The 105,490-nt window shown below is 53.6% G+C and overlaps 4 protein-coding genes across 6 annotated transcripts in view; 1 reads left to right on the forward strand and 3 right to left on the reverse strand.

Moving 5' to 3' along the window:
- Window positions 1-5,939: 5,939 nt before the first annotated feature.
- CST7 (cystatin F) lies at window positions 5,940-15,787 on the forward strand. Its single transcript, XM_030872501.3, has 4 exons — window positions 5,940-6,105; window positions 13,579-13,751; window positions 14,628-14,744; window positions 15,373-15,787. The coding sequence occupies exons 1-4, from the start codon at window positions 6,036-6,038 to the stop codon at window positions 15,448-15,450; spliced, it is 438 nt and encodes a 145-aa protein (XP_030728361.1). The 5' UTR covers window positions 5,940-6,035; the 3' UTR covers window positions 15,451-15,787.
- Window positions 15,788-17,579: 1,792 nt separating this feature from the next.
- Window positions 17,580-46,599, reverse strand: APMAP (adipocyte plasma membrane associated protein). Its single transcript, XM_030872499.2, has 9 exons — window positions 46,451-46,599; window positions 38,331-38,447; window positions 33,703-33,818; window positions 26,350-26,442; window positions 24,994-25,110; window positions 23,693-23,867; window positions 23,099-23,233; window positions 22,487-22,679; window positions 17,580-19,611 (listed from the first exon to the last, which is right to left on the reverse strand). Exons 1-9 carry the CDS (start codon window positions 46,540-46,542, stop codon window positions 19,402-19,404), a joined length of 1,248 nt encoding a protein of 415 aa, XP_030728359.2. The 5' UTR covers window positions 46,543-46,599; the 3' UTR covers window positions 17,580-19,401.
- Window positions 46,600-52,657: 6,058 nt separating this feature from the next.
- On the reverse strand, window positions 52,658-96,484 carry ACSS1 (acyl-CoA synthetase short chain family member 1). 3 transcript variants are annotated; one of them, XM_030872504.3, is made up of 14 exons: window positions 96,140-96,484; window positions 88,388-88,484; window positions 74,014-74,213; window positions 67,463-67,638; window positions 66,934-67,086; window positions 63,787-63,934; window positions 62,591-62,728; window positions 60,661-60,753; window positions 59,668-59,780; window positions 59,334-59,460; window positions 58,640-58,767; window positions 58,460-58,523; window positions 56,198-56,316; window positions 52,658-54,173 (listed from the first exon to the last, which is right to left on the reverse strand). In XM_030872504.3, exons 1-14 carry the CDS (start codon window positions 96,429-96,431, stop codon window positions 53,994-53,996), a joined length of 2,028 nt encoding a protein of 675 aa, XP_030728364.1. In that variant the 5' UTR covers window positions 96,432-96,484; the 3' UTR covers window positions 52,658-53,993. The 3 variants fall into 3 exon arrangements, 2 of the variants coding, with proteins under 2 accessions (XP_030728364.1, XP_060140601.1); XM_060284618.2 differs by lacking the exon at window positions 88,388-88,484 and having other exon boundaries at window positions 96,140-96,483; XR_011376726.1 differs by lacking the exons at window positions 52,658-54,173; window positions 56,198-56,316 and having other exon boundaries at window positions 59,334-59,524.
- An 8,577-nt stretch (window positions 96,485-105,061) lies between these two features.
- The window catches only part of VSX1 (visual system homeobox 1), a 9,391-nt gene continuing 8,962 nt past the window's right edge, over window positions 105,062-105,490 (reverse strand). The window contains exon 4 of the mRNA XM_030872657.1: window positions 105,062-105,076. Coding sequence (XP_030728517.1) covers window positions 105,062-105,076 — 15 coding nt within the window. The remainder of the gene's footprint in view (window positions 105,077-105,490) is intronic.

A 105,490-nucleotide genomic window follows, 5' to 3' on the forward strand; every position in this document is an offset into this window, starting at 1 on the left:
GCGTGAGACAGCAAGGGAACTCAGCCACTGGCGCGTGGCAGAGACGGGCGTGCAGGCCAGGGAGGGGGACGGGGGAGGCTGGAAGCAGGCAACTAGAAGCGGGGCATCCCGCGGGCCTGGCAGGGGGTACATTCGGCTTTCTTCTCTTGTTGATGCTAAGTTGAACACGCGGACAAAAATTAGGGAAGCTGGCAGTTCCTGACCAAGCCTGACCGTTGGGATGATTGCAGCAGAGGCTGTGGTCTGGCTTCCTGGGCAGGTGCAGCAGGGAGTGGGCAGGGTGCCATGGTCACGTGTGGTCTGGCTGTTGCCCACGAGTGCACGTGTCTCACTGGGACCCCCCCCCCCGTATGCCAAGTGCTCCAGCCACTGTCTCAGGTCTGCTGGAGGGGCGGTACTCAGCGTGAGACCTTCCTGAGGAGGAAGATGAGGTAGGCGGTCTGTGAGACAGCTGAGCCGAGGCCCCCAGAGGCCTCAGCAGCTCCTGGCCCACCATCTTGCAGGGCCCTCCTCTTCCTGACACCCCCTGGAGCAGACGCAACAATGGCCCCAGAGATGCCCACATCCTAAGCCTGAAACCTGTGACTATGGTACTCTTCAGGGAAAAGGGCCGCTGCAGACGTGAGGAAGGACCTCGAGGTGGGGTGATTACCCAGAATACAGGGGTATGGCAGGGGGCTAAATGTAATCACGTGAAGCCTTAAGAGCAGAAAACGCAGCTTTAGTCAGAAAGAAAGATGTGAAGGGGGAAAACAGGTCAGAGAGCTGCCTCGCCTCGGCGGTCAGCAGCCCGTGTCCCTGTGCTGGGGTCACAGCAGGTTCCAGCACCTGACGTGCTGCCCTGAGCCTTTTCTTCCTCATCGTCCAGTTCCAGAATTTCCAGGAGTTTCCAGAGCCCCAACTCCAGACCCTGACAGCCCTTGGCTGTAAAACCCACCCGAAGAGAATGCAGCCCATGGAAACTCAGCAGGCGGGTGGGGACGATACAAGTGGACATAGAGTCTAACTCTGCACACGGCCCTTGGCTCTCCAATGCCAGGTCATAGGTCACTCTACTGCCACTGTCCTGCAGCGTGAGGCTTCAAGAGCCACTGGACAAGGGCCTGGCTGGCAGCGGCAGAGCCAAGCTTGCTGTCGGCGCCAGCACTTGCTCCCCTTGAGCAAACCTTCCTAGGCTCAGGTGGCCCCAAGAAGGACCCAGAGGTCCAGGACCACACGATGAGGCTGGGCCAGCACAGCACAGCGTCCTGACGAGGCGCCCGACCCCCACCAGCCTCTGCTCACGATGCTACCTCTGCTTTCACCCCCTGCTTTCCTGCCAATAAAACTCCTACCCCGTCATCAGAGCTCAACTTAAATATCCCTTCTGTGGAGATAGTAGGGATGAGTACCTGGGGAGCAAACAAGGTGGTGCTGGGAGAGCGGGGGCCTGCTGGGGCACGAGGGCAGCCGGAACTCTGGAGCGGCGCTGGGCCTGCGCAGAGGTGCTGCCTGGAGCCCCGGGGGTTCAGGCTGCCCCTGGGAAAGGGCATGACCCTCCCCTCGGCTGGAGGATGAGCACCAAGGTCCCGCCGTGGGGCTGGCAGCGCCCTGTGCCCACCAAGCAGTCAGCAGAGGGGGCAGCCGCTCCCTCAGCCCCTCCAGGCTAGCCCCCTGGTCCCAGGCCCGGGCCTCAGCCCCCCTCAGGGCAGTAGAGACAGCTGTGCAGGCTGAGCTCCAGTCTCCATGAGAAGCCGCTGCTGCAACGTGATGTCGTGAGTCGCTGTCTGGGTGACACAGCGGGAGGCCAAGCAGCCCCGCCCTCGTGGAGTCCCCAGGTGAGGGGCAGCATCCAGCCCACCCAGGCGAGCAAGTATCAGGGCCCCTGAGGACGCTTCTTACCCGCAAAGCGTAAGGGCAAGAGGAGCAGCGGAATCTCGTCCCGTCCCGTCACACCAGGTGCTGCTCCAAACCAGGACCCAGGGCTGGCCGGTGCGGTCAGGCTGACCCACCAGGGCCCTGAGCTGAGAGCCCCCGGATCCACACAGAAGAATCACGTGTAAAGAGCTGGCAACTCTGTCCTTCCAGCCAGGTCACCAGACCAAGCAAGGGTTGGGCTGCCAGGTTTAGCACATAAAAATACACAAAATTTGGACTTTATAGAATGAATGATTTCAGTATAAGTACATCCCATGCGATATTTAGGATATACTTATACTAAAAATTTATTTGTTGTTTCTCTGAAATTCAAGTTTACAGGGTGCCCTGTATTTTAACTGGCAACCTTAGGTAACGGGTGTCAGAAGCCAGGCCAGGCCTTTACGTGACCTCTGGGCAGAAGCCACAGCACTGAGACAGGTAAGGCAGGTTGTGTGCAGTATCTAGGAACCAAGCCCCACTGTGCCTGTGGCACGTGAGTTCAGCTCCACCTGTGGATCCAGGCTCCCGTCACCACCGGAAAGGTTCTCAGTTCTCCTGGTCAATAGCATTACCAACTTCTTCAGCCTCCCAACTGGCAAGCACATACCCCTGATACCGACCCAGCCACAAACTTGTTTCCCATCTGTCAGTTGGGGCCTTTTATGCTGAGGGAAAGGAAAACAAACCTAGAAAATCCAACTAGAATGGTCTTAAGCAGCAAGAGACTGGATGGGAACTCATAACTGGAAAATCTAGCAGCACATGAGCTTCAGGGTAGGTTTGATCCAGGGGTTTGTCACCTGCCACTCCAGGGGCCACTACACCAACAGCCCCGCTGAGACCAAGTCCAGACGCGGCACCAGCATCTTAGGGTGATTCCAGGCCCAGCCTGTGGCTCTTCCCAGGGATGCCCCAGACCCCATGGAGATGGACATGCCGACACATGCAGCCCCCCACGTGCAGAATGTGTGATCATGACGGATGGTTGCAGGCGGCACTGGGTGCAGGAACCCCACCCGCACAAGCACCAAGATCCCCCAGGAGGAGGCCCAGCCTGGGGAGAGTGAAGAGCCCCCAGGCCGAAGATTTGCAGGGTCCCTCCCACCCCACTGAGAACTGTATTTCCCCAGAGAGGGCCCAGGACTGCTGAAATCCATCACCAGTACAGCAGATGTAGCGACAGAAGCAGGGGGGTTCCCAGAGCAGAGGAGGAAGCCCCCAGCCCCCAGCGTGGGAAACGCCGGGCGAGACCTGCTCGTTTCTTGGATCACGGCGCCACCGTGTGGACAAAGTCTGCTCGCCACCCAGCAGCTCTTCGCAGACCAAAAAAGCACATTCCTACCCCTCCACTCGGACAACCACCGTGGACTTTAGAAAATAAAGTACACGCAGGACGTTAAGGTCTCAGAAGCCCATCGGGCAATCCTCTCCTGGGACAACCAGTTTTTTTGTGCTTCTTCTGTACATTGTTTGGGTGCACAAAAGTCACACACACACACACACAACCCTAGGCTCCTTCCAAGGCCTCCCACACTCCTGCTCTGCAGGGCTCGCTGATGCTTTTGCCAACAGTCGTGCTGGACAGGATGTCGGCTCACTCGGGCCACCATCGGGGACCCCCATGGCCAAGCTGGCATCTGCAGGCTGGCCGGTGCCAGCGTGGCCGGCACGGACAGCCCCAGGCTTGGGGCCCCAGGCCGGGGGCAGGGGGGACGGGGGGCAAGGAGTGCAGGGCAGCGGCCGGGACCACAGCGCTGGGCCTGGGCCCCAACTCTGCAGAACTTCCCGCAACTTCTCACCCCCTTGTGCCTCAGTTTCCTCAACTGTCAAATGGTGTGTGGGGATTTGAGAAAAGTGCCCGGCACACAGCAAGTGCTGGAACATGCCCTCTCACCAACACCGCGGCTGTCATCAGAACGAATGCAGCAACACTTCTGGCGGAGCCCCAGGCTCCCTGAGCCCGGCTGTGGCCAAGACGGGCTGCACAAGGCAGGAAGCTCGGGACCTGGAAGCAGCAGGACGGCTCAGGTGTCCGGTTCGCTCCTCGGGGGGCGGGCAGGGGTGGGGGGAGAACAGCCTGAGAACTGGACGGCTCCAGCCAACCAGCAGGGGGCACAGCGTGGAGGCCAAAAGAAAAAGTCTCCTGGGGGGGTTGTGAAAACAGATTCCTGGGCCCCACTCATAGAGCCTGATCACGGGCAGAGCCTGAGAAGCTGCATTTCCATCAAGGGCCCAGGGAGTGCTGACTGGGCACTGGGCAGGGGACCACATTTCAAGCAGGAAGGGGTGGCAGGAAGGGTGAGTGATGAACAGACCCGCCAATGAATGAGTGGGGCTCAGTGCAGAGCCCACAACCCTCAGCAGGCCGAGGATGAGGCAGAAATAGTGCACGTACACACCTACAGTCACACACATGCACAGAGACACAGAGACACAGACACATATGAACACACAGACTCGAAAGCAATGTACACTCTCACACACAGATACATACAGGCACAGACACCTGCACAAATGTATGGGTCAGTGGTCTCCAGAAAAACAAAGGCAGTAGGGTGTGTGTATGTATGAAGACATTTATCACAAGGAATTGGCTCATGGGATTAAGGAGGCTGAGAAGTCCAGACCTAGGACAGTCTGAGTCTGAGTCTGAAGGCTGGAGAAGACCGATGTCCCAGCTGGAAGATAGGCAGGCAGAGAGGATTCTTAGTTCCTGGGCTTAGTTCTATTCAGGCCTTCGACTGAATGGACAAGGCCCACCACGCAGGAGGGCCGGGTGCCTTAGTAAGTTTACTGGCTCCAGCACTGATCTCCTCCAGAAACACTCCTCGTGGACACACATGGGATCATGTTTGACCAAGTGTCCGGGCCCTCAGTGGCCCAGTGGACACATAAAATCAACATCACAACATATATACAAAACACACACAGACTTATACACATCTGCGTGTAAGCACATACACACCTTTCATTCACACTCAGAAAAACACACTTCCACATGTTCACATTCAGACACATGTAAAGACTGGATGCACACGCATACACATGACACATGTACACAGCGCACACATGCACACTTCCCCGGGGGCCCGTAACGCTGCTCTAACCCCAGTTCCTTCCTCCTCTCTGGGCCTCTGCTCGCCCCCAGGCCTGGGCGGTGAGGTGCACCATCACCCACATTCACGGACAACAGGGCCGAGGGCCAGAGACAGTGCAGTGACAGGCAGGTCCCGTAACCACTCTGAGCTCCCCAACCCCCGGAACTTCTGAAAGTGGGAATGAGCCACCGCACTGAGGACATGCAGGAGTGACCGCCGGCTCCCGAGGTACTGCAGGGTCAAGCCGTGAGCACAGGGGAAGCCCAACTCCTTGCCATGCCTGGTGGAGGGCGCAGGCACAGTGGCCGTTTACATTCACGACATCCCCAAATCCTCAGCATAACCTGAGGAACTGAGGCTTGGAGACCCCCGCCCAAGGTGAGCCAGGTGTTCAGAGGTAGAGCCTCAAGCCTCTTGGCTCCAGAGCTCTCACTCCTAACCGTGGGCCTGGTCTAGAGGTTGAGCAGAGCGCCGGGACCTCTAGCCCAGACACTGTTCCTCTCCTTTGCCAGCTCTGAGCCAAAAAGGTTCAAGAATCCATCACTCTTCAGCAAACGCTGTTCCTCACCCGGTTCCAGGCCTGGCGAAGTTCATCCTCTGAACTGCAGTCTGCACCCTGTTTTCCTGCTACTTCCCAGGGAAAGTCACCTAATTCATGCCAGCAGGAGGACAGTCTCCTGCAGGGGGCCAGTCAGACCCCAGAATCTAGGCCTGAGGAGCGTACCCTTTGGAGAAGGAACCCCAAGTGCGTGTGCTTCTGAAAATCTCTGCTCATTTTTCTGCTGCAACGTCTCTTCTGTGCGTTTCAAGGGTAGAAAATCGCAAAAGTTTTGCTCACAGCTATCACCTCTTCCCTCCCCTGCAAATAATCGCTGTTTGGAAACTTTTAGAAAGGAAGCGGTTGAGCTTGTAGCTGCTAGATGTGGAGATGAATAGCAAGAAACCACCACCCGCACCCCAGGCAGGCGGTTCGCGGGGCGGGGCTCCCCCAGCACCTCGCTGCCGGCGCCCCTGCTCAGCACAGCCCTGCGTGCAGCCATGCATCCTGCCGGCGTACTGCTGGTCGTCTGTGGCCTCGTCCTGGGTGCCACGGGGGACCCTTCGCAAGGTAAGAGGGGACCTCCCCACCGTCCAGGCGCCGTGAGCTTGACCCCCAACCCCGTTCCCAAGGCACGTTCCAGGGGACCTCACAGCAGCTGCCTTTGTGGGGAGCAAGCTTCGGCAGAGGGGGACTGGGGAGGTCTGGGGACCGGGGACGTGCCTTCTGTCCCCCACCGCTCCAGGGGTCTGCAAGTAGCCAACGGAGGCCCGCCACGGCCCCTCCACGGAGACAGCGCACAGGGCAGCAGTCAGGCCGTTTCTATTTGATGGTGCACGCTTCCTGCCTCTGCTGCTGCCCTGTGACTTGGCTCGGGGGAACCTAAGTCTTCATCCTTCCAGCCAGGCCAGAGCTGGGGGGAGGGCGAGGGGAGCCGCCACCTGTAGGCCAGGAAATGAGGCACAGAGAGGTTAGGCGACTTGCCCAGTAACACAGCCCGTGAGCACCTGCCCCATGCGCACGAGGAAGCTGGTAGCCGGGGCTGAAGTGACCAGCGGGAGGTGGAGGATACAGCCCCCAGGTAGCGACTGGTCTTTGCCCTCCTCCCTCTTTGAAGAGGTCTGGAGCCTGGCCACGGGTGACCAGGTCTGGGGTGCCCAGGCAGGTGCCCAGGGGACAGCCTGAGCCTCTCAGTCCCTGGAGGTCACAGCCTCGGAAGTGGGTGACACCTCAGGACCATCTCACGTACCATGAGGACGGGACATCCTGCCTCTGTCCCCTCCCCCAGCCGCGGTCTTAGCTCACACCATGAAGCCTCACAGGTCCTCTCCTCCGGGAGCTGTCTGTCCTCCTGGGCCCCCTTAGTGCCCAACCGAGGAGGCCACGCCAGGGAAGTGGCTGGACGTTCAGGCCAGGGAAGTGACTCCCTCAGAAAGCCTGAGTGAGGGGCCTGACATCTCCACCGCACTGGGATGTAACGTTCGTGCCCTCTGTCCCGCTTTCCTAAGCTGCTTCTGCCGGCCTCATTCCCTCCCCTAACAAGCGGGGCAGAGCAGGATTGTGTGGGGAATCCTGGCCCAGGAGGTGCTGGACGCTGGCCGCCTTCCCTTGGCAGGACTGCCTCCCCTCTGCTGGGGTTTGGTGCTGGACCAAACCCTCTCCAACCCAGTCCCGCACCTGCCCCCTCGGGAAGTGGAAGACTGCCTGCCCTTGACACAGCCCTCTGGCTGGCCTGGCCCTCCCCCATCAGGCCTGCTCTCAGCCCCACAGCCCAGATGGAGGAGGGTCCAGAGTCCAAGCCACATGCAGAGGCCTTGGGACCTGGAGCCTCTCTGAACCTCAGTCTCACTGTCCATGAAATGGGTAAACCACTGCACCCCTCAGGCCCTGGAGGCGCCTGGCTGCGGTGGCCCACGGAAGGCAATGCCCCGGGCCTGGGGTGGGGGGCAGCTGCCCACCCGCACCCCTGCTCCTGAGCCTCTGCTGGCCGCAGCCCCTACGCCACACAGATCCTTTCTGCTGCCTCCAGGTGAGAGGTGACGGCCCCAGCGAGGGCCTCGGGCTCGAGTGAGTGGCTTGGAGGCCCCTGTCTGGGGGTCGAGAAGAGACAGCTCGGCCCCAGACCCGAGTCCGCCCCTCAGCCCCACGGCCTTCCTCTAAGAACAGATCCTAGAGCCTTCCGTGGTGGGAGGACAGGGGCCCCAAGTGTCGCCACCTGGGTACCTGGCTTCTCCCTGCCCCTGGCGCTCAACTACGCTGACCTGACCCCGGCAGCCTCCCTCCCCAAGCCCTTCAGAACCTAGGAAATTGCTACATGGATTTCTTCAGCCACTATTCCTTCAGTTGAAAATGGAAGCCCTTTTTCAACCTGACTCTCATCTCTCCTGGGAAGCCCTCCCAGTCGGGCTCACAGGGGCCCATCTTCCCATCACAGGCCGCCTGGCAGGGTCTGGGGTCCAGCAGCCATCGTCACCAGTGGCAGGACCCGGAGACCACCCACCACAAGGGAGGCCCACGCCGGCCTGCATCCCAGGGTGGGGGGTGGGGGGGAACTGCTGCATCTCGGCATGAGGGCCAGTGACCCACCCTCTGCGTTTTGAGGTTTCTTTTTTCCAGTGGGGACACCCATTTGCCCTCAGAGCGCCACTGCAGCCATTTCCCATATTTGATAATCATGACACCATGGCATGTCCTTTATCGACAAGATCTTCCTGCGGATGGTCTCCTGTATCCCCACCACAACCCTGTGGGGTTGGCGCCATCATCACCCCATTATACAGATGGGGACACGGAGGCTCAGGAAGGCCGAGCAGCCTTTGAGGCAGACTTGGGACTCACTCTGGGCATGTCCCAGTGGATTAAGGCGGGGGCTAACCAGCATCTTGTTTGTGCCGGGGGACACCTATGCTCTCAAAACAACGGGGCTACTCATTAGTCAGAGCCCCCAGAGCACAGCCGGGTGGGTGTGGCCCCACGGAATTAAGGGCAACCACCAGCACACTGAGTTCTGGTGTCACGTGAGGGGGCGAGGCTCGGAGTGAACCTCCAGGTGGGCAGTGGACACCAGCACCCCGCTCTCTGGGCACAGCCCTCCAGGACCCCGCCCGTGACATGACAAGGGCCCCGTGATGCTGGCAGGGAAGCAGCCACCACGAGGAGACCAGCAGGGACACGGTGGGGCAGCCTCCAGTGGTGGCCTCAGTGTTTGGCTCCTGGGCACCCTGGCTCCCTTCTAGGGTCTCCCCACCTCCCAGCCACACACAGGACACTCCTGAAACAGGAAGGGGTGGGGAGCCTCAGCTGCCTGAGCAGCCCCCTCTCCCTTCCACACCAGGGAGGGAGGGGCTGCGCGGCCTGAGGCACTGGACTCTCCAAAGGGCCCAGCACCCCTGGAATCACAGCCAGCGTCCCAGGCTCCAGCGCCTCCTACAGGACATCATCCCACGGCTTCATTTTTCAGAAAAGCAAGTTGAGGGATGTTTACCAAAAACATTTGCTGCTGACTCATTTTACCAGCTGTTCTTTGTCAGGAAGTTACTGTCCTCTCCTGGGACATTTGCTGCATGTTTGGTGGTAATTGGAGGGCAGACTCCATCCTCTTTAACCTGCACAGAAACAGTTAACTGTTGCCGCAACCCAAAGGGCTGCTGACCATGTCCCCCAAGCTCCAGCCCCACCTGCTCAACTGTGGATCTGCCTTGAGCCCCTCGATGTTTGTGAAGTGCCCACACACTGGTGGAGGGAACTGAGTGCCCCAACTGGTGAGGGCAAGCGCAGAGCCTGGCCACCGAAATCAGTGGGGCCAGTGTTAGTTCTGAAGAAGGGGGTGTAGGGACAGGACAGGACAGGAGCTGGAGTAGGAATCACTTGTGATTTAGATGGAAAGTTACTTTTCAGCAAGAAACATCAGAATGTTTCCTTGACGTTTTGCTTCCCATTCTGATCACATGAGGAGAGACTCCTTGACTCCCTTGTATCAGGTTGAATCAGGGGGTGTCGAAGGGGCCTGGGGTGACTTCACAGAAACAGGTGGCCGGGAGTCCACTGGTGCAGCCTGAGCAGCCCAGGGGCCTGCAGGATCCCCAGCCGTGCTGGCTCCTGGAGCAGTCCCAGCTGTGCCAGGGCAGGTGGGAAGGATCTGCCAGGGGCAGGTCCCGCACTGGTTCCTGCCCACGCTCTCAGTTCCAGGGCCAGCTCCACCGCCCAGGTCTGAGACGACAGGCGCTCGCATCTCTGCCCTGGGAGTCTGCTCTGGCCCCAGGAAAGCTGGGCCTCTGCCGTCCTCCCTCCAAGCCTCGCACCCCTGCACACTGCGCTCACCCGGTGCTCTTACAACTGTGCATCCGGGGGCGGCTGGAGCCCCCGGTCAGTACCCAGCACAGCGCTTTTGTCACCCTAATCTTCCCAAGTCTCCGGCCCCCCATCTCTTGCCCAATCTCTTGCCGTCTTGAGTCATTTTTTTCAAGACCAGCTGAAGAGCTACTTCTCTCCCAAGAGCAGTAAGGGGCCCTCTTCTCTCCTTCCTGACTCAGCCCGCCCCTCACCAAGGGGTCTGCCCACCTCCCTCTTCCCAGTGCCTTTCTGGGCCTAAGCCTCCATGCCCTGCCTGGCAGGGGATGGGGGAGGGAGTCCGGCTTATTCGGAAACCTCACTTCTCTGCGCCGCCCGGCCCTCCCCCACCCCAGCGTGTGTGATGAAGAGTGTTTGTTCCTCCTCACAACCTCTCCTTCTGGTTGTCCTTTCAGTCCACGTCACCAGGCCACCACCTGCCACCAGAGTGACTCACGATCCCCCCCTGTGGCCCCTGCACCCAGCCTGAAGCTAAGGGCAGTCAGGTCTGCCTCGTGCTCTGCTCTCTGCTCCCCTGGCCCATCTCCACGCCTCCTAACTGGTCCCCACCCCCAGCTCCCTCTTTGAGCCCCTTCTGCCAGATCACTGTCCTGCCCCCAACCTGGAGTTGCCCACAGCACCTACTGAGAAATACTTCTTGAGAGAAAACGAGCACAGCTTTCACACCTAGGTTTAACCCGCCCTGCACTCCTTCGAGGCCTGTTTCCTCCCTGTAGATGGGACCACGGCCAGCCCGGGGGGGGACCCCTTGGCGGTGGTGGGAGGGGGCTAGCTGGCTGGGGCCCAGGGCCCCCGGCTGCCTGTCTTCTTCCAGAAGGAGAGCCCCTCTTTGGGCTTATTCTGCACCAACCTTGCCCTGTGGACGTTCTGAAGAATCGCTCTGAAAATAGGTTTGACTTTTCAACTTTTTAAAATTAAAAATGGGGTTTTACTGTTTGTTTAGATAACTCTGCTGATGAAACCTCACTTAACTGAAGCCTATATTTCAGGAAATGTAGTTAAAAATAAGCCAACTTCAAGTTTCCTACAACCTCTTTGTAACTTTACCAAAATTGCTTAGGAACCGACATCACACGTTTGGCAGAGACATCATCAGAGGTTTGGCCTCACCTAGTTTCACTTCATTATTATAATCATGTTAAGTTCAAGCGAAATCAAATGTAGTATACTTTATTTAAAAAACAGGTAGCAGTGGTTACCTTTGCAACACTGAGAGTGAGCTCTAATGTTTCTGTTGTACTTTTCTGTGTTTTTCAAGTTTCCTACCAAACAAGTAAGCTTATAATCAGAAAAAGCAATATATGTAATTTGTACAAAGAAAAAATAGCCGTGGATATAGACCCACAAACACATGGGCGACTGGACCGTCCACCAGGTGGTCCTTCCCGTCTGCTGTTCAGACTATGCTGACAAGCAGAAATCAAACAGTTTTCAAAACAGAAAAACACACTGGACTTCCTGTCGTCAACAGCAGGCCAGCAGCCCTCAAAGCACCAGAGTCAGAGCCACGGCTCAGGGCCCAGCCAGCCGACCAACCCAGCTGCCGCGTCCAGAGACCTCAGCCACGGCCCAGCCCAGTCTTTGGGGACGTCATGTGAGGGCCGGACTATGGCAAAGGAGACTCTCAGAGACGTTGGGGACAAAAGCTTCGTGGGGGAAGAGCGACAACCTCACCTGCTGGGAAGCTCTCATGGGGGTGGAGCAGGCCTCCCAGCTGAGGGGGCCTCACAGAGCCATCCAGAGCTCCATCTCGACCCAGGGACCCAGCTGGGGCCCACCTGCCAGGAGGGGTCCCGCTTGGGTGGGCAGTGCCAGCCCCCCTTACAAACAGGCTGTCATGAGCGCCAGCGGCTCACCCCCAGGATCATGGGCCCTCTGCAGATTCTACCCAGACCAGACCCACGCCTCCTCTGCCCACTGCCAGAGCCCCCTCTACCGCTCCACCCAACTGGAGAGGAGACCCCTCAGCGAGGCCGCATAGGGCCGGCTCTGGCCGTCCTGGTTCTCGCACCCGGTGGGGGTCTCATGTGCCCACTGCCACAGAAGATGTCCAGTTCTAAGGAGGGCTCTGTGCAGACCTCAGGCGGCGGACGGTGGAACCAGCCTCCTCCGAAAACCTCGCTCTGGGCTGAAGGGCTCACTGACACCCTGGCAAGACCTCTCCACTGAGTTGAGCTGAGCTGGCATCCACCATGTCTCACCCTCTGCTGTGACCCACGTACAGGCCGGCCCCCAGAAGAGGTCCCAGCGTTCTGGACTGACCCTGGCCGAGGCTCCTGGACACATAGCTGCACACGGGCCGTCCTGCCAGGTGCCTGGGTCCCGGCCCAGCAAGGCCACTGACCCTGACCCCAACCCCCAGCTGAGGTGAAGGTCCTCAGCTGGGGGGCCCTGTCTCCAGTGGGACACCCCCGTCCAGCCCCTGAGGAACAAAACCCCCAAGCACTGCCGACCTCACACCACTGTTTTCCTCCCATGAGTCGAGACTTCTTCACAACCAGGGAACCGTGTGTCCTCAATACAGCGGGGTCCACACCCAGCACCCTGGGTCTGCAGTCCCAGCGAGTACCCCGTGAGGAGGGGACCCGGGCAGCACTGACCCCTCCTTTCTACATGCAACACCCAGAAGCTCGTTCACGAGTCTCTACTTCCTGTGGCTCCAGCGGGTCCACCACGTGCTGACCCCACCCCCACTGAATGCACCACAGGTGCTCCCCAAGGTCACGGCCAAGGGAGGCAGAGTGACCTTCCAGGGCAGTGCAGGGCAGTGGACCCTCCACACTGGCCAGGACGCAGCTGATCCCCGATGCAGGCCATGCACGAGGCGCGGACCCCACTCTCCACGTGACTCAGTGAAAGAAAACAGCTGAGCTGGCCCCAGGGGGTGGGTCAGCTCCGAGTCACTTCTGGCACAAGATGATTTCAGGAAAATCTGGGGAATTCTTAGAAAAGAGAAGTAATCTACAACCCTAAACCCTCTTCCCATTCTCCCTCCCCTCAGTTTAGATTTTAATATAAAAGTAGTCCGTGACCACTGCAGCAAAACTGAGAAACATAAATTTGAAATCAAGTCACCCCTGAGCCACCAACTAGAAAAGCCACCACCCACCTGCTGCCCAAACACCCCAAAGGAGGCAACACACGGGTGCCGCGGGGACCTGGCAGCTGGGCGGATTCGGTCGAGAGTCCTGGGGGCGGAGGACGGCCTTCGAGCACTTCCCCTCGGCCACTTGCTGGGGACAAGCGGAGGGGTCGAAGCCAGAGGGCGGCCTCATAGGCCAGGGCCGACTTCTCGGAACACCAGGGCTCATCCTGACAGAGGCTCCAGGCCTGAGGGTGGGCAGGGGTGTCCAGGCTCCCGTAACTGTTGGAAACAACCTGGGTTCTGAAAGGACAGAACCCAGGGACACATGCGGGCAGGGACAGGACGGGACCACATCTTACCCACCTCTGCGCCGCCCACCGCACTGGCCCTTGGCTGAGGATGGGGCGACCACGGGGATGGAGGGCAGATGCACCGGGGGGTGAGACATGGACGGGCCGGCAGGGTACACGGCCGTGCGAGGGGAGAACAGGCCGGGTGGGCCGGGCACCACACTGGGAGCAGAGGCGGGAGGCATGATCCCTGGACCAAGGACCCCCCCCCCCCCCCCCCCCAGTTAACGTTCTTGTCTGGTTCTGCTTCTCATCCAGATTTTTGTTCCAAGATCCTTAACTCAGGTGTGAAGCCAGGATTTCCCAAGACTATCAAGACCAACGACCCGGACGTCCTTAAGGCAGCCAGACACAGCGCTGAGAGCTTCAACAACTGCAGCAACGACGCCTTCCTGTTCCGGGAGTCACACATCAGCAGAGCCCTCGTCCAGGTGGGGTCTGGGCTCAGGACTGCCCAAGGCGGCCAGAACCGGACCTGGGCCACCAGAGTCAGGCACCGAGGCCGGCGCCGCCTCTCACTGCACCAGGCTCCTCCCGGACAGCACACAGGGAGGAGGGCGGGCGAGGGCGGCTACCACGGGCCACAAGCTGCCCCACCGCCCACCTTCAGGGCTGCCTGCCTGCCGGGCTGCCCGCAGGCCACTGCTCCACGACCCCAAAGCACTTGCGGCCACGTCCCCCAACCACTGCCCCGTCCCTGCAGAAGTGTCACACCCTGCGAGGTCCCCACGCTTCTCAGCGGCCCCATACGAGCAGCCTAGTGCTCCCCCTCCCACGGGGACACCACGAGGCAGCCAGGCCTGGCTCGTCCTGAGTCCCGAGAACACAGGTCAATGAGGGTACAGGACACAGTCAGTGACAGGACGCAGCCACTCTCGAAAAGCAGGGGCCCGGTGCAGCCGGTCAGCAAGCTTCGCAGTCACTGACCGGGGAGCTGGCCTTGGGGAGAGAGACCCACAGCCCCGAGGATGTGTGCTGCCCGACACCACCCCACAGGCTGACTCACGATAATGGTCACCCCTGGGTACAGGACTGGGGGGGGGGGTGACTCTATTATGTCTCTTCTCTTTGGTAACCGCAAACTCTCAGGGCGGGATGCTGTCCCTATCATGGAGGGTGGTCTGCATGGGTATAAGTAGCCAATGTCAGGACTCCAGGGGCCCAGACCCGGGGACTGGGGTCTTCAGCCTCCACCATCTGCAGGAGTGCATGCCCAAGCCTGGGGGGAGGGAAGTGGGCCCCCAGCTCACCCCATCTCTCACCATGTCCTAGACCCAGTGACCCAGGCCCGCCCTCTATCCCCTCAGATAGTGAAGGGCCTGAAGTTCATGCTGGACCTGGACATCAGCAGAACCAGCTGCAAGAAGACCAGGCACTCGAGCCTGGACGACTGCAGCTTCCAGACCAACCGCACCCTGAAGCAGGTAAGAGGGCTCTGGCCTCCCCACCGCTCGCCACCCCCCAGCCAGCTCCGCAGCCTCGGAAATCACCCTCGGCACTGCTCTACCTGCGAGGTTCTGACCCCACCCCTGAGCAGCGCCCACGTCCACCCCCGACACGGGAGAGCGAGAGGCAGCCCCCCAGTACTTCCCAAACGACACCCCTCCTCGCTCCCACAGGCACACCTCCAGGGAGTAAACACTGCAGGTTTGGGGGTGGGAGGAGAGCAAAAGAAAACTTGTACATAATTGAGAAATTTTATATACACACACGGGGAGAGCAGATGTGGCAAAATCTGGTAATCTGTAAATACATGTGTTGAGTATATATTTTTGAATTATTCTTTCAACTTTTCTGTAGGTTTGAAGTTTTTCAAAATAAAGTCAGGGCAGGGAGTGAATTCTTCAGTAAAGAAAACACACATGCACATGCGTGGGCGCACACACAGACACGTGAGCACACAAGCACACACGTGTACAAACACACACACACACACACACACACACGCCTGAGGCAGTGGCACTGGGAACCCACCTCTGCGGCGGGTGAGGTTACCCTGGCGGGGTGGGAAGCCTCCGTGAAGGGGAGACTCTCAGGTCACCCTCGTTTCAGACTCTGAGCTGCTACTCTGAAGTCTGGGTCATCCCCTGGCTCCAGAGCTTCAAGGTGCCCGTCCTCCGCTGTCACTGACTCCCGCCTCCCAGCTCCATCCCTGCTGTCGCGGGCCCTGGGAAACCATCTCCTGAGAGCAGAATGGCAGATGGCTGCATTGAACACATCAAGCCTCCTCCAAACTTAACTAGTCTCCCCGACGCTGTGCACCTAGATTCAGGGTCTGCACAGACAGGGCGAGTCCTCCAGTGGGGATTACACGGGTTCTCGACCCCGAGGGGCCCTCCCACCTCACTGCCCTGAGATCCCAGGCCCTCGAGGAAAGCCCAGAGGGCCATCTTTCCATCTGAATAACTGTCCCTGCACTGGGCAGGGACCAGGCATCAGTGATGTCTTGGGTGAATAGTTAGGAATAAACCTGAATAAAGAACTGATCACCTTGAAGCAATGCCTGCTGCTTGACCTGCTAAGGGGAGAACGGGGAAGTCAGGAGGCCCCCTTCCCTCCACAAAGCCCAGGGGGGCCTCGCCACTGAACCGTACTGAAGACCAAAGCCCCAAGGCCCCCCACCTCCAGCTGCGCTGTCCTCTGCGCATCCCACCCCCACGTTCTCTGCTGCCTGAGGCTCGGCAGCTGCGCCTGGGCAGGTAGGTGGGCAGGGACGGAGCAGATCCCACGGCTCGGCCCGGACAGGGAGGCAGGGCGGGGGACCTGCTGGGCGGGGGCACCGCCGTGGGTGGGAAGGCGGGAAGGCCTTCGCAGTGGAGGCGGCACAAGGCTGGGCCAAGCGGGAGCAGGGGACCCAGACGCCTGCACCGTGAGCCCAGGCGTCCTCGTCCAACTACGGATCAGCGCCAAACGTGCTGTCACCTTTAAAAGAACGACTCGGTAATTCACAGGAAACAGAAAATGTGCATTAAATTCGGCGACTTAGCTCGCTGTCATAAACGTGACAAACGCGAACCCCCAAGTGAAGTTCCTCTGACTCCTGCGGCGATTAAAGTCACGATAATTCCACAGCCGCCTCCATTTCTGCGGCCACTAATTCAGGGGCAGTGGCGGCCACTGTGCCACGCGAGGCTGGACTCATTCGCGACTCTGAAGGCCCCTGAAGGCAGCCCTCTCGTGAACACAAGCAAGTTCAGCCCCTGCTTGACCCCGTCCGTCAGCAGGACGGCAGGCACACCGGGGTCCAGCACCAGGGCCAGACGCTTCAGGACACACCTGTGGGGCCCCCATGACTGATGCAGGGGACACAAGCTCTAAGGTCCCCTCCGTCCTCACTTTCAAACACGCACCAGAGCACAAGGCCAAGTGTCTCCTGACAACTGTGAGACCAACCAGATGCTGCCCCACAGGCCTAACATGGTGTGAGAAAGGGAGGTGTGACGGGGAGCAGCCTCATGGCACCCCTGCCCCCAACTCCCCCGTGCCCGTGACAGCGTCACTTACCACAGGGAGTGGATGTCAACCAGTGGTGGCCTGAAGTCCCATGCTGCCACCCAATTCTACCTGTTTCTTAAAACTTACCAGCTTTGCTCTAAGAGGGAATGATTCTGACAGTGGGAAGCTGCACCTTCATCTCATTCACTGTCACTGGGAAAATGTAAAGTTAAGGACACAGGATTCTAAGACATACGGTACCAGAATTATGACCAAGAAGAAGAAACACTTGAGGTCTCAAACTGACCAAAACCAGTCAAACTCCCGACAGACAGGCCTGCCCTGCTCTGTGTTCCAGAGCCTCCCCGCCAGGCCCTCCACCCCTGCTCACCAGCCGTGCAGACTCTGGGATCCAGCTTCAGGGCCTCCACTCCAGATGCAGCCCAGCCCTCCCCGGGTTGCAGACAGGCCAGGCCCTGAGGAACACAGCCACCCAGAGGACCACCTGCAAGGCTTAGCCCCGCTGCTGTCCCACCTCGGTGCCCGGGACATAGCCACCCGCAGGCCTGACCCCTGGACTGGGCAGCCACCCTGCCTCCTCGCCCCCAGCCGCCTGTGCCCCTAGGCAGGTCCCTCCCCAGCCTTGGTTCCCCCATGAGATGCGGCCACGTCTCTTTATATCACAAAGAGGTCAGTGCACATGACAACTCAACATGGCAGAGAGAAGGCTGATGACAAAAACCTCAACGCAGGGCCTCTGTCCTATAAAAGGCAGCAACTGAGTCCTGATGGAGTTTTTGTAATGATGACAAAGCAGCACACAGTGAATGAATCACTTAATTTAATTTTAAGATCATGTTAGTAATTCCCATTAGAGTAAATCCGTTTCATGTTTACAACAAAAACCTATCATATATTTAAGCCTAATGAGGTTTATTTTGCACCTCATCATGGCAAATTACCAGATAAAATACAGGAAATGACACTTTGAGACAGAAAATCAACATCTGAGTCAAAACAAAAAAAAGACACCTTTGCTGAAAACTGTGAAAAGCTACCAGCTTCTCTGCACTGAGAGCACAGCCCTCAGTTCCCAACCAAGAAGAAATGTTCAGGGTCAGCACGCTTGGGTTCTGTGTTTTCGAGGCAGAATGGTCAGGTTTCACCTTACTATTCCTGCAGACTCGATACACACGTGCACTGCTGCCTGTTAAAAAGCATTTCCTATGAAGTTACAACACCTGACAGGACACGGGTCACATCACGGCCATGCAGCCAGTCTGACTCTGCTGTACACAGCTATGCGTAAAGCTGGCCCCAAGCAGGCAACTCGGAATGAGCCCCCATCAGACACTGACTCTCTCCCCTAAAATGGCGCAGAGCAGGGAGGGGAAAGGAGCTATGAACCAGCACAAGACACAAACGGTTCAAGTCTCACCACGATGTCGGCCATCCTTGACGTTCAATGTCATCCCCTACTCAAAATACTGCCTTTTCAAGTTACAAAGACAATTCCAGAGACACAATCCCTGATGTGTTCTCACAAATACGCAGGAAAGGAAGGAGCAGACATCAGCCCCACCTTGCAGAATGGAAACAGGAGAGGAGTGTCACGTGGACTGAGTCAGCGTGGGAGGCAGGCGGCCACAGGGGAGGCCCCGAGCAAATCTAAGCATGACCCCAGCAGAACCGCCCCTACGACAGGCGGAGGACAAGACCTTACTCGCTGTTAAAGTAGATTAAAGCACAGAAGAACTTCCCAGGCAACACCATCAAGAGGTTAATCAGCAGAAAAGTCCATTTAATTACCATAATCACATGGATCACCCCACAACCGGGACCATGTGTGGACACACCCGTCAGGATACAGAGCAGCGTCAGGCTCGTAACACTAGAGCAGACGCAACCCCAGCACGTGCACTATTCACACCTGGGTCTGGAGTGAGGAACCAGGTGTGTGAACAGGACTCCTGGTGCCCAGCGCCCACCTTCACTCCCCATCCTCTGATCCACACGGCCCGCTGTCCATGGAGAAGCCGGTGAGTCCTCTGAGCTGCTGGAATCAACGTGCTCTTCCTCCACACACACCCGGGTCCTTGCCTGCAGAGCGCTGGCAGGTACCCGGGTAGGGAGGGGCCAGGTGCAGCAGGAGGGTGGGAGCCACGGGAGGGACGCCCAGGGCCGAGGCTCGGGTCTCACTTGATTCTGGGGAACGTAGCCGTGCCCTCTTCACCTGCACAGCCCATCCGAGGCTTCACACAAGTTTCCTCTGAGCTCTCTGCGCCCTCCCGGAGCCCCTCTCACAAAGACAGGTATCACCCATTTAACAACAAAGACATCGAGGCTGGCGGGACACAGCCAGCAGCAAAAGCGAGACGCCAGCCGACTCACCCACAGCTCCATCCCCACACCTGAAGCCTGTTAAGTGCACCAAGTCCCCGGGGCCTAAAGAATCACTGCACTTGGGAAGGTTTTTAAGAGACAGGGACTCATCTTCCCCAGGGCAGATGCAAGGCCAAGTCCAGGTGTCCAGGTAACAGTGACCCGAGAGGCTGCACCACACCTCTGCGGACCGGCAGGTGCAGGTGGGAAGGGTGTGTCCACGCACCTCCTGGCCCAGGGGTGGCGCACAGGGCAACGACGGGCCTAAGCAGACTGCAGGCGTAGTCTGCAGAGGAAAGGGGACCTAAAGGAGCCCAGGTACAGGTGCCCGTCGTGCTCGTGCACCTCGCTCACGTAAGCAGCCACCTGCCCATCGGGGTCGTGCAGGCTCCTCCGGAAGGCCCCGCTGTCACTGAGCTCCAGGACGAGGCTGTACCGCGGCACGAACTTCATCACCGTCTCCTGGCTAAACAGCTGAAAGGGAAGCACAGTGAGAGGAGAGCGTGACACGGGCCACGTGGAGTCCTGCAGGCCGGGCACTGTGGCTCTTGTCACCTGCTGGGCACGTCCCACCCACCCTGCCCACCTCCCCACCGGCTCGCTTCCACACGGCACTGCAGCTGCCTTTTTAAAATACCGGCACACCCCACACCTGAACAATTCAGTCAAGAAGTAGCTTGTGGAGCCAAGCAGGGTAGATGCGTGCAGGGGTGGCCCAGACCAGAGAGTCAGTCTGAGCAGGCAGAGTCCACGCTGGAGAAGAGAGAGGGCCGTGGCTCCAAGCAGGGTGTCAGGGCCCAAGCAGGGGAGATGGTGTCCTGCAGCAGGGTGACCTGGCACAGGCCATGAGCCCTTAAGAGGTAAGGCCCCTGCACACGGCTGGGAGGAGGGAAAAGGGCTGGCATGGGTGCTAGAGCCCTAGCCGGGGCCATGTGATGCTGGGGCCACATGACAGCCGAGCCACATGACAGCTGAGGCCACGTGACAGGGGACAATGGCTACAGACAGGGACAACTGGGGAATCTGATCGCATAGGTATGAAGGAGCATGAGACCCGGGTTTCTCACCTTAGAGAAGGGAAGTACAAACACAGACAGTAAGAAAACTGGCATAAATCCTGTGGTATGGGACCGGAAGCAGAGATACAGCCTTACTTACGGTTTTCAATTTAAAGAAACAGATGAAGACACATAAATGTAGGTGTGAGGGTCTGTGCACGAACACGTGTGCATACATACCCAGCTCTCTCACGAGGGCCTGGGAGCAGTGACCCCCCGTCAGTAAGCACACTTAGCACCTGTCCACTCTAGGAGAAGCCGGGCTCCCTGACAAACGGCTGATCCCAGAGCCGGGCAGGGAAAGAACAAGAGGAGCCTGAACAATGTGCGGGGCCAGGAAGCAGGAACTACTCCAAGAACGACTGGGACACATGCAAAGGTCAAGGGGCCATACGGAAGGGGCTCCCACTGGCCACAGCCGGACAGTGTGAGCGTCAAAGTAAGCAACGATGGTTAACAGATCATAATCACTGATGAAACCATCAACCCCGAGATCATAATGACACTTACTAACTATCCCCACAAAATACTTATTAATTACAAATGATAAAGAGTAACTTCACAGCAGAAACCCGGCACCCACCACTGGATGAGGTGACGGGCACTGCAGGGACAAGTGGACACCACGCACCTCCCGACAGGTCACACTGAGGGCACTGGAGAGGCACAGCCTGAACCTGACCGTGAGAAACACCAGGCAGCCCGAGGCAGGGACATTCTGCAGCAGAGCTGAGTTGGGATCCTGACGGTCAGGTCTGGGAGCCGCTCCAGGCTGAAGGGGACAAGGAGAGGTGGCGACTAAGCCAGCCCGATCCTGGGCCCAGTCCCATTACAAAGGACACCCCTGGGCCACTGACGAGCCTGAGCTGGGTCTGTGCACCGGAGGGTCACCCGTATCCGCGGGACATCCTGTCCCAAGGGAGTCATCCCTGCTATAGGAACAGCGCTTGGAGCATCCGGGGGCGACAGGTCAGCCACCTGCCTGCAAACAGCTGAGGGAAAGACATCCTCTGTTCCCTTCCTGCTGCTTTTTAGGTCTGATGTTGCCTCAAAACTAAAAAAAGAAAATCCTCAAAGACTTCAACAACATTCTGAAGAAAATCTAACCTCCTTTTCAAGTCTCCAAGGCCTGTGGTCCTCTCCCACCTCCCACCTCCCACCTGCCCCAGACCCACCATCTATCTCCCAGCCACATGATGACGCCGGGCCACTCCTACCCAGGACGCCCATGTCCGGGAACACGCCCACCCCGCTGGCCCTTTCTCACACACGGTCTTGGCTCCTGATGCAGACACTGTTCTAGGCGCTGAGGATAATGGAGAGAACTCAACAGAAGAAGCACTCAACAGAAGAAGCACCTCTGCTCTGATGGTGCAGAGATGCAGTCTATCAACCAGGGGGGAGATGCGATCACCACGGACAGAGCACATCCTCTGATGGGTACCAGCTTCAAGCACTCACTATACTCAACGAAGGGCATCATCTGCATATTCTCATTAAATTTTTCCATCACCTAATGAAGTGCTATTATTCTTCCCACTTGACAGATGGAGAAACTGAGGCAGAGAGCCCACACCCCCTGCCCAGGGCCCCACAGCTAGTCAGGCCTTCCTCAAGACCCTTCTCCTTGCACACTGCCATTCTGCGCCCTCCAGGCCCCAGCGAACAGATGTAACTCTGCAGCCGACGATGCATCATTTCTGAACAGTGACCTGCTGAACTTGGAACAACACTGAAGGCCATGGGCCAGCCTCACTGAGAAGGTGCCCACAGCCCTTGGCAGGGCCCAGACACAGGGCTACGTGCCACACAGACTCAGCAACTGCTGCCCAGCACCTTCCAGGACCTTAAGGCTCAAATAGTTTAGTATTTGCAACTAAGGACATGGGCGAAATCCCATGAAGGGGGTGATGAGGCTCCGAGGAGGCAGGAGGAAGCGGGGCAGGAGGAAGGGGCACCTGCAACCACTCAAGGAAGAGCTGAGCTTGCTGAGGACGGGGTCTCGGGGAGAGCGGAGAGCAAGAGGCAGGGCTAGAGGCCCCAACAGGTCACAACGGGGAGGGTGACGATAAAAATACCCAGACAAGGAAACCAAGAGAAAAAACTCAGAGGGCTCAGATGTTTACATTTACGTTACAAGGCAAAGAATAAAATATGTTTTAAAGAAGTCATTAAAAGCACCAAATACTATAAGCAGAACTAGAATTTTCAGAGCTTCCATAAAGGTCAAAAAACCCATAATTAGATGCATTTTCATTTTGTTTTTTGAAATCAATAGTTCTCATAGTTACCTTAAAAATCATTCTTTTAAGATACGGTCTCTCAGATAAGAAATCCAACATGGAAAACCCAGGATTGGAGCGAATGGTCGACATGCCGACCCAGTAACCCCCGGAGCTGCTGGCTCGGATGTTGTCTGGGAATCCAGGCAAGTTCTCCACAAACAGGTCGGCCCCTCCCTTCATCAGGCCAGACACGTAGAACCTGAAAAATTCGCCCAAGCAGGCAATGAGTGGCAGCCCCCCAACTGAAGGAAAAATTTTAGCCAAGCACCAAATTGGTCTTGGTCCCAATAACCAAATGGATACAACTGTAAACCCGTCCATCACGAACGATGGCACGGCTGCTCCAAGAAGCCCTCAGAGCCCTGGGCCCACCCAACAAGAAGCAGGTGCGGGAAGCAGGGCCGGACCAGGCCCACCAGCAGGGAAAAGGGCCGGGATCGCAGCCAGCATTCCATCAAGACTCTCCCAGCCCATGACGCGCAAGAAGGCTGAGGAAGGGAGAGGGAAGATGACTCTCTCATCACACAGGACAGGCACCCACTGCGTCCCAGGCTCTGCAGCTGACACCTCACAGCCGCCCGGCCCACAGCTCGGTGGACTTGACATCAGCTCACGCACCTCCTGATCCTCGCCATGGTCAATTCCGCCACCAGGACAAAGTCCTCCGCAGGCGAGAGCTGTACCCCGTTGGGAAACCGCAAGTGGTCCAGCAAAACCTTTACCTCCTTGGTCTCGGTGTCGTACTCCAGCAGGCTGCGGGCGCCAACAGCGGAGGTCACATGGGGTGTCTGGGGGCCCCTGCTGGGCTAGAGCCCTGCTCCCGGTCTGGGCCCTCAGGCACCCTCCTCCAGACAAGCCCACGGTCAGCTCTCTCGCGGACCTGAGCACTGGTTCAGCACCAGGGAGGGCCACCGTGGCTGCAGCCTCACAGGAGTCCCCTTCAGAGGTCGCCTGTGAGGTCTCCCCCCGCTGCGAGACCACACCCTCAGACAGCCTGGCCATTCTACCTTCATTTCTCCAAAGAAGAAAGTGAGAACATCTCGCTGTTTCATTGTGTCCGCCACCTGTTTCCAGGAGACAGTAAGATCCTCCCTTAAAAGCTGAGTACTATGCTCAGAAACACCCCAACAATTCCTGGATGTAGTAAGCTCTGCGAAGTCACCCTGCCTGTCTACGGCCTCCCTGAGGAGAAGATCCAGAAGGAACACGCACCGACCATCATCTGTCCCCTCCATCACCAGCAGCAGATAATCTCGTCTTTGCCATTTGCTGCTAGAATCCGTAAAATAAATCTTCCTCCCGTCCCGAGTTACTGTAAGATCATTCACGAAGGACATCTTCCTCCCCTCAATGGGTGTCTCGGAGGACAGCAGCAGCTTTACTTCACCTGAGGGAAGGCGGGGGGAGGAAGAAAAGGAAAGAAGGGAAGAAAGAAAGAAGAAAGAAGGGGAGAGACTTGCTTGTATTCTAAGAACGTGTAACTCAATAATTTCAAAATATCAATCGGCCTAACTGATTTACAAGGAAAAACTAAATGAGCTTCTCCGTGTCCTGACAGAAGATTTATTCCTTCTTACAGTAAAAATCAGTGTTTTCCTTTCTTTCTATTAGGTGATGAATTTTTTTAGACCAGCTCCACTAAAGGCAGAATCCCCCCTCTAAGGATGAGGAACTCCTTTTATCAAGACCAACTGACTTAAAAATCTGGTAAGAATCTTAGGTTAAAAAGGCAATTTTCTATTTGTCTGCTTGAGAGAAATATAGAATGTTCACCTCATCTGCTTTTAAATTTAAAAGGCAGGAATCATAGTAAATCTTTTTAGATTGTAGCACAAACGTTCAAGGAGCGCTCAGCGCTTCCCACATATAATCCCATTTAAACCCCCCACCACTATCGCGCAAGGCAGGCACTCCCGTCAACCCTGCCCCGTGGGTGAGGAAAGCAGGCACAGAGAGGCTGAGTAACTCTCACACAGCCAGCACCCAGCAGAGCGGGGGCCGCCCAGGGGCCCGGTGCACCACCCACGATGGCAACTCCTCCCTCAGCATGAACCTCCCGCTGAAGCACACACAGCAATACTGTGGCACTGATCGAGGTGACATCGTGCTCAGTCAGGGGAGAGAAAGAGGAGAAGGAACTGGAGGAAGGAAAAGACAGAGAGGCAGAAAACAAACAGCAAGACCAGATGCAGAGAAATACAGAGAAGTAAAGATAGGAAGAGGAGCCTAACATCCTCAACATGAGTCCTTCTGAGATTCTGTGGCTCAAACACAAAGGCCAGGGGAAAGGAGGGAATGGGCCAGAAGCAGGCATAAGTGAGGAGCCACACGGTGTGAATACTGGCTGGTATCTGCAGGTAATATTTTCAGTTCCATTCAGTGAATAAGAAAAACATCAGGGTCTCCAGTAGACTGTACTGAACAAATTCTACTAAATCCATTTATAAATAAATGCACATACTGTTTAAAAGATCAGCAATCATCATAGAAGGAAACAAGTTACTGTCACTTACGTTTCCAGGGGTTTACTTCAAATAGCCCTTTGTATGCATCAGCCACAAAAAGGGTCCCGTTGGGCCCGGCCCGGATTCCCAGGGGTCTCCCACAAGCAGGCTCATCATCTCGGGTTTCTAGGGAAACAAACAGACAGGAATCAGTGGCTGGTCCAAGATTTGTGGCCCCTCAGTGTCCAAACACTTCCTCCACCCCGTCCTAAACCTGCATCATGCTGTAGAGAACAAAACAGACCATGGCTTCAGAGACAGACTCGGCCCCCCATGTTCCAGCCCCCCTAGAGCTTAGGACAATTGTCCAGCATGTCTAGAGGGACCACCCGAGAATCTGGATGTGGACATAAGCACAGCAACTGATACCCAAGAATCAAGTTCACATCAGCATCCTGAGACTCAAACAGTTAACTCAGGGACGTCAGCAGACACAGGCCCCACTCCCAAATCCCCCAGAACCTCAGGAGTGGGATTTAGGCCCAACAGCTGGACCTGAATGCTGTGCCCATCCAGGGACATGGCAGGGTCCCTCCTCCCGTCATAAAGGGAAAGCTCCTATTTTCCTGCTGAGATCCACTCTCCTGCTCTACTACCTATACTCTTTTTAAACCCCTGGCGGAGCATATTTATTGCTGGGCACTCACTGCAGGGCACTTACGGCAGAGTGCTTACTATAGGGTGCTCACCGCAGGGTGCTTACTGCAGGGTGTGCTCCTCAGGGTGTATACTGCAGGGCACTTACTGCAGAGGCACTTACAGGCAAAATACGGAGTGGGAAAAAGCAGGTTAAATACCCAAATGTAGAGTATGATTCCATCACATAAAACCACGTGTGGGTGTGAGTATCCATGAACAGAAAGAAATCTGAAAAGTTATTCATTAAATTGTTAACAGTTACATCTGAGAAGACTCTGAGGTGATTTTTACTTTCTTCTCTGCGTTGTTTGCATTTCACCATAAAAATGCATCATTTTTAGAAAAACATTCTAGCTCTTAAAAAAATAAGTCTGGGAGCTACCAGTTTTTAAACAGTGAGTTTCTAACAGCTGAGTGACCTAAGGGTATTTCACTCTGGATGCAGGGCTGAGGTTCCTGAGGGGCTAGTACAGGAATGCGCTCCAGCACGTGAGGAACAAAGCCCAGCACCTCCTGCAGCAGCTCTGGGGTGTGGGGGCCCGGCAGGGCCACGGCCACAGCTGGATGGGAAACTGCAAGCACAGGTGGTAAATGAGGAGCCCAGGCAGCCTCTAGCTGGGCCGTCAGGCTCTCCTCCTCCAAGGACCCGACTTCTGGGGAAGACAGCTCCTCCTGGCACCCTCCTGGGTGCCTGGAAGAGACACACGTCAGGGGTCACTGACTTACTGCATGGGCCTGAGCCAAACCGGGCGATGGTCTCTACTTCACCGTTTTCAAGTTTTACGACTCGGCCATCTGCTGTACCAGTGAACATTACATCTGTTTAAAGACAGGAGGGAATAAGGGTATTACTGGGTTAGCCTAAAAACTGTGCTCTCACAACCTTCTACAACAGAGGCGGCCAGTCTGTGCTTTTTATCTCCAGAGAGGAAACGGCAGTTTTGAAGATGAAGGCAAGTGGTGTCTGGGGACAAAAGTCTTAAGACGTGCAGCGATAAACCCCACGGGGGCCTCAGACAGCATGGTCGTGACCCCGAGGCTGGATCCAGGGCACAGCAGACACCAGTCAGGGATAAAAGCAGGATTTTCTACCCTCAAAGAAGCGGGGACCCTCAGGCTGTTCACGTCTGCTTCATGTCAGTGTCTGCTGCTGAAGCCGATTACACCCAACCAAAGGGGAAGAACTGCTAGGAAGGCCCTCGGTGTAAAATTAAGTGCTCACTTCAGCAGCACATACACGAGAACTGGAACCACAAAGATGATGTGCAAATTCATGAAATGCTCCATATTTTTAAATGTATATTGCAAACTCTAGGGCAACCACTAAAAAAAGTTTTTAAAATAAGTATAACTCATATGCGAAGAAAGGAGAGAAAACAGAATCATAAATGTTCAGCTGAAACTAGAAAGTCAGAAGGAGAGTGGAAGAGAAAATAAGAAATAAAAAAACAAAGGCAATGAACAGAAAACAGTAACAAATATGGGAAATAGAAATCCAACTACAGTTAACCCTTGAACAACCTGGGAGTTAAGGGTGTCAACTGTCACCCTGTGCACTGTCGAAAGCCTGTGTATAACTTTATGGTCAGCCCTCACATCCTCCAGGTTCTGCATTCAAGAGGTTCTGCATCGCAAGGTTCTGCACCCGTGGATTTAAGCAACTGCGGATAGAGTAGTGCTGCAGAATGTATTTACTGGAAAAAAAATCCACGTGTAAGTGGACCCACGCAGTTCAAACCCGACTTGTTCAAGGGTCAACTGTATATCAATTATCATTTTCAACATCAATGGTATAAAAACCCCAATTAAAAAACAGAGACTGTCAGAGTGTATCAAAAAACAAGACCCAACTATATGCAGTCTACAAGAAACCCTCTTTAGATATACAGACACATATAGATTAAAAATGAAGGGACAGAGAAAGATATACTACACTAACACTAATCAAAAGAAAGCTGGAGTAGTTCTATTAATCTCAGAGCAGCTGCAGACCTAGGAACACAATCAGGGATAAAGAAGGCCTCCACGTAATGACAAAGGGTCAACTGTAGAGAAGACATAACAGTCCTTAATATGTATGTGCCTAAAAACAATCATCAAAATACATGAGGCAAAACTGACAGAACTGCAAGGAAGCAGATGAATCCATGATTAGGGGAGGAGACCTCAGCATACCTCTCTCAGAAATGGACAGATACTGATGGACAACAAGGTCTGACTGTACAGCACAGGGAACTATATTCAATGTCCTGGGATAACCCATAATGAAAAAGAATATGAAAAAGAACGTATACATATGTGTAACTGAGTCACTTTGCTGTACAGCAGAAATTAACACAACATTGAAAATCAACTATACTTCGATATAAAAAAAATAAAAAAGAAATGGAAAGATCCTGCAGACAGAAAATTAGTAAAGACACAGTTGAACTCAACAGCATCACTGACTAACTGGATATCAACTACCTCATCCAAACAACAGCAGAATATATATTTTTCTCAAGTTCACATGGAACATTCACCAAGACAGACCATATTCTGGGCCACAACACACACCTTAACAAATTTAAAAGAATAAAAATCATACAACGTCTGCTCTCAGACCAAAATGAAATTAAACTAGAAATCAGTAACAGAAAGAGAGCTGGAAAATCACAAAATACTTGGAGATTAAACAACGTGCACTTCTAAATAACACATAATTCAAAGAAGAAACCTCAAGAGAAATTAGAAAACATTTTGAACTAAATTAAAATGAAAATACAACTTATAAAAATTTTCTGGCTGCAGAGAAATCAGTGCTTAGAAAGAAAGTTGTAGCATCAAAGGCATATATTAGAAAAGAAAAAAGACCTAAAATCAATCATCTAAGTTTCCATCTCAGGAAACTAGAAAAAGAAGAGCAAATGAAACCCCAGGTAAGCAGAAGAAAGAAATAATAAAAATTAGAGCAGATATCAATGAAATTGAAAACAGGAAATCAATAGAGAAAAATCACCAAAACAAAAGCTGGTTCTTTGAAAAGATCAATAAAATACTGGGTTGGCCCAAAAGTTCGTTTGGGTTTTTCCGTAAGATGCTACGGAAAACCCAAATACACTTTTTGGCCAACCCAATAAATAATCCTCTAGCCAGGCTAACAAAAGAGAAAAGATAGAAATTACCAATATCAGAAATGAAGGCGGGAACATCACTATAGACCCCATGGACATTAAAAGGATAATAAAGGAACACTATGAACAACTCTATGTCCACAAATTTGATAATGTAGATGAAATGGTCCAATTCCTTGAAAGACACAATCTGCCAAAACTCACACAAGAAGAAAAGAGACAATCTGAATAGGTCTGTATCTATTGAGGAAATGAATCAATAATTAATAACCTTCCAAAAGAGTACCAGACTGAGATGGGTTCACTGATGAATTCTATTAAACATTTAAGGAAGAAATGATACCAATTTTCTATAATCTCTTCCAGAAAATAGAAGCAGAGGAAATACTTCTTAACTCATTCTATGAAGCCAGCATCACCCTAATACCAAAACCAGACAAAGTCACTTCAAGAAAACTACAGACCGGACTTCCCTGGTGGCGCAGTGGTTAAGAATCTGCCTGCCAATGCAGGGGACCCGGGTTCGAGCCCTGGTCCAGGAAGATCCCACATGCCGTGGAGCAACTAAGCCCATGTGCCACAACTACTGAGCCTGTGCTCTAGAGCTCATGAGCCACAACTACTGAGCCCACGTGCCACAACTACTGAAGCCTGCACACCTAGAGCCCGTGCTCCGCAACAAGAGAAGCCCCCGCAATGAGAAGCCCGCGCACTGCAATGAAGAGTAGCCCCCACTCACCGCAACTAGAGAAAGCCCTCGCGCAGCAACGAAGACCCAACGCAGCCAAAAATAAATTAAAATAAATTAAAAAAAAAAGAAAACTACAGACCAACATCTCTCATGTACAAAGATGCAAAAATCCTCAAGAAAATATTAGCAAATCAAATCCAACAATGTATAAAAAGAATTATACACCCCAACAAAGTGGGATTTATCCCAAGTACGCGAGGCTAGTTTAGCATTTGAAAATCGGTTAAGTAATCCACAATATCAACAGAGTAAAGAAAAACTACATGAACATATCAATAGATGCAGAAAAAGCATTGACAAAAACCCAACACTCATTTCATGATAAAAACTTTTAGCAAATTAGGAGTAGAGGGGAACTTCCTCAACTTGATAAAGAATATCTACAAAAAACCTACAGTTAACATCATACTTAATGGTGAAAACTAGACGCTTTCCCACTAAAATCAGGAACAAAGCAAGGATGTCTGCTCTCATAACTCCTTTACAATACTGGACTGAAAGTTCTAGCTAAAGCAATAAGACCAGAAAAGGACATAAAAGGTATACTTATGGGGAAGGAGGAAATAAAACTATCTTCACTTGTAGATGACATGATTGTCTACGTCAAAAATCCCAAAGGATCAACAATAACAAAAAAAACTCCTGGAACTAATAAGCAATTATAGCAAGGTTGCAGGATACAAAGATAATATACAAAAGTCAATCAGTTTCCTACATACCAGCAATGAACAAGTGAAATTTGAAATTAAAATCAGAATACCATTTACACTAGCTTCCAAAAGAATGAAGTATTTGGTTTAAATATAACAAAATATGTACAAGATCTAGATGAGGAAAACCATGGAACTCTGATAACAGAAATCAAAGAACTAAATAAAAGGAGAGATATTCCATGTTCATGGATTGGAAGATTCAACATTGTCAAGAGGTTCTTCCCATCTTGATCTATACATTCAAAGCAATCCCAAGCAGCTATTTTGTAGATATCCACCAAATGATTCTAATGCTTATATGGAGAAGCAAAAGATCCAGAATAGCCAACACAAAAAGCTGGAGGACTGACACTACCTGACTTCAAGACTTACTATAAAGCTACAATAATGAAGGCAGTGCGGTAATAGCAAAAGAAGAGACAAATAGATCAAAGTAACAGAATACAGAGCCCAGAAATAGATCCACAACTCATCTCTAACAAAGAAGCAAAGGCAATATAATGAGGTACAGATGGTCTCTTCAACAAATGTTGCTGGAACAACTGGACATTCACCTGCAAAAAGATGAACCTAGACACAGACCTTACACCCTTCACAAAAATTAACTCAAAATAGATCACAGACCTAGATCAAGTAAAACACAAAACTACAAAACTCCTAGAAGATAAAAAAGGAGAAAACTTAGTTGACTTTGGGTGTGGTGATGACATTTTAAATATAACACCAAAGACATGATCCATGAAAGAAAGAATTGATAAGCTGAACTTCATTAAAACTAAAAACTTCTGCTCTGAGAAGGACACCATCTAGAGAATAAGAAGACAAGCCACAGACTGGGAGAAAATATCTGCAAATGATGCATCTGATAAAGAACTTGTATTCAAAATATATGAAGAACTCTTAAAACTCAACAATAAGAAAATGAATAATCCAATTTAAAAAATATCCCAAAGACTTAAACAGACACCTCACCACAGAAGATATTCAGATGGCAAATAAGCATATGAAAAGATGCTCCACATCATATGCCAGCAGGACATTGCAAATTAAAACAGCCATGAGATACCACTTCACACCTATTAAAATGGCCAAAATCCAGAACACTGACAACACCAAATGCTGGCGAGGATGTGGAGCAACAGGAACTCTCATTCACTGCTCGGGGGGAATGGAAAATGGTGCAGCCACTTTGAAAGACAGTTTGGCAGTTTCTTATGAAACTAAACATACTCTTATTATATGATCCAGCAATTATTTTGGTATTTGCCCAAATGAACTGAAAACTTAAGTCCACAAAATAATTTGCACACAGATCTTTACAGCAGGTTTATTTATAATTTCCAAACCTTGGAAGCAACCAAAATGTCCTCCAGTAGGTGAATGGAAAAATAAACTACGCTACATCCAGACAACAGAATATTATTCAGCAATAAAAAGGAATGAGCTATAAAGCCATGAAAAGACATGGAGGAACCTTAAATGCATATCAGTAAGTGAAAGAAGTCAATGTGAAAAAACTATATGCTGTATAATTCTAACTCTAAGACATTTGGAAAAGGCAAAACTAAGGAGACAGGAAACAGATCAGTGGTTGCCAGAGGCTGGGGGCAGAGAGGGATGAAGAGGTGGAGCACAGAGGATTTCTGGAGAGGCAGTAAAAATTTTCTGTATGATACTATAATGATGGATGCATGTCATTAAACATTTGTCCAAACCCATAGAACGTACACACCAAGAGTGAACCCTAATGTAAACTGTGGAATCTGGTGATGATGATGTGTCAATGGAGGGTCATCAATTATAACAAATGTACCATCTTATGGGAGATGTTAATAACGGGGCAAGGGACTTCCCTGGTGGCACAGTGGTTAAGAATCTGCCTGCCAATGCACAGGACACAGGTTCAAGCCCTGGTCCAGGAAGATCCCACATGCCGCAGAGCAACTAAGCCCGTGCACCACAACTTGAGCCTGCGCTCTAGAGCCCGCGAGGCACAACTACTGAGCCCGCATGCTACAACTACTGAAGCCCCCATGCCTAGAGCCCGTGCTCCACAACAGGAGAAGCCACTGGGATGAGAAGCCCATATACCGCACGAAGAGTAGCCCCCGCTCAACGCAACTAGAGAAAAGCCCGCGCACAGCAACCGAAGACCCGATGCAGCCAAAAATAAATAAAATAAATTTTAAAAAATAATAATAATGGGGAAAGTAGGGGGTATGGGATATATGGTAAATCTCTGTACCTTCCCCTCAATTTTGCTGTGACTCCAAAACTGCTCTATAACATAGTCTATTTAAAAACTTAAAGGATGTTCATCGGCAACTCCGGAGGCTAGTGCCTCCCTCCACTGTCAGCAGCAGTGGGTCCCCAGGGCCTTTGTGCGGTTCACACCTGCAGGGGGTAACCAGAAGTATCACCAAAGGACAAGCAGCTCCTTTAAGAGAGAAAAGGGAGGCGTGATGAGAGAGCAAGATGAGGCATCAGGCCAAGTAGAAAAGACAAGAAAAGCATTCTCTGAGAGATTTTTTAAAAAATCACTATAACTCCTCAAAGTTCCAGTTTTAAATGTCAATACCGGGTTTTTTTAACCAAAAACACAAAATCTGTGAAATTAATAAACATCAAAATCTTTTTAAGAGAAACATGAAGCTCTATCACGAAGTGCCCATCCCTCCTGAACAATTCTGACTTTGCCACCAACTGGCAGAAACACTCAGTCCTCGGGCCATCCAAACAGTTGGGCTGGGAAAGAGGGGCTGGTCCACAGCAACAGAAGTGGAGGTGTGGGCCTGACAGGCCTTCGGAAGGAAACAGAAGCACGCTGGCCACCCATGCCCACAGCCGTTCCACCGTGCTTTGGAAAGACGGCCAGTGAGCAGAGGTGAGAAGTGGCTGGGAAATCCTCACATCTCAACCCTCGGCAAATTTTTCATTAACTATATTTTTTGATTCCTGAGCTTAACTCTCATTCTAACAGACAGAAAAGACCTGTTCCAGGTTGCTACAGACTCAAGAATTAGAACCAGACCCTATTCCAGTTCTTAGGTTTGGGCAAGTTTGAAGCAGATCGTTACCCTTAAATGTACCCATCAAAGTGAGCTTTAAAAAAAAGTGGAAATATTGAGAATGGTTCCTGTTCTTTTCAAAAATGAAATCTACACAAAGACAATCTGTGCTAGAAACGTCCTATCAAGTAACACCTACCCAATGTGATAAATGAACTGAACACCAATGTTTGTCCACATTTTTTCCTTTCTCCTTTCACTTTAAAGGGTCCAACAGTTTGAGCAGAATAAAATGCTTCACAGACATGAACTCAAAATCACCCAGCACTAAAATGGCCTGCAACTCAGAGAGGTGAGAGGCTCCCGCAGGGCATCTGGTAGACAAACACGTGCACGACCGCAGCCAAGAAGGCTGCCCAGGGCTCCCCACGGAGCTGCCCCCACAGGACCCCACTCAGGCAACAGACAGCGCCAAGTCCCAGGGGTCTACTTACCCCCGATATGTGCTATGGACTCTGGCCCAACAAGCTGATTTTCAAAAAGCCTTTCCGCCTGTCGCAACTTCGTATTTGGTTGCAGGACACCAAGCAAGAGCGGGGGTTCTTTGAAGCTGTAAAATAACGCAATTATAGGGATTTGTCTATAAAAGTACATGAAGAAAGTATTTACGGAGGGCCTACAAGGACCTACACGCATAACTCCCCATTCTTTGACAAAGAGCACATGTTCCAATAACATCCTTAGTTGCCAGAAGCACAAGTTAAGAAAAAGAACTTCCTGGGATATCAGGAAAGGTCACAGCACAAAAGAGAACTGAGAACGTAAGCAAGGCTGATGCAAGAACTCCGCAGGAGCAGCCACCCGAGGCCACCGGGCCTCCGCCCACCCATCCAACCTGCTCCACCCTGCGGTTCACACACCCAGGCCTTTATTCTCCCCCGGGGCTGCCACGTCATCCGGGTCCAGCTGAGACGGAGGGAGCGGAGTGGACATTTCACAGTGACAGCCTCACCTCCCACTCCAGAGGGGACAGAAGACGGCTGGGCCTGGCGCCACAGCCCCAGCGTCCGCACACGCGCACCTGTCTCCCGCCTGTCACTCTCGGGGGCCCCCCAGCTCCCTCTGGCCTGGACCCCTCCCAGCACGAAGAAGCCGCCCCAGGAGCTCTCCCCTCTCCACACACAGGCAAATACGCCATTTCTCCCAACCCGTCAGCAACTCTTGCTGATGCCACCTGTACAAGCCAGGTCCTCTGCTGCCAGCCTGGTCCACGCCACCATCTTCCCTCCCCACCTCCTCCCCTGTCCCCCACAGTCTGCTCGCAACCCAGCAGCCCACCTGCACTTTAGGAGACACAGATCACGGCAACCGCCCCTCAAACCCCTGCAACGGGCCCTCTCCCCCGGAGCCAAGGTCTTCCATGAGCTCCTCGCCCTGAAGTCCGGCCACAGCCTACTCTCCTCCCCTCACTCTGCCTCCCTGCTGGTCCCTGAGGGCACCAGGCATCTCCCATCCTAAGTCTGCTGCCTCCTCTCCATCACCTTCTCAGTGAAGCCTGCTCCCACCACCCAATTTAGCGTCCAACACGGCCCCCAGAAGCACAGACCCCACCCCACTCGACTTTGTTGGCAGCACTTTTCAGCTCTCACTTCTCTATGTCAACTGTCTGTCCCCACAAGAACACACGAGATCAGGGATTTGTTGTTTTTTCCCTGTTGTATCCTGAACACCTGGCACCCAGGAGGCTCCCGGGGAGTACCGTGGGAGGGAGGGAGGAAGGGAGGAGAGCTCCCACTCCCCCCCCACTTCGCCCACCAGAGTGGGACAACCAAGGCGGGGGGCGGGGGTGATGTGGGAACTCTCCACCCCCATCCCCCTCCAGGCAGAACTCTTCACTCCCTTCCGCCCCCTACTCAAGACACAGCCCAACTCCCCCCAAATTAAATCCCCCCGCTTCACCATCTGCTGCCACCCAATTATGGCTTTCTACCTGCTTTTCAAAAACACACTCTTGGGTTAACTAAGGAGTTTTATTTCCAAAGGGGGAGAGCAGGACCATGACCTGCAACACACCTGGGTTCAAACTCTGCCCAGGAAGGTCACACCTCCCAGGTGCAGGTACACGTGTAAACGGAACAACAGACGAGCACACAGAGCAGGGGCAGAGGAGCCTCCCCTGAGACTCAACCTCCCTCTGCCCACGTGGACGCTGCCGGTTTCCCTACACTCAGGAAGTCCTCAGGGAACGGCTGCAGCATCAAACTAGTCAGTGTATCACGTGCTGTCCCTGCCCCCAAGGAGTCTGAGTAATCTCCACGGGGAAACAAGGAAACATAGGAGAAAATGCAAAGGACACACAAAAAGGGCCCCCAGGCCCGCCGCTGGGTGCAGAAGCATCAGGGAACAGCAGCCCAGGAGGCCCAGCCCAGCACCTTGGGCCGGCCCAGGTCCATGGACTCGCATTAACTCATTAATTGTTAACTCCTATTCACTCGTGCTACTCCCCCTAACTTCAGTCACCACTTATGCTCAGTTTCTAGTTTTATCCTGTTTCTCCCCATGGTTCCATTTGATCACGATCACTCTTTAGTCTTCCTTCTGAGGTGGAACTGAGGAAATGCCCCCCCGACTGTGAGCTGTGAATGTGTCTCACAAGCATGTGGCCAGGACACGGCCCATGGGCCCCAACTCAGCAGTGGTCACCGCAGCCTCCACCCACCACTTTGTGGAAAGGACTCAGCTTCCATCCAGAAAGGAACAGAAACATTATTTTTCATAAAAGGATAGGACTGTTTCTGCCATATTTAAACCATATTTTTCAGTTACTGTAAAATTTAACACAAAAAACACAGTGTTTTAAAGAAGAGATTTTTGTGGCTATGATTTAAAAAACCAACAGGAATAATAATTCTTCTAGCAACTGAAAGCTATTACCATTACTGTCAAAAGTATGCATTTTATTAGCAGAGTGAAACTGTAAAACTCAAAGATAATAAATAAATAGTAGCAATAAAATGCTACAGGTGGTCAGGGATGTGAGGAGCAAATAGAAACACAAAAAATAAAACTCAGGCAAGGCCCACGGGAGACCTGCAGGGGAAGGAGAGAGACAGTGTCCCATGCCCTCTGACCCCTTCAGGAGGGATACACACTGGGGTCCTCAGAGATGCTCAGGAAATCTTTGAGCCACCCAACCCCTCTGGTTCCACGAGCGGACGCTCCTGTGCAGTGAGGACCACTAAGCTGATGCAAGTGCCAACCACAGGTGACCACACCACTGGGCTCCCATCTCTCCACATGCAAAATGTATCCTGACGTACACTGAGCAACACCCTCCAGGAATCGGGATGTCACTTATGTCGTGTCCACTAGTCCCCAATCTTCCTAACAAAGAAAAGAAGGCTGCTCTGCACAGCAGGATCTGGCCAAGTCTGGCAGCCTTCCCGCTGACTCTGCTCCCTAAGGACTGCCACCAACTGCATAACAAGCCACCCTGGAAGGGTCTCCCCTAGTCTTGCGCCCTCTGGGTCTGTCTGTCCTCTGTTTTCCTGAATCCCCTGCAGACAGAGCCCCCAGGACACCTCCCCCAGCTGAGCCCCACCAGCACTGAGACTGCACTGCTCACCCTAGTCGGTGAGTCTCCCCCTTCCTTGTTCATTTTGCTCTGAAGGGAGTTTTACAAAAGTCCTGTTTGCTGCTGTTATCAGCACTTTTCCCCAAACCCCAGATCGTTCCCGTTCTCACCATCTGCCAGCCTTCTGCCTTCGTTCTGGCTTTGGGGGCCCACAGCCCCAATGTGGGCCCAGTCATTCCCTAACTCTGAGCCCAGGAGAGGCCCGTCAGCCACACCGGTTTCTCTGGGTTTCTCCTCACCCGGCACATCTACTCCACAGACAGGGCTCATTCTGCACAACCTCAAAGCCTTCCGGACCTCGCTCCCCTCCAGGCTGTCAGGGCTTCACATCTTCTTTCCCCGAATTTCTTCACCACTCTGCACAATAAATGACCTCTACTGAGATCACAGGTCTTCGGTCATGGAAGCTCTAACCCTCCCTGCCCCTCAGATGCCGGATGCTCACCTGCTCCTCACTGCCTCCTCTCTCCAAGGCCGGCTCCCCAGCCCAGGTTTTGATCCCCAGCTGTGGACACAATTCATGCTCCTGCCTGGCCAACTGGATTATCCAGAAAGGCCCAGGCAGTTTGCATTTGGGGCAGGCTTAGCCGCATCCTTCTACCCAGTGAGGGGGTCGGCAGGAGGGAGCCCCTTCGACAGGACGCCCAACACACCACCATGAAGCCTCAACTCTCACTCACAAACCACCAACGTGTTATTCAGTTGTACCTGTTAGATTCTCTCTATACTGAGACAGGGTTCTTATCTAAAGTTTTAAAGTCTTACATGAACTCACTCACAGTAAACTTCAGACAGCCTCATCACCCTGGGCGGTTCTGAGGGGAAACAGGAACTTACTGAACCACACTGCACAGCCCTTGATGTCATAAATAATCACACCAAGAGGAGCCTGGCTCTGCGTGACTGTAATTACAAATGTGAATACATTCACAAGACCCTGAGGTGTACACTATTTTTTCAAGTTATAACGGACTGCATTACCCACAGATCCCCACTGATAAAGGGTAACTTAGGAAAAACAGAACAGTAATTACAAGGTTTACTAAAAATCAGCTACTTATAAATCCTTATTCCAGTAAACATATTTGTGACTGCTGAACAAATAGCACTTATCAATTTTAAAAAAAATCAGTTACTTAAAAAATTTAAAGAAGGCAACTTGAACTTAACCTTCGTTTATGTGTGCTTTTGACACTTCAAATGAATTCAGGTTAATCATCTCTAATACTTAAGCTTCTCTTGTTTGGGATTTTTCTGGTTTTTAATTTTGCTTTGTACAGTTTTGTTTTTGAAACAGTAACATGGATAATACTGTACAACATCTAACTTAACATGAAACAAAGACACTGAAGAAATCACAGATCTCTACTTCCCATAATAACCTACCTTTCAGAGCAGGTTGGTTTATCAGTCGAGAAGTCATTTCAGCCCGTTTACTATATTTTGTCAAGCAGCACCCCCAGCCCCCCAAGTTGTGCAACAGCTCACCTGAGAGGCTGTGGGTCTATGGGAGAGTCCAGCAGCATCATGGCACCAAGCAGGGGGACGGTGAGGAACACAGCCAGCAGCAGGAAGGTGGCTCGGAACACTCTGCCACTGAAGGAGCTGCCAGAGACAAAGCACAGGAAGGCACTGGGCAGGGCTCAGGCGGAGTGGCCGCAGTCTCGGCCCTCTGGGCAGGGGCAGCCCTCCCGCCTGGCCTGCCCGCCACCACCTCCACGTCAGTGACTAAAGGTCAGCACTGTGCACTCCATGCCCTTGCTCTTTTGTTAACCTTTCAGCGTGTGGGACACTCCTCTCAGTTATTTCCAAGGTAGTCTGCTAAGCTGTATCTTGGATCCTCTAGCAGAGGTTAAAAGTGGGCAACCCAAAGAACTGATGGGCACAAAGTGACAGAGGAGAGAGTGGCGCTGAGGCAAGGAGCCACCCTCATCCACGGGGAAGACAGCATCCCTCAGCCACCACCTCTAGCCGCCTGGACTCAAAGAAGCAACGCTCAGAGACAAACTCAAGAAGGAAATAGGGCTTCCCTGGTGGTGCAGTGGCTAAGAATCTGCCTGGGCTTCCCTGGTGGCGCAGTGGTTCAGAGTCCGCCTGCCGATGCAGGGGACGCAGGTTCGTGCCCCGGTCTGGGAAGATCCCACATGCCACAGAGCAACTAAGCCCGTGCGCCACAACTACTGAACCTGTGCTCTAGAGCCCACGCGCCACAACGACTGAGCCCACGTGCTACAACTACTAAAGCCCACATGCCTAGAGCCCGTGCTCTGCAACAAGAGAAGCCACTGCAATGAGAAGTCCACACACTGCAACAGCCCTCCCTCGCCACAATTAGAGAAAGCCCGTGTGCAGCAACGAAGACCCAACACAGCCAAAAATAAGTAAATAAATACATAAAATTAATTTAAAAAAAAAAAAAGAAGGAAACAGAAGCAGAACGTCCTGAGCATCCAACCCCAACCATTTTGGGCATCGCACCTCTAAGAGCTCAAGAGGTGACCCCAGCTCTTCTGCCTGGGAGAAGCCGGATAGATACAGACAGTTAGAGAACCTACAAGATCACACCTCCAGGCCGTCACTGCGAAAGCCGTGGGGAGACCTGACAGTGCCCTGGGACCTCTAGCGAAGCGTGTGGACAAATGACCATGGGGGACTGAAACTCCTCTCCAACAATCTTCACACACATCCTCACTCACCCATGGACCAGGGAGCACGTGAAGCCTCCTGCTAAGAAATAAACTGCCCAGGATCACTGTTTCCTTGCATCAGCGTATTCAAATTCACTGAACACCTGAAATCAAGAGTAACTTAAAGCAAATTAAAATCATGAGCTCCTAAAGTGGAAAATCTTTTTCTAACAAAAAAAGTTGACTTGAAAAAAATCAGGACTCACACTTAACAAAGCAACTTGACGTGAGGGCAATGTTTCACTTGACTTTTGACAAGATGGTTTCAATGAAGAATGCAGAAATGTGGGGGCCTGGGTGCCAGCCCCAACTGTCCCAACTACAGCCACGCCACTTCAGGTGAGCTGTTGCACCCCGAAGCCCACGGTTCCCTACTGTGACTCAGGGTTTGTGGCAGAGTAACCTCAAAGTCCTACCCAGTTCTGAACATTCATGATTTTAATAAGCAAATAAAGCAGAAAACAAATCGTTCTGCTTCTACTGGGGGTAGGTGGAAATGAAAGAATGACAGAGTGCCCCCTGCAGACACATGGACAGCATGCTGAAGTGCTTGAATCCTGCCCTCAGTCTAAACAGGAGGAACAGACTGTCCTTAGAGCTGCCAGGAGGAACGTGGTGGCCCTGCTGATACCTTGGTTTCAGCAAAGTGAGACTGTGCATGACTCCTGAGCCCGAAACTGTGAGAGAATCAATTTGTGTTGTTTACATTAAGTGTGTGGTTGCTTGTCATGGCGGCCACAGAAAACTAATACAGTTTTTTTTTAATTTATTTATTTTATTTTATTATTTATTTTTGGTTGCGTTGGGTCTTTGTTGCTGCACGTGGGCTTTCTCTAGTTGCGGAGAGCGGGTGCTACTCTTCATTGTGGTGCACGGGCTTCTCTTTGCTGTAGCTTGTCTTTGTTACGGAGCACAGACTCTAGGCATGCGGGCTTCAGTAGTTGTAGCATGTAGGCTCAGCAGCTGCGGCTCGCCAGCTCTAGAGCGCAGGCTCAGTAGTTGTGGCACACAGCTTAGTCGCTCCGTGGCATATGGGATCCTCCCGGACCATGGCTCGAACCCGTGTCCCCTGCATTGGCAGGCGGATTCTTAACCACTGAGCCACCATGGAAGTCCTAATACAGTTTTCTGATTAAACTAAATCTGTTACCTGGAAATGGGGTGCTGCTATAACGAATACCTAAAAATGAGGAAGTAGCTCTGGAATCGAGCTGTAGGTGGAGGAGGAAAGAATCGTGAGGATCAGGAAAGAAAAGGTCTAGATTTCCTCGAACTGACTGTTGTTAGAAACACGGACCGTAAAGACTCTGCTGGCAAAGGCTCAGTACGAAGTGACAACAGACTGTGAGCTGAAACACGGACACGGAAGGCACTGCTGGTGAGACCTCAGGAGGATGCCAGGACAAGGACCAGACCTGGAGGAAAGCAGCAGAGAGCCGGGCTGACTGTATCCCACAGTGAGGCGGACAGCACGCCTGTACCTGATGAGCCAGGACACCTCCAAGCAGAACTGAGGTGCACCTGTACCTTCACGCACAGGGGACAGCGCTGACCTTTGACACTTCGCTTCTGCTAATGAGTATCCCAAACTGCACCTATTTTCCCTCTAATAACCTCCAAAAAGCGAGTTTTGTTCCTAGCCCCCTTTTCACATGGCGTTGAGGACGCACCCCCAGTAGATGAAACGCCGAGTTGCCAGGCTCCTGGCAGAAGACAGGTGACCAGGAAGGGAAAATCAGGCAACCCCTCCCTCCCAGGCCGGTCTCCAAACCCCATTAGCCTTCTTCTATCGTGACTGACTCACGTGGTCAAGGGTACAAGAACAGAGAGCATGCAGTGCACACGTGGCACAGATCAGCACTGACCACCAGACACAACAGCAGGCGGGCACGACCTGAGAGGCCTGCGAGGGGCAAGGAGCAAGGGCCCCGAAAAGGGTGATGACAAAGATGGTGAAAACAAGAGGTGCCATGCAACGTGCTCAGGAGGGTGACCAGGCAGAACCGGACCGTCCGCTCCAGGACGAGGCAAGTGGATGGGGCACGGTGGCCGGCGCACAGCCCACTGCCAGAAGGACGAGACCGAGGGCCAGGTCTGACCCCAAGCCCACAGTCACTGCTAGCAACACCACTGCCAAGGACCAGAGGAGACGCCTGGACCTGGAGCCTGGAGTAGCGTTTGAAACACTCTGCACAAGCTGACTGTGTCTGCCCTTCTGGGCGTTGCAGGTAAATGGAGCTACCGGTGTGGCCTCTGTGAGCCGCTCCCTGAGCTCAACACGACGTGTCCGGCTTCATCCAAGCTGCAGCACGTGTCAGCACCTCCTGCCTTCCGCAGCTCAACACCACCAACGTTTATCCGCTCGTCTGCTAACGGACACTTGGTGGGAGGGGAGATGGGGAGTGATTACTTAATGGGAACAAGGAGTTTCATAGGATGAGGAAAAGTTTTGAAACCACGGTGGTGGTTGCCCAACGCTAAACATCACTGAACTGTACACTCTGAGGTGGTTCCCTTTATTTTATGTGAATTTCACCTCCAAAAAAGTTAACGGTGATGAAAATATTCTTAACTTAGACTGTGATGACTGTTGCAAATCTCTCTGAATAAACTAAAAACCCCTGAATTGGACATTCTAAACTGGAGAATGATGGTATGTGAATTACATCTCAACAAAGATGTCAAGAAAGTAAACAAAGTCAGTGACCAACTCTGCAAACCGCCCGTCCACAGGCTGGGACATGCATCACTCACTCGGTGCCCAGTCTGTCAGCGTGATGGCCACAGCCAGTGTCTGCACAGCAAGAGGGCATCTGCAAGGGCGCAGGGAAGGAATGACTGGTCCTGTGGTTCCTTTAAAAGTGGAGTCCCAAAGAGCGGGCCACACGGCACTGCACAAACCCTTCCTTCCGCAGGGCCCCCACAAAGAAGGACGGGCCGTCCTGCAAAGGGGGCTGATGTAATCCCCCTACCCCCGGCCCCTGCTCCTCAGGGGAAGCTGCCTTGTGCAAACTCACCAACGAAAATGGTGACATTGGCCAAAGAGCCCCTTTCCCTTTTCCTTGCTGAACACGATTCCACATAAGACAGATCTGTCCCATCTAGCTCGGACTCTGTGTTGTTAACTCTCCTTTTCTACACTGTTGTGTACATTTGAAAATCTTAATTTAGGAATGTGATTTAGAGCTTGTGGCAGCGTGCTTGAAGACCTGGTTGCCCCTTCCTACGACGGGGAAAACGAGGAGTCCAGCCAGGACAGAAGGCAACTGCATACAGCTAGAAAGGCGGCCGGAACTCAGACAAAGGCCTGTGTCCACACGGCCCATCCTTGCCGGGGACCCAGCCAGCCCCCTCTTACAATCAGAGTATAAAGAACTGGAGAAGAACTTGGAGGCCACCCAGCCCAGTGCTCCTGAAGGGGGCACCTCCCCTGGGGCAGCTGTAAACAAGGCCCAAGATTCTGTCTGGCAGGTTCAAGCCCCCCAGTTGTGCCTGATGTGCGGCCGGACACCGCTGACCTGATCCAAACCCCTCCCCAGTGAAAGAAGTCCATCAACACCCTGGCTGACCGCCAGCCAGCCCCTTTGGAAAGTTCTGCACAGGGTCAAGTTTTAGAAACAGCAGCTCAGCCCCAGGCTGTTTACTTCCTCACTGCAGGCTGAGACACATTAGCTCAAAAGACCCATCAGCGCCAAACTCCAACTTTACATATCCAATTACTTTAAAAATAGCCCAAACACAAATTTTTAGCCATTTAGAGCCTGCCTGCTTTGCATTCTCTGTGAAACCTCACCAGACAGCTATTACCCATCGATAAAACAGCCTCGCCACTCCCACCCCACTCCTGCCCTTGGAGCTCTCTGACCACCTGCCTCGACCCGGGAGCCTCTCTCATCCCCTCCCCCGTGAGATTCCCCCACACGCAAACCCGTCAGTGTCACCCACGAAGCTCACGTGGCTGCTGCCACCCCACAGTCACATCACTTTCCTTCATCAGCACCAGCATCCCTCAAACCCACTACATAACACCAAAAAGGGACTGAATTTTTAATTTTGGTTCATTTTAATTAATTTAGACTTAAGTAGCTACATGTGGCCAAGTGGCTGCCACATCAGACAGCACCACCTGGGAGCCCACGAGCATTTAATGACCACCTCCACAGACGGCAGGCATGCCAGGCCCCATCAAGTTCCCGCCCTCCGTGCATCCTGGTATAAACACGGCCCGCCGGGGAGTGACAAGCACACAGGGGAACAGTACAGCAGGTCGGGCAGAGGGTGGGGAGGGCTCGAAACCCATGAGCTCTGCCCAGAAACTTCAGGAGAAACCACTGAGCAGAGCCATGCAGCCGAGGAAACACAGGACTCAACGAGCTCTCGGCACAGGCGAGAGCTGCACTCCCCTGGGCACTGAGCCTGTAACTGCTGGGTGCACAGGTCCTGGGGGTGAGGTCGGAGGGCTTCCCACCCAGGCTCTGGGCACATGGTTATTTTAGCCCAAGGTTCATTAACTCTTTGACAGGCCCATCTCACTGCCAGCTCCTGTGAACTCAGTCAGCCACAGTTCTGCCTCTCCTGCACGGCTGCCCCCACCACACACCTGCCCTGCGTCCACTCGAATAAAGGACCCTCCATTCATCCGTACTGTTTTCACCGACAAAGTGCTGCACGTGCCCATCCTACTCTCCTTCCCAATCTGGGCTGACACATCCCAGAAGGTCAGCAACTTCCCTCCCAGGTGCCATCTGGGAAATCAACTTGTTTGCCCCAACCTCTACACCTGCACCCTGAAATTTCCTACAGTCTCTAAGGCAAGAGAGCGATCACAGTGACGCAACAGGATTTGACAACTACCATGGGCTCAGCCACGACTTACAAAATCCTGTTGCGGCACCAGCCAAATGCGGCAGAGGGCATTCTCTAACCACTTCTGCACACAGGACATCAGGGCCTCGAGTCGCAGACAGAAGTCCTGACCAACAGATTCAGTGAGATCAAAAAAGACCTGTGATTTTTATGGAAAACCTGTTAGGCCCAAATCCAGGGGAGACTGGAACCCAAGGTGCCAAGTATACCTGGAACCTGAGAGTCACACACAACTCTTCTCAATGCTTCTCACTGTCCAGCAGCCAATTCTGTCCTTCATTCATTTTCATGTCACTTGTGACTTCATTCCTCTGTAACTTTACATAAACCACGTCACTCACAGAGACCTCAACGACCTCATCAGGAAAACAGAGCTAATGCCACCTTTCATGCCAAGAGTCAGGAGATTGAGCAAGGTATCGTTCAGTGTCCTGTCCACCGAAATCTATTGTCTTGCTTCTGTTAACTGAACAGTATGTCCTTCAAGGCTTCCTTTATTCTGTTCAGCATGTCTAAAGTTTACTCTATCATCATCACGTTTCTACTTCCTTCAGATTCCTTTACTTCACCCATTATACACAACGTTTTCCCGTCTTAGGGTGAACCCTCAACTTTTAAGGTAATCCAAGATGACAATCAGATGAACTACTAGAAACCACCACAAAAGAAGTGAAAAATAGAGAAGAACTGCATGGTAAAAATAAGAAAAAACTAAAGAATTACAATATACAGATACAAAAGAAGGTGGGTGACAGGAAAGATACAGATACAAAGATACAGAAGAAGAGCAAAGAAGAGAAAGAGGGAAACACAGGAAAGCCAAGAAAATGTCTTAAATCAACACAGTGCAAAAGGCACCCAGGGAAAGACCAGCAACAGGTGAGGACTTTGGAACATTCAATTAACCCTACCATTAAGGAAGAAACCCCCAGAGAAACTGAAAAACAGTTGAATTAACTCCGCCCCCTGCCCTGGGGCCTGGAGTGCCTGGGGGAGCCCAGCTGAGAGTTGGGCCCATGGCACGAGTGCCCTCGGGCACTCTATGCCCTGCACCTTCAGACAGACCCAGGCCAGCTGCTTCCTGGTCTTCTGGGCATGAGTGTGTAGAGACTCGGTGTGGTGTTGGCACAGTTTCTGGAGCACAGCACTGCCAGTCCGATCATGTGTGCTCTAAAGGCTCCTGAGTCATCACCAGATGATTTCACAACACCCACAGTCAAAAAGGTGTCCAACCTGTCCTGGTTTGCCCAGGGTCAGCACTTAGAGTCCCACGTCCAGGACAAACCAGGATAGCTGATCACCCTACAGTGAGAACTATATACGAAACATATATCCAACCTTTCCACTGGCCCCGAGACATATTATTGAAAACTATCCATGAATCTCCTTTCTAGAGCCCAAACGCTCCTCTCTGCTATGTCTCTCCTTCAAATGTGTTCCTCTCATTATCATCAGGGAATAAATTCGGTCTCTCTCGGCAAAAACTGTCCCGCATTCAGTATGTACCATACCCGCTGGCACTCCAAGAAATATTCCCAATATTTCTATCAACATATAAGTCAATCAGTTCCACACTTTGAACTTGGTCTGTGTGGGGCCTCTTGGTTCTTCCTAAAAATCCAAAGTTAGGACACTCAGGGCATAAAGTTAAGAGGAGAATTTTATAGGCTTATGCTTGTTTTTAGCTAACAAAGCAAAGTATATTTAAATTCAGGAAGGTCCCTATGCATCTCCGTCCCTACCAGGAAAATGTGCAAGCCTGGACCCTCACAAAAACTGCCCAAAAACGTCCCTTCGGCTCCCCGTTCTTCCTGAAGGCGCGGCAAGATGGGCAGGTGCGGAGGCCCTCTCCGCGCGCCCCGGGCTGCTCCGCAGACGTCCCCACGGGGAAGTGCGACAGGGCCGGGGGAAGGGGGGCCTGGGAGCCGGGCAATGACCGAAGGGACGCAGGTGCACCGCGCGACGAGAGCCCGCTTCCTCCCGTGAAGCGAGGCCCCCGGGGACTAAATGAGGCGCTCGCCGCTGTCACCGCCTCGGGGTCCGGGCCTGGCCTACCTGCCGCCCTTGGCCTCCGGGACCCGGGCATCGTCCGTGACAACCTGCGGCCGCACGGGCCGGCGCTGCCGCAGCCCATCTGCCTCGCTCATGGCGCCCGTGCGCCTGCTGCCTGAGCCCCGTTCCCCCTGCCTACGGCCCGGCGCGCGGAAGTGACGAACAGGCCCCGCCTCCCTCCTCGGCCGTGCGCGGAAGTGACTTGGGCCCCGCCCCTTCCGGCCGCCGGGGCGGAGTTGCTACAAGGTGCTCACCCGCTAGTCCGAGCCCGCGAGCCGTCCCGGAGGCGGCTTCCGGCGTCTGCATCGCCGCGTCCTAGCCCGCCGTCCCAGCCTTTCACGTCCGTTCTGACCTCGAGGCGAGGCCCACCAAGAATCCCGTGGCCGTTTCCTAACCGATGGGGTTGAGGGGAAAACGCGCCGGAAAAGGGCAGCCGGCCGTGTTCGCCATTGTGTCGGTCACAGCGACGTTCGGCGGTTTGTAAGAGTGTGGACGGAGCTGTCGCCAGGAGCAGCGGACAAGCCGAGGGCCGCGCCCGCCGACTGACCCGCGCGATCTCCTCCCGGAAGAGCCGACTCTAGCCGGTCGTCGTGAGACACTTTGGGGTTTTAATGAGGAATTTTGCCGAAGGAGACCAACGGGCTCGTGAGGGCGTCCGGCAGATGACGGAGCTGAAGTTGTAGGGATTGGGGAAGACACTGGGAGGAAGTTTTCCCGGCAGAGGAAGCCGGCTCCTGTTACTCGGCAGCGTCTCCAGAAAAGGCCACTCAAAATGAAACCCTGAGAATCGATTTTCTTGCTACTAGGCAAGGCGGTCCCCACGCCAGTGTGCCACGGCCTTTCTGGGTGCTCGAGGGCACCGGACTCCCACCCAGCTGTCCCCAAGAAAAGCTCGGAAGACCCAGCGTGGGGGAATGAAGATTCCTTGTGTGAATCCAGGTCGGCAGGGTCCCGGATTATAGTTCAGGCCTTGGCAGCATCTTACTTCATTCCCCGCGGGATGCAGCCAGTACAGCTGCTCTGCCAGGGATGGTTTTAACAGCGCTGCATGATCGGCCCCTTCCTGCCTGTCTGGAGTGTCCCTACCCTGAATCCTGTGTTTCACACACTCAGGATTGCTTGCTATTTCTAATTCTGTGCCTCCCTGCCTTGGTCCTTATTGTTCCTTCACCTCCACTTGGTCAGACCGGTTTTATCACTCAGGACCCACTTCATTTGCTGAAAATCCCTCCCCTAATTTCACAAGCAGGATATCTTCCTAGTGTTTAAGGCACTTTCACTGTAGTTATTTGTGTTCCATGCCAACTGAAAACAGCCAGGAACATGGCTGTACAAGAAAATAATAAAAGGTTAGGTTTATTCAACTTGCTGCAGCAAAGGAAGGAACCAGAGGACACGTGAGTCTCCTCAAAACAGGGGTGTTATGGAAGGGTCCTCGAGGGGTGTGGGGCTGTAGTTGGCCGTAGATGGTCTTGGCAAGGATGGGTCAGAATTTGTAATCGGGAGAGCCACTGGAGGGGTCAGTGGTTTTGTCTTGGAGCACGTACTCTGCATGAGCTGAGTCACGTGTGTTGCACGGCATGGTTTAGTCCTGTTTTTCTGTTTGGGTGTCATGGTCAGGCCCACTTTGCTAGCTGTGGTTTCTTTCCTTCTCAGTCCCCCCACCCACCCTCCAGCATAGCTAACACCCCGTTCCTGGCAGGGGGGTGGGACCACTCTGATTGGTTAGATCAGGTCCCTCAACCTCAGTGGTGTTGACAGTTTGGGCCAGATAATTCCTTGGAGGGAAGGGAGAGTGGGGAGCTGTCCTGTGCACTGTAGGATGTTTAGCAGCATCCCTGGCCTCCACCCACTAGATGCCAGCAGCATTCCACCCAGTCATGATAATCAGTAATGTCTCCAGACCTTACCAAGTGTCCCATGGGTTAGACCAACCAGAACCCATTCCCCTCACCCTGAGCCTGTGCCAGCGGTACTGCTTCCCAGTCACTTGTTTTTAAGTCACCTGTGCCAGGAGGACCGTCCCGGGGTTAGACGCCATAATCAGAGTCTTGAGGCCTTCACAGTGTCGGCACCTGGACTGAAAGGCATGACGTGAGGGTGAAAATAAACACGTCTGCCAGGCAGCAGTGGCAAGTGCCCCAGCTGGTCACTGTGATCCGTGTTGCCCCAGGATGCTATCACTCTTTAAGACAGGGGTTCTCAACTTTAGCTGCACATTAGAATCATCCAGGAAGCTTTGAAATATCCTGATGCCTCAGTCCCATCCCAGAAATTCCAATGTAATCGGTCTGGGGTGTGGCTTGGGCATAGGTAGTTTTAAAGGGTCCCCAGACACTTTTTCTTTTTTTTTTTTTTTTTTTTTTGGCTGCGTTGGGTCTTAGTTGCAGCACTCAGGATCTTCATTGCGGCATGTGAGATCTTTCACTGAGGCGCGCGGGCTTCTCTAGTTGTGGTGCACGGACTCCAGAGCATGCAGGCTTGCTAGTTGAGGCGCATGGGCTCTCTAGTTGAGGCGCGCGGGCTTAGTTGCCCCGCGGCATGTGGGATCTTAGTTCCCTGACCAGGCATTGAACCTTCTTCCCCTGCATTAGAAGGCGGATTCTTTACTACCAGGGAAGTCCCTCCCCAGACACTTTTAAAAGCCGAAGTCGAGCATCACTGCTTAGAGAAGAAATAAGAAATAGAGACACATATACAGCATTCCAGTTTGGGGGGGACAGGGGTCTGAGTCCAGTGTCCCTAAGATTGGAGACCAAGAGAATCACCCCACCACCACTTTGCTTTGGAAGCCTCAGAGACTGTCTGCAGGAAACATGAGAGAGGCAGCTGTGCGCCATGAGGGGCTGGGGGGACTCAGGCATGACCCTGAGGGCTTGGGACCGGAGGGGCTGTGACTTGTCAGTGGGAACACAGATTATGATGAGGAATGGGCTGGGTGGCTTCCCACACGCAGGCAGTTTCCTATCATGACCTTGACGGGAGTTACCTGGGTGTTTGTTTATGTCAATTTGTTAAGCTGTACATTTATGTTTTGAATACCTTTCTATATATGTTTGTTATATTTCATCCCCAAAAATGTCTGAAAGCAAGCTGTTGCCTAGTTTGAAAGCTGTCTTTGTCCGGATCACTTTCTTAAATTGAAATGGAAATGCATTTAGTGTTGGGCTTGATCAGTGATCCCCGAAACTGGACCAGGGCCTTGCCAACTGTGCAAAACACCTGGGAATTGTTGAAAGCCCAGATTCCCAGACCCCAGCCTCCCAAAGACACCACATCCTGACACCATCACCTTGAAGGATAGGATTTCAACATGTGAATAGGAGGGGAGGGGGGCAACATTCAGGCCATTGCAGGGGTCGAGCGTTCCTTTTGATCCCATGGTGCAAAGATGGGCATGGATGTCCATTTCTGTCTTGTTTCTAATGTAGACAAATTGGAATCACCTCAGGTGTCCATTAATAATGGTTAAATAAATGCTCAAATTCAGTGGTTTGCCATATGCAATCAATACAAGGAATAAGATGGGGAGATACCTGCATTATATTGGGAGGGAACAAGTACAAAGTAATATGTAAAGGGCCTCAGTAACTTATGGGAAATGCTTGGGTGAAGTGGATGTTGGAATTCAGAACCTTTCACATTTAAGGAACATTATGCATGACTTTCTGTTCGTGCGATGGCAGATTAGATAACTGAGACTCATGCTGGCAGTGAGGACAATGATGAACGAAATATTTGAAACATCTGCGTGAAGACACTGGCAAGCCCAGCATGGTGATCAGGTAACAGAAAGGACAGAGAGAGGCCCAGGAAGATGAGCCCAGGGTCGGGAGCCACTTTTTCCCCCCGAGTGCATTCGCAGGTCCAGAGGGGGAAGTTGAGAGGCCAGCCAGTTCCGAGACACATGTATAGGATTCCTTGTGAGTCCTGCCAGGTCAGCAGCGGTTGCCATGGTGTTAGTTACCCTCCTTTCCTGTTTCACACCCATCCCTCAAACTTGTTCCTGGAATCACATTCCTAAGTAAGAACAGGGAAGGCTGCATACAAGCCTTTATCTCAGGCTCTGCTTTCAGGGCAGTCGAGACCAAGGCAGGAAGAGAGACTAGAACATGAGAAGTTCCAACATATGGGATGTCTGCGTCCTCAGAAAAGAAGCGAGAATGACAAAAACTATATTTAAAGATATAATGAATGATGGAGATATTTCCAAAATTGATTCAGGTGGACATCAAGCCACAGACCCAAGAAGCCCTATGGAGCCCAGGCAGGATAAATAAAAACAAGTCATTGAAAAATAATACTGTGGAACCAAAGACAAATGGTTTTCACAGACCAGAAAGGATCTGTTTGCTTGGTTTCACCGTGTTACACAGCAGAAATTCCCAATGATGAAGGAAAAGCCTCTAACTCAGATTGGAGGTCACCACCTTGCCTCCTACCCCGCCAGAGTCACTACCTCTGGGAAGGCTTTCTCTGGGCCTGCACCTGGGTGCTGCTGCTGTCCCCGGCCCAGATATCAATACAGAGGCCAACAGTAAGATGCCTTAAAAATTATAAAATAAAATGTAGATGTTCCCCTAAGCTCTTCCAGGAGGGGATCTGAGCATGGGGGTCAAAGATGGAGTCAGCTCCATCCAAACCCAGCTCCGCCACCTTCCCGCCTCCTCTACCAAGTGGGGACAAGTGTCTGCTCAGGAGGCGCCATGGGGATGAAGTGGGCTGAGGAGTGGGGCACCTGGCAGGGCCTCCTTGCCCACTGTGCTCAGCAGCAGAAGCATTTCTGTTCCGACATCGGGTATTGTGAGGGCTGGAGGTGGGGGCAGGTCAGTCTGCGAGGACTCGAGTTAATTTCACTGGAGTCAGGCCGAGGCAGTGGGGTGAGAATTCACCTACCTTTCCTGCACTACAAGTTCAGCAGCTGTGGGTGAGCCGGGACCGGCATTTGCCTGAATCACCTCAAGATTTACCCTTAGATAAATGTGCGGTCACATCACGACGGTCTCTGAGTTCTGCCTGGTCACTTCGCTGCTTCCACACCATCCGACATCCGTCTCTGCTCTGCATTCTGCATCTTGGCCACTCCGAGTTGGGTCTTTGTCAGGACATTTCAGCCTTGACAGAAGATCCGAAGCAGGAAGTGAAGCCTGGGGCCGGGATGGGCAGGGGCAGCTCAAACGTCCCTGCGCATCCCCCGGCTGGGCCCCAGGCAGGCCCTGCTCGAGGCTCACCTCCGTGTCCTGTCCTCTCTCAGTGGCCTGATGCATCACATGGCCAGCGACTGTGGTGCTGGGAATGACCTTCACAAACCCCCGGCAGCCAGGAGACGAAACCAGGGTGGCTTCACCAGAAGGCGGCGGGGGCGGGGGGGGGGGGCGCTGCACAACTGGACTTGTTAAAAACTGCTATAACCCTCTCCTGCTGCCCTGCCCCGGGCCAGACTATTCTGATAAGAGGAAAGTCCTGCTGTGACTTCCCAGGCATCCAGAGGTGCAGATCTGGGTTGTTCCCCGGTGAGCCGCCTTTGTAAATTCATCATCCTCCACAGCCTCCCTCCCCACACCTGGGGCTCGGCATGGACACTCTCCCTGGGACAGCCCAGCTCCTGCTCTGGAGGAACATTTCTTGTCCCACCTCTCAGGGCACCAGTTCAGTGCGTTTTTCTCTAAAGCCTGCATCTCATCCACTGAAGGACACAGAAACCCTGCCCACCCCTGGGCAGGGGGTGGGTCGCAGGCAGGTTGAGCTGCTCACCTGTGGGTCTGCATGGGCGGCACTTCCTGGGTGTGGTTTTGCATCCTCGTTCTCTGTGCTCTAGGCCAGCACCCACGGTCAGGGCTGCACGTGACGAGGGGGGTCTCGTGTCGTCCAGCGTAGTAGCTCCTGGCCATGTGGCACCTGAGTATTTAACTATGGCCACTGCCACCAAGGGACTAAGTATTTTATTTTATTGTTTTTTTTACTTATATCTAACTAGCCACCTGTGATTAGTGATTGGCCAGCACAGTGGTCTAGAGACAGGTTAAGTTTACCAAATAACAGTTTAAGATAGGTGAGCGCTTGTTGTGTATTTCCTCCCCGTAAGAGTGAATTTTTTAAGTGTTCTCTTTGGAGTGAATAGGTCTCTTCCAGTTTTGTGCCAAGGATTATATTCAACAACAAAGAATAGTGTTATTTGATCAAAAAACATCACCACAAAAAAGAAGAGAATGAACAAAATAAAGCTTTATTTGAACAGCCCTGCAGATCATTTTGAAGCACTGGTCGCTGTCCCAGCTTATAGCTGTCATTTCATAAGTAGCGCCCTAACCATAATCTGCCAAGTCCAGCAAACTGCTGCTGGTACAGGTGGTGAGAGCTGCCAATCTGTGCTACAGCCGAGACCACCCGTCCTCACCTTGTCACCGAGAGGCCAGCACAGCCACGTATGGCGGGTGTTGAGCACTCCAGGTCCCCGTGAACACCTGCACAGCTGCAGGGTACCGCCCTCTGTGGGGTGCAGGTTGAGGCAGCCCTCCCTGTCCTCCAGGACCCAGCTCAGCAGGCCACCCGCCCAGCACTCCACAAGTGGTCCCTCTCGTGCTTGGCTATCAATAGGCACTTTGCAACCTAATGGTCGACGTTGTCTTGCTAAGTCCAGAGAACCAAAGGCACATTGGAAAAGGGAGAGACATGGCTCAGAGTAGGGAGGTAGGGCAGTTTTCAGGGACCCAGTTCCGGCTGCATTACTGAGTCCCTGGCTTCCCTGAACAGCCCTAGGCATGGAGCGCGCCAACTGGCTGCTGAGTGTCCAAGGCCGGGGGGAGGGGAATGTTTCCAGACCGCAAGCTGCAGAAACCACATGTGACCGGAGCCCTTCAGAGCTGAAAAGGGAGCCCATCCCCACAGGTGCTTTTAGCAGTTAGGTTTCATCACACACAAACCAAGAGAAGTGGAAACATACACCAAAAACAGATGCTGTGGGCTTGAGAGATTTCAAGATGGCTGTGTTCAGACAGAGGCACAAACATTTCCAATTCGGATTTCAAGTAGGCCAAATGGTACCCAAAAGTGCACCCTCCAACCCTCCACATTTCCCCAAGAGCGGAAGCAAAGAAGGAGCTTTTCATAAGTGTTAAGAAGAGTGTGTACAAGTAAACCACACATTGCACGTATGTGTTTGCACCATTTTTCTTCTAAAATATAAAAGTATAAAAATAAAATTTCCACCTTGCGTTTCTAGAAACACCTAGAGAAAACATGACTGCTTGTAGTTGCCAGTCACCTGAGCAGGCACAGGGGCTCCACCTTCCTGTGCTGTCGGGAAGGCACGGGAATGGAGGTGATGGACTTTTCACCGGGAAACCAAATTCAGGGCAAGTGGGAGAAAGCTCACCCTGTGTGAGGACCTGTCATGGGTCCCCACGTAGAGGGAAGGCAGGGACTTGGGGCTTCGCGTGGAGGGTAGCGTGGGTTCCGCTGGGGCGTCTAGGAACAAGCCGACTCGGGAGCTGTGTTCTAGGAGCGTAAGTTCGGGGCCTGGCTTGGGGTCTCGGCAGAGCCATCGTCACTGGGCGGCCCCCCACTTGTCTTTGTACTCCTGGTAGGCACTCAGTATCTCCGTGATGACAGTGGGGTCCTCCATTGTGGTGATGTCCCCCAGGTCCTGAGCTCCGCCTGTGACGATCTTCCTCAGGAGCCTCCGCATGACTTTTCCAGACCGAGTTTTTGGAAGACGCTTCACTACCTGGCAGGGAAGGCGCAGCATTAGACTTCGGGTGGTGCCCAGACTCCCAGCCCATGTCCGATGGCGTTGAGATGAGGAGGGTACTACTCAAGGGAGGACGCCCCTCCCTGGGGACCCAACAGGAATGGGTGATGTACAGCCCATCCCAGAGAAGAGCGGGGCCGTGGCCTCTGGTTTTATCCTCCTCCATCTGGACCTAAAGCTGAAATCAGCTGTGGTCAGGGGTTTAGCTGAGCCTCCACCGGGAGGCTCTCCCCTACCCAGGTGGACCTCACTGCCGACATGCATTTCTCCTGCCCGCTACACTGGGGGGTTCCCAGGTGGCAGCAGAACCAGGCATTCTCGGGGCGCCTTGTCTCCTCCCCCAGCTGGGGCCGTAATTGGCTTTTTCTAACATAAGAAGCAAGGGGTGCTCAAGAGGAAAATGTCTTGCTTAGTGTTTGAAACTTAGCCTTTGACATTTTCCAACTACGTGTCGGGAGCCATATAGGAAGTGCCTTTGAGTCTCAGCACGGACGAGACCCGTCACAGCACGGACGAGACCCATAGTGTCAAGCAAAGCTGGTGCTGTCAGGCATAAATATGGAGAAGCAAAGCTCTCCTCTGTGTGGTTCCCCTTGTTTTCCCCGGCCTTTGCCTAAGGTGATTCTTAAAGGATTGCTATTGGTGTTGGGAAATATGTATAGTTTTAATGCAGGGGTTTAGGAAAGACCCCAATTTAGGGTAAAAACTAAGAGAAGGATTATGGCTACTCCGGCTCCTGTAATGATTATATTTGAAAATTTTTATTCCCGGGCCAGGGCATTGGACTTGGGGAGATACAATGGTGGGAACATTTCTGCAGCAGCTTTTTATTTTAAAAGAAAAATTGCAAGAGTTATGGCCTCTCAGTGGAGTTATAAACATGTTGGGAAATACCTGGGTATGGTGGCGAGGTTTTATGCAACGGTGGGTTTAATCAATGAGTTTATGGTACAATGCCCGCTCCCATGGTCTCCTAGAAGTATAAAAAATAATGTACATTGTTTGGATTATAATGATAGGGTTAGAAAATTTGTGGATGAAATGTTGTATTTTTGCTTTTAATTGTTAATAGAATTATTTGCTTAAGTTTATAGCTTGATTGAGCAGAATGTGCAGGTACAAGAACACCTTAATTTTTTGAGAAGAATGAAGAAACCGTAAACAGAGTTCCTGACCTAGATGTGACCAAGATGTACCTAACCACAAGGGATGAAAGAGACCGGAGGCAATAAGAAGATTACTTAATTTGTTTAACCTGCTGATGTAAATTACTTTTGTTTTATGGTTTATGTAAAGGATTTTTTGGCATGGGAATCATGGGAATGAGGTTGTTAAGATTGAAAATGAGATTATGTTATAGTATAAATGCTTTGGAATCATGAAAAATAAATTTGTCAGAGCCTTGCATCCTTTGAGGTGTCTTGTGCTCTGTCCACGCCGACTCCGTCTCCCCTTTGGGTGAAACCTGTCCAGCTGGGGCTGGTCCCCGGCAACTACGGGCATCCAACGTCAAGGCGATATGTTAAGGGATGCGTTTGGGACCTGTAACAGTGGCCTGTCTTTTGAAAGAGTCCAGTTAACTTACGGGGAGTTCAGGGGAAGCTCTGGTCACCGGACCGACAGTCTGACTTTGTACGGCACTGAGTGAAGCTGGGCCCTCCTGCCACCGAGGCCCAGCTTCCAGCCAAGGAAGGAGTGAAAAGCCAGCAGGGCTTAGAAGGTGGCCCAGTTCCTCCTTGAAACTGACCCCAACATAGGCTCCCAGACAGGGTCTGGTGGTGTCTCCTCACCGTCCCGGGGACCTCTGGTCCCACTCCAGGCCTCTGTTTACAATCCACGATGCTCCACGGCCCAGCCCGGCCCCTGCACAGGTGGCTGTGTCTCCCTCCGTCCGAGGACGCAGCAGCCCACCGCCCTTGCCCACCTCCTGCCACCGTCCCCCGTCAATGGTGGGAAGCGAGGAGGAGCAGTGCTGTGGCCCCTGAGGCGCGTCCACTCACCAGGACCTGGTCGGGCACCGCATACTTGGCGATCTTGGAGGCCACCACCGACCGGAGCTCCTTCACCACCACGTCTGCATCACCCGCGTCATCTTTCAACACGATGAAGGCAAACGCAGCTGGAAGGAGACCAGAGGTTCAGGCGCATCAGACCACGACCCACCTCCCGGGGCAGCATGTTTCACACAAATCGCCATAAATCCGAAGGGGCTTTAAATCATACGCTGGTGACCCTGTGGCAGCTGGTCTCTTTACTGCAACCCCAAAGGTGCATTTCCATTTTCATTCAAGGTGGAAATGACTCCATTGGCTCCTCTGAGCGCCCCAGGTGGCGGGCATGTCCCTGGAGCCGTGACTCACGTCTGTCTGCACACCCGTGACACAGCCGTGACGTGGGCTGTAGAAGATTCACTCTCCACCCCGTGTGACAGGTGTGGAAACACCGCCCAGGCACTAGTCTCTGGGCACGTGTCCAGCCTGTGGGCACCAGCCACGTGGCTATTTAAAGGTAAGTTAAATGTAAAATGCAGCTCCCCAGTCACGTGAGCCACGCGTAGCCGGGGCCCACCGTGTGGACAGCACAGACAAAGAATGGCTCTGTCGAGGCAGGAAGTTCTGTTGGGCTGTGCTGGTCAACCAGTATTTTAGCACAAACACCAGGTTTTGTTTTCAATACTCCAGTGAGGATCAGAATGGCTCCCACGGGTGTCCAGCACGTTTCTCCTTAACCCACCGGGGATGATCTCGCACATGGACCCAACTCCAACTCCATTTCTCTCCACGTGAGCAATCGCTATCCCAGCGCCACTTAGGACGGTCTGTCCTTTCCCCCTGACCCGCACTGTCCTGCCTCCAAGCCAAAGCTCTCTCCACAGTCTCCTTCTTGCCCACTGGCCTGTCCGTCCCTGCACCGAGCCCACCCCATCCTGATCTACACTCCGTGCGCACCACCTAACCCCCACTGGTCCTGTCTGTCTGCCTCTCCCCTCTCCCCCAGCCCCTCCAGTACATGAGCCCCCGGGGCAGGGACTTAGGTTGCTCTCCAGGTCTGCGTCCTAATCACACAAGACCTGGGGGCTCCCCTCCGTCAGATCGAGCGCAGAGAGAGTGGGGACAAATACACACCCACAGCTTTTGCTGTTGTTCATGTTTTACAAGTAGACAAATGCTCAGATTTGTTAGAAATCAGGAAAACGTACATCCTCATCACACCCAATACACAAATTCTCCCCCAAAGCCTGGCAGGCAATGCCAGATTCGCTTAGGATGCAGGGAAGGGCTGCTGGTGGGAGCATGATGTGGGCCGAGGCCCCTGAGATGCACACTCGAGGGCCCGTCCTGTCTCATCCCCTCGACCCCCAACAGCCCCCCACATCCCCGCCCCTGTTATCATGGGCGACATCCTCACGGGCACATCCTTCTGTGGCAACTGAAAACGCTTGTTTAAAACACTTAAATAAGTGTTCAGTTTTCCAACAGGTTGGCTTAGGGACAGTATGTAACAGAAGAAGAGCACACAGACGTGGCTGGGAGGCAGGTGACACTGGGTCATGGTGCATCCTGACAGCAGGAGGGAGAGTGCCCCGGCCACTCAGCCAGGCAGTAGACGTCAGTGTGCCCAGCAGTGCAGCATAAGGTCAGGGAGTGTCTGGGTCACGCCCGGCCAGGCCAGGCCAGTGTGACTGCTACATGCCTGGCATTACAACACTCAGGTGACCCGGCCCCTTCCCAGACCCACCGCTTAGGAACTGACGGACTTTGGAACAAAGTGTGTCCCCAATAAGGACCGGTCCAATCACTGGCTCTGTGCTCCCCTGGCCCATCGCTGTGCAGGGGGAACCACAGGTCAGACTCCTCCAAAGAGTCTCAGGTCAGTCAAGGAGCCGCTGCAAGGCACGGGGCGCTTTGACGGAGCACATGTGAGGGACGTGTGAGCAGCACAGCATTTGCACACGCTGTCCCTGACAGGGCCACCAGGGCCCTGTGGACGGGGAGGAAGCTCCCCAAGCTCAGCTGGGCCAAACAGGTCACAACTGCTTGTGGGTGAGTGTCCTTAAAGGACGGCAGAACCAGGACATTTCAGAGCCCTGACTTTTTTCTAACACTTGTGCCTGTTCAGCCTCCTCACCCAAAATCTCCACTTGAGAGAGACGTGAACCAGCAGCCTGACCCACGAGAAAGCCCTGGCCCCCGCCCACCGAGCCTGCTTCTCATACAGGAGCCCTGGCCCCAGGGCCAGGAGGGTCCTCGGGGGACACGCACCTTCTCCCTTGATGTCGTGCGGGTAGCCGATGACGGCGGTCTCGGGCACTGCAGGGTGGTCAGCCTGGGCGTGACAGAGAACGCAGAGGTGAGGCAGCGACTCAGCCAGTGACGACCACCCCAGACCCCAGGCAGCGGCAGCCGGTGGCAGTGCAGGGCACAGAGGCCGGCTGGGCTCACCATGGCGTCCTCAATCTCCGCCGTCCCCAGCCGGTGGCCGCTGATGTTGATGACATCGTCCATCCGCCCCGTGATCTGGTAGTAGCCGTCCTCAGTTCGGTAAGCCCCGTCTCCTGTGAAGTAGTAGCCTGCAGCACAGTGGGGGATTCAGCACCAGCTCCGAACTGGGACCCAGCGGGGCTCCCATCCTTCCGTGAGGGACACCCCCTGGACAGGAGGAAGCGCCGAAGCCCCCCTGCCGACGCACCACCCCCCATGGAGACACCTCTCCGGTGCTGCTAAGCTGGTGCCAGTAAAGGGCAGAGGGGCTGCCAGACAGCAGGAGGCTGCGAACGTCTGGAAGCAGAAGATACGAGGAGCCCACTCGAGCTTCCCCAAAAGTGTCGCTGACGTGCTTGCGACTGCAGAGCATCGGTTCCCAGGGGCACACGTGTACGTGAACTCCCACCAAACGACACGACACAAGCCGGGAAGACAACGACATGGAGACCGGGGGGAGGCCTGGAGCCACCACGATTGTCGCCAAGGTGGCGTCCTGCTCTTCTCCTGGGAGCCCATGGCCTGAGCCCCTGGGAGAACCCCGAGCTGGACCGCTCCTGGCTCAGAGGTAAGGAAAGGAGGGAGCGTTCACGCAACCCCCGGCCCCTCGGAAACGGTTCTGAGACCGAGTCCAGCGGCGGCAGGAAAGGCTCACCCGGGTAGGCCTTGAAGTAGGCGTCCATGAATCGCTGGTGATCTCCGAAGATGGTCCGGGCCATGCCTGGCCAGGCCTGGGACAGGCACAGAGCCCCGGACACATCTCCACCCTTCAGGACATTTCCCTGCAGACCCGGGAGATGGGGAGACAGAAGAAGTGACCATCTCGCGTTCTCCGAACTGCCGGGCCTGAGACAGGAACAGGACAAGTGCCCCAGAGGGAGCTGCCCGGAGCTTTCTCCTCTGAGAGGAGACCCTGCGGTGGGTGCCGCGCGACGAGGGAGGGCAGACGAGGCCAGGGGGTGGCGGGGCACGTGGGCAGGGAGACTCACCTTCTCATCCATGAGAACAGGGACGATGCCAAACAAGGGCCTCATCGCCATGCAGGGCAGGATTTCTGCCCCCTCCTCCGAGGGCCGCGGCGAGATGCAGATGCCCCCCGTTTCTGCGGGGAGGACAGAAAGAAACACCAGTGGGCCTGGGGCTACTGACACGTGTATCCAGACCGTATGGACACAGGGTCCACACACACAGCTGCTCTCCAGAGTGGGAGGGGGTAGACCTGCCCATCCGGGGCAAGAAAACAGTCCCCAGTGACAAAAGGACCTCTGAGGAGAAACCAGGCTTGGATGCCGGTCCCCTCCACTGTGGAAATGAGAGCGGGCCGGGGGCCAGGTTCAGCCCCAGGAGCCACGGCCCCCATCACGTGTTGTGGGGACGTGGGGACGTCGGAAAGGAGGGCAAAGGGAAAGAACGCCCACGGTCCTGCCCCCAGGCATTTCTCTGGCTCCGGCCTCCATCAGCCTGCATGGGAAGGGCCCCCCCAAGACTCTGCTGTAGGGAACACCTGGGGCCTTCCTGAACCATGAGGCCCACGCCACTGGGAACATCTCACTTTCTGGCTTCTTGAAGGACGAGACCTCAGCCATGTTTATTACGTCAGTGGTGGTCTCTTGCCGCCAAAATCCTGATAAGTCAGACACCCCAGAGGAGGGGGGCAAATCAAAACACAGTGGTGCAGAAAAAACTCCTTTCCCTCTAGATCCAAATCTAGACTCAAGGTCGCTTAAACAGCAGGACCCATCACTGGGCTGTACCGGGTTCAGGAGGTGGGCCGCCAAGGAAGGGAACCTTCGCAGGGCCCTATGTCGCCCCTCTGCCCCCTCCCGGGCCCCATCTTTCAGACGAGGAAACCAAGGCTCAGGGAAGCCGTCGCACCCATGTCTCAGCGGCAACTGCTGCCCCAAGCTTCCTCTCCCCACACGCCAGGCGCCCGTTGAGCTGACGCTCCGTGCTCCCTGCCCCTCCCCCGGGGATGTGCTCACCTGTCTGCCACCAGGTGTCCACCAGCGTGCACCGGCTGTCCCCCACCACTCTGTGCAGCCACTCCCAGGCCTCGTGGTTGATCGGCTCTCCCACTGCCACCACACGAGAGAGAGAAGGTGTTAAGAGACCTCCAAAAGGCTGAAACCAAAAGGAGCTGATTTCACGACGAAAACAGCTCTATAATTTTCCCAAAAGACACAAAAGGAGACTTGAAAAAGCAGTGAGATCATCAGGTTTATGGCTATGGAAGAACACAAATGACAATGAAATATTTTCACCATTAGAGGGTCAAAAGCCAAGAAGTTGGCAAGAGTGTGGAGGAAACAGCACCACACACACTGCTGGAGTGCGGTTTGCAGGGCGATTCGAGTGTTTCTCTTCCCGTTTAGAAGTGCACACGCCCGTGGCAACTGCTTTGGATGCCTGCTGGTGATGGAACCCACTAAAGCCAGACACACTCGTCCTGTGACTGGAGAAGGTCGCTCCAGGCACCCACCCCCAGAAGCAGACACGGACGGGGATGTTCCCATGGCCAAGAGCTAAAAACTGTCCATGGAGACGAAAATGGCGAAGTGAATCGTGGCATGTTCGTGAGGGACCAGCACCGGCCAAGGCATGAATTGGCCCAGGTGCAGGAGCCGCCGTGCTGTTCACCCACCTGCCAGCACGGCTCACTGATCCTGATGGAAGAAACACGTCCACACATCGAGGTGCGGGAAAGTCATTCTGGCTCACACACCCTTTAACTCAGACCTTATGCTAACTGGAACAGCCTGTGTGGCCCGTCAGACATACACTGCACATCTGCGTTAATCATTAAAGAAAAGGGCAGGCTGTCCAGAAGTAAAGAATGTCTGAAATAGAGATAAATGCCTCCCTGGGACGCCAATGCTGGGACTCCTTTGATGATAAGACTCCCTTCCCAGAGCCAAGGCTATACTGACTCTCTGCACGTGCTGATCTGCTTTTTTGAAGCCTTGAAGGAACGTATCCCTGACTGGTTTGACGTTCTTTGTCCTGATAAGACATAAAACTGCTGAAAACCATGCTTCTCTGGAGCACTTCCCTTAGAGCTTGTAGTCCTCAGCTTGGTTTGAATAAAATTCTCTTCTATTCTTATTATAGACTGGTTACTGATTATTTTCCTCGACAATACCCTGGTCTCAGGAAACCCCCGCAGGGCTCTGCTGCTGGAGTCGGTTATGCAGCAGGGGTGCCCCCAAGCGACACAGAGCCCAGCCAGCTGGTGAGGACTCCCTGGGGGGAGTAGGGGGTCCCTGCACGCTAGCTGCTGCCTGGTCCAACCAGAGAGTGGCTCTGGTCACAGCCCTTAGGGAGTGAGGCCCATAGGAGCCCGCCCCTGGCCTAGGGGACGCGCAGCAGAGCACTCTGAGCACCTGCCTTGTCACCTGTGTCCTGCTTCCTTAGTAACCGAATCCCCTGCAGGAGAACAGGCCTGGCGCCTTCCACCTCCCAGGACCACCTCAACTCAGGGTAACCCAGGTCACCTTTCCAAAACGTTCTCACATGACTTGGCGACATCTATCCTGATGACGAGTGGAGATAACCTTTGATCTCACAACTCCCTCCCTGCCTGGAAACACGCACCCAAGGGCAGAATGGCAGTGATGACAGCACTGGGAACAGCAGGGGGTGAGATCCTGGGCAGCCATTAGGGAGAGGGCTCGGGCCTGACCTTCCAACGGTGGTGAGTTTTCATAATGAAGACGGAGCACAGACAACATCACAATGCTGAGCCCCAGACCCTTAACGGCTGTGGGCTCCCAGAAGGGGCTTCCACGTGGGACATCTGCTTTCTACTGGCTGCAGCCGCATCATATGAACTCAGCGCAGACACAGCCTTTGTGATGAAGCCATCCAGAGACCTGCTCTGGCTCTGGCACACACATGCCGCCTGCAGCCGCTCACCTGAGCCCAGGGTCCGCAGGGAGGAGCGGTCATACTTCTTCACCCAGGAATCCTCGAATTTCAGCAGCAGCCGGAAGGCCGTCGGGGCTCCATAGAACTGATTGATCTTCAACCTCTGCACCATCTCCCAGTACCGACCTACAAGAGGCCCCGGGTCACGTCACCTCCATGAGCCTTACTTAGAGGCGGCCCACGTTACCAGGCGCCGGACGTGTGCAGACACCCACGGTGTCCACGAAACGCACTCTGCATCCACCTCTGGGACCGGAGGGGCTCCCCATGGGGCCGCCTCCTGCACTCCCCGCGTCAGAGGCTGCAGCCTCCGCCTGGCCCTGGGTGCCGACCCACACGCTGACAGCCCATGTCCTGACCCACGGGACACAGCGAGGAATCAGGTCAAAGGGATATTACCGTGAAGTAGCACCAATGCAGAACCGCATTCAGGCACATTTAAATGGTCTCTAGTGGCGACCCGTGCTTCCCCCGGAGCAGCAGCGGCGCCCAGGACGCACGCGCCCCGTCAACCCCCCAGCTCGCCGCCACCACTCTGCACACAGGAGGTTGAGGCCACCTGAGACTCGGCTCTCATCCCTAGCCGGGCCCCCTGCACGCCCTCCAGGAGCACATCTGGCCCCTGCGGGAGGCTGGAGAGGACCTGGAAGCGGGGGACCAAAGTTCCAGGCACCAAACCGTCAGCGCTGTGGACCGCCTGGGCAAGAGCCTGGGCAAGAGCCTCGCAGAGCCGCCAACCTTCAGTCACGTTTGAACAAACACTTGAAGACGCTGTGCCACAGGGAGGAAGATGCCAGGGGAGCAAGACGTGGGTCCTCAAAGGGATCCCTCTCCATGGTGGCGGCTCCAGGCCACACACCACAAGCTCGGCCCGAGTGGCCTGAAGGCACGGGCAGCAGGGCGCCCGGGGAGGCTGGCCACTGGCCTCGGCCTCGAGGAAGGGCAGGATCCGGGCAGGTGGCCGCAGAGGTTAGGGGGACACTAGCGTGGGTGGTCTCCCGAAGGCTCCAGCGACTGGAGCCCCTCCCATTGCGTGTGTGATCCCACTGCAGACCTGGCCCGGCCCCTGCCGCCCGGCAGCTTTGTCACAAGAACCCACAAGCCCGACCCGAGCAAAGCCTCCACCCCGCAGCCCGCACCCCCCAACCTCTCCTCCTTCCTCCTGCCCCTGCTGCAGTCCGCACCAGCGTCGGGGTAAACCGGGGTGCTCTCAAAAAGGACGCTGGTCGCTCCATTGCACAGAGGCCCGTACACCACATAGCTGTGTCCCGTAATCCAGCCGATGTCAGCCACGCAGCCAAAGACGTCACCTGGCCGGTAGTCAAACACAAACTGCAGAAACAGGAGGAGGGGCTGTCAGGAGCCTGTCACCCGTTCCCACACATCACAGGGCGTGTTCTGTCACCGAGGCACAGCTGCTCCCATGGCCCCCGAGAGCAGGAGTGAGGGCAGAGCAGCCACAGCGGTGATGAGAGGGGAATCACTGGTGACAGCAGCGCCAGGCCCGCAGATGACAGCAAAAGAAGCCGGACTTTAGAGGGGACACTCTTTGAGCCCCAGCACAAAGCCCATGCATACGCTGGAGGTCGCCTAGTACTAGTCCTGAGGCAGGCGGGGATGGGGGTTTTGGGGGAGCGGGCGGATGTCAGGGCCTGAAGGAGCTGGCCACACGTGTACCCACAGGTAAAACTCCATTCAGTCCTATGTCTAAAATAAGGGCACCTTTCTGCATTAAGTTACACCATAGTTTTTTTTGTTTTTTTGTTTTTTTACACCGTTTTTTAAATCCTTCTAAAACTGCAAAAAACAAAAGCCAAAAAGGCCAAGAAACGCACCAAGCATCATCAGCTTCTAAGAGTCTGAGAGACACGGGCATCTCCTTATTCTTGCCAAAAAGTCAAACCTGAACCTGACCCTGTCTGCGGGTCCACTTGCCCTTTTGCAGGAGATGCTGAGGACAGAGAGGCACACAGCCGGGCGCTATAACCGACAACATTCAAGGAAATGAAGGGATGGAGGAAAACCCATTGGTTAAACTTGGCTTAAAAGGCTTACCCAAAACAGTCAGTGGGCAAGAGTAAGCTACAGTACCTAGGGATGCACATTTGGGTGACAAAACTAGAAAGGGCAGGGACACTATGGGCCATGAAGGGGCTTCTGTGTGAGGCTGGCAATGTTCCAGTTTTTGAATGAAGTGAGTTTGTCCAACAATAATTCATTAAGCCACACATTTGATTTCGGTGGTTTTCTATATCTGTGTCCTATTTTGCAATAAAGATGTTTTCTTAACCTTTGGGCGAGTGGCCCAGTCTCTTGCTGCCACAGACACACACTGAGGTCCCCCAGGAGTTTCCAGACAGCACAGTGGTCTCAAGTCTGCCAGGGTCCTGTGGAGCCGTGACCCAAGGCAGAGGGGTCTTTCAAGGAAACCACTCCCACTGCACTGGTGAAGCAGGACTCCCACACCCCAAGGCCCACAGCATTCCGGAACTGAGAGGATTTTTAATATGAGGACCCACAGTGCCACATCTTTCAAGGGGCTGGCGACCTCTCTACCTGCTGTTCTTGGAAGGAGAACAGGTGCCCGGGACCAGCCACTCTCCAAAGGGCACCCTGACCCCACTGCTCACCCTGAAACCTGCCCACGTCCCCACCGTCCCTGCAGAGTCAACTGTCCTTTTCCCTGAAGAAACCAACAGTCCTAATACCTTCAGCGGGTACGCGGACGGACACACGGACACGGACACACACACACACACACACACACACACACACACAGGCGTACACTCATAGACACACGCTTATGTACAGAAGGCTGAAAGTTTCTATTCCTAATGCTTTAAAATGCCCTCACTGTATTGAAGAGAAATTCAAAAGATGGTCCCGTCCTTACATCCCCACTTCTTTTGCTCATGTAGGCAGTGTCCTGGTAACGCTTGAAAACAAAAAATGAAGACTCTTTCACCACATTTACAGCTCCCCTAACGCTAATTTTGTTATAAATTGATGGAAACACGTTGACCCATTCTGTGACCTTCCTGGTGTTCGGTCTCAGTAGCTACATTTTCCAAAGTGTTCTGACCTACACAACGTGTCATTCTTCGCAACATGCCCACCCAGAGCTGAGCAAGGGGCTTTCAGACGAGAACAGCTCTGTGATGCTCACGGTCACCCAGCGGCCAGAAGACAGCGGCTTTAGCATGGACTGTGTCAAGCATAATACCTCGTCTTCCCGGCCTGGTTCTGTGACACGTCTATCTTTCTGCCTCACTTCCGCATCTTCAGTGCTGCCCGCAAGTGGCTGCCACTCCCAGGCCTCATCTTTGCCCTCCCAGGACCCGCTCGTCGTCCGTGCTCATCCGTAAGGTCCACCTCCGGATGACCAGGCCTGGGATATATGCTGATACGACCGATCAGCATACCCCACTCCCACCCCCACCATAGTGACTGAGTGGGCAGGGCCCTGGTCCCCAGCCAGACTGTAGGTGCTCTCAGCGTCCAAGCCCTGCCTAGATGCGCCTGGGCTTCCCGGTCACATGGCCAGTCGGCTCCCCTGCTGCTGGCATTGCCTGGGGCTGAGTTCTGCCTTTAGCCAGAGAGAGAGTCTAGTCCACAGACGATATCCTGAGACCCCATCCCACCTGGGAAGCGTCAGCTATTCCCCAAGGCAACCAGGGATGCATGTTAACCAAAATCCCCCCACCCACCCATGTTTAAATGAGTGCTGATTTTTAAATGCATTTACTATAATAAAACTGTGCCAGATCATTTGCTTTATAATCCTTAAAGGATGGTCCCCTGTAATACAATTTCCATACACTAAATTTAAGCCTCCTCATAAAATCAAGTCTTTTAAAAAATTTTCCTTTTAAAATGTGGCCCCAGTAAGCAGAGCCTAGAGGCCACAGCACTTTTAGGGGCCCATGAAAATGTTTTACTTTCTTTCAAAATCAGATGAAAAAGATATCTTAAGTAGAAGAACGCGTCTTAACAAATAACAATAATGTACTCATATCTACACCAACCTTGTTGTATAGGAGAAGGGCACAGGAAGGCCAGAGCACTGGACTCCCAGCAGCTGAAAGCAGCCGTGCCAGCCAGCACGTCAGGCCTAGGGAGGGCTTGGCACACGTGTGACGGGCTAAAGACCAGCAGAAGACACAGGTCCAAGGACCCAGGCCCTTCCGACAAGGACAGAAACTCAGCTCCCCAAGCCCACTCCTCCACCACGCTGATGCCAGGACTCCCGGCCCTGCTCGTGAACACGCGAGGAGAAGACGTTAGCAGGAGCTCTGGCCCCCCGCCTGGAGCCCCCCGGGGCAGCGCCCTACCCGGTGCGTCACAGCGGCGTACAGCAGGTAGCCCGCCTGGGTGTGGACAAGCCCCTTGGGTGTCCCAGTGCTCCCCGAGGTGTACAGCAGGAAGAGCGTGTCCTCACTCCCCATGCTCTCTGGGGCGCACACTGGCTCCTCCTTGGCCATTTCCTGTGAGGGAGAAGACCAGACAGCCCGTCAAGGGCAGTGACCTCGCCCCTGCACCCGGCATCCCCGAGAACACCTCTCCCCCTCGGCCTCAGGACTCGGCAGACAGGGTTCAGAGTTCACCTTCTCTAGCCTGCCCCAGTTTAATTCCAAATAAAAGGATGGATCCAGTCATTTCTGTTATGTTAAATGTTTCCCTCTGTCTGTGGAATTTGAGTTCCATCTTCCCTACCCGGATGGAAGCCCATCAAATAGCAAAGGGGAACTCTGGGCACCTCTGGGGGACCCAGACTGAGAACCACAATCTGACAAGACTCAGACTCAGTTAATCCAATGACAACCTCTTCTCCTCAAACTATACAAAAGGAGATAAACCCACCTGCTCAAGGGGGATGTCCAGATCCCCCATGTGGACCTTGTTGTCTGTCCTGTGAGCCACGAGGACATGCTGGACGGTTGGGCAGAGCTTTATGGCTTCGTCCACAATCTTCTTCAGCTCCACCACACGCCCTCCCCGGAGTCCTTGGTTGAAGGTGATAACCACCTTGCACTTGGCTATCGGAGTCAAAGGCAGGTATTTCTGGTCAGTTTCCTCCCCACTCCGACCTTCACAGCCCAGACAGCCACACACCCCAGGCCTAAGGGTGTGATGGATAAAGTCCATCCTTGAGCAAGAGAGTCAACACAAAAAAGTGAAGTTCCACCTGCTTTGGGATCTTTGTGCTCAGAGCAGAAGCGCCAGCCTCTTCCCAGCTCTGGGAGGAGCAGGTGTAACTGGAGCTAAGCCACTGGAAGCTCAAATCTGCCAGTCTCCCGCTCCCTCCCACCTGCCCCAGGGCCTTCCCAGGCTACCCTCCACCCACCACGCCCCAACCCGGGATGACCCGGAGGGATCACGGCTGAGGTGGGCTATTGTACAACTGGCCCCTGAGAAAGAGCCTGGAACAACCATCCAGCTGCCATGCTGATGGCCAAGCACAGCCCTCAGACCTGTGACGTGGGCACCGAGGCCTGATTTGGAGCCACAGGCGGAAGTGTTGAGGAATCACCCCACCCAGTAGTCCTCAAGCAGCCCCTCGGGGTTCATGCTGACGCCCGGGCCCCATCGCCTTCCAGGGTTTCCCCGCGGTCTGAGCCCTGGGCACCCACAGTGGGAGCTCCCCGGCCTCACTCCCTGCAGCCCGCAGCACCTTCCAGGACCACCTCCCCAGTGAACTGCCTGCACTTGAACTCTCGCCTCAGGGCGGCTCCTGGGGGCCCTACCTGAGGCGCCAGCCTCCCTCAGCTTTCCAGTCTGAAACGTGCTTTCTAGAGACATGCTCACAGCCTCTCTTCCTCCCAAGAGCCCTAGAGGCGGCACAGCCCCGCGGGCCACCTGTGACCAGCACAGGCCTTTGCCTGGGTCAGAGAGATGCTCTGGACTGCTTGGGGCACCTAGGACAGTGTCATCAGCTCTGCACGCCAGGCCCCGGCCACACACACTGTTTGCTCCTCGAGCCTTGGCAATCGGTCACCGTGGGGAGACAAAGTCAGGTGGACAGAGCCCACCTGAGACGCTCCAGGCCTACATCCCTGAGCTGGGGCTGTCCAGGGAAGCTCCCTGTGGGGCAGGAAGGGAGATGGCCAAGCAGGTAGAAAGCGACCCTGCTCAAGGGGATGAGAGACAAAGAAAGCTCAGGACCCTCTGGAGAAAACAGTGGCCCCTGCCCAACCTGGGTGCTGGAATCCCGGCCTCCGAGACACAGGCCTCACTCCCGGTGCCCATCTGTGCGAGGCCTCCCTGCCCGAGTGGTTCTCCAGGGCAGGAACCTCCGGGCCTGACACGCCCAGTCCCCAGGAGGTGCTTGAGGAGCACCCTCTCTCTGCGGTCCCCGAGGGCGGGCAGCGGGGCCGTGGCAGGTGTACGGCATCAGCACAGGCAGGATCAGCAGACACTTTGGTCTGGGGAGGATTCACTTTCACCCTGGCTTGTGATCAGGTCTCAGCTTCTGTATTTGTTTTTAATTGCTCCCATAGCCAATTACCACTAATTTAGTGGCTCAGAACCCCCATTTTTTTTTTTAGCTCACGGTTCTATAGTCTGGGTGAGCTCGGCCGTGAGACTCTAAGCTGGGTTCTCTGCTTAGAGTCTCACAGCCAAAATCAAGGTGCCGGTGGGGGTGCGGGAAGATCTCACCTGGAGGCTCTGGGGAGAATATGCTTTCAGGTTGCTCAGGGTGTTGGCAGAAGTCAGGTCCGTGTGGCTATAGGACTGAGGCCCCCATTTCCTTGCTGTCAGTCAGGGGTCGTCCTCAGCTTTTAGAGCCACCTACACCCCATGCGCACAACCTCCTTCATCCTCAAAGCCAGCAAAGGCAGGTCAAGTCCTTGTCACTTGGAATCTCTCTCACCTCCCTCTCTGCCACATGTTTTCTGCTTCAGCCAGAGAAAGTTCTCTGCTTTTAAGGATCGGTGGTTACACCGGGCAGACCAGCATCATCCCCCCACTTTAGGGTCCCATCACATCTGCAGAGGCCTTCTGCCACGTAAGGTACATATTCACAGGTACTGGGGAATTCGGGCGTGGACAACTGCTTGGGCCACTAATCTGCCCTCACAGCATCTCGCAGAGCCATTCTCCACCCTCCCCACGCCTCCCTCTCTCCACTCCTCACACAGCCTAGACCAGGAGGGAAGATAAAGGAAGAGGAGTGGCGAGAGCCCAGAGGCCAGGCCAGGGGGCCGGGCCCGTAGAATAGGACATACTAACCGGAGAAGCTGCCTACTCACGGTGAGACCTGGTCGCCACACTGACACTCTCCTTCCCAGTGGTGGACAAAAGACAGCTGTGAATTCTCTGACCTGGTCTCACGCCACTTCTCATGGACAAGTAGGGTCTAGGCCCCCTCCCCTTAAATTTGGGGTGGCTACAGACTGGTTTGACCAATGGAATAGAGCCAGAATGATGCTATGCATATTCCAGGGTCAGCCTGTAGGGCGAGTGGCAGTCTCCTTGCTTCCTCGTGGAGCCATAAGCCACCATGTAACAAGTCTGACCACCTGAGGCTGCCTTGCTATGGGGAAGCCCAAGTTAGTCATGTGAAGAGGCTACATGAACAGAAAGAGACCCCTGGCCACCCCCAAACATTCAAACCAATCCAGCCAATATCCCAGATATCACAAAGCAGAGGGAAGCCATCCCCACTATGCCCACCTGACTCCTGCCCCACAGAATCATGAAACATAATAAGAAAATATACTGTTCTAAGTACTTACTTTTGGAGTAGCTTGTAACACAGCAATAAATAACCAAAATACCACCCTCACTGAGCCAAGAGAACACAGACACTTGTCCCAACAGGGTCTTGCCCCCAGGAAACTGACACCTGAATAGCTGGACATGGAGGCTGTAGGGTCCTGGGGAAGAGCCACTTAATGGCAAAGTTCTAGAGAAAAGTTATAGGACTTTCCCCTGCTGAGTCCCTCAGAGCTGACTGGGCCCCTGCCTTCCCATGGCCTGGCTGTTTAGGATTCCTGAGTTCTGGGAGTTGCCTGGCATCCAGTTACTAATTCTCCAGAGTCAATTGCTTTTGCTTGTTTCAAAGAATCTTAACAGAAACACTTGGTAACTGTGGCCACATCAGCAAGAGAGGAAAGGAGCAGCTAATGTAATGTTAAAAGCATTGGTAGAATGCCTGGGTTCAAATCCTGGGTCTGTCACTAAGTAGCAGTGTGACCTTAGGCAAGTCACTTAACCTTTCTGTGCCTTAGTTTCCAAGACCAGATGGCTTCACTGGTGAATTCTACCAAACAGATAAAGACAAATTAACAGCAATCTTTCTCAAACTCTTCCTAAAAATTGCAGAGGAGGAAACACTTTCTTACTCATTCTGTGTGGCCAGCTTTACCCTGATACCAAAACCAGACAAACAGATCACAAGAAAAGAAAACTAAGGACCAATATCCCTTATAAACACCGATGCAAAAATCCTCAACCAAATGCTAACAAACTGTATCCAGCAGCATATTAACAAGATTATACATCATGACCAAGTGGGATTTATTCCTGGAATGCATGGATGGTTCAGCAGACGAAAATCAAGGATAGATACATAGATCAGTGGAACAGAATAGAGAACTCAGAAATGAGCACTCACATATACAGTCAAGTTATTTTTGACAAGAGTTCCAAGACCATTCAACAAAGAAACAATAGTCTCTTCAATAAATGGTATCACTGGATATGCACAGGCCAAACAAAATGAAGCTGGGCCCTTACCTCACACCATATGCAAAAATTAACTCAAAATGGATCAAAGACCTGGGACTTCCCTGGTGGCGCAGTGGATAAGACTCCGCGCTCCCAATGCAGGGGGCCCAGGTTTGATCCCTGGTCAGGGAACTAGATCCCATATGCATGCTGCGACTGAGAGTTCGCATGCCACAACTAAGAAACCCACATGCCACAACTAAGGAGCCCATGGGCTGCAACTAAGGAGCCCTGGAGCTGCAACTAAGGAGCCCTAAGACTTTGCATGCCACAACTAAGGAACCTGCCTGCTGCAACTAAGGAGCCCATATCCCACAACTAAGGAGCCGGCAAGCCCTGGAACTGCAACTAAGGAGCCCGCCTGCCACTACTAAGATCTGGCACAACCAAAATAAATAAATATTTTTTTAAAAATGGATCAAAGGGAGCTTCCCTGGTGGCGCAGTGGTTGAGAGTCCGCCTGCCAATGCAGGGGACACGGGTTTGTGCCCCGGTCCAGGAAGATCCCACATGCCGCGGAGCAGCTGGGCCCGTGAGCCATGGCCATTGAGCCTGCACGTCCGGAGCCTGTGCTCCACAACGGGAGAGGCCACAACAGTGAGAGGCCCGCATACCGCAAAAAAAATAAAAATAAAATAAAAAATGGATCAAAGACCTAAATGAAAAAGCTAAAACTATAAAAAAACTCTTAGAAGAAAACACAGAGGCAAATCTTTGTAATGTTGTACTTGGCAATGGAGTTAAATAATATACCAGAAACACAAACAACAAAAGGAAACAGATGAACTGGACTTTATCACAATTAAAAATTTTTGTGCTTCAAAGGACAATACTGAGAAAGCAAAAAGACAACCCACAGAATGGGATAAAATAATTGCAAATCATATATCTGACAAAGGTACAGTACCCAGAATATCTAGAGAACTCACAACTCAACAATAAAAAAAAGACGAACGACCAATTAAAAAAATGGGCAAAGGACTTAAGTAGATATTTCTCCAAAGAAGACACAAATGGACAAGCACATAAAAAGATATTCAATGATATTAGTCATTAGAAAAATGCAAATCAAAACTACAATGAAATACCACTTCATACCCATTGGGATGGCTATAATTTTTTTAAAAAGGAAAATAACCAGTGTTAATGTGGATTTGGAGAAATTGGAACCCTCATACATTGCTAGTAGAAATGTAAAACAGAATAGCTCCTTTGGAAAAGTTTTGCAGTTTGTCAGTAAGTTAAACATAGATTTACCACATGTGCCAGCAATTCCATTCCTAGGTATATACCCAAATAATTGAAAGCAGGTATTCTTATACATAAACGTTCACAGCAGTTCTATTCACAATAGCTAAAAAGTAGAAACAAGTAAAAATACCCATAAACAGATAAATGGATAAACAAAATGTGATTTATCCATACAGTCAAATATCATTCATCTACAAAAAGAAATGAAATACTGATACACACTACAACATAGATGCACCTTGAAAACATGATGCTTAGTGAAAGAAGTAGAACACAGAATGCCACATACTGCAGGAGTTCATTTTTACAAAACCTCCAGAACAAGCAAGTCATAGAGAGAGAGAAAGCAGATGAGTGGTTGTCAGAGGCTGGATGGAGGGGAAATGAGGAATGCCTGCTTCATGGGTATGAGATGTCCATTTGGGATGACGGGAAAGTTCTGGAATAGTGATGACGGTTGCACAACATTGTGAATGTGCTTAATGTCTCTGAACTGTACACTTTAAAATGATTCAATGGTAATAGAAAAAGGGAGAGGGTAGAAATAGCAAGAGTATTATCTCATATAATATTTATGAAGACTAAGTTAAAATGAAGAGAGATGGCCTTCACAAACGGCTTAAAACAAAACCTGGTACACAGTAGGTGCTACAGAGTTCAGAGAGAGAGAGAAAGGAGTAGCAGCACCAATGCTTGAAATTAGAGGGGAAATGTTGAAAGGGAACAGAAAGGCTCCCCAGTTTTTCCTAAAGAGAGTGGTCAACAGAGGTCTGAGAACTATGCCCTTCAGCTCTGTCCATTACCCAAAGGGAAGTCTTCTATGAGACACAAAGAATTCCCAACAGCCCCCAGGGGAGCCAGCTCAGGGAACCCTCTAGGATCTCAAGGGAGCAGGGGTCAGGCTGCACAGACATGAGGCCACCATTCAGACACTCAGCCCTCCGACACCAGAAAAAGGAAGGAGACAATATTGCTCTGCACACCTGTCTGGGAGGCCCTGACTTACCTGCAGACAGAAGGCCTTAAAGACACACCACGAGGCCCACACCTGACTCCAAGCCTCAGGAGATGGCCCACCCCATCAGTCCTCATCACAGAAGGCTTCCAGCTGTTGACCTGTGGAATCTTCCCCATATCTCCCCAGCCTCATCTCACCCTACGTTTCTTCCCTCCTACACTGCAGCCACACAGCCTCCTCCAGTGGGTACATATGCCACTCCCTCCACCTGGAATCTTCCCTTCCTTCATCTGGTTAAATCCAACGCACTCAGATCTCAGCTGATAGAGCAAATGTTCATTCAGCCATGCGCTGTCCCTGGTAGTGTCCATCATCTGTATGTGTGACTTTCAGTGATGTCTGTCACCACGCTAAGTCCCTGAAGGCCAGGCGACCCAGGTTCCTCCCTCCCTCCCACTGCCCACGTGCTCACCATCATTGATCCTCGCAGCCAAGGACCCCGCGCTGAAGCCAGCAAAGACAACAGTGTGGATGGCTCCAATCCTGGCGCAAGCCAGCATTGCGGCCACAGCCAGCGGGGAGACAGGCATGTAGATGGCTACCCGGTCCCCTCGGTGGACTCCATGCCTCTTGAGCGTGTTGGCCAGGCGGCACGTGGTCTCCAGCAGTTCCCTGTGGCACAAGGAAGGGAGGGCTGTCAGAGAAGGGGGAGGGCCAGAACGCATAGTCATTTGGTTGGAATAATTCTGCAAACTGCAGGCACTGGAGCCCCGGCCAGCTAGGGGGAGGGCAGCCACTCCAACACTTGATGCATGGAAGTCTCTTTTCAGAAAACATTGTAACTTTGTAGGCTTGTCCTGACACAGATTCACGGCCACACTGCTGAGAAAAATCGCCTGTCCCTGCATCCACTGAGAGCAGAGCTTCTCAGAGACCTGGGTCATCCGGTCCCGGAGCCTTCTGACACATCCTCCCCGAGAGGCCCCTGTTCTCTGGGTCAGCACAGGCCTTGCTGGGCAGGGGACCCCGGGAAGGGGACCCCAACTCTGCGAAGCCTCAGTGATTTGGGAAGGAAAGCGACCCGCAGCCTGGGGCAGGGCTGGGTGGTGAGGGACCAAGACACTGTGCCCCGCCTCCCATGCCCACGTGGCCCCTGCCTTCACTCCAGGGGCTTAGGCTTGGCCAGCCAGTCAGAGACCAGCATCCCGCTGAACAAGCTGATATGCTTGGGGTTAGCACGTGACCCAACACAACCCCGAGAGGATGACAGCCTACCAGAAACCAGAGCAGGAAATGGAGGAAAGTGCAGGAGAGCAGAAGCAGGTGGACGCTGGGTTCAGCACTGCTTCCCACGTGGTCCCACTGAACCCCACTTCCCACAGGAAGGGACATTTCCCATTTTCACTGCTCTTGTTTTATTGTATTTGTTTTATATATATATATATATATATATTTTATTTTTCTTCCAAAGAAAAAAATTATATTGCATTTGAAATTCATTGATGGTTTCTTTTCAATACAGCATATGAGGACACAAATTTAAGGGTCACTGTAGACTTTTAAAGTACATACAACATCTGTAACTTAGTTTCTTAAATAATTTTTAAACAAAATCAAAACAATTTAAACAGAAATATTTTAAACACTCAAAATCATAGCTCCAATGTTGCTCATAATGTCAGCGTGAATGACTTGCTGTATTTGTTATTTAACAGAAAGCTGGCATGGAAGGGCAGAGTAAGTCCACCCCACCCACGTGGCTCTACCCTCCTGGCCAAGACCCAGGAGCGTTTGTGGTTGCCCTGTGCTCAGAGGCCCAGAAAGGGGCAGCCCAGCAAGGGCCAGCAGGAAATGAAGGGTGGGCAGCGACAGGCCTTGGGGGAGACCAGACGAGAGATCACTAGTGTAACCAAGCAGGACCTTATGGGGCCTTCCAGGGACAGACCCCGCCCCCATATCCTCTGCTTTAGCTCCTCTCTAAAGTACCCAGATAATAGTATCTGATGCACATTCTTGAGTTGTTTTACAGATGCTAAAACGCCCACCAGACGGAAGAAATTGACTACTTGTAGCCTCTGGACCTACTGGAGCCTGAGGATTGATAATGTTAACAGCCCTGTTAGTCACCATCAGCCAGAGAACTGTGGGGAGCTGATCACATACCCTGGGACTCCCCTCCCTCACCTTGCCTTTAAAAAGGCTTTCCTGAAACCCATCGGGGAGTGGGGTGTTTTGAGCACCAGCGGCCCTGGACTCCTTGCTTGGTGTCTGCAGTAAACGCTGCACTTTCCTTCACTCCAACCCGGTGTCAGTAGATTGGCTTTACTGTGCACGGGCAAGCGGACGGACCCAAGTTTGGTTCGGGTAACACGAGTGCAGCCTGCGCTCCCCCTCGACTCCCGCCCAGGCTGGCACACTGCCTCTCTGGTAGGACCCTATCCTTTCTCCTTAAGGCTTTAGGAGGACAAAAGCACCATTCACTGACCCCATCCACCCCGCACCTGAGCTTGTGATGAAAGAAAGAGCACCCCGACAGCCCCCAACGGCAAACTCCCCGGAGCCAGGGCCCAGAAACACGCCTCCTGCGTGCGGGGAGGAGGCTAGGATAGTCTGTGACGGCACTCAAGAGGCAGCTATGGTCAGTCCCACAGAAAGATAACTTCAGCCCAGCGCAGGCGCCATTTTCAACAGCGCTAAGGACTTAAGGAGTCGGTGCTGGGGAGATGGAGGCTCAGGTGCGTCAGAGATCAGTGGTGATGACATCCAGTCCTTTTTCTGCAGACGGAAGGCAGCATTTTGAAGTCGAGGAAGGCACAGAGACGTCCAGACAGAGAGGCCTGGGTTACTTTCTATAGGAGTTGCACGGGCATGGGAGCTCACCTTTCTCAGCTGCCACAAGATCACCTGAGAAACAGCAGGCCCCTTCCACCTTGTTTAACTGTCACGAGTGTTAATGAAAAGCTTCACCCACTCAGGACTCGGCCAAGCATTCAGTAGAGATTATCTTTACCATCAGACGTCTTTGTTTGAAATTACTTTCTAGAAGTACTAAAATCAACTAATTCATTTTGATGAATTTGTAAGATGTTAAAAATTCCATTCTAGGCACCATGGGGGCGAGTAGGGCACCAGACAAAAGAAATGAGAGGGAAAGTGTCCTCTTGCAATCCAGCTCCCACTGGGGAAATGAAGGCACATGGAAGTGTGATGGGCGTTTATCACCTCAGCTTCTGGTACAATTACTGAGGCAGCAGGGAGAGCTTTCTGGAAAGGTTGGCCGTGGGGAGGAGGAGAAAGGCAGCAAAGGGGAAAGGACTCCCTTCAGGGGCAGAAGTTGCCTGGCGGTCAGAGCTGGGCAGCTGACCTATAGCCCCGGGAAGGTCTGGAGACCAAGCTGAAGTAGCCCAGGTGTTCCCTGGAGGATCGAGGGGCCTTCTCATGGGCCCTGGAACTGAGTCTGCTGGGTCCCACACCCTTGCTGCTGCATCCAGAGAAGTTTCTGGTAAAGAATCTGATCCGGGTAAATCTCTCAAGTTCACTCCCCTTCCCATCCTCTCTGCCAAGGCCGTAAAACTCAAGGTCGAAGAGATCCTTGAAGCCTCCCTGGGGTTCCTGGCCACAGCGGTCCAGCCTCTGCTTAAACATCACGTTGCTGGGAATCACCCCGCACAGCACTAAATAGTCTTCCTAGAATCAGGCCAAGACTTGTAGCTGTTCCACTTCCACCCCTTGGTCCCAGTTCAGCCCTTTAAAGATGTCCAGAGAAAATCTGTCATTCAATGATAGCCCTTCAGATTTCTGAATACCCCCCACCACTACCTCGCAAAGCCTTTTCTCTCCCAGGTTCTCTCGCCCAGCCCTCCGTGACGCCACTCCCATTCTCTAGAAACCCCCAGGTTACCAAACGGACCCCAGCATTCCCATGGTATCTGCCCGGGTCAGAATATGGAACGCAGACCCTTGACCCCAACTCTATATTTAACCATGTAAATGAAGAATACATTTATTTTCTAATGCCTGACAAAGGTGGCCCAAATTCAGCATGAGGTCACTAACCCACTGACCATCGCCACACACAGAACAGGACTCTGAACAGGGGTCCTCCATATCACAGTCAGTAAATTAATTTTTAAAATCGGACTTTCCGGACTATCCATTTGTCCCTATTTAATTCCATCTCAATTTCTCCTCATCTTTCCAGTTCATCCATTATATTTTTAAACTTGGATTTTTCATTTTAAGCTTTTGCTTTTCATTAGCAATCTTCTCCAGACTTAGACCACTGGAATATATGGTCAGCAAACCTAGGTCTTCAAATCACAAAAAAGTAAGTGCTATTCAAGTGATCCTGTTACGTGAGGTACTCAAAAATCATTCAAAAGCAGTTCTTGGATACTCATAACTTCTCAGACTTTCACAAACCGAAATGCTGTTTCTTATCAAACAGAGAACGCAGCCACTCACTGATGGGTGCTCTGGGCTGTTACTGCAGGATGCACTGGCTTCCTCCTTGCCTGCGAGATCTTTCCAAGGGACAGTGACACGCAGCTTTCTGAGAAATGATCTCAACAAAATGAGTTAGAGTTCTATTTTCAAGTGCCAGGAGAAATATAGCATTCGTCGTGCAGGTTCTGAATAAGACATCTACGTTTGTCTGTGAGTAGACTCCTCAGGGCCATGCCTTCCACGTGGACGCATGCAAATGACAGGCACAAATACACAGACTGGCCTCATATTCAGGGTGCTGAACACCAGCAAAATGCTGCCTGGCCTTGGGGGAAGGAAGGAAACCTTCTACAGCCAACTCTAAGCTTCAAGTGGGAGGAGCATTCATCCAATGCTAATCCGTAACCAACACGACATCTGCCCAAACACAGACAGAAGAAAAGCACCTCTGGCCCAGCTCAATCCAAAACAGGACACAGCTGGACAGCCCCAGGGGAAGTAAGATAAGCCGGGTGTGTTTGTGTGCGTGTGCGCACGCGTGCGTGCGTGCGTGTGTGTGTGTGTGTGTGTGTGTGTGTGTGTGTGTGTGTGGTGCTGTTGTATTTAAGAAACGCATCCGGAATGCATGCCTTGCTTACTTGCTACCATTACCATTACTCTGGCTCTTGTGCTCATTAAACACTGGAAAAGAGGCTACCTCCTATCTTTGTCCACCTGCCCCACTGAGTATGAGCTTTACTTGGACAGGGATTTGTTCTTTGCCTTCCTCCCAGCATCCGGAACCGGGCCTAGCTCAGAGAAGGTATGCAACAGATATCTGTGGACTGGAAAGGAAGAGCAGGTAAGCAAGAAAGGACGAGAGCCCTGGCGGGTGCAGGGCGACTGGAGCCCGAGCTCTAACCATGAGCGCCGGGTCCACCCCGCAAATGCCTCCCAGCCTCCTGTACCTCCTGTACCCTGGCAGGAGACATCCTGCCCCTCAGAGAGGGCGATGGGCAGGGCCGCCCCACTGATAGGCCAGCACACAGCTCCTGTCCTCTGCGTTTCCTTCTGCCGATAAGGGAAGGAACCCAGGGAACTGTGTCGATGTGTGTGTGGAAGGCCTGTGACAGTCACTTCTTTCCTCCAAGCCTGCTGCTGAGGGGAGGGGTCAACCCCATGGTCCAGATGCAGGACTGGACAGGACACATCTTTCTTCGGTACACTTCTCTAGACTTTGATATTCTCTTCAGCAAGCCACTTCTGGAAGATGGAGGTGGTGAGAGAAGCAAGGGCTGGCTTTCGGAAAGCGGAGCACGGCAAGAGGGTCCCCTTCTCACAGGGAGAAGCTCACCAGGCCTCGGGACCAACTCCTTCCCTCTGGCAGACTCCTCTGGCCCAGACGTTACTGTAGCCACTACATCTAATCTAACGTAATGACATGCGCTTACTCTGCTACTTACTGCCACCGAGAGAACAGAAGCCCAGGAAATTCAGCTGGGCAGGCTCATAACCCAAGTATGAAATTCCTCTCACGTCATGATCTGATCACGTGACCATGACCTTGAGCGAAGGTAAGCTGCAGTGAAATATAAAGCAGCTGCCACATGTCAACACAAAAACGCCCAAGCTGCCGTTGCCAAGGAAGGCCCCGGACACACTCAGCGTTCACAGGAACAAGAGCTGAACTGCCACAGCTGACGCCAGGCCAGCCAGTGAACTTGCAATCACTAAAGCTGCATGTTTTCTACATTTATTACAAAAAATAAATGTATTCTCCTTGAGGTTTTGCTACACTCTGCAGAAAGTTCTGGACTCAGAGAATTTGCCTCTCAGGAGAATGCCTCAGTGAACGACATCTGATCAGAGATGGGGCTCCCACCCAGCTCCCCATACACCCAGGGTCTAGACTGTCTCAACCATAGAATGGCCTAATAATAGGACCACTACTAAGGTGGTCTCGAGGACTCCTGTGGTCTGAATGTCTGCAGAATCCTAACCCCCAAAGATGATAAGATGATAGTATTAGGAGATGGGGCCTTGGGGGCAGGTAATTAGGGCACGAGGGTGGAGCCCCATGATGGGATTAGTGCCCTTATAAGTGAGACCCCCACAGAGCTCCCTTTTTCCTTCCACCATGTGTGGACACAAAAGGAAGGCGCTGGCTGTGACCCAGGAGGAGGGCCTGACCAGCAGGTGACCGTGCTGGCACCTTGATCTTGGACTTCCAGCCTCCACAACTGTGAGAAATAAGTCTCTGTTATTTATAAGCCCCCCCACTCCGCCCAGTCAGTGGTGTTTTGTCATAGCAGCCCAAACAGACTTAAGACCAAATATGAAGTCCTAGGCACATATAAAGGGATCCTATAAACAGTAGCTATAATTATTGCAGAATGGCAGAAAAATAAAATTGGTGAAAATCAGTGGTTCCTTAACAGCAGGAAGGAGAGTGAAAATGCCAGTTTGCTTTTGTGTAACTCTTAGGCAGCCGTGTCACTGGCTCAGGGTGAATGAGAGTCACCAGTGTATTTGAATGCGGTTCGAGAATCCCTCCCCTGAAGGCCCACCTGCTCCACGCGCCCTGCCGTGGCTGTTGATGGGAAGCCCTCGTTTGGGGTGGGAGGTGGGTCTGAGGATGCATCATCCACAGTCAGGGCTGCTGCCAGCTACAGATTCCAGGCACTTGGCAATGGCCTGGGGTTCCGGGAGCCTGGAGGGAAGGTAGGCCCACCGCCATGCCTGTGCAGCCCGCCCATCCGCCAACTGCCGTGTCATCCCACCACCTCCACCAGCTGCCCCGTCTTTTCCAGCCACGCTTGCCACCCACTGTGACCACAAGGAGCCTCCTCTCCGGGCCAGCCTCGGCCACCTGCAGGCCCACGGGCTCCTGCCTCCTCAGCCTTCCCCAACCCGCTCGTGTTACTGCCCAAGGAAGCCTCCTCCTGCCCGCCCACTGCCACCACATGCACAGTTCCTTCAGTGACAGCGGGAACAGCGCTGCTCTGAACCCTAGGCACATCCGTGGAGCACTCACAACAGCCCGTGGGCTGGGGGCTACCATCACGACCCCATTTTCCAGATGAGGAAACTGAGGCACAGAGGAGTTAAGTGACTTCTCAAGGCTATTCAGCTGAAAGGGTCAAGGGTCAGGTCAGGATTCAAACCCAAGCCTGGCTCCAAGGGCAGCTCTCAAAACCCACAGCTTCAGAATAACTGACACCCTATTTCAAAGGTTCCCAAACCTGAGGATTTTTGCCGTCTGCCAACTCCATCGTTATTTATGTAACATTTTTCCTTGGATTGAAATGAGCAAGAGAAGTGCTCAAAGCCGCTCACTGTGGTTGAATCGAGCCTTCCTCTAATCAGGACGGAGGAGAACTGGGGCGGGGTGGGCGTGCTTTTCTTCACGCTTCAGTGTTTGGCTCCACATTCAGAACCACCTGCCCCCGGGTCCAGCTCCCCCCCATCCTAAGTCTTTCTCTCCCACTCCTGACGCAGCCCTGGTGGAACAGAAGTGACGGGTCAGACTTGAGAAAAGGTCTGCCCTCTTCCCTGATTCACGCCTGATTTCCCTTGGACCTCGGCACTGGCCTTCAGCCCGAGTCTTGTCTCCGGAAAAGAAGTTCTTTCCTTTCCAGACTCAGAGCCCCGCTCACATCGAGGCAGGCAGTGCCAACACACGAAGAACCCCAGAGGCTCCCGCAGGCTGGTAGCCCTGAGCTACCAAGGACAACCAGCAGGGAGAATGGGGCTGTCGGCCCAGATGGAGCAAAGGAATCCACCCTCCCAGTGGCCCAGAAACCTCGCTCCAGCTTCCCAGAGGAAGTTTAACTGGATCTGTTGATGGGAAATTGCCAGGCCTCTCCCCCATCCAGACCCCCACTGTTCCCAGGTTCGGATGAGGTCCAAGACAGACACAGGGGGTCAGGAGACAGAATGAAGGGCCAGGCAGGCCCCCTAACCTGGCCCATTGCCCCTCCTCTCGTACCCAAAGTGACCCCTCCTGCCTCCAGGGCCCCGAGGTCCCCAGAGCCCCTCCAGCACGTGCACTTTCTGCTCCTCACAGCCCCGCCGTCACACCAGGACTCCACAGTCTTTAGGCCCACCTTGTTCCGCAGCCGTCCCTTGTCCCTCCTAGAGGCCACCTGGAGCCCTCAGGCACTGACCTCTCCTCCCCAGCTGGAATCGCGGTTAACATGCGATTCCTTGTCTTGGAGGTCCTGGAACACATAGCCCTGGTCAGTGAAGGGGTGCGAAGTCTGCACACAGACCTACAGGCCTGTCACCAAGTTAGCGCCACAGGGCAGCCCGCCATTTACACCTTCACCGCCTCCAAGATGCCACAGCACATCTCGCAGATCAGACACTGCTGGGTCCAAACCCTGTTTCTGGCATTTCCAGCTGGGTGAGCCTGAGAGCCCCCTCAGCTCGCTGGGCATCAGGTCCCTCACTTTACAATCCAGGGTGACCGGGAATCCAAACGAAGATCGTAAGTGCCAGGGGCCCACACAGCGGGGGCTGCCCCCGCCTTAGGGTCAGGGCCAGGGTTAGGGCCCGGGGACCTGGAGGACAGCCAGCCCCTGGCTGGTTACAGGGAACCCTCCTGCAAGCGGGTCTTGGGCAGCGGACAGAAGGGTCCAGCACGGTGGGCACGGGGGGCTACATGTCAGCCGAGCGTCAGGGCGGCCCTGCAGGGTCTCAGGGCTGCCTGCCGGGCTGCTCCTTCCAGGGGCCTTGATTTTCCACCTCAGCCGGAAGAGGAAGTGGCCAAGGAGCGGGCGGGGAGGGTGGGGGAGGGGCCTGGGATAACAAGCACCCGAGCAGGCCTCTGTGCTGCCCCGGAGGGGACCCAGCACAGCCACAGCAAGGCTGTCGGCCACCCTCCCACCACCAGGTCTGCAGCTGCCAGAAGCCGAACCACACAGCTGGAACAGAAGCACCTCCTTAAAGACTGGTCCCCAAGGGGCCAGCGCCCCTTCCCTCCGCAGGCTGCTGCCCCTCCACCTCCCGCAATGCAGCCCCCTCCAGCATCCCCTGCACAGCAGAAGGGAGTTCACAAAAAGCAGGCATCCAGCTCCAAGGGAGACGTCTGTTATGTGTGCTCCTCCAACTAAACGTCCGCCAGAGGGTTCCCAGAAAGGGCCCCATCAAGGAGGTTCGACTCTCTGTGGAGGTCATTCCTGCTGCAGTCCCAAGACAGGGCCATTGTAAAATGTGAAATTCCAAGAGCCTCAGCTTGCCCAAAAGAATGAGAAAGAAAACTAAGTGTCACATATAGAAAGATTCAAAGCACTTGCCAGCTTCAAAACCTGGAGCCAAGTCTTAAAGGAAAGTTAAATGCTGGTTTAAAACCAGCTCCATCCACGTAACCCAGAGCTCCTACCGGATTCTGGGAGCCAGCACGGGGATTCCTGACCAAGTTTTGCAATCAGAGTTACTCAGAGGTCAGCAGGGGACACTGCACACAAGCCTGGCAGCCACTAGCTTCCGGTGCCTCCACCGAGGAGAGCCCACCGACAAACCCACTCACCCTGCCTGCCAGGGGTCCCTGTCCTGGAGCCTCATGGTCACCGGCCCTGGCTCACCCCAAAGCACCCCACCCTCAGCCTCACTATGTCCATTAGTGATCTTCCTCTTCAGTTGCCCTAATATTTTAATAAAGGAGTTTGCTCACTGCAAACTGTAGTTAATCTGGGGGTGAGAAGCACCAGATGCAAGGGTCGGGGGGCTGCCTTTTAGCGGGCTCCAAACTGTTCTCCTGAGGTGAGGACCTCTCCCTGCAAACCCCACCCGGCCCTCCCGGCCGCAGCAGCCGCAGGGCCACCCGTGCCCTTCCCCTCGTCAAATCTGAAATCCTCTACTGACCTCCCTTCACCTGCCCCGACCTACAGCCAAATCAGACCCACATCCTCCCAGACCCAGGTCTCGGCTTTCATTCCCCTGTGCTGCTCAACACCCAGCACCCAGTGGAGGAGAAAACAGGGTCAGAGAGCTGGAGATTTGCTCCAGGTCACACACAGCTGGGGACAAAGCAGGCGGGAACACAGGCCTCCGCCCACCCCGCCACCTCACCCCACAGTGCGCTGGCCGGCCCTGCCCTCGGCCTCCATGCTCGGGCCTCCCCTCCTCGGCCTCCCAAAACCCAACCCCTCAGCACTTCCTCAAAGTCTTCTCCAACAGCATTACAGCAACTTCCTGCTTCCTCCCACCAGAGCCCACAGGGCCCTTCCGTGACCTTAACAAGTGGCCACGTAAAGACACCCGGGGCCCGGGGCACAAGCCAGCTTCTCAGGAGGTGCCTCCAGGCTTCAGAGCTCGCGGCACCCTCTACCCAGGGGTGCTGGTGTGGCTGCCCCAGACAGGGGGCCGCCCCAGGGGCTGGGCCCCATTCTGTATTCTCAGTGGGCCCCCCACGCTAGGCACCAGTAACGCCCAGTGCCTGGTCGGCTGGCCCAGGCAGGAGGCATCCTCCGCGCTGGCCGAGGGGCTCTGAGGCAGGCAGCGGGGAGGGGGCCTTCCGTCCACTCTGCGCCTCTGGGCAGGGGCTCCCCACTGTGCACGCCCCACCATAAGAAGGCCCAGCTGGAACAACTACAGAAATCATCGCCTCTAGGGCTGGACCCACAGTGGAAACTCCACTCGGCTCACGTGTGGGCACATGGGGGGTGCCAGGCCTGCTCTCCCCGCTGCAGCCCAGACGCCCAGCTCAGCTGCACAGCCTGGCCATGACCACAGCAGCGCTGCCCTCACGGCAACCCGCGTTCACAGAGGAGGGCCAGGCCAGGGCTAAAACATGCTACAGATTAATTAGAAGGTCACATCTTAGATAAATAACAAGGGCCTACTGTAGAGCTCAGGGAACTATATTCAATATCCTGGGATAAACCATAACAGAAAAGAATATGAAAAAGAATATATATGTGTATAACTGAATCACCCTGCTGTACAGCAGAAATTAACACAACATTGTAAATCAACTACACTTCAATAAAATAAATTTTTAAGAAACTTTTTTTTTAAAGGACTCATGTCTGGACCCCTGTTCAGAGAGCCTCACACGGGAGATCCTGGTTCAGAGCCTGGTGAATACTCTCAGGCTGCTCTCTCCTCTGTCCGAGCGCAGGCACCCTCCACTGAGAGGTCCTGAGCACAGAACACCAGGACCAGCCACAGCGTCTGCTCTGCTCCATGCCCTCTGCCCGTGCCCAGCTTGGAAACCCCTGGCCCAGAGCCCAGGCTCCAGGCAGGCAATGGTCTTGAGCCCCCGCACCACCTGCCTAGAGGACAGGGATTTGTGTTTGTCCACATCCCCGTCGCCAAGGGCCTCTAGAATCTGTCTGCTTAAACTGAATGTGAAGGACCATCTTGCGAAATAAGCACGTGGACGGCTGGAAAGACCTGCTCCCAGTGCTATCTGGCTGCACAGCCTCGGGGAGCCACCCAGATTATGTGCCTGCCTGGCCTCTGCAGCCCTGGCCTCGGAGGCCTCAGGCGGTGCCAGGGGGCCCAGGTTTGCAGGCCTGCTGGCTCGCTGGGGAGAACAGCTCCCTCAGGTCAGTTCTGAACACACCTCTGGGCAGAGGAAGGCTGGAAATTGGATGGGCGGCCCTCTGGCCCTGGCTCCGGCCTCAGGTCACAGGCTGCCCTCTTCCCGGGGAGACACGTGCAGGCCATCCCAGGCTGATCCCAGACGGCGGAGGTCCTGCCCCTTCGCCTCCCATCAGGGAGGGAGCACCGCGCCTGAAGGACAGAACCCCAGCCCACGAGGCTGTCCTTCTCCCAGAGCCACGTAGCCGGCGCCAGCATGAGGCGCCCCACGTGCTGCCTAGCGGGCCCCCGAGGCCTCAGCCCGTCTAGAGCCAGGGTGCGCCTGGGAATTGCCGCCAGCCAAGCAACAATTGCAGGCGGGGTGGGGCCGGGCTGAGGACACTCTGCTGCCCTGGGGTTCCCAAAGCTGGTCCTGCCAGGCCTCCCCCACCCTAGGGAGGTGCAGCTGCACATACACCCCAGTACTCAGAACCTTGAAGACAGCAGACAGGCCACCCCCAGGCAATGGCCCAACTTCCAGAAAAGGAGCAGGGTGGTGCCTGCAACCCGGGAGAGCGGCTCCGGAGGATCCTTGAACACCAAGAGCAGATTGTAGACACGTGCACGTTTAGGGCGTGTGTGCGAGGGCGTGTGCAACACATGTGGACCCACATATCACTGGGCTTGGGACAGGAGTGGGTTCACGTTACAAGCTCTCTGATGATTCTTCAGAAGTGCACCTCTTCAGAAGAATTCAGCAGACTCAGGAGGGAGAGGCTCTGTGCACCTGAGGACTGAGATGGGTGCCCCAAGCTTAGGACAGACCAGGCAGGCGTGGTCCCCAGGAATCCACCTCCAGCACCCCAGCCCGTGAGAACCACATCCCCACGCAGTTTCCTTCAAGGGCTCAGACCATGGGTCTGGAACTTGGTCTTCAGGTCGCCAAGGCCTGTGACCATCCTGGGGCACCTTGGGTGCCACCATGTGAGACACTTGGCAGGAATGCACTTTATCTTAGTGGCAGTTTGTATGCTGGCAGGACGACGAGCACCAAGTGTAGTCAGCTCTCCTCTGAGACAGGAGGAAGAAAATCTCATGTCAAAAACCTAACATGACCAGGAAAATTATGAATCCAAGTCCCTCAAAAACTAGCTGCAGGGGCTTCCCTGGTGGCGCAGTGGTTGAGAGTCCGCCTGCCGATGCAGGGGACACAGGTTCGTGCCCCGGTCCGGGAAGACCCCACATTCCGCGGAGCGGCTGGGCCCGTGAGCCATGGCCACTGAGCCTGCGCATCCGGAGCCTGTGCTCCACAACGGGAGAGGCCACAACAGTGAGAGGCCTGCGTACCACAAAAAAAAAAAGAAAAGAAAAGAAAAACTAGCTGCAATTACAGACAACCCGTTCACACACTTCTCTTTTCCCTCAAACAGTAAATAACAACAGTCACCTGGCACTAAGACCAGCTGAAGTTTGTAAAACCATTTCTTCAGGCTGAGCTTGTTTATTTTTAGAGAGAGAATAATAAATTCTTTGCCTGTACTTACAGGTTTATACCTTGCCCGGGGCTGCTCTGCTATGGAAATGAAGTTGTTCTTTGTTTTAACAAGATGGCTGCAGTCCTGAGACTCCCCCCCAGTTACAAACACACACTCAGCAGTCCAGCCGAGCAGCTCTCAGGGGCCTAACTCGGCCCAACCCCAGTTCCGGGTCCTGGTCCACGGGAGGACCGGAGAAAATTAGCCCACAGCTGAACTCCCCTGACCTCCTCCACCCCCACTCATAGAGACTTAACCTACTGGACAATCACACAGAGATCAAGTCGGGCCAATAAGGGTGAAGAACAGCGGAGCAGCTTGTCTATTAGAGCAGTGCCCCCAACTCCAGTGTGCAGGGCCCGGGGGTCCCAGGCCACAGTGCTGCTGATGCGTGGACCCCATGGAGTCAGGAGGGTGTCTGTCCAGGGGACCCAGGTCAGTGCAGTGACTGGCAGTAAAGGCTGGGAGGGACTGTGACGGCCGAGGGGTATTGGGAGCAGGGGAGGGACAAGCAAGGCAGGACGCACTAGGAGCCACAGCAGATTAACGAATGTCACTTTGCTCCATCCAGAAGTTCAGCTGAACACAGCTTCCCCAGGCTTGGTGCCCTGGATCTGTGATAAAACCTGCATCTGAAAAACAAGCAGGAAACCAGGGGTCCCCGCGGTCAGGACCTGCTCCTCTGAACCCTCCTCCTGAGATAGCGCTGGAAAGGTAAGTTGAAGCTTGAGCAAAGGGCTTTTCCCGCAGGGATGCGGTGACAGACCAGAGACCTCTGAGCAAGCCAGTCCCGGGAGGGGGCAGGGCTTTAAGGCCAGCACCTGCCCCCAGACGCCGGGTCCGCTCAAACCCCCCAACACACAGGCTTGGCGTACACGATACGTGAAGAATTTATTTAAGGAGTCACAGATACAAATATCAGGTGTAGCCCCTTTTTGTTTGTTTTATTTTAGCCCCTTTTTAAAGACCATTTTATTTGTTGTGCCACAGTTGTAAGCACACTAAGAGGGGCTGATTTTAGTTACCCCAGTGTGTACTTTATTCAGTCCATGTTCATGTTTACTTTTCCTGAGACCAGAGAACATTTCCCAAGAGGAAACATGGCCCCTGATACTCATATAACCCCCCGCCCAGAAGAGGTCACAGTCACACAGGACCTCACCAAGAGTCTGCCCTGCGCCTTGAACGTTTGTCATATTTGTTTCTGAGGACCCAGTTCCTTCCAGGGGAATCTAAAGACAACAAGTATTGCCCAGGTAGGCAAGGAGGCCGGGGCTCCTCCTGTCACAGCCCGGCAGCAGCGTTTGGTGCTGACGTCCAGCACGACAGAGGTGCCCTCCCTCAGGGGACACATGGTACCTGTAGGTGATCCTCACTTCAGTTCCAGGCTCATCCTGCTCCCAGATCAAAGCGACGCTCTCCGGGGACTTCCGAACATGCTGATCCAAGCAGTTGACTGCACAAAAACAGGTTCATGGACGTTACACTTGGTGCCACTGGAGTCGGAAAGGGGAGGGTCAGGTTTGCAGTGGATTGCGCTGCTCTCACTGGGGTGGACCCTTCCCTCATCAGAGGCGGGTTTCTACTTCCTTGCAAGGAGAATGGTGATAGACCCTGCAGAAACGAGGTGTCACTACACAAAGATGACCTCGCAGGTACAGGTGACCCCTGGGAATGCTCTGAAGCAGGTGCTTCACACCAGGAGTCCCAACCCCGGCCCCCACCCAGGGGACCCTGACCCGACTGGCCCCGTGGTTTTCAAGGCTCCCCGGCGGTTCTAACGTGCACGGCCAGGGCTGAGTGCCGCAGGCTGGGCTGTGGGAAAGAAGACTCGATGCAAACAGGGTGCCCCAAATCAGTGCGCGTGCGTGGGGTGGGCTCTCGTGTGGTGGGCTCTCGTGTGGTGGAGGTGCGATCCAAGACAAGGGCCCACATCCCTTCTCAGGTGTCCAGCCAGCACCCTCCCCCAAGAAGTGATGCAATGATGGCAAAATGCCTTGCTAGTTTTCCGGGAGGCTCTGCTCCCTTCCCCTCCATTACCCAAGCTCAGGTCACATGACTGCCCGCAAAAACAGGTCAGTTGTGCTGGTTTACCGTCAACCTGAAGATTAGTAGGATCATGTTCATTGCTAACCTCCTATTCACCACCACTGGCTGGACTTCAGGGTGAGCTTGGCTCTGGCCGGTTTGTGCCAGAGCCCCTTCCAGCCGGCCCTCGTGGCCTGTTTTCATTACGCACTTCCCCATCAGCAGAGGAATAAATACCACAAACAGCTCTGGGGGCAGCAGCCACTGCTCACCTGGTCTTCAGGGTCACCCTCATGTCCAGGTACATAAATTTTCTTTTTTTTTTCTTTTTGGGGCAGTTACTATCTTCTCCAAATCAATCTCCTCCTACATAAATGGGAGATGCACCCACTGCTGCATCTAACTCACAGGGCTGGGTCAGAATCAGGTGGAAGGCAACACTGAGGTGCTACCACAGGAACACAAGGTCAACTACCGCCTGATAATCACCCTGCTGCGAGTCACTACAAATATTCCTGATGGAAAACCATTCTGACAAAAGTCATGGGAGGTCCTCCCCATAACAAACCACGTGATACCCATAATCCTCAACAGGGTGAACTCACATGAAAACATTTACAAACTTTAGCTTGTGTGTGTGTGTCTGTGTGTCTGTGTGTGTGTGTGTGTCTGTGTGTGTGTGTGTGTCTGTGTCTGTGTGTATGTCTGTGTGTGTGTGTGTCTGTGTGTGTGTGTGTGTGTATCACATTTTTCCCTCTCAGGTTATTTTATCTGTCATTTACTCTTACAAATTAAAAAGTTTCATTTCAACTTTCTGGCTCCTAACAAGTATATAAATTATACCTCAAAAAATTTAATAAATAAAGACAGATGTCATGGGAAAAATTACTACTTACACAGGAAAGTTCTTTGAATGACTAGAAAAATAGAAGAGAAAAAATGCCCAAAAAATAGAAGAGAGGAAAGCAAGAAGGCAAACTGAGAAGGGGCTTGGTGGCAAAACCTGGATTTACACAATAAACCCAACATCAATGTGTGTGTCAGTCTGGTCCAAAGTTTAGAAATCAAGAGTTTTCACACTAAAACCACAGATTTCTGGCTTCTCTTGAACAAGCAGCAGATGAGGCCATACCCTCGCCTGGCAGCTGAGGTGGTGACCACTCTCAGCAGGGGTGGATCCCATCCCCTCCCCTCACTGGCCGTGCCGAGTCTGCTGAAGGCCTTCCTGCCTCGGGGCCTTGCACAGGTTCACCCTGCCTGGGGTACACCGTCCCACCCTCACCACTCCTGCCCTTCATCTGGTGCCCGCCCTCCCACAGGTCCCAGCCTACACGTCCTCACTCTGTTGCGGAGCACTTCTCTTCCCTTGGGCCTCATGCCTCCCAGACTCTTAACTCTTCCTGCAATGTATCCAACTTGCTGCCCCTCTGTGGGCAGGGGCCAGATGCCCTGTTCCTGTTTGGACACCTGCAGCCTGACCCGGGGCTCAGAGCAGAGGAAGCACCTAAGCTACGGATGACGGATGGACCTCCTAAGTCCCTGAGCTGGAGCGCAATGTGGGGTCCAAATGACACCAGGTTGGCCCCATGCCCAGGGGAGGGAAGAGACCTCTTCTCATCTTCATGGCTTAGTCCCTCAAGAAGTTTTCTTTTTGGTCTAAATTAGGGCTTCTAAATGCCCCAGGATCCCCAGAGGACTTATGAGCATGTAGCGAGGCCTTAGGTGGGCCTAAGCATTTCACTTCTACCAAGATCTGACATGATGCTGTGGTCCAGGACCACGCTCACACAGGCGGACATACGCACACATGCACTCACGTCTACCTGGTATGTATATTCCCAATTCCAGGGGGGCTTTCTTTTTCCAATGGGGACAGGAGTAATTAAAGACTCTTGCGAGCTCTGTAAGACATCTGGCCACTCCTCCACTGGATGGCAGCCTGGGGTCATGGTTAAAACCATGCTCTAGAGCCAGGCCGCTGTCCAACCACTCGCTAACCACTAACTGCAGACTCACTTGTTTATCTCTAAACAGCACCGCTAAATCTCACTCTCCTAATCCGTGGTGGTGGTAATGATTCCAGACTCTGGGAGTCACAGTAGTAATTAGATGCCACTGGAGTTTTCCTGCCATGGGGTCAGATGTTGTGGCTGTGTCCCCAAGGGAAACACAGTTCACAACTGCCATGGACAACACTCAGATGACACAGCGCCCAGAGAAAAGCACAGTGCAGGGTGTGGGGCGACGTGGCTCTACAATGCCATGTGTATGTTGGCTCTTAACACGTATGCATGGCTCCCGCTATTGCCTCAACAGCAGAGAGGAAAACAGAAGAGGAAGGAGGAAGGGAAGGAAACTCTTACATCCCCCATTTTTAAAAAAGTCTCCACCCAAAGAACTGGGCAGTGGGACAAGGGAATTTCCTTTCCAAGTATTTCCAGGAAGAGTTGGGCAAGAAGAGAGTGCAATTTAAGGCTTGGCTCAAACCGGACCTCTTATTTCAAGCCTTTTCCAAGTTTCCCAGCACACAATGATCTCTCCCTCCCACCACACCATTCAGCGCTCACTCATCTTCCCAGCTCGCTAAACCCTCCCCCATCCGGGTCAGAACGTCCCTGCAGGCAGAGACCATGTCCCTAAGATTCCTTCAACACGGGAGGGGGGGCAGGGGATGGTGGAACACACTTCCTAATTCTCCCCTTAGCAGCTGTAAAAACCTTGAGAACATTCCCCAGGGTGGATCTGCTCCTTTACTGATCTGTGGTCCGTCTCATTAGAATGCAGGCTCCGAGGCACTGGTGCATTTTCTGCACCGTTCACCACCAAACATGAGTTGGAGCCTTTATTTCCCCATCTGTACAAGGGGGCCACCAGACACTTCATGTTGGTGTCACAGGTATGATGGGAGATGAAGCATCATCTCATTCACCTAAGGACAGGTCTGCACCCGGGCCTGTCACAGCTCTGCAAGCAGGTAAGCTGGTGTGTGTGGTGGGTTTGGGTTTGTTTTTAAGAAAAGGTGATGAGAGGGTCATCATTTCCATCATAAACATGTACACACAAAGGCAGACATTTTCATTCAACAAACTCTTGCTTGTTGTTTAAATGCATCCCTGCCCCTCCCCACTTTACAGAAATTCAATTTTAATCCGAAGAGATAAGGGAGTTAATATTCACAAAAGAACTCACAATAGGTTTTCTTTAAATAGAAAACCTCCTTGGTACAATTTGAGGTATTACATCAGTCACAAAAATTGTATTTGCCAACCTTCCAGAAGCATCTGCTATTTAAAGTAGGTCGCGCCTCTAACAACTGGGGAGGATTCAGACTTTTCTGAGGGACGCTCCTTCTGAGACCTGAGGTCATGTGTCCACTTAGAGTTCCTTGAAGGACCTGAGAGAGCTACTTCAGTCGCTGGAAGGAAATGCAACGCGTGGGGCAGGCTCTTGCCATCTCAGTGTGTCTGCCATCTGAATTATTCGAGGCACATCATGAAGAGGAGAGAGCTACAGCGAAATGGTTTCCACTGCTGCAAGGAACGTTCTCAAAAGCGTCCAAGGAATCTCTGTGTTCAATGCTTAGTTAACAACAGTGTCTCTATACCCGAGCTTGAAAGTAAGAATAAACACACTTGTTTTTTAAAATCAGACTCAAAGGAGAGTTTAGTTTTGTGTTTTGAAAGCAATGCGTCACTACCCTCCAGTTCTGCACTTGCAACTGCCTGACATCTCGGAGTTTATACTCAAGGAGCAAAGACATCTGTTGAGCCCTACAAGGGAAAGAGCCAAACTTCAAAAGCTGGGAAGAATCCTTTCCAGAACGTGGCACTGCAGGGGGGTGTGGCTTTACCTCCCCAACCCAGGGCCTCTGACACCACGACCTACCCACCCCTACAACAACAGCCTGGCTCTCCCAGGATCCAAGAAGGGCTTTCAGAGCCACGTCAGCCACCTGTGTGCCCTCCCCAGCCTGCTTCCTGGAACAGGCTGATCAGGTGGAAATCCGCATGGTCCCGTTCAGAGGAAGCACAGCAGGCTCAGCAGCACTGATGAACACCACGTTCAAGGTCCCAGCCTCCCTTCCAGGATTCATTAATAATTAACAAAGGCCAGTGATTGGGTGCAAGGAATGTTCTAAAGACAGTGCAGAGTGCTTTCGAAGTGTTTTCTCATTCAATGGTAACAGCAGCCCCAGGTGTCCCCAGGTCACCCGGCGCTGGTCAGAAGCCTAGCAGCCTCTGCCTTGGTCTCTGGGACCTCTGGCCACCAACGACCCTGGGCCTAGTCACCACCCTGTGAGAAGCCCCTTGTAGGTGCTTTGGGCCACAGCTCCAGCTGAGCCCAGCCTGCAGTTCAGGCCCCAGACTTGGGAGTCAGCAGCACGTAGATGACGAGAGTCAGGTCGATGACGGAGAGCAGAGGCAAGCCACTGCCAGCCCTGTCCAAAGTCCTGACCCACGGAATCCGTGAGACTAATAAAATGGCAACAATAGGAACTGGAACAGAATTCAGTTACGCACTATTCTCATGTTACAGAAGAGGAGACGCACGAAAGAACAGTTAGGGGAGAGAGGGAGGGATAAATTGGGAGTTTGGGATTGACTTATACATGCTACTATATATAAAATAGATAACTAATAAGAAGCTACTGTACAGTGCAGGGAACTCTATTCAACACTCTGTAATGACCTATATGGGAATAGAATCTAAAAAAGAGTGGACATATGTATATGTATAACTGACTCACTTTGCTGTACAGCAGAAGCTAACACAACATTGTAAAGCAACTATACTCCAATAAAAAAATTAACTAAAAAAAAGCACTTGGCAAGACTTAAAAAAAAAAAGAACAGTCGGGGAAAACAAGGATTCAAACCCAGGTGTGACTCCAAAGACACACCTGGAATGACTCAACAGTACAGAACCACCCACAGACTCTTTTTGTTTGTTTAACAGAGTTCTCTCTGTTAAACAATTCCCAATTCTGCCCACTTTAGCAGGTTGGACATAGGTCAGTGGTTCTCAGCCTCAAGTATGTATCAGGAGCACCTGGAGGACCCACCCCTGGGTTTCTGGTTCTGGCCACCTAGGATGGGACCTGAGAACTTGTATTTCTAAAAAGTTTGCAGGTCGTGCTGATGCCACTGGTCCAGGGACCACACTTTGAGAACTGTATGTACAGACCTTCCTGAAGGGGTAAAGGGAGTTTCAAGCGATGCTCCTTTGGAACAAGCCATCATCACACAATCGTCACACAGACAGATCATGCCAAAACACCCCACCCAGCCCACAACTTTCTAGTGGCTCCCAGGGCAGCCATGGCTTGGCCTGGTCCTTTTTCATACCATCACCTCTGTGATTTGCAGACACTGGCGAACAGCAGAGATATTCCTGACAGATGAGTGGGTTGCATACACATTTGAGGTGAGAATGTGGCTGAAAAGCTGTTTTTCTACAAGGCAGTTTTCTGAAGTTCAGTTTCTGGCTAAGGTAACCATAAAGGAGAAATAAGTGAAGAAAAAGGGGCAGAAGAGTTGCTTGCTGCTGCACCCTGACCCTGACCTTGACCCTGACCAAGTGAGGCTCAGGAGGCCCTTGCTGCCTGTCCCATTATGTCTGTCGTTACCCATCCCCCCCCACCCCACCCCCCGACCCCCGTCTTATCTGAGACTGAAAGGTGGCACATGTTCAGAGTCAACCTTGAATGTCCCGCAGCCTCAGGCCTCCCAAGTCCAAGGCAGCTTCCAAAGGAGCTGCATCCTTCTGCGCCGTCCCTCTGCACTCAGCTCTCCCCCATCCAGGGCGCATTCCGCCAACCCTGCAAACCTAAGGGTTTGGTTTTTTCCCAATAGTTCAAGGACACTCGCTGCTGACTCAAGTTTAGAGAAAACACTTCTCTACTGAGTCATTTTTATTAAACCAGCAAAGCAATATACCATATGAAAAAAAATCTGGTCTGAAGTTCCCTTAAGTTTCTTTGTTTGAAAAATAACTGCAAGATACTACCTATAATTCTATGACTATTTCTGAATTTCACAAGTTGAAATCACTACTACTTATTGGTCACCAGTAAGTGCCAGGCCCGTTCCATCGCTCTACGTGCCTTGGCCTCACAACCAGTCCCTCAGGTGGGCATTACTGCCTCCGGTCTACACAAGAGGAGACTGAGGCTCAGAGGAACAGAAAAAGTGGGCCAGTAAATGGTGGAGCCTGGGAGATTCAGACCCCACTGCCCAGTTCAGGCCTTGGCCACCAAGACTTACAGATCCTTTCCTTAAACACCCCCTAGATCTCACCTATCCCCAGTTACCCCCTTCCTCCTTGACAGGCAGCCCCTCTGGCCGCCCCACCCCAGGCCTAGCCTGCCTGGGCCCTCCCTCATTTCCTGGGCCTTCTCCGCTTGCTGGGCAGGGGGTGGGTGCAGTGCACCCTTCCCCAGCCCACCCCAATCTTGACAAAAACAGTAGTGGATCCAATCTCAGCAGACACCAGAGGACTGACTGGCGGTGGAGCTGGTTTCTGGGATCTCAGTCGCACGAGGTCTAAAGCCAGCCCCGTGGGTCTTGGGGGCGAGGGGGAAACTGAGCACTGGGAGGCCCCACCATTGCCTCCTTCCCGCCCGCGGGCTGACTCCCGCTGCCGGCCGGGCTTCCTCCTCCCCGCCACCCGCCACGGCTCGATTTGTTTACACGAGCAGGGCTGCTCCCCAGGCGGGTCGCCGGCCGGCACCCGGCGGTGACATCGGCCAGAAGCTTTTCGGTTCTGTCTCTGGCGCCGGGGCGAGAGCAGGTAGTCCTGCTCCTGGAGCCCCTCGCCGCCTCCACCGCGGCCCGGCGCGCTCGCCGTGCGGGACGGTGGGAGCCCCAGTTAAACTTGGGGGACGCCGGGTGCCCGAGCCGGGACTGGGGAGTCGGGCCGGGCCGGGAGTCTCCGGGGCTAGTGGTTGGGGGCGGGGTGACTGCGCAGCTCGCCGGGGTCGAGTCCCGAACGCTGAGGAGGGAGCATGTGGGGCCGCCGCCGGCTGGGCTCGGGGTCCCCTCGGGCCGCGTGAGCTGGGGCGCCCCGGCCCCCAGGCCCACTCACCGGACACGTTCAACTGGCCTCCCAGGAACCAGCCGATCCTGCCGCTGCGGAAGTCGCAGTCGCTCACAGTGTGGTAGGGGGTGTCCCACACGAGCACATCCCGCGCCAGCGGCCCCCAGAAGGCTGCCGGCTCGCTGGCGGCCAGCGCGATCCGCTCCTGGTACGAGCCGGCCGGCGCGGCGAGGGCGGAGGCGCTGCCCCAGAGCCGGGGTGCCGCCAGGCCCCGCGCGCCCACCCCGCGAAGGCCGCCCAGGAGCCGTACGACACCGCGGCCCAAGCAGCGCGCCGCCATCGCGTCTCAGAGCCCCGCGCGGCTGTGGCAACCGAGCCCTCGCGTGCCCGCGCCCCGCCCGCTCCCGCCCGCTCCCGCCCGCTCCCGCCCGCTCCCGCCCGCTCCCGCCCCGCCCTCCGGCCAACGCCCAGCCCAGGCCCCACCCTCCGGTCAACGCCCCGGCCAGGCCCCGACCCCCGACCCCGCCCTCCGGCCAACCCCGGGCCCTACCGGTCCCAGTCTGAAGAGTCTACCCGCCCCACCTCGTCCCACCTCGTCCCACCTCGCCTCTCTTCTCCCACCCTAGAGCGGAGCCGGGAAGCGAGAGGGAGCAGCTGGGGAAGTGGTCCCAGAGCGGGCTGCCGGGGTTTCAGTTGGTGCGTCCTCAAGCCCCGACGGCTGCGCCGCGCGGGGACCTGCAGATAGGCGCGCCGCGGACGCAGGCTCTCCGGGGCGCCCGGAACTGTCTGGCATGGGAGGGAGCCGGCTCGGCCTCAGGAGACCGACGGAGCGAGGCGCTTAGGTGGGTCCGAGGACCACCAGTTAGGTCAATTCAACATCTCAGAGGCTGAAGGCAAAGTATTCATCCTTTTGGGCGCCCTTGCGAGTGAACCCTCTAGCGGCCTGGTCGGCCTGTACCCGTCCCCCGCCCCCCACCAAGATGCCCACACACATAAGCAGCCCCTGTGGGCTATGGGCTGGCCCTGGGCGCAGGAGGCTGTGGGGACCTGGGGCGGTGGTCTGGGGTCCGGTGCTTTCATGTGGTAGAGAAGTAAACGCTCCCCTAACCGTAGCTGATTTGGAACCCTGGGGAGTTTTCGCTCAGTGTTCCAGCATCTGTGGCCTGGGTTCAAAACCCGGCATTTCTAGCTCTGTGACCTCGGGCGAGTTCCTTAACGTCTCTGTGCCTACACCACCTCCACTACTGAACTCACTGAGTGCCCCTTCCAGGTTGCATGTTTCAGGCACCAACTCTTTTATTCTTATGCAGCCCTGAGGAGGGGGAAACAGGAGTGATACCTCCCTCCCTGGGCTGTACCCAGGAAGTCCAGTAGTGGGGGTGGTGTTCTTGTTGTCAAGCCAGGAAAGATAGAAGGGAACCCACAGAAACTTGTCTCAACCAGACTCTTAAATATTACAGCACCCACAAACTAAATACATAATAAATAAGGTAAACAGAAGGAAAAGGGTAGTTTTGAAAACTGGTTGGTTGAGTTCTAGGCTGGGGAACCAGTGATAACTAGCACTAGACATGGGCCCTGCTCTGTGCCAAGTGCTTGACCTGCATTTTTCACTTAATTTAAAAATTACCTAATGCTATCAAGTCCCGCCCACTCTCAACTCCTGAGTGGAACAAATGAGGGCACTGAGCCCTAAGAAATAGGCACATGGTGGGCAGAACCCTACTCCCACCTCAATTTCTGCTTCACCACTTGGCCTGAATCACCTTTTTAATAGAATAAATAAAATTGAAATAGGGAAAGACCATAACTGTGGCTGGGGGCCCCAAAGATGGCCATCAACTTCACCCCTTTGTGTAAGTGAGAAGCTCCCCCTCAAGTGGGCAAGCAGTGCTGCTCTGACTGTCCCAGTCCAGGCCCTGCAAGGCCACAGCTGCAGCTCCTGCTGTCCTGGAACCCAGCTGCCATACTGTAAGCTCTAGCCTTCTGGAGGAAGAGACTCCATGGAGAGAATGTTACTAAATGCAAGTCCATGTGCCTGATGCACTGTAAGGCCAAACAATATCAAAACATCGGAGTTTGGAGCAGAGAAACATTCATTGCAGGGCCATGCAAGGAGACAGGCGGCTCATGCCTTAAAAGCCCTGAACTCCCCAGAAGATTTCAGCAAAGCCCTTTTATAGGAAAGGTGAGGGAGGGGCGTGGTTAGTTGTTGCAGACTTCTTGGTGTCAGATCCTTTGTTCTTGAGGTTAGGTCATGGCCAGGTGAGGATGTTCCTAGAAAACCTCCACCAAAACAAATGTTATTCTCTGTTCTGACAAGAAAGGGAAGGGGAGGCATTTAGTTCTGTCTCCATGCCTCCTTGCGGCTTTTAACACTTAACAAATCCCATAAGCAAAGCAACATCATTACCCTTCATTTTACTTGTTCAAGGTCCCAAGGCTTGACTTTTACCCTCCAAGGCTAAAAGGAGGGGGTGCATGCGCTGGCCGGTTACCTTACCTGGGAGCATTCGTCCAGCACCCAGTCCGGCTCCTCCTGCCAGTGCCCAGGCCCGACTGAAGAGGGAGATCTCAGCTGGCGGCACCCTCACGGCCAAGTCCCCAGACCCTGCCCAGCCATCATCACTGAGGGAGCCAGGTGCCCAGGACCCAGCTGGCCCTCAGGTCACCCAAAGTGGGGCCAGGTCCCTCAGACTGTGACCAATGGAGACCGCCACCGCCATCAGGTTGCGGAGGTGGGGCTGGGGGAGAGGTACATTCTGCTTCAAGGCCTGGGCCCGGCCAGTGGGCAGCCGAGGCCAGGGCTCTGGAGCTCCGTGGGACACAGCCCCCAGCCTGTCCCCGGGCCCCCCAGGGCAGATGGCCGCAATCCACCTCTCAATTCACTCTCTGCCACCAGGACACCCGCCAGCTGACTGTAACAGCCACATAAAGGTGGCTCAACTGCCCCACCCCTATTACAAGAACAGTGGGCAATGTACATGGAATTGACTCTAAAGAAAGAAGTACAGGGGCTTCCCTGGTGGCGCAGTGGTTGAGAATCTGCCTGCTAATGCAGGGGACACGGGTTCGAGCCCTCGTCTGGGAGGATCCCATATGCCGCGGAGCAACTAGGCCCGTGAGCCACAACTACTGAGCCTGCGCGTCTGGAGCCTGTGCTCCACAAGAGAGGCCGCGATAGTGAGAGGCCCGCGCACCGTGATGAAGAGTGGCCCCCGCTTGCCACAGCTAGAGAAGGCCCTCGCACAGAAACGAAGACCGAACACAGCAAAAAATAAATAAATTAATAAACTCCTACCCCCAACATCTAAAAAAAAAAAAGAAAGAAAGAAGTACAAAGCTGGTGTTTCCTTCAGGCTGGGTAAAGAGAAGTGACTGTGGGTACAGAAAACACTGCTGAGCCAATCGGGTGGTACAGATTGCGCTTCCTGCAGCCCAGTTTACCCAGGATGAGGCCACTGAGGCCAAGGCCACCAGCTGCCTCCTGGAAGCGGCTCTCTGGGAACTATGGCAGGTAGAGCCATACCCCACCGCCCGTCTGGCCACATCCACAGAGCAGCTTCCCATGGGGCCTCGGCAGTTCTGAGAGCAGCCGGTCGTCTAGGCAGCGTGGGTCACAGAAGCCCCTGCCCTTAACACAGGCAGGACCCTCTGCTGCAGAAGGCTGCAAGTTGGCAGGTGCGATGTGGGAGGCCTGGGAGGGTTTTCAGGGGAGCTGGGCTCACTTTACGTCTCAGGCCTGATGTTCAACTCGGAGACAGCAACCCTCACAATCCTAAGAGAAGGTTGCCCTGGTCCTCACTTTACACATGAAAAAACAAACACAGAGAGGGGACACACCCACCTAAGGCGGCACAGCTGTCAAGTTGGGGGCCTTGGCCCCCAGCGCTCACAGCTTTAGCAGCTTTAGGGTGTTTGACTTCTTAGGCCCTACCTCCCACATTGCTCGGAGCACTGGACCCTCCTGAGAAGCAGCTTTGTAGATACAGGTTCGGGAGACCCACCTGTCCCCCTCAGCAGACCCAGCACTGAGCCACCAGAGCTCCCTGCTCCTTGGCCCCTGTTCTCCTCACTCCCACAACTCCCTTCAGTGATGGACCACCACCCACCCTGTGTGCATGGGCCAACATGGAGGCTGTCAGCTCAACAGCAATGAACTAGACACAGCCCCTGAGCCCAAGGGCACGACCAAGGAAAGGGGGAGACAGGGAGACAGGCACCAAATCGAATGACTGAAATGCAAACAAAACCAATACAGAAAATCCACACTAAGAGCCTTGAAGTGGGTAGGAGGAAGGAGAGGAGGCAGCTGCTGGCGGTCTGGGATGGGCTGCACAGGGGTATCAGGCTCCCTGCCCCCAGGCCCGCATTCCCCGATGTCCCCATGACCTCAGTGGCAGCGATGACGTGTGGGCACACTCGTATCCATGGCTTCAGCAGCTGGGTCTCCAGGACCCCCACGCAGCACCCTGTAACCCTGCACACCAGATCCCCGGGAGGGAGCATGCACACAGCAGCCCCAGGGCAGGAGGGTTCACCACCAACGAGTGGGAGAGACCAGATGTGAAAACCAGAACAGACTCCAGGTGGCACAGGGCTGGCAGTGGTGTCCTCCCAGAGCTGGAGACCCCCATCTGCTTAGGATGGGGCCACGTGGAGCCAGCAGACCTCGGGGTGGGTCTGTTCTCATGCAGCTCTTGCAACAAGCTCCCTAAATGCCGTCAACACCAGATCCTGGAACCCCTTAACTCCCTCTAGCCCTCTGTGAGCAGGAAAGACTGAGGTGTCATCCATCCACAAACCACAAGAAGGACTTTGGCTTTTGAGTTCTCCGTGGCCCCCAGCAGACACTCCCACAGTCCACAATGGTCAAGAGCGCCATCAGAGAAGACAGCGGCATCTCCTGTGATGTGTCTTTGGTACCTCCAGGAACCGGTTCTCTCGCTGCCCAGGTCCACAGGGACCTCACAGCCACGGCCCCTCCCGCCTCTCTGCATGGACACTTGCTGTGGCAGCAGGCCAGGGGCAATCACCAGACACAGAAGGTCCCTCTGAGGGCGGAGCTCTAGGAACTGTGAGCCGTGGCCACCGTCACCCGTGGATCAAGCCCTGCCTTCCTCCTCCATCCACCTCGAGGAAGCCGGGTGGACAGAGGGCGCTGTCAGGGAGCCAGGACAAGTGCACCAGGCCCTTGCACTGCCCCCAGCCCACCGTGCAGTAAGCGCCTCGGTGTTGTCATGTGCAAGATGAACGAGTGGGAGCCAGACCCTGAATCCTTCGGCTCGCGAACGCCAGGTGCTGTGTTCATCCCGATGGGGATATGGCAGACAGAGTATCCGGCTTTTTCTGTTTCCGTAAAATCATAGCTTCTAAGGCATGGGGGTTGCACAGGCGTATTTAAGGGCTAATGAGCTTAAATCTCATGCCCTCCCCGCCCCTTCCCTTGTCTTTCTTTGGCTCCCAACTAGTAGACTGCCCCCTCCCAGGTAGAGGGCTGCTGTTCCCCTCAGTCTGCTGTTTCTCCTCCCACTTCAGGGCTCCAGCAGTGAAGTCATGCCTCCCTCCCCTCACCCCCGAACCCCAGCTCACTTCCTGAGGTCTCCTGTTGAAGCCGGTCCCCCTAGAACCAACTGTATCCTGGACTCAAGTGCAACCAGGGATAAACGGATTTTGGTCCAACAGCTTCTGGGAATGGCAGCAGTTCTGGCTGGCAACGTTTGTATTTTGACACGCATAAAATTAAAAACTGAGGGGCTGGGCAGCTAGGGAAGGTGCTCTCGGGTGAGTCTCGGAGTTTCCTTTGAGACCGAACCGCGAGCAGCGGGCAGGTAGAGGGGGAGGATGCGTCTACTGCCAAGGGCAAGGGGGCAGGACGGCCAAGGGCAACACTGCTTAGAAGAGCCAGCTCCCACACCAAGACCTCATCCTGAACAGCCTGTGGGTTTCCCACACACGCCAGAAAGCCCCCGTGGCCACTTGTCCTCGTGGTTCATCCTGCAGGTCCATCGTCCGGCAGAGGCCTGTGCAGTGCCCTCACTCTGAACCCGAGGTCCCGATGCTCAGTGGTGGCTGCCCTGTCCCCTTCATGGTCTCAGGCCAGTGGAAATCCCTGCTCAGACGCTCGTTTGGCGGTGATCGCCCTGGATGCTGGGCTCCTCAGGATCAGAGGAGGATGAGAGGTACGGAGTGAAACCAGGGAGACGCTTCTGGGCTGGTCTGAGAGATCGGTCTCTTTTTCTGCCTGAGACAGCAGAGGCAGCTGAAAACACATCACCGTCCCTACCTGGGGCCTCAGGAATGTCTCTGGGGCTCCCCAGCCTCTCAGCTCAATCAACCCAAAAGTGAGGGTTTATGATATGAGCACGACCTTGAGACAAAGGCCACGACAGGGAAGGGTCAGCCAGCAAACATGTGCTGACCGCCTGGGGTGGACACCGCTTCCTCTGGGGCTGGCCCCTGGGGGTCCCAAAGAAATTAAACAGAGCTCAGCCCTGAAGGCACCAGCTGAGAATCCCAGAAGCTGTGTGTGGATTGAGCAGGGGCCCAATGAATCTGGATTGATTGATTGATTGTGGATTGATTGAATGGGAAGATGAGGGATAGAAAACAAAACAATCAAATTTCTAGTACCCGGTGCCCATTTGGACAAACTTTAAAGCTGGCCAACACTGCCACCTAGTGATGGATTCTGCCTTTAACTTTGAAGTTGCTTCAGGACCAGCGGACAGGAAGAACACAGCGCGGGCCTCGAAGCCACGTCTCCATCAAGGGAAGTCCAGGAGCATATCCTGAACAATGAGGCCCTCATCAACGAAGGCTAGTTGCGTCCAGAACAGCCCTGAACTTGAGGGACAGACAATCTGGGGAAGGAGAGGAGAGATCTAGTGTAAGCGGCAGAGAGAGATTAAGGTGGTGGACTGGGCATAGGGAATAGCGGGAATTATTTATTTTAAATGATGATAAATTGAAAAAAGATGAGACCTTTTTGTCTGAGTCCGTGTGGGCTCCTATAACAAAGTATCATAAACTGGGCAGTTTAACCACAGAAAGGGTGGCTAACGAGACAGTTACATGACTGTAGATATTTCAAAGGGGAGACGACCACCACCGGTGACTCAGTGGGTGGGTTGGAAGGATCGGTAGAAAAACAAATTCCTCTACACAAACGTGTTCAAGCTGTGGTTTTAGATGTTTGACCCGCAAGTCAGGCCAGAGCACAGCCACATGCCTGCCAACAGGTGGCGCCAGCATGTTATTGGTGATGATTGATTTATTTATCCGTTTATTTTGATGGAAAGGGCGAAAAGGCAGCCAGCCTTGGATGAATTTTTAAGAAGTGGGGAGGATCTAAAGAAGTCAGAACGAAACCATGGGTCTCTACCGTTCCCTTTTGATAGATACCTTTTCTTTTGGCTGCGTTGGGTCTTCTTTGCTGCACGCAGGCTTTCTCTAGTTGCCACAAGCGGGGGCTACTCTTCATTGTGGTGCGCGGGCTTCTAACTGCGGTGGCTTCTCTTGTTGCGGAGCACGGGCTCTAGGCTTCAGTAGTGTGGCGCACGGGCTTAGTTGCTCCGTGGCATGTGGGATGTTCCCGGACCAGGGCTCGAATCCGTGTCCCTTGCATTGGCAGGCAGATTCTTAACCACTGTGCTACCAGGGAAGTCCCTTGATAGATATCTGTGTGGAAGCCTTAACTTGGAGGGCGCTTCTGTAAGAACAGCTTTGCGTGCCTTTCCTTGGGCCCAGATGTCATGGGTGTGTTTCTGCTCTCACCAGCCGGGTAATAGATTTGGGAAAGAATACAATACACTTGGGAGATCAGCGCTTTCTGTCCTAAGGTTGTTGAACACTTTGCATCATCGGGGAGCCCTGCACGTGGGGCGCGCACTAACAGGGACCATCAGTGGTGACAGGGACACAGCACGCTTATTTTGGGCAGAACACAGCTGTGTGAGAAACTCCCCAGAGAAGCAAACTTTGGCAACATCAGAGGGTGTAGCTGAAGGTGGTCATGCACCAAAACAGGGTATGCAGCAGCCTGTGGGGTCCCTGATGAAATCCTGTGAACGGGACCTGAATGAGCAGAAGTTAACATTGGAAAACAGAGAGTTTCACAGTAATTCTCTGAGAGCAGGTCTCCCTAGAGCTATACCCAAGACAAAATTCTTGGTCCCATTCCCAGGATTCTGAAACCTTTGCAACCCCTACTCAGCTTCCAAAGTGAGGCTCTAAGAATCCCAAGACCAATATCAGATCAATGGCCCGGGGTTCTTTGGCTGCCATTACACGTGTGTCAAATCATCGCATTGTACACCTCAAACTTACACAATGGTATATCAATCAATTATATCTCAATCAAGCTGGAAAAACAGAGATAAGGGGTCTGATGGTGTATGCATCTTAATCTCAAACGGTTCAGAAAAATATAATGTGTGGACAGAGAGATGAGATGATAGACGGATGGAAAGAGGGGCTGAGGCTTGGTAAGCCTCGCTGAAGAAAGACCCACAAAACTGTCAGCAAAATAAAATGGTTGTTTTGAACCACAGCCTTGGGGCAACTGAAGCATCTTCTAGACCCAAACATCTGAAAGCTTTATAGTTCTGCCTTTCACATTTGTCTAATCCACCTGCACAGATTTTCCTGTGAGGTGTGAAACTGATGTCCATTTCATTTTTCCCCGTTTGGATAAACAATTGTCCCAATAACATATCAAACAGTGAGCCCTTTCCTTCGTGGCCGGCCTTGCCACCTCTGTATCCGCATGCGCATATGCTCCCTGCTATTGGGTCTGTCTGCTTCCCCAGCCAGCACTCTCAGGCCTGACCATACAGCTTCACCCAAGTGTCCACATGTGGAAAAGCAAGTCGCCGCCTCCGTCTGCTTCAAGGCTGGCTTAGCTCTTCTGGCCCTGAGCCTTACAAACTTGAGAATCAGCTTAGCAAGTCCACTTAATTTCTCTGCAGCTCAGTTTCTCACCTGCTGTGAGAATAAAAAAAGACAATATGGACATGATTTGTAGACCACAGAGAATGATAGTTTTAGTTTATTGTATTTATACTGGTAAACTTAAGAGAACGACACTGATTGCTATATCTTGTTCTTCTGCCATTTCTGAAAATATCTCCTGGAGTCACGCATGTTTCTCAGGCACTGATGTGCTGCTCCTGTCACCAAAGTGCAGCGGGGGTGACACTGGTTCATAGTAGGAATCTGTCCAAATTGGCCTTGCTAAAATTATAATTTTTTAAAAATCTCCTTTTAGGCTTTTATAGCCACATTTCAGCTGGAAAGCAATTCTGAACGCTGGAAACAATTCAGTCCTGCTGTCAGTGGTCAGATTCCAATTTGCTGCATGATTTGAGTAAGGGCTGAAGGGGACTGTGTGTTTCCTGT

This window comes from Globicephala melas, chromosome 15, assembly GCF_963455315.2.
Source record: "Globicephala melas chromosome 15, mGloMel1.2, whole genome shotgun sequence".
In the NCBI taxonomy this organism is placed as follows: Eukaryota; Metazoa; Chordata; class Mammalia; order Artiodactyla; family Delphinidae; genus Globicephala; species Globicephala melas.

Excerpts from the sequence above, each read along its gene's own strand:
- CST7 (XM_030872501.3), top strand. The coding sequence starts at position 6,036 with ATGCATCCTGCCGGCGTACTGCTGGTCGTCTGTGGCCTCGTCCTGGGT. Across the intron at positions 6,106-13,578 it reads CACGGGGGACCCTTCGCAAG|ATTTTTGTTCCAAGATCCTT; the intron begins GTAAGAGGGGAC and ends CTTCTCATCCAG. Across the intron at positions 13,752-14,627 it reads TCAGCAGAGCCCTCGTCCAG|ATAGTGAAGGGCCTGAAGTT; the intron begins GTGGGGTCTGGG and ends CTATCCCCTCAG.
- APMAP (XM_030872499.2), bottom strand. The coding sequence starts at position 46,542 with ATGAGCGAGGCAGATGGGCTGCGGCAGCGCCGGCCCGTGCGGCCGCAG. Across the intron at positions 23,868-24,993 it reads TGAAGTAAACCCCTGGAAAC|GTGAAGTAAAGCTGCTGCTG; the intron begins GTAAGTGACAGT and ends GCCTTCCCTCAG. Across the intron at positions 19,612-22,486 it reads TTAAAAGAATGATTTTTAAG|CTGTTTAGCCAGGAGACGGT; the intron begins GTAACTATGAGA and ends CTTCCCTTTCAG.
- ACSS1 (XM_030872504.3), bottom strand. The coding sequence starts at position 96,431 with ATGGCGGCGCGCTGCTTGGGCCGCGGTGTCGTACGGCTCCTGGGCGGC. Across the intron at positions 74,214-88,387 it reads GAAGTGAGGATCACCTACAG|GGAACTGCTGGAGACCACGT; the intron begins GTACCATGTGTC and ends CTTGTGCCACAG. Across the intron at positions 59,781-60,660 it reads GGACACCTGGTGGCAGACAG|AAACGGGGGGCATCTGCATC; the intron begins GTGAGCACATCC and ends TCCTCCCCGCAG.